Source organism: Durio zibethinus, chromosome 11 (assembly GCF_047325235.1).
Source record: "Durio zibethinus cultivar Kanyao isolate XHJ-2024 chromosome 11, ASM4732523v1, whole genome shotgun sequence".
In the NCBI taxonomy this organism is placed as follows: Eukaryota; Viridiplantae; Streptophyta; class Magnoliopsida; order Malvales; family Malvaceae; genus Durio; species Durio zibethinus.
The window spans coordinates 26,387,223-26,493,258 of record NC_143172.1 but is presented as its reverse complement, the minus strand read 5'-3'; the positions used below and the strand labels follow the sequence as shown (position 1 = coordinate 26,493,258).

At 33.6% G+C, this 106,036-nt stretch overlaps 20 protein-coding genes, 2 long non-coding RNA genes, 2 other non-coding genes and 1 pseudogene across 33 annotated transcripts; 15 read left to right on the top strand and 10 right to left on the bottom strand.

Moving 5' to 3' along the window:
- Positions 1-1,908: 1,908 nt before the first annotated feature.
- Positions 1,909-3,459, top strand: LOC111290881 (uncharacterized). The gene has a single exon (XM_022882384.2). It carries the CDS (start codon positions 2,260-2,262, stop codon positions 2,968-2,970), a length of 711 nt encoding a protein of 236 aa, XP_022738119.2. The 5' UTR covers positions 1,909-2,259; the 3' UTR covers positions 2,971-3,459.
- Positions 3,460-6,680: 3,221 nt separating this feature from the next.
- Positions 6,681-8,124, top strand: LOC111290882 (putative WRKY transcription factor 43). Its single transcript, XM_022882385.2, has 3 exons — positions 6,681-6,809; positions 6,952-7,304; positions 7,720-8,124. Exons 2-3 carry the CDS (start codon positions 6,979-6,981, stop codon positions 7,895-7,897), a joined length of 504 nt encoding a protein of 167 aa, XP_022738120.1. The 5' UTR covers positions 6,681-6,809; positions 6,952-6,978; the 3' UTR covers positions 7,898-8,124.
- A 1,290-nt stretch (positions 8,125-9,414) lies between these two features.
- LOC149516232 (small nucleolar RNA snoR74) lies at positions 9,415-9,547 on the top strand. The gene has a single exon (XR_016346745.1). It is a non-coding gene; the product is annotated as a small nucleolar RNA snoR74 (small nucleolar RNA).
- Positions 9,548-12,409: 2,862 nt separating this feature from the next.
- LOC111290397 (SUMO-activating enzyme subunit 1B-1-like) lies at positions 12,410-15,506 on the bottom strand (annotated as a pseudogene). The gene is made up of 10 exons (XR_016346707.1): positions 15,330-15,506; positions 15,162-15,213; positions 14,845-15,040; positions 14,584-14,665; positions 14,339-14,455; positions 13,737-13,787; positions 13,485-13,551; positions 13,021-13,124; positions 12,835-12,939; positions 12,410-12,735 (listed from the first exon to the last, which is right to left on the bottom strand). The product of XR_016346707.1 is annotated as an SUMO-activating enzyme subunit 1B-1-like (transcript).
- A 5,289-nt stretch (positions 15,507-20,795) lies between these two features.
- LOC111290889 (squamosa promoter-binding-like protein 13A) lies at positions 20,796-24,734 on the top strand. 3 transcript variants are annotated; one of them, XM_089768827.1, is made up of 4 exons: positions 20,796-21,074; positions 21,590-22,058; positions 22,933-23,066; positions 23,687-24,733. In XM_089768827.1, the coding sequence occupies exons 2-4, from the start codon at positions 21,655-21,657 to the stop codon at positions 24,283-24,285; spliced, it is 1,137 nt and encodes a 378-aa protein (XP_089624953.1). In that variant the 5' UTR covers positions 20,796-21,074; positions 21,590-21,654; the 3' UTR covers positions 24,286-24,733. The 3 variants fall into 3 exon arrangements, with proteins under 3 accessions (XP_089624953.1, XP_089624954.1, XP_022738129.1); XM_089768828.1 differs by having other exon boundaries at positions 20,796-21,297; XM_022882394.2 differs by lacking the exon at positions 20,796-21,074 and having other exon boundaries at positions 21,646-22,058; positions 23,687-24,734.
- A 583-nt stretch (positions 24,735-25,317) lies between these two features.
- On the top strand, positions 25,318-30,261 carry LOC111289739 (F-box/LRR-repeat protein At5g63520-like). 2 transcript variants are annotated; one of them, XM_022881017.2, is made up of 10 exons: positions 25,318-25,615; positions 25,734-25,841; positions 25,927-26,019; positions 26,100-26,219; positions 26,375-26,476; positions 26,571-26,610; positions 27,240-27,395; positions 28,344-28,525; positions 28,811-28,929; positions 29,545-30,261. In XM_022881017.2, the coding sequence occupies exons 1-10, from the start codon at positions 25,385-25,387 to the stop codon at positions 29,996-29,998; spliced, it is 1,605 nt and encodes a 534-aa protein (XP_022736752.2). In that variant the 5' UTR covers positions 25,318-25,384; the 3' UTR covers positions 29,999-30,261. The 2 variants fall into 2 exon arrangements, with proteins under 2 accessions (XP_022736752.2, XP_022736753.2); XM_022881018.2 differs by lacking the exon at positions 27,240-27,395.
- Positions 30,262-34,866: 4,605 nt separating this feature from the next.
- On the bottom strand, positions 34,867-43,040 carry LOC111289949 (uncharacterized). The gene is made up of 16 exons (XM_089768748.1): positions 42,758-43,040; positions 42,532-42,610; positions 41,745-41,806; positions 41,552-41,651; positions 41,280-41,321; positions 41,052-41,093; positions 40,861-40,943; positions 39,540-39,558; positions 39,078-39,122; positions 38,348-38,428; positions 38,078-38,117; positions 37,907-38,013; positions 37,757-37,819; positions 37,165-37,349; positions 36,210-36,586; positions 34,867-35,372 (listed from the first exon to the last, which is right to left on the bottom strand). The coding sequence occupies exons 1-16, from the start codon at positions 42,937-42,939 to the stop codon at positions 34,996-34,998; spliced, it is 1,884 nt and encodes a 627-aa protein (XP_089624874.1). The 5' UTR covers positions 42,940-43,040; the 3' UTR covers positions 34,867-34,995.
- Positions 38,565-39,088, top strand: LOC149516231 (uncharacterized). The gene is made up of 2 exons (XR_016346596.1): positions 38,565-38,655; positions 38,747-39,088. It is a non-coding gene; the product is annotated as an uncharacterized LOC149516231 (long non-coding RNA).
- A 2,601-nt stretch (positions 43,041-45,641) lies between the features above and the next one.
- LOC111291391 (uncharacterized) lies at positions 45,642-46,184 on the bottom strand. Its single transcript, XM_089768522.1, has one exon. It carries the CDS (start codon positions 46,045-46,047, stop codon positions 45,835-45,837), a length of 213 nt encoding a protein of 70 aa, XP_089624648.1. The 5' UTR covers positions 46,048-46,184; the 3' UTR covers positions 45,642-45,834.
- On the bottom strand, positions 45,642-47,540 carry LOC111291392 (uncharacterized). Its single transcript, XM_022883087.2, has one exon. It carries the CDS (start codon positions 47,160-47,162, stop codon positions 46,953-46,955), a length of 210 nt encoding a protein of 69 aa, XP_022738822.2. The 5' UTR covers positions 47,163-47,540; the 3' UTR covers positions 45,642-46,952.
- Positions 47,541-49,552: 2,012 nt separating this feature from the next.
- On the top strand, positions 49,553-55,224 carry LOC111289965 (CBS domain-containing protein CBSCBSPB1-like). Of its 3 annotated transcripts, none has more exons than XM_022881334.2 (15): positions 49,553-49,840; positions 49,927-50,063; positions 51,204-51,372; positions 51,754-51,886; positions 51,978-52,148; positions 52,304-52,382; positions 52,512-52,625; positions 52,774-52,840; positions 53,003-53,108; positions 53,194-53,261; positions 53,473-53,582; positions 53,665-53,798; positions 54,189-54,274; positions 54,368-54,457; positions 54,790-55,224. In XM_022881334.2, exons 2-15 carry the CDS (start codon positions 49,936-49,938, stop codon positions 54,973-54,975), a joined length of 1,641 nt encoding a protein of 546 aa, XP_022737069.1. In that variant the 5' UTR covers positions 49,553-49,840; positions 49,927-49,935; the 3' UTR covers positions 54,976-55,224. The 3 variants fall into 3 exon arrangements, with proteins under 3 accessions (XP_022737069.1, XP_089624647.1, XP_089624646.1); XM_089768521.1 differs by having other exon boundaries at positions 51,130-51,372; XM_089768520.1 differs by having other exon boundaries at positions 49,924-50,063.
- A 4,124-nt stretch (positions 55,225-59,348) lies between these two features.
- LOC111289777 (non-specific phospholipase C6-like) lies at positions 59,349-61,776 on the top strand. Its single transcript, XM_022881092.2, has 3 exons — positions 59,349-60,727; positions 60,975-61,151; positions 61,274-61,776. The coding sequence occupies exons 1-3, from the start codon at positions 59,638-59,640 to the stop codon at positions 61,570-61,572; spliced, it is 1,566 nt and encodes a 521-aa protein (XP_022736827.2). The 5' UTR covers positions 59,349-59,637; the 3' UTR covers positions 61,573-61,776.
- Positions 61,777-62,323: 547 nt separating this feature from the next.
- On the bottom strand, positions 62,324-65,050 carry LOC111289779 (mediator of RNA polymerase II transcription subunit 30). The gene is made up of 3 exons (XM_022881094.2): positions 64,420-65,050; positions 63,991-64,083; positions 62,324-62,791 (listed from the first exon to the last, which is right to left on the bottom strand). Exons 1-3 carry the CDS (start codon positions 64,840-64,842, stop codon positions 62,693-62,695), a joined length of 615 nt encoding a protein of 204 aa, XP_022736829.1. The 5' UTR covers positions 64,843-65,050; the 3' UTR covers positions 62,324-62,692.
- TRNAS-UGA (transfer RNA serine (anticodon UGA)) lies at positions 65,039-65,120 on the bottom strand. The gene has a single exon. It is a non-coding gene; the product is annotated as a tRNA-Ser (tRNA).
- Positions 65,121-65,246: 126 nt separating this feature from the next.
- Positions 65,247-67,807, top strand: LOC111289778 (thylakoid lumenal 17.9 kDa protein, chloroplast). 2 transcript variants are annotated; one of them, XM_089768518.1, is made up of 5 exons: positions 65,247-65,608; positions 65,725-65,839; positions 65,960-66,029; positions 66,242-66,431; positions 66,939-67,807. In XM_089768518.1, exons 1-5 carry the CDS (start codon positions 65,328-65,330, stop codon positions 66,946-66,948), a joined length of 666 nt encoding a protein of 221 aa, XP_089624644.1. In that variant the 5' UTR covers positions 65,247-65,327; the 3' UTR covers positions 66,949-67,807. The 2 variants fall into 2 exon arrangements, with proteins under 2 accessions (XP_089624644.1, XP_022736828.1); XM_022881093.2 differs by lacking the exon at positions 66,939-67,807 and having other exon boundaries at positions 65,250-65,608; positions 66,242-66,704.
- Positions 67,808-68,161: 354 nt separating this feature from the next.
- On the top strand, positions 68,162-71,643 carry LOC111290675 (protein NUCLEAR FUSION DEFECTIVE 4-like). Its single transcript, XM_022882083.2, has 3 exons — positions 68,162-68,904; positions 69,845-70,776; positions 70,851-71,643. Exons 1-3 carry the CDS (start codon positions 68,569-68,571, stop codon positions 71,347-71,349), a joined length of 1,767 nt encoding a protein of 588 aa, XP_022737818.2. The 5' UTR covers positions 68,162-68,568; the 3' UTR covers positions 71,350-71,643.
- Positions 71,644-73,168: 1,525 nt separating this feature from the next.
- On the top strand, positions 73,169-75,575 carry LOC111289368 (nuclear transcription factor Y subunit C-1-like). Its single transcript, XM_022880354.2, has 2 exons — positions 73,169-74,048; positions 75,327-75,575. The coding sequence occupies exons 1-2, from the start codon at positions 73,339-73,341 to the stop codon at positions 75,328-75,330; spliced, it is 714 nt and encodes a 237-aa protein (XP_022736089.1). The 5' UTR covers positions 73,169-73,338; the 3' UTR covers positions 75,331-75,575.
- Positions 75,576-76,215: 640 nt separating this feature from the next.
- On the top strand, positions 76,216-77,915 carry LOC111289370 (protein transport protein Sec61 subunit gamma-1). The gene is made up of 3 exons (XM_022880357.2): positions 76,216-76,378; positions 76,506-76,621; positions 77,688-77,915. Exons 1-2 carry the CDS (start codon positions 76,285-76,287, stop codon positions 76,619-76,621), a joined length of 210 nt encoding a protein of 69 aa, XP_022736092.1. The 5' UTR covers positions 76,216-76,284; the 3' UTR covers positions 77,688-77,915.
- A 680-nt stretch (positions 77,916-78,595) lies between these two features.
- Positions 78,596-79,851, bottom strand: LOC111289369 (uncharacterized). The gene is made up of 2 exons (XM_022880355.2): positions 79,710-79,851; positions 78,596-79,598 (listed from the first exon to the last, which is right to left on the bottom strand). The coding sequence occupies exons 1-2, from the start codon at positions 79,761-79,763 to the stop codon at positions 78,642-78,644; spliced, it is 1,011 nt and encodes a 336-aa protein (XP_022736090.2). The 5' UTR covers positions 79,764-79,851; the 3' UTR covers positions 78,596-78,641.
- LOC149516230 (uncharacterized) lies at positions 78,664-80,819 on the top strand. The gene is made up of 2 exons (XR_016346595.1): positions 78,664-79,103; positions 79,208-80,819. It is a non-coding gene; the product is annotated as an uncharacterized LOC149516230 (long non-coding RNA).
- A 1,982-nt stretch (positions 80,820-82,801) lies between these two features.
- On the bottom strand, positions 82,802-88,584 carry LOC111289701 (coiled coil protein). The gene is made up of 7 exons (XM_022880950.2): positions 88,191-88,584; positions 87,760-87,886; positions 87,348-87,678; positions 87,123-87,202; positions 85,902-85,956; positions 85,299-85,723; positions 82,802-84,833 (listed from the first exon to the last, which is right to left on the bottom strand). Exons 1-7 carry the CDS (start codon positions 88,526-88,528, stop codon positions 84,813-84,815), a joined length of 1,377 nt encoding a protein of 458 aa, XP_022736685.2. The 5' UTR covers positions 88,529-88,584; the 3' UTR covers positions 82,802-84,812.
- Positions 83,063-83,935, top strand: LOC111289702 (arabinogalactan O-methyltransferase 2). Its single transcript, XM_022880951.2, has one exon. It carries the CDS (start codon positions 83,078-83,080, stop codon positions 83,933-83,935), a length of 858 nt encoding a protein of 285 aa, XP_022736686.2. The 5' UTR covers positions 83,063-83,077.
- A 3,613-nt stretch (positions 88,585-92,197) lies between the features above and the next one.
- Positions 92,198-93,067, bottom strand: LOC111291068 (SHOOT GRAVITROPISM-like protein). Its single transcript, XM_022882624.2, has one exon. The coding sequence runs from the start codon at positions 93,020-93,022 to the stop codon at positions 92,504-92,506; it is 519 nt and encodes a 172-aa protein (XP_022738359.1). The 5' UTR covers positions 93,023-93,067; the 3' UTR covers positions 92,198-92,503.
- Positions 93,068-95,696: 2,629 nt separating this feature from the next.
- LOC111290514 (Cytidine/deoxycytidylate deaminase family protein) lies at positions 95,697-98,156 on the top strand. The gene is made up of 9 exons (XM_022881857.2): positions 95,697-96,012; positions 96,116-96,191; positions 96,325-96,364; positions 96,484-96,542; positions 96,630-96,667; positions 96,907-96,970; positions 97,234-97,287; positions 97,383-97,481; positions 97,774-98,156. Exons 1-9 carry the CDS (start codon positions 95,825-95,827, stop codon positions 97,828-97,830), a joined length of 675 nt encoding a protein of 224 aa, XP_022737592.1. The 5' UTR covers positions 95,697-95,824; the 3' UTR covers positions 97,831-98,156.
- LOC111290513 (ubiquitin-like modifier-activating enzyme 5) lies at positions 98,078-103,634 on the bottom strand. Of its 3 annotated transcripts, none has more exons than XM_022881854.2 (14): positions 103,355-103,634; positions 102,773-102,854; positions 102,557-102,670; positions 102,285-102,413; positions 101,989-102,057; positions 101,329-101,481; positions 101,134-101,170; positions 100,540-100,622; positions 100,336-100,410; positions 99,857-99,931; positions 99,567-99,653; positions 99,371-99,489; positions 99,021-99,067; positions 98,078-98,443 (listed from the first exon to the last, which is right to left on the bottom strand). In XM_022881854.2, the coding sequence occupies exons 1-14, from the start codon at positions 103,369-103,371 to the stop codon at positions 98,304-98,306; spliced, it is 1,227 nt and encodes a 408-aa protein (XP_022737589.2). In that variant the 5' UTR covers positions 103,372-103,634; the 3' UTR covers positions 98,078-98,303. The 3 variants fall into 3 exon arrangements, with proteins under 3 accessions (XP_022737589.2, XP_022737588.2, XP_022737590.2); XM_022881853.2 differs by having other exon boundaries at positions 102,786-102,854; XM_022881855.2 differs by lacking the exon at positions 101,329-101,481 and having other exon boundaries at positions 102,786-102,854.
- Between the last annotated feature and the right edge of the window lie 2,402 nt (positions 103,635-106,036).

Here is a 106,036-nt window from a genome sequence, read left to right as displayed (position 1 = left end):
CAAACTCATAAAGCGGATTTAGATGAGATATTTAGAGGGCAAAACAACTTGTTATAAACTCATTGGCCTTCAATTTTGGGCTAATAGCCTACTGGAAGGCCAGCAGCCTTTCATTTTCCTCTTTATGTCCATTTCCCTTGGCCCATGTGCCCCATTCATGAGGAAAGCGAAGTTGGAACCTTGATGGCAAACAGCTCTAATCAAAATCAAACAATAAGATAGATTCGTCTCATATTGTATAATTCAACAAAAATAATCGTTGTGAGTCACAATATTGGGATGAGTCATACCATTTGTCTCCTTGAACTTGTATCATTGTCAAAAAATCGAGTCGAAGATGATCGAATGGAAAGTCGAAGTTACCCCTTTGAAAAATGCAAGAACATATTAATATAGGACAAGGGTAACTTCCAAAATTTATAAATGGTACTGAAAAAGTAGCACTCTTCAATGACGAATTGACAATTGCGAGGTAACCCACAAATTAAAAACACTTCCTTCAAGCAACAAAAACAGATTAAAAAAAAATGGGTGGAGTGAAACAAAGGAGTGATATTATCTCAAATACACCGAAAGTGACGTCAGGTTTCGTCTCAGTACATTCGTGTCTAATATCAATGGTTTCCCCTTTGGTATTTCTTGCTTTCATCCAAGGCCAAACGGAGTTTCAGACAAAAGTCAGCAGGAATTGGCATTTCAGATGGAAGAGAAGATGCACAATGGCAACAAAATTCATACAAAAAAAACTGTTTTGATAATGGCCGTACTAATGATATGATCGAAAGAGGCTCAAGCGTCACTCATTGTCTGTGAAAAGCCACATATCATGGTAAAATTATTTGATTGGCCATGCATGTGATGATGTTTTTGTGGAGCCCTAAGGTCCCACTTCTAACATGGGGTAGAATCTCACTGGTAAGGCAGCCAGCCACCAACCAGTCCAACCCCAATAGTGGGCGTCATGGCAAGCTTTTTTAAGGGTCGTCGACAGTTCCTCACATGCACCAGTACCACCATTTTCTTGGCTCTTGCCTCCGACACTCAAAATCACAAGGAAGGCTAAAAACGGATGTGACACTTGCATTGGTTCAATACTCACAATCAGGAGAAAGTCCTGTAATTTATGAGGAAGCATAGTGTATTGTGGCATCGTACCGTAGGATTGAGGGACCCAGAGCTATATATAGTATTTATTCAAAAAATAGCATTGTGTATACATACTTTAAACCTTGGATGGTTATGTTTTCTTCAAGAGGTAAGTGTTCCCAACGAATACACGGACGGATATTAATGGTTATTTGCGTTTTCTGATATTGGGATGAGAAAATTGGACCTAATCAGAGGCCATAAGCCCAGAAAAAATAGTTTGCCTCCGCTATGGGCTGGGTTTAGCTCAGTTGCACAGACCAAAAGTTTCTTTTCTTGCATGTTATAGTCTATAGAGCGTGGCCTGCAGGCCAGGCACTGAGGGAGCTCAATCGAGTCAGGGTCCCATGGAGAGACCTAATATCTATGTTCTTCAATTCAACGTGGGCAGCATTAACTAAAACGTTTGACAATAAAATCTCGATAAGTTGTTTATTAGAGGTAGCGTTTCCATTTGGCTAATAGAAAACTATGATAAGGGGTTAAGAGTTTCATTTGCAATTGCAAACTAGAACAAATGATAAGCCGATTATGAATGACTATAGTGTGAATCTGATTCTCGTGAGCACACAATCATAAAGTCAATCAGCAATGCTTCGTTCTTTCTCTTTAATTTCATGGGAAAAAAGAATTGGATGACAACTGGTAAAGTGATAATCTGCATTATTGAAACAGATATAAAGGATCTTTTTAATTACTTAAATTATTCATTAAAATGTCTTTAAAGTTGGAATATATCCCTTGTTCAAAACCCTTAGAACAATAAAAAATGGTTTCTTTTCATAATTTTCTATATGGTCAGTTTGGTCACTCCTGAAAAGCAAGCTGCAGTCCATAAATAGGCCTGAAGTAGCTGCTAAGCGTGATACGAACCCAAAAGAAAGAAAAAGGCATTTGCTTCAGATAGCTTGGCGCTTCTCCAAGAAACAACAGTCCTCTTTCTCTATCTCTTACCTTAATCGAAAACAACTCCATCCTTGCCCTCTTCTTCAACAGTGAGATGCTTCTCTTGAAACTTGAGACAGAACCAAGAAAACACTCCCTAGAATAAATTTCAAGAAAAAAGGAAAAAGCTTGGAAGCTTGAGAAGGGAGAGAAAGAGAAAAGCCCAAAATGATGGTCAAAAAGAAAGGCAGAGTGTACCCTTCTCTATTTTCACCTTCCTCATCAGCTTCATATAGAGACCCTAACTCGGTGTTCAAGCTTTTCCCAGTAGCAGTTCTAGCTCTAGCCTCAGCTCTCCCACCCCAAGACCAAGAAGTATTGGCTTATATGATAACAAGGTCCATCATTTCCACCACAAATCCATCTACCCTCACCCATCAACCCAAGAACAAGTGCAAGAAAGGAAAAGTCCCTGTTTTTCAATGTGGGTGCTTTGATTGTTACACCAGGTTTTGGCACAGATGGGATTCATCACCCAACAGGGACCTCATTCATCAAGTCATCGAAGTCTTTGAGGACCATTTGATTCAAAATGAGGTCTCCAAGAAACAATGTAAAGCTGCCAGGAAAAAAGATAAGGTAATATTGAGCATTTGTGAATCCAATTTAGTATCTGTCGATGCATTGCAAAGAGAGCAGTCCCAGGACAGTGAAATGTTGATTGTTGAAAGTGAGGGCTTGGCGGAGGCTGAAAATAAGGGTGGCTGTGAACAAAGAGAAGAGAATGTGGGTGATGATAAAATGACTGGAGACCAGGAAATGGAGGTGGCGGCTGTAGCAACTGGGGTTAGCCACAAGGGTTTGGCCAGGAAGGTATTGCCGGACGTGGTGGGCTTATTCAACTCTCGTTTATGGAGCCTGTGGGGTCCGAGTATATAGGAGCTAGTAATTTTCTCTCTTGTTTCGTTTTCTGGAGAAAAAAAAAAAAAACTTGCTTCGTTCCAGCTGTTACAAATAAAGATTTTGTCTTTGCTTCCGTGGGGGAGTCATTTCCGTTGGCACATGAAATTTTTTGGGGGATACGGATTTACTGTTGTCAGTCAAACTAGTTGCATGTTTTAAGGGGATTACTGTAGCTTACATGGACTGATCATATTTCATCATCACATGGCTTAATTTTGATTTCAATGTGAAATCTTAGTTGATTTGATTTTCACCTTTGGTGCTTTTTGAGTAGACTCTGGACTAGCAGCTATTATTTCTATTCCACCAGAAACCCATTTTAGGAAAATGGTTCACTTCTGTGTGATTTGGTCACTTTAGATGGTATCCTTTGTCAAATGCATGGACATGACAGGAGAGGCTGAGGCCTCCAAACTGGCTAATTTTTCAATACACAATTTGATAGGAGACTGTTGACTTGAACTCCTTGACAATGAGAAGCACAGAAACACTTGTGACACCCAGATATCAGTTTTGAAGAATGTGTTTATAGTTAATATATTTCAGTGATTCATATGGTATCATCAAGCGCTAAACAAAACAGGGCCACCTATAGATGCTAATTTTGCTTTAAAACAATCAAAATGAACCATATAGTCTCAACAAATGGCGATGCTTTTTCAACTTGTTGCTCCAATGCAAGAATCCAGGTCTGGCGGAGCAATGTTACATCAAAACTAGCCCAGCAGGTCAAGAGAAAGTACGCATGGTCCATTTGTTGTCACTCTAACAAGCTTTTGATGATGCCATGAAAATGGGTAACTCGATTGAACCCTGGCAGGAGTTTAACTCAATATCATAATTAAGCAAAAAGTGCAGTCGACAAATATTAGCATATTGGCACGTAATTTACGTACCCATGTCTAAAAATAATCTTTTTTTTTTTTTATCAACCTCCACAATCGTTTATAATTAATATTGCTTTTCTTTTGTTATTAGCATATGAATATCTAATTATTTTATTCTTACTTATTTACAACAATTTCCTTTAACAAGAGTTAAAGATAAATAAAAAAAAAAACATAAAAAATAGTGGGTATTTAATTTTTAAAAATTTGTCACTTATGGAAATTTACTTTAATGTAATTAAATACTTCGACATTAATAAATAAAGATTATTCAATATTTTAATTTAACAAGAAAATCATTAATTTAGAATAAATTAATCAATTTAAAAATAATGTCGTCCATTATTTACAGTTTTGTAATTCGTCCTTTTATAGAAAAGATATAGATTTTGACAAACAAAATATTAGTAAAATGCAACACCAATTTTAAATTGAAAACTTCCTAGTAAGGAGAATATGCACGGGATAAATTTACCTAGTGCAATTTACGTCAAAGATTAGGTAATTAAACGTGTCTGAGCTTAACTATAATTTTTTTATACTTGAAATTATAAGATATAAAATTCTGATCATTGAAATAAAAAATTTAGCATTGTATCAACAGATCACATAATTATTATTTTTACTATAAATTTAGCCAAAGATAGAGGTGTAAATTAATAAAATTTTTGACTAATTATTCATAAACATGTTCATTTTTTATTTGTTTATTAAGTGTAAAAAATAATGTTTAACAGCATTACGAACGAATTCATTTATATTCACGAATGAATTTATTTAAGATTTGTTTAAAACTCATTTGTTTAGAATTTACTTATTATTCATTTATTTTTAATTTTATAATTTATTTGATTATAATTTATTTATTATTTACGAATATATTTGTTTATTATTCATTAACATTTTCATTTATAAATTCGTAATTCATGAATATATGTGTTAATATTTATAAACAATTTTATTTAATTTAAACAAATTAAATATAAATCGATTGAAAACATTTTATTATTTAAATCAATTGAGTTTGAATATAATAAATATTTTTTTATCAAATACAAATTAAATACAAATAATTTTAAAAATAAATAAATAAATTATAAATATACATCCATTTCATTTACATTTTTAAGTTTACACTCTTAATTAAAGAAAACCTCTTGCCTTAACCAATTGTAGTTTGTTCTTTTCATAAACGATGAGAAATATACAATTAGCCTCCACAAAAGTCTCACCTGACGTGGATCATTACGTTTGTTCATGTTTTTCCAATTTCATATCACTTCAAATCGTCCAATCTTCAAAGTTAATACAAAGTCTAGAATAATATCATCATCATCGTTGCCGAATTGTTTGAAAGAAATCATTCTTGATTTGTATATGACTTGGAGGAAAAGCATCAAATTTTAGACCCCCAAAATTCAATCCAAATCTTGTCGTTTTTAATTGAGTTTCCTTTTTTTTTTTTTAATTTTCCAAAAATTTTTTGATTGTTAAAGAAAAAGAGGGAAAAGAGTTGATTTTACTCTATACATTTTGGTGCAATTTTATTACTTTATTATTATTTTTAATTGTATTTTTGTGTAATTTTAATAATTTATGCATGAAAATAAAATATTTCATTTAAATTAAAAAAATAATATTCACTAAAAATTTTAATTTATTTAAACTTTTATTAGGTGGAAGAGTAAAAAACAATTTATTTTGTTTAAAAATGTAACTAAAGATAATATCAATAATCAAATAAAAAAAAACAGAAACAATTGGATTCTTTTTAAAAACTTATCTCACTAATTTTTTTTAGTAAGTATTTTTATATTTGTGAAATAATTTATAAATATTTTTTATATTTTAACTTAAATTTTAAAAAAATTGTAAATGAAAAACATTTTATAGGAAATTATCGATTTTTTTTTTCATTTTTCCCTTTCTTTTTGACATGTCACAAATTTTTTTTTTGTTTAATTTAATCCATCCATAAAATTTTTTTTTATTTTTAAAATTTTTAACGAATGCCATTTCATCAATCTTAACATTTAACATATACTTTTTAAAGTTCATGAAATGGTGGTAAGATTGTACCAAAAATCAACTTGAAAGTGGTAAATTTTGAGCTCTCAATTTAATAGAGTGGTAATTTTGACCAAAAACACTATTTTTGAGTTTAATTACATTTTGTATGTTACATATGCGCTTATTTACGTCAATTAAAAGTTTGTTTGTGCATTTTTTTTAGGTCAAATTTGGAATTTTGACACTGTATTCTAATTTTATTTAATTTGTCATTATATTTTTAATTCCTTTGATTTTTGGAAAAAAAATGATAAATTTAATTTCAATATCACATTTTAACTATACGAATATATTAGATGGTTATATTTATATCTTTTTTTGGGGAAAATACTTAGATGGAATTTTTTTATTGAAATTCGTGAAATTTTTTTAATATAAATGATTCAATTAAAATTTAAATAAAAAATTTTAAATTGATAAATTAATAGAATTTAATGATAAAATCAATTATATATATAAAAAAATTAAAAATATAATTTATAATTCAAATTTAATCGATATTATAAAAAAAAATATTAAAAATGATTATAAAAAATAAAAAAAATTTAATTTTTTTAAAATTTTATATACTTAATAGATTAAAAAAAATTTAATCAATTAATTTTAATTAAAAATTTCACCAAATTCATCTAAAAACTTCATCTCAGTTTTCTTCCTTTTCACAAGTTGCATCTGATACATCTAATTTATTAATGTTTTGCATGCTATATATATTCTCCAAAAGTTTGGCTTTGGTCAAATATTCTCATCATGTTACGTGACGTCTAGGACTCGACTTTCTTTGTTTAAGAGGGGTTGCATCCATGAACACTCAGCCTCCGGTCCATGCATCCAGTTTTCGCTGTTTTCAGTGACTTTGTACGTTGGCCATTACGCCGCCCACCTTTTTTTTTTTTTTTACATATTTCCTCGTACATTATTTTTTGTCATGTATATACACTCCTTTCAACTTGATCTAATCTCCTGTGTATCTTGTTGTCTTTCAATTTCTTCATTGTAGCTATAGTTGAGCATCAGCTTAATTATCATGGAGAATTACCACATACTTTTCCTAGGTGGAGCTTCAGCCTCACCTCCCTCGATAACCATGGCAAATCATCAACGTTATTTGCAAGGCAACGATGTAATTACTACTACAACGAAAGTAGAGAGTAAATGTGAGAATTTGGATGTCATTGCCAAGGATGTTGTATCTGAAAGTCAAGAGTTGAAAGCAGGGAAGAAAGGAGACAACAAGGTGATGAGGAAGCACAAATATGCATTTCAAACGAGGAGCCAGGTTGATATACTTGATGATGGGTATCGTTGGAGGAAATATGGGCAAAAAACAGTTAAGAATAGCAAATTCCCCAGGTATATATATTTTTATGTTCTCTACTTTTCTTGACCTAAGAGATTCCAGTCTTTGATCTATAGATGATTATATACGTGTTAGAATATCTCAAGAGTATGTAGATCCACTAAAAGCTTCAAATCAAAAACCCAGATGGATCTCACTTTTAAGAGATACATCCAATATGTTTGAAATTTGAATCCGAAATCCATTCTCCTATCCTAGGCTGCAGCTTCCTTATGTAAAATAAAAGGAAAATTCAAATTAAGAACCGTGAGAAGAAATTTGGCTGTACATGTTCTTCAACATGGAAGATTATGTTAATATATATGCAAAGACATTCCCAAATAAACCAATTTTCTATCAGATTTTACCATATAATTAGTCACCATTTCCTATATCTGCTATTCATTTTGGTTGTTTCTCCATTTGCAGAAGTTATTACAGGTGTACGCATAAAGAGTGCAATGTTAAGAAACAAGTCCAACGCAATTCCAAAGATAATGAAATTGTGGTGACTACTTATGAAGGGATACACACGCATCCGGTGGAGAAGTTCACAGAAAACTTTGAACACATCCTCAGGCAGATGCAAACGTTCAACCATTTATGAAATGTGTTGTTTGTGAATCTACAGTCAGACATCAGAACATGTTTATATCGTTATGTATATGCTCCTAGCTTGTAGTGTTGTCCATCATGTTCCTCAGCAAGAAAATATTGAAGACATGCTTTTATATATTTTTGTTTTTTTTTTTTCTTTTTTGTAATGTTTTTTTCTTCTGGTAAGAAAAAAGTTTGGGAGCAGGGATGGCTACCTCATTTTCAAAGTCAAGACATGTCGCCAACCCAATTGAGATTCACGGATCTATTGGACTTTCACCTGCAAATTTTTTTTTCTTCTTTGTAATGCTATTTGTGCCTGATGCTAGATTGGAGTTTGACTAAGAAAAGTATGATTTCAACAGAGTAAGAGGGGGAGTGAATTTGCATAGCAGATAGATTGGTCAGATATTGTTTGCTATTGCATTTAGTATCCAAAGCAGAATCAAATTTTTATTGTGATTCTATAGTGTAACTCCCTTGACTCATTCGTTGCTGGGTCGGCTGATTTATATCTTGGGCAGCCGTACAATATCCTAGCCTGTTGGTTTCTTCAATTGTTATGTACTATTAATAGATTTTGGCTTTGCATCAGATACCTGTGTTTAACAGAACCAATTAATTGGTTCTTTTGAGTAGCATTTCTTGATTCTTGACATGTTCTATGTTTATAGCTAGCTATAATGTCCTTTCAATCAGAGTCAGGGCGAAGCCTGCCGGCTCATTGGAGAAATTGCTTGACTACAATGTCGAAATCCTGAGACATGACACCATTGGGTTTTTTCCTCCATGCTATTCTGCTTTATGGGTTCATTTGAAAGGATGGGTTTTTTTTTTTTTTCCTCAGTCTCGATCGAACACCATTGCAGATTTAACTCCAATAGCAAACAATGCTAATACAATGTATGAGTACGATACTTTATCTTATGCCAACATGATGAAGGCTTAAACCTAAAATCTCATAAACCTTTTGAAAACTAATTATTTGCTGATGTTTTAGCTTTAAGAGCAATTCAGCAGACACAGATAATGCCTCATTTCTATGTTCTAATTCAATCTTATCAGTCTATCACATTAGTGATCTCTCGCAAATTGCACATGCACCCAACAATAATTAATGTTAATGTCTTTTTCAACCTTTTCTCAGCATTCTGTCATCTACCATTTCCGTGTCAGCTTTCATACTCGATGCTGCGTAACTGGTATCATCTTTGACTTTACCCCTTCAACTCAGGCTTTGTCTCAGTCATCATCTCCTATCCACTGATAGGAATAAGCCCCAAATGCATTCACTCATAGTTGCTTCTTTTCTACCATTTCTGGTCCTCCAAACTTGAATTCCTCGTCTCATCGACAATATTATTGGTTGATATAAAATCAGCATATTTTTCTCTACCTTACCTTACTTCCCATGCCAGCATTGCCAGTTAATCTTGTTTTCATTCCTGTAGAATGAAACCATAACCCCAGTTCTTGTAATGGAGGTTTAAATAAGTTTTTTTCAATCAAAGAAGAAACATGGGGATGAAAAAAGCAGGGGCCTGTTTCCTTTCTGTGAGTCTCTTATAAGTCAGGGAAAGGGAACCCATTGTTTTTTGGGTGAACCTCGGCCAATTGCCCATTGTTCTTGGCTTGAGGTTCAGTAAATGATGGCACAACTTCTTTTTGTCTGATTATAATATATTTTTTATGCCTAACTTTCTTCAAAGAAATTTGAAAGGAAAATTTAGTCTAGAAAATGAAATTTTGTTTTTAAGGGCTATGAACATTCAGTGATAATCACAAATCATTTTTTTTTTGCCAACCATAAATCACAAATCTTTTACTTTTTGTGACGTTTGGTTCAAGACATCTTAAATTATTGTTCAAAATATACTTTTCATTTTGAAGATTGTCATGTTTTGTTTGTAACGTTTTTGAAAGTTGGAAAATATGACCTACCTTGATAATCATGCAGGAAGAATCCTATACCCAAAAGCAATGTAAGATACCTCCAATTATATGTCTCCTTCATAAATGTATCTATCCAAATCAGGCATATGAAAATTTTTTTGAATTAACAAAAATGAGTATGATTGGTAATTATATTTCTAAATTACCATTTTAATAATATTTTATTATTATATGTTAAAATTTATTCAATAAATAAAATTTAATTTACTATAGAACCATCTATATTATGTTAGGCTATTAAATTTTAGATAGATATGCATTTATTTATACACACTATATTAGGAGAAAATGAGAAAATCCTTGGAACTTGGATCATTATTTTTTTTAATAATATGGTAAGAAGCATTATTAGATTTTTCTTAGCTCTTTCTTTTTCTTTTTTTTTTTTGATCAGTCTTAAGGGTACATTCCCCTTAAATCAAACTATGCATTTAAGATTTCTATTAAAATACATTTTACAATGATAGAATATAGTTTAAAAAGAGAACTTCTCCCCTTACAATTGGACTCGTCCTTGAAGGTAACTTGGATAATTATTAAGCTATATATATGTACATGTTCATTCTTTTGGGCATTCAAGAGATTAGGCTTCTCCCTGGACCCTCTGTATTTTGCATGATTGATTTGCTTTATGTATCTCTCCTTTTAGAGAAGGCTATAAAAGGTTTTTTTTCAATGATTGAGTCTACTGAAAACATCAATCATATGTATACAGACATTGACTAGCAGAGTAGTGCAAGATAAATAAAGTGGGTGCTACTGCTGGATGCGATTCCATGTTTTCTTACTCTCATAGCAACATGATTAATTATTACATGCAAAATGTATCAGTTAATGGTTCATAATGGGAAAGCAAATCCTGCTCACATAGATCATGAATATATAGTTATAACATAGTCCCAATTAGAAAGAACTTAGAACATTAATGATGTTCATAACAATCAAGAAAACTAGTAAGGGAAGAAAATAGGAAAAAGATCAGAAGAGATTAATTCTTCCTCACCATAGTTGTTATAATATCAAACTAAAGTTAAAGAGAGAGACTTCATGTTGGGGTTAGAATCACCTCTTCATCCTCGAATAGACTAAAACTCCTTGAGATGATACCAACAAGGCATACAACTAAACTAATAGCAAGCCAAACCATGGTAAGTTTCAATCTCATGACAGATCTTTCACTGCCTATTACATCAGAGGCAGTTCTCTTCTGTTCCAAAGTTGCCTCCTCAATTCCTCCTCTATGTACATTCTCAGCACATAGAGAAGAAGAAGATGATGATGATGATGAATAAGAACAACACTGAGGACATGAAGGGAGCAAAACTTCTTTTCTTCCCCAATTTTCATCCTCATAATTATCAGATTCATAAGAAAAAACTGACCTCACTTCACTTTCTTGAACCAAACCAATCTCCAAGCCACTGCATGTCACTTCATCTCTCACAAAACCCACCTGATCATTTACACCCTCTTCTTCCTCGAAAAGCCGTCTTCCCTTCAACTTTCCACTCTCAATGGCTGCCCTTCTCTCTGTGAGTATCTCTTCGACTGCCAAATCATTGGTTCTCACTTTCCATGCTACTCTCTCCGATGGAGAGATTGATCTGTGCTGAAGAGAAGACATGAGTTTTCTGGGAGAGTTGTTGAGCAATCCAAGGGTTTTAATCATTTTACTTGAGCCTGTTGAACTTCTAAACAGGGTTTTCTCTGGCCTTTTCTTTATGAAGTCCCATTCCTGTTCTAAATTCTTGAAAAGATGGTGCAGTTTTTGGCCATCAGTTTCTTCTTCTTCTTCTTCTTCCATTGTGGGGTCTCTTCCTTTTTCGCTTTCTGTCATGACTTTGCACTCTTTGTGGGGATTTTGAATAATGGATTAGAGACGTTGCTTTTAAATGTGATGAGATTATAACGGGACAAAAACTACCCACGTTTCGGTTTATCATGTTTTGAATTTGATTATTGGATTTTGAGTGAAAATTAGAGGAAAATAACTGGACCTTGAATTCAGAAATCTTTATTACAATCTAATCTGGACCATTGATTTAGAGTTTTAGGATCTACTCAAGCATTATCATGATCACTCTGTCGAACATTTTTCATGTCTCCATGAGTGCATTCTCTAACACATTTCCAGCAATTTGTCATCATAATATTACTTTTGAAGGGCTGTTTAGCACTGATGTTTAACACAGCGGCACCATTCATTGGCTACCACCATTGGAAAAAAGTAATATGCTTCCCTTTTAATTAGATACAATGTTTATGCAGACATGATTGCACTTTACCACCCCTTTTATCCCCACCACGAAACAGCAGCAGCTGCAGTGGCTTTTAGAAAGCAGCATTGGATCTGGATTCTCATTGATCCGTAGAATTATCCCCAAGGAAATTGCATTTGCTACCCTTCTCAGAGTCCCACGGGAAAATACATCTATACAATTTACCTTACATATACCAGCACTACAGCTAGAGAATGCGTCATGAGAACGCTTCATGCAGCATTTATCGATTATTGTAGTCAGTATGCTACAAAAACCTTCCAACAATAAATTCCATAAATCATGGTTCATTAGCAACAGTGTTGAGTCCAAATTCTTTAGGAAAGATTAGAAGTTTAAGTTTTCCAGAGTTAAAAAAATTTAGGCAACAATATGAATAGGTGACTGTTAGCTAATCCTATAAAAGCTTCAACAACAACTTAACCTCAGCCCCACAGCTATAAGCAGAATGTTACACGCCTAAGTTATAATTTTACATATCCTCCCTGATCAAAGCTGCTCAGCTTACAGTGTTTGGCTCTGATATGTCCTCGATCAAGCCTTTCCCATCCATGGCATCAAAGAAGAAGAAATTCTTGAGTGGATCCCCTTTACCTGATATTGCTTTGATGACCTCCTATATCATTCAACAGTCGATCACATTGAAATTAGTATACTTATAGTAGTAATTAATCATTTCAATAGATAGAGTAGGAAAAATGGTCAAAAATGAAACCTGTCCAAGGATTCCTCCAATGATGGCACAAACTGGAGGGTATTCCCTTGTACCAACTAGCAGTCTTTGTAGGAGTGCATCATGTATTTGAGATTCATTCAGTGACTGCAATAAATTAATATAACATAAGTATGAAGATACAAGACACTCCTAGGCAATGTGGATGATAAATGCCCAATACCATACATTTGTTTCACAAAGTTCCTTTCTGAGCTTCACAACACCAGGAAGATCAGAAATTGAGGTTTCTCCTGGATTACGACCTTCAACATCTTCAAATCGCTCAATCACTGTTAGAACAGAGGCAATTACGTCATCCATTGTATGAATACATGCAAGTTCAAAAGCAATAGTTATAAGTAAAGCTAGTGTCGTGTAAAATTGGATAAGTTTAATAAATTTGAATTGAAGATGTAAAAAAATAAACATATTTCCCCTGTTCTTGGCTTGGAATGTAAAGGAATTTGTCGAATTTTTCCTCTTATTAAGCATGGATAAAAAGAAGGTTAAACGGTTCATCAAGTGGCACACGAGCATAAGTGTAAAAAGGGTAAACTATGTCCATCTATTCAGATTCAACTTCTAGTTGATTTTGATATTGTTCTCCCCCTTTGCTTGGGTAAAAAAGCAAAACAGTATATTTTGCATACCTCTCATAGCAAAGTAAAGCTTTGACACCCTCTTTGGAAGTGCTTTCCAAGGTACAGAAATGGCCTCCTGCAGTTCAAAAGAATGTACTTACTGCAACAAAATGCACAATGTTTGGATGACATATTTATTACACGCTAACTTCATGACCTCTGGGAAAGCATGGCATATTATGTGCTAAGGTAGATTAGGTTTCAGTAGGTGCAGTTATTGATACTAATCATTGTTCAGAACGAGCAAAAACCATTTTGTACCTCAAAGCTTGGGTATTCTAGTTGGCATTCAATGGTTTCCTCAAGTTTTTTCTGTCAAAAAAACAAAAAAGTTAATAACAAGCTTACACATTCTGCCAACAGATCAGGATATTTAAAAGCATTATATGTTTCGAGTACACGTCATATGGCACAACAAATCATATATAAGAAGCACAAGATCAAATCATGACAAAACCAAGTTCAACAGCAATTCAGTGGAAATTCACAAGAGTAGTGCTAACAATTGCATTTCTAATTCATGAATATGGAAATATTTCTGGTCCTTCCATTATCAAGAAAGTTCTTGTAATGTTGAAGTAAATGGGAAATGCAGTAGAAATTCACAAGATTAGTGCTAACAATTGCATTTCTTCTAATCACGAATATGGAAATATTTCTGGTCCTTCCATTTTCAAGAAAGAGTTCTCATAATGTTGTAGTACATGGGAAATGCAGAATGCATATTGACATGTGTGAAGATTAGTATTAGTAGCAAATAAGCATTAGAGTGATGATTAGCAACTGACTAATAAAAGTGGTTTACTATCTTGGCCCAACATGTATAAAAATACTAAAATTAGTTAAATGTGTGATATTATCACCTTTGATTATTTATAGTCCTGTAAATCAACGAATATTTCGCCACAAGAGCCTCTACAGTCAACTGTATAAAATGCTACATGCTTTGATAACTTTCGGCACTTCTGATTGATCAATTTCTGCAATGAAAGAAAAGTTTTAGTTACAAATTGAAGGGAAAAAGCATTGAGGATCAAAATATGCTGAAACATCTAGATAACATATCATCTACAGGCTATAAGATCCATTGAGAATGATTATCTAATACCTTTTTTGCAAAAGAGCAGCAACTGATGACCACACAGCATCAAACTTTTCAAAGAACTCTACACCACATGTTGATATATCACCTGCAGACCCCCAAAAGAAATAGATTTCACTAAACAGCTTTCAATTACTAGCATACAAAGCAGAATGTAACTTTAACACTCATAAAGGGACCAAAAGTGCACAAAATTTACAGACATTGCTAATTTTTCACCTTACACCACATGGAACCGCAAAACAGATGCCAAAAAAAAAGGCTAACCTTTTTCTACAGAAACATGAACCATGGGGTTGAATTCTTTCAAAGAATCACAACAGACCTCAGCAAGAGTTTTCCCATGGTACGGATTTTCATCAGGCACTATCAAGAAATTCGCAGACAAAGCTTCCTCGGTAACTACCCTGTCATCCACCAATGTCACACTACCAACTCCTGCCAGTACAATGTTCTTGCAAAACTATACATACCCACAAATTTAAACATATATTACTTTAAAATAAACAAAAAATTGCAATAAAAAAACTTGCGGCAACACAGCAAAGCAAACCCATTTTGTAAAAAGTCAGGACAGGTTATACCTCAGCAACAGTCCCTTTTATTCCATAGACTAGTATATGAGATTTGCTCAGTCTAAAACCAATATGAAGAAAAAAACAGCAAAAAAAAAAAAAAAAAACCAGTATGAATAAAAGAAGCTATATAAGAAATTCAAAGAATAATTTAAACAGAGGGCACAATAAAATTACCTTCTTTGAGCATCAGCACCCCAAACCCTAATTTGGCGATCATAAAGAGCAGTCTCCTGCTCTGTTAACTCCTCACCTTCCATTTCTAGCTTTAAACTTTTAATTCCCCCCAAAAAAAAAAGAAAGGAAAATTACAAAAAGTCGGAACAAACAACAAAGAGAGAAATAAAAACACTAAAAACCAAAAATTAAGCAAAAAAAAAAAAAGAGTCACTTTCTCATTCTTTCACTGTTTGAGTGAGAGCGAATGGGAGTGATTGGGAATTGGTTGACTTTCTGCGGATTTGGGCCATTGACTCGGCCCAAAATTGGAATAATGTTCATTTCACAAATTGGGCTTCGATTCTTTGACGGCCCAGTATTTTCTTTTTGTTCTCTCTTATTATAGTAAATCTGACTATTAATGTTATATAAAATATTAAAATTTATATAATCTTATTGTATTTTATATAAAAATTATATGTTATAATTTTTGTCTATTTAAAAATATAAAATATATTTTTTTTATTTTGTTAAATCTATATATAATTATTACAATAATTTTAAGTTGTATCATATTCGTATTTTATTTTTATATTATATCATTATATCGTATTTTAAATTATCATATTTATTTATGTGATAAGTTTTATTATGAATATTTCAAATTACACGATTTTGATTTTTGATAAATGAATTTTTTAATCTCAATTGAAAATTTCATTACATAGTTGTATCTGCAGGCCAAAAGACAGTTAATAAAGGTGCAAAAAGACATTGGTTCAAGTAGTGGTCAAGAGTTTTTCCTCTCTTCAACGTCTGAGTTTGAATCTTCTAAAAAGATGTAAAAAAGTTTTTTTTTTTTATAAATTTACTAAATTCAATGTAAACAGATCCGAAAATAAAAAGTGTTAGACAAAATTTAAGAATCCTTTGCTGACAAAAACAAGTGTAACTGTCGCGTGTTTGAATCCGCTGCTTGATGCTTAAGTTAACATCAAACCATGAATGTTGCTATCAAATTTTAAAAAAAATTCAAGCCTCTCACGTCTTTTGAATCAAATCTTGATCATAACTTTTGAAAGATTAATCATGTCATGATTTGATTTTTGAATACTTTCACTAGAATTTGAATAATTCATGTATTAACTCGAAATATCTTAACTCGAGATTATTTAAATATGGAATGATTCAAATTTTTGTTGATTATAAATAAAAAATCCAAACCCAACCCCCAATTGCCGCCTTTCACTAGTAGTGATTCTTGTTCTTCTGATCATTTTTATTTTTCATATTTTACTGATGCTGACCGTCTATCTTGCTCTCCATGCATGTTCTGACTTGGTGAACTAGTTGATCGATAGCGTCAATGCATGATTGAGAAGTTCGTTGACTTTTCTTTTTCAATGATTAAGGATTTTCACCATGAACCCACTTTGTAACACATTGAAAACCTGGATAACATGTAACCCTCTACCCAGTTGGCCACCTTTTTTTTATGGAGGCACCTGCAATTGATTTGGATGCTTGACGTACATAATATTCATGGTGTTAGAGGAAATAAAAACAAGTCCAGCACTTGAATAGCAATAAGTAGTACACGGAGAAAAGAGTAGGGTTGGCAGCGGGATGGGTTGGGACAAACTTTTATTCATTTTAAATTTAATTCGACTCAATTCGATATTATATAAATTGTATTTGATTCGATTCGATTTAAAATTAATAAAATATTATTTTTTAAAATATAAATAGGTAATTATATAATTTATAATATATAAATAAAAATTTTTAAAAATAATTTTTATATGATATCAAGTTAGATTGAATTTATTTAAAATTTAAATTCAATTCAATTTTGATTTTTTTTTTAATATTATTCGATGAAATTCGATCCAAAATTTAATTTATTTTAAAAAAATTAATATTATAAAATTAAATCAAATCAAATTTTATCGAAATCAAATTGAACTGCCGACCTTAAAAGAGGGGGAGGGGCAACAAACAATTACAAAACGGTGCTGACAACAAAATCTAGGATCTTGGCTTGGGAGCCATGGTGGGACTTCACTTTGCGAAACTCGCATAGATGGTGAGGAAGAGGACACGCTATGAAGCAGAAAAAAACACCTCAAAAAAATCAATCCCCTCCCTTTCCTTTTGCAGCTACAGTAACAAAACCATTTTTGGATTAATAATAAAATTAATTTTGATGAGATTAAAATAATAATAAAAATTATTATTGTTGTAATTAAAAAAATTATTATAATTATAATTTTAAAAAATTCAATAAAAAATTTATATTAAATAAATTTAATTAAAAATTAATATTTAAATTTAATTGATAATACAATAAAATCTAAGCTTAGACTCGGGATTGTTAGCTGATTTAAGAGTTCTGACTTTGTGCGTCTCTTCCTCCCCCACCACCTCTTTCCCCTCTCTGGTTTTCACCATTTCACCCTCCAATCAACTGAGCTTTTAGGACTGATTGAGACCTGTCATTTTGATTTGTTAAGGTGCAGCAACCCTCCCAAAAAATTTCAAATTGGACCCCATTCAAAGAGTGTTTAATGCCTTTAATCTTTGCATCCCAATCACAAGCGCAGTCCTCTAATGCTTTTCACTCACCAAGATTTGGTTTATGGGGACAATTCCATTCCATTCCATGCCAAGTTCCAATGCCAACGGTCATTCACTTCGATTGAATCATCATTGTTCAAAAGCATGCAGTGATGAAAGCAAATCTTGGGATAACGAAAGGCTTGAACCCAATGATGTATGTTAGAAAATGAAGTTGAAAAATGAGATTTGCATGAATCAACCTCTCAAACTTCCAGGTACAATTATATAGCTTGTAGTGAAAGATGGAAAACAAAGTACACTTATAAATAAGTTGAATTCAAGTGAGTAGTTGAGTTTCACAGTAGTTGAATTCAAGGGCCGACGGGACAGTAAGGCATGAACCACAATAAATAGGGCAGGCAGGGGAGGAGATGGGTGCCTACTTCCTTACCTTTTATTGGAACTTGTGTTCCCGAGCTTCTTCAACCTGCCGTTGGTTCCCAGATATAGCTATCAGAAGAGGTTGTAAAATGAACTCCATTATGGAAATTTGTTCGAAAAAGTTTGAATGTGAATCCATCTTAACTTGATTTAATAAAATTATCAAAGATATGAAGTTGAAAAAATCTGAATTCGAAATAATTTGTATTTGAAAATTTTAAGATATTCAATTTAAATTTAAAAGTATGCTAAAATAATTAGATTTTTCATAAATTTTAAAAAATAACCTAATTAGTTCAAACACCAATTTGATCCAAATCTTTGAACTAGAAAGCTAATGTTACAACCGATAAGTGGTGATGTAAATAAACAAATTTAACAGGTTGAAGTTTTCTTCATAAGGTCTAAAACAAATTGGAATCTTGTTAAAATATTGTTAGACTAACTTGTTGGTTTTTTTTTAAATTATTATTTCATTGTTACGTACGGAAAATTAATTATTTGTAGCATATATATATAAATTCGATAATTTATGTATTCATATTATATAAAATATAAAATATTTATATATTATAATTTATATTAATATAAAAATATAAAAAATATATTTTTAATTTTATTAATTTTATATTTAATTTTTATTAAAATTTTAAATCATATTATTTTTATATTTTTAATTAATATTATTTTTATATAATATCCTTTCATATTTGGTATTGTGAAATTTATACATTTATTCTTTTAGATAAATAAAAATTTTAATTATTAAAAAAAAAATCATTTCACCATTAATTTTCAGATCTTTTTAAAAGCAAAGAACAATGCATCTCGAACCAAGAATTTTCATGTTCTCTAATAGCCAAGTCAAGCCTAAATGATGATTTGTTTCATTGCTAGAATTCCAGCCATGTGGAGGATGGTGTCGGCTACAACAAATTGACAGAAGTCAAAAACCAGAGGGAGGGTCATCTCATACATAATATCTAGTTTTAATTACAACTGGAAAAGGACCGCGCTCGGGTCATTTATTTATTAAATTTTTTATTGTAAATCTGATTAAAAAAATAAAAAATATAAAAAAATAAAAAAACGAAATAGAATATCATATGTATACAATTGTAAGTTTTTTAGATAAAATTATTTAATTAAAAAATAAAAAATAAATAAATATGAAAATATAAAAAAGCAAAAAAAAAGACATATTTTTATATCAAATAGATTTTATAAAAAAATTTAAAATCTAAAAAGAATATTTATAAAAAATGTCAAAAAATGAAAAAAAAAGATTATAATAAAATAGATCTAATTTTAAAAAAATTTAATTGAGAAAAAAGTATTAAATATATAAAAAGCAATAAAAAGGTTTTAACAAATTTAAAAAAATTTAAAAAATAAAAAATAAAGAGACTAAGAGAGCCACGAGGTATTTAAGTTAAGATCCGTAAAAAAAAAACTATTCAATAAATTTAAAATATTGCAAAGAAAAAATGAAAAATTTTGATAAAATAAGCTCATAAAAAATTTAAAAATATATTTATAAAATTTAAAAAAATAAAAAAAAATTTGAACAAAAGCAAAAAAAAAGGAGCTTGAGATAATGCCAGATGGCATACTGTGGTGAACGGAGGGTAGGTCCATACATTAGTAAAATTAAGTCTATTGACATAGATCCATAGGTTTACATTTAAAGGGCCCCAATCTAGTATTAAAGATGATTATGGTTGCCGGGCAAATAAATGATGAGACTGAAAGCAAAGGCCCCTGATCTCGTATCAAACATCTTTGCATTCAGAATTTCAGATTAATCGTCAAGTTTCCATGGGAAAAAAGAATGGAAAATAATTTTTACAGTAAAGAGCAATGAAACTTTGCTTTAGGGATTTGGTTATAGTATAGGTAAAATTAAAGATAGATATGATAATTTATATATTCATATTATATAAAATATTAAAATTTATGTATTTTTATTATATTTTATATGAAAATTATATATCATAATTTGTATTAAGATAAAAATAAAAAATATAATTTTTTTATTTTATTAAACTCATATATAATTATTATTAAAATTTTAAATTATATTATTTTTGTATAATTTATTTATATAAATTTGTGTTATATTATTATATTATATGTTGATTACTAGATCTAGTTAAAGGTGACAATTGAGTTGGATATTTATTGCTAAAGGAAATTTTAATCATTTCATGTTGGAATAATTTGAGTTTAAGTAATTTAAAGTTCAAAATAAAATCAATTTGAATTTGAATTTTTTAGAGTTTGAAATGAGAAGGTTCGCATTGATAAAAACAAGTTAAATTTTGCATCTCTACGTAGAATATTGTTTGTTTCCCAATCTCTTTCCTGGGAGCGTAGGCTTCCAGGTTTCAAAAGCTAAAGGAACTCAAAATGAAAAACATGCCACGAAATGTGAAACACAATGCCACATGCTTTGTACTAAGCATCCACCCTTTGTATTTCTTTTTCACGGTTTACAAACTTGAAGGTTAAAAAAAAAAAAAAAAGAGGCTGTCCCTGTTATCCTCTCTCCCTCTATTCTCAATAACATTACATATTTCAAAACAAGCCCTATATGGATGCAAGTGCATTTATAAAACAAAACAAATCTAACACTTTTTTTGGCTCCCTTCATTGCAACACTGCACTTCTTCAACTCTTCAACTAAAACATCTTTTCCCCTTTCATTACATTATCCATTGTTGTCTATACTTTAAAACCCTTTGTTGCATTTCTGCTAATGAGGTACAGTAACTGATTTCTTTTCTTTTTTCTTAGCCTGCAAGGCTTCAACTGCAACCCACCTCCTCTTTGTAAATTTCTTTGTTCTTTACTTCCTTTTTCTTTTATCTCCTTTTGTGTCTGATTTCCTCTACTCTTTGATCACCGACTTTATTGATTTTAAATGGAGTCCATGTCACTGAATAAATGAGTGGAAAGAAAAAAAACAACTCTTCTTGACTTGGCTGTAAGAACCCTCTGTTACAATCTTTCTTCTTATCTGTGTATTTGTTTATTATTTCTTTATCTCTTGTTAGTACTTTTCTATATATATATATATATATATATATTTTGCTTCCAATCTTCTTGGAACAATGTTTGTTTTTCAACATCCTTAGTAGTATCCTTATTATAAAACTATGACTTTTCTGATATAGTTTCTTGCTTTCTTATGTCTTTCTTTTGGGGCTTTCTTCCCTTTTCTTTAAGCTAATTTTTACAGCACTATCGATTTTTTTTCTTAAATAATTGTGACACAGTTTCCTATCGGGTGAGCAACAAACAGTGACAAGAAAAAATAAAGATAGATTAAGCGAAAGATTTTATGGACTGGAACTTGAAAGCTGCTTCTTGGGATTTGGCTGAATTTGTGGAGGAAGATGTAATGGGGATAGATGAAATCAATGGATCAAGTAGCTATAAAGTTCCTAGGAACAAAGTGGATTTCTCAGTTGATTTGAAGCTTGGTCAGGTAGGAAATTCAGGAGAAGAGTCATTGAATAAATGGAGGGAGCCAGCAGTCTTAAAGATGGAGTCTTCACCTTCAAAGAGGGCACGAGCCACTAATAATGGAACTCATCGGGTTTTCTGCCTTGTTGATGGGTGCAATTCAGACCTTAGTAATTGCAAGGACTACCATAGGCGCCATAAGGTGTGTGAGCTCCACTCTAAGACTGCACAGGTTATGATTAATGGCCAGAAGCAACGGTTTTGTCAACAATGCAGCAGGTACTTCCTTTATTATGTTTTTGCATTTCTTGATTACTTGAACTTTGTTCAAGAAATTTGTTGTGCTATAGTGATCTATGATTCTGATTCCTTCTCTTAATTACATATTTCCTTTTCATTGGTTGCTTTTGCTTTTCTGCCTTGCTGGTAAATATTTTTGTGCTGCTGCTGCAAGGAACTTTGGCATTACTATCTTAGGCAACCGTGCACCGTCTACGAGAATTGAATGCTTTACTATCAATTGTTTCATTGTAACACAATTATGATTCTTGTGTTGATTGAGAGGTTCAATGAAAAGTGTTTCCTTTGTTTCAAGAAAAGAAAAGAGTTCCCTGGAAGAATGGCCACCCTTGTGAGCTAAAAATTCACATGAATCTTTCTTTCTTTTGAAAAGGAAAATGTTTAACCAGTGTTTCTAAACTGAGTCTTCTTCTACCCTGTCCCCCACCCTTTCTTTTTCTCTTTTGGTGGTCCTCTTCGTAGGAAGTATCAGTCTGATGTACTTAAAGTCTGTCTTTGTTTTGAATCAATTCTTTTCTTTAACTCTTTAACTCTTTGCCATTATTAGATGCTTTATATATGCAACAAACGGGGTAATCTCATTGTCATAGAGATATTTTGTTACTTATAAATAAAGGCAGTCCAAGCCAGCAGTAGATTCTTGCCTACTTCATCATTAACTCAATACTAATGGCTAAGTCTATCTTGGATAGTGTTTTGCAGTGTTTTCTTCTCATGTATGTGTAATGGCCTTAGATATCAACCAGTGCAATCTGTTCCCCAATTGATTACCAGCATTTCAATTTCATCTATTTTGAGGCTGGACCTTTACAATTTCCTGAATTCCTCAATGATCGCCTCACTTTTTTTGTAGGTTTCACTCACTACAGGAGTTTGATGAAAGAAAGAGAAGCTGCAGGAAACGTCTTGATGGACACAACCGGAGGCGAAGGAAGCCTCAGCCAGATCCCCTCTCATGTTCCGGGAGCTATTTTTCCAAGTACCAAGGTCAGCTGTGCCTATGATGTTTGACTGAAATTAATTTCAGTGTTTTTAACCATGAATGAATTCATGCTCTCACTTGCACCAAATTAGAATAGAGATCCTATAAATGCTTACTTCCTGAATCAGCTCATCAGGGTTTCATCAATTTGCTTTGTTGAAAGAAACATTAGAACAGTCTAGTGGCAACCTGAGTGAATTATAGTGGTCTAGTTTCACCCGCCTACTTTTCACCCTTCTTTTGGAAATCTTTTTGATGATTGATCTGAGAACATAGTCTATTTTAAGACGAGCTCGAATAGCTCTATTTTAATCTCCATGAAGCTCATGTAAAGCACTCCTAATTGCCCAAGAGCTGCAATGCCTCTAGGAACAGATTGTAGAAACTTGTAGAACTTCACAATATTTGGTCCTTTGACTGATTTGCTTAGACATGCCTATCGGTCCAAATTGTTAGAAAGCTAAGCTGCTTGTGACTCTTATCAGGATTATAAAATGTCCCTTGTTTCCTGTTATCAATCTGGAGATTTGTCTAGAATATAGCAATTGCAAAATGCATGACAAGCCCAATCTTTTCCCAAATTTACGTGTAATACAATTATTTGAATCAATATTGTACATTTCAGGCACCCAGATGTCGCCATTCTCTAGTTTGCATGTATATCCACCCACCACTGTGGTGAAACCTGCTTGGCCTGGAGTTACCAATTCTGGGACAGAGTCCAGGCATCTTAACCAGCAGCAACAGTTACACTCGCCTGAGAATCCAAATCTTGTTCTTGCATCCTCTCCAAGCAACTACAGAGGAGGGAAGCAATTCACATTCTTGCAAGGTGAGAATAACACTCTCCAGAATCAAACACCTTCAGAAACTTCTCTCTGCCAGCCACTTCTCAGGGCTGCGCCTTTCTCGGAAGGCAGTGGGGGCAGCCACAGTATGTTTTGTGACAGGTTAACAACTCCAGTTCAAGATTCAGATCGTGCTCTCTCTCTTCTGTCATCTCCACAAGTATCTGGGGTCAGTTTGAGTAACTTGGTGCAGCCTCACTTATTCACTTCGGTGCAACCCTTAGGTGCAAGCCTACAGAACCAAATTATAGAGGCCGTGGATTCAGCTGGTGTTGGCAGGGATACTACGGTCCATTGCCCAGGAATGTTTCACATGGGTTCTGGTGAATCCTCTGGAAGTGAAGCCCCTCAAACTCTTCCCTTTCATTGGCAGTAATAATTTTGAAACCTTTGCTGCTCAATAAATTTGGGTTCTTTTGTTGAGCCCTGATTGCCAAAACTAGTATGTTGGAATATTAAATTGAATCTAACTGCTAATGACATGATGTGCTTGGAGACTTGGACATTGAATAGCTGAAGCTCAAGTTTTCCTTTTCTTTTTTTTTTTTTATTTCAGGTTTGGATTTAGTCTTCCCTATTGCCTTTTCTTTTGGGTTGAAACTTATTTTTCCTGTGGACTACATATAATCAATTAATGATTAATGAAGCCTCTTTTGTGTGTTCATTTGGCTCTGGAGTCGTTTGTTATTTTCATTTTACATCATTGAGTGAAGTGGCCTAACAATCAGCAGATTAATAAGCATTTATTAGTATTTCCATAGCAACACATCTTGCTTGTGGAACTGAAACCCCTTCTTGATCATGAACTACCATGCATCCTATTAATAATCCTTGCTTCCATATCTAGCTTTTAATTAATTAGACAATTTCTCTTTATAATAATAAATTATGCATGTATGCTACTCATTTGGAGTTTGAAGCTTTTCACACAAATTGAGTGTGTTAAAAGACTGTCAACTCAATTACTGATTTTTTTTTCCTTAAAGAAAAAGCGAAGGAAATGTTATTTAGTATCTGATATATTGTTAGTGAAAAATTTTAATTACATAAATGAATTAGTTTGGTGACATATATATTACTTTTTAAAATATATTTTAAAAAATATATGTCAACCAATAATGATATATCAAATACCAACTTAAATTTATTTTTTTAACATAGATGATGGTAATTAAAAAATAATAATAATAAAATAAATATTTAAATTTAAATTTTAAATGCGCAAAATATCATTTTATAGCTGCATTAGCATAAATTAATTAACTGACTAATATTATTTGAAAATGATAAAATAATATTTATTAAGTCAAAACACAAAAAAGAAAAATGACAAAAAGAGTATTTATTAAATTGTAAAAAAAAAGAAGCCTTTTGGTGGATTTTAAGCCAAAAATGAAAAGAACAGAGAAAGGGGTAACCGTGCATTTTTGTTTCTTGTGTTGTTGAGACTTGAGAGTCTTAACTTAACCCCTTCGATGGGGAAGAAGAGCCGATCATCTACATCTTCTCCTTCAGCACCCAATCCCGAAGAAAGAAAAGGGTTTTCTTTAATGAACGATGATCTTCTTCAAAACATACTCTCAAGGCTTCCTGCCACCTCCTTCGCCTCCGCAGCTGCCGTCTCCAAGGCCTGGAACGCTGCTTGTAGTCGCATACTTTCTCGCCCTAAGCTCTCCTCCGCTGTCTCCCTCAACCCTTCTCCTCTTGTATCTCTCTCTCGCTAGCATTTTTTTTATTCTTTTAACTCCCAATTCAAAAGACAAAATAAAGGGAAAACTTTATTTTTACTTTTTTGCTGATTTTTGTTTGTAATTTTTTGAATAGGTTGCTTTACAAGAGGTTTTTGACAAGGTTATGTCAGAGCCAATTCGACCCCATTTTGCTATTGCCAGTGTTGGTCCTGGGTTTTACTTAAAAAATGTTCTCCAATTCGTATGAACTCTAAAAACTTAACCTTTTTTTCTCTTTTTTTTTTGGGGGGGGGGGGTTAAGTTTTTTTTTTTGGTTATTTGGGCAGATGGTAGATAAACTGGGATCAAGAACTCCGATTATTTTATCTTCTGTTAGCGGAATTATTGGACGAGATGCCCTTACTCATGAATTTAGAGAGGTTTTTTTTTATTCTGATCTTTGTTATGTCTTTTGTGTTTAATTTTATATGTCTTTTAAATTCTTTTTTAAAAATGGAAGGTCAAGTGGAATTATGGTCATATTGGTGATGAAGTTTCTTCAAATAATGGCATCGTATTGACTGTTGGATTTGTTCCGGGACTTAAAGTCGATGCTATCCCTCTTTTAGGACACAACAAGGTGAAACTTTTTTCTTCTATTGAAGTTGTAATATCATGGAATTGCTAACAAATATTCAATCTTGATGGCTGATGTTGTTAGTGTTTTATCAACTGTTTTGTTGGTTTGGATTTATGGAAGGAAAATTAACATGGAGAACTTTATTGATATATTAGGCACCTCAAGGGTCAATGATTGACGATTTTGTTATGGATATTAAGAGTTACACATCCTCTGTGTCAGGTTACACTTCACCGCTTGCGATTATAATGATTGGAGTAAGTTTCTCTGTTTCGTTGTTTATCCATTCTATCTTCAAGTTAGGTTTTTTACTTGGTTGCATTTTTGACATGCGGCTTTGTGATTTTGTAGGATGCAGATGTTGACCAGAAACCTATCATTGAAAAGTTAGGTGAGTTTTTCCATTTCCCCTCCTTTTATTTTACATTTTGCTTTTAATGGAACGAAATTGTTCCTCCATCTGATAACTTGAACTGATTTGTAAGCAAAGGGGAAGTAACTATTTAAACCATCTGTGCATTGGAAATTCAAAAGAATCCACTCTAATGTACTTATTGTTTCTTTGTTTCTTTCCTGGCTTAGTGAAAACTTTATTCTTTTTAAAATTAGAATGGTAAAAATATACTATTAAGAAAATATAGGCAAAACTCTGGCCTTTCATTTCCATCAAATTATTATTCATAATGAGCAAATAATGATTGCTCATCTACATTCTAGTCTCAGCAGCACAAACCTGGGCCTGAAGGGAGGTATGACCATTAGTTCATATATTACATTCTGCCTTTTGTTCAACAGATAAATGAACATATTAATGTCATATCAATCATTTATACATCTATGTCAATTCCATCTTTTTTTTTTTTTTTGGTATTTTTCAATCCTATTTCACAGCTTCCCAGCTCCCAACTACATGACCTAGGTGGTTGTCAGATTAATTCTAGCTCCATTTTACCTCCTCTCATGTTATTCAGAAAATTTGTGCATGGTTTATTATTGTCTCCAATATCTTGTCCATCTCAGATTATGCAATGCCCATGGAAACGATCATTGTGGGTGATGCGAGAGGTCAGTTTGTATATAGAAGTGCTGATGTTCCGAGAAATGCCAGCACTAGTCAAAAACACTCTCTTGATGCTGTTGCTCTTGTATTTGCAAGAGATAGAGACAAGGCCCATGGTAACTGTTCCTTTGGTTATGTATTTATTTCTTTCTTCTCATATTTTTATGAAAATAATTACCTGTTTTAATTGCTGCACATGCATAGGTTTCCTGTTGCAAGTGCAATAGGAAAATATAGTTGATCTTATTCCCCAAGAAATTTCAGTAACAGCTGTATTACATTTCAATCCTATTGTCAGGAAGCACATTTGCACTTGCAACATTTTGTTCATGGCAATAAGATACATTCTTGGAGAGATAGAGTTTGCAAGCATGTATACAAGGAAGTCTGCACCATATTTATTGTTTCTTTTAAATTGTTTTTAGGTATGGGAGTTAATTTCCTGTAAAAGTTTGACATCGTGTGTCACCACAAAGGGTAAAGATTTTGTTAGTACCTTTTTTTCAGGAGTTCTTCACTTGCTAACGGCTTTTGCTTGTTAATTGTTGATGTTAGTGAGTGCCTATGTACAGTTTTTGTTCCTATGCTACCAGTAACAAACTGTGTTGCTATTGAGGTTATCCTATGCCACTTTGGATAGGTGGCATTTTCAATACCCTATGCTGTGGGTTTGAAAATTTGAACTTATTCTGGCACTGGTTTTTTCCCCCTTTGTTGTTCTCCCTCGCACTTTCCAAAGAAAATTGTTACCAAGAATAGTAGAAATTTCAGAATTCACCTTTTATCAGTTTTGCTAGCTTATTTTCTTGTAGCAACATTCACTAAATAGTTTCTCATTGCGTCATGCTCAATCTTGCCACCCCATTTTCTACTTATTATTTCATTAAGGTCTTGTTCTTGTTTCTTCCTGTCATTGGGTACAATGTTTAATGTTTAATTATCCTATGGTTTGTGTTGAATCATGTTGCGTATCTCATGGGCCACTTCATAGATTCTTCCTGTGCTCTATGGATTTTTTTTTTTCATTTTTTGGTAGCCTGTGCTGATGTGCTTTAAATTTTCAGGTATAGGGGATATTGAATTTCATTTTGCATTGTCAAATGGTGTTTCGGCAATTGGACCAAGGCTTAAGGCAGTTTCTGTTAAGGTGAAAGCATCTGAAAATGTTACTTGGCTCACTGCCAGAAGAGAAGGACAGCAGGAGATTCTTGATGGTCAACGTATGCTGGATGATATCGATAATGAGGTATGTTAGTGCACTTCAGAGCAAGTATAAGACAGTGTATAAGTCAGCGTGAGCTTTATAGAAATTGGTCTTTAAAATATGAAGATGCGTGTGAACTGCCTGTTTAATGTAAAAGGTTTTGTCCTTCTAATTGATCCTTCTTTTTGAAGCATCCTCCCTTTCCTCCTGAAGTTTTGATCCATTGCAATTAGACTATATCAAAACGACCCATTTGCTTGAAAGCACTGATTATTCATTATGATTCTTCCATACTCTTAAATTTTCTGAAGTGAAAATAAATGGCAGATGGAAAATCATATGGAATACGTTGAACTTTACATTGGGGTTACAAGACGACGGAACTGTTCTGTTGGCTCAGATAAGCCTAGGTTGATGACGACGTTGACACTCCATGGAGTTGAAGGGTAAGACAGGAAAAAAATTTCCCATCTTTGTTTGGTTTCACAAATCATATCACATGCATGCCAGGGGCTCATTTGCATTGGTTATGTTCCCAGACGAACATGCATACAAACCCATTACATGATTATCCTGTATAACTATCAAACTTTCTTGTTCCATGCCTTCTTTCTCTCTCCACATCTCACACTGCCCACTTTTGGAAAATTTTTTGCTATCTACATATGTTAGTTGCTGCTTATCAAAGTATCGTCTTTTCTCGAATTGTGAGTTGTAGAGCATTATGTATCGACATGGACTTACCCATGGTACTTAGCTGCTCATCTGCTGTGTTCATAGACATATTAGACATGAACTTGTCAAAACAACGTAGGTAAGTGATTTTTGGGGCCCTTTGCTATAGTTTGTGGTATGATACTTAGCATTTGTACAATTGAGCTTGTTTTTTCTTCTTTAATTGCTATAAGAGCATTTGCTTTTGATAAGTAAAATAATTGCTTTCACTTCTTCTGGAGCACACATTCAACAAATAAAATCAAGGCAAGGATTGCGTTTTGCACTCATTGGTGTATTTCCTTTCTTTTCCATTTTAATTGAACAAATTAAATGTTTTTCAACAGAGGAGATGAGGAGTACCTTTATGTTGATGGTGTTGGAATCAGAACTGGAGACTGTTTCCAGTTTTACCATTCAGATCCCAAAACTGCGTTACCTTCATGCCGAAATGTCTCCTCAGCCCTTAGAAGTTTGAAGTTGGATTGGGATTCTAAATGCTGCCTCAGCAAAAGGGCTGTTGTTAATGCCATTGATAAGAAGGAAGCTTTCGGAGGATTCATCTTTTCTTGCCTTGGCCGTGGGGAGTCATTCTTTGGGCACCTTAATGTTGACAGCACGCCATTCTTGGAGAACTTTCCTGGGGTTCCCGTGGCAGGAATATTTTGCGGTGGGGAAATTGGGCGTGGCTATACTGGCTTAACTGCGCATGGAGGCAAAGAAGGCTCTGCTCATTGCCCTCTCCATGTCTATAGTACTGTTTATCTTGTGATGTCATATGCTTCACCTGCAGAGCATTAGATCTTTTCCATGGCTCCCTTTAATATGGATGGGAAGTCTTCAGTCTCAGAGATGACTCTAAAAATAACCAGCTGTTTGGTGCTGCTCAAGTGTTTTCATTATCCTTAAAAGATTGACCTATTCTTAGAAGGCTGCATTCTTATGAATTTCTAGAATTAAAAATCGCAGAACAAAACGAACATCCTTGTATTAGACCACCTTTGTAAAATATATACCTGTTTTCTGTTTTAGATGCTTAAGAAGAGAAGTTTCATGTTCTTTCATGTACATTTTTCTTATTTTCAGGTTATGGTTTTCTTTTACTAAAAAAATGAAAAATGGTTTCATTGATGGGGGAAAAATAATGAATGATAATATGATTATCATTCAATTAAATGAAATTGTTGTTTCCCTTCCATTTTCTTTCCAGTGGTGGATATATTGGGTCTTGAGGCATGGAAATAAAAATGCAGATTCATTCTTTTTCCTATCAACTATTCCATTTAATCCTTTCCCTTGTCTCCTACCAAACCAACTACAAAAACAAGAAGAGTGACATCTTCAGGACACGGAGAATTCGCCAATCATGTCTGACTTTACTCTCTAATCTGTCGAAAACTCTAATAGCTAGCTAGGCCTAGACATGTGCAAGAAAGACCTTTTTATTGTATGTTACAATAGTAATAATGATATTGTCCTGTCTCGTTTACACTGATCACCAGTAATTAATTCAGTGTCAAGCATGTAGGAATTCGGATGAAAACAGATAGATTGGAACAACATCCAAATAGTGGTAAAATGTGAAGAACCCTGGTATGGAACAAATTGGAATTGTTAGGAATTAAGCTTTGCCCTTTTTTTTTTTTTTTTTTCTGTCAAAAAAGTTTAAGAGGAGGGGGGTTTTCCTTTTCAGGGTCAAAATAGACCGTAGGCTTCATAGAGGATTATATTAGATTTAAAATCGACCAAGGAAGATCACTAGTAGCGGGATTTGAACTTAAGCTTTGTGCGTAAAATTTTCCAACCTTACCAACTTAATCAATCCCCGTTGGCAGTGATTAAGCTTTGACATGTGTGGATGTTGACTACTGAATTCTTTTGTAACTCTTCTTCGCCATAACCACGAAGACCTGTAACGGCCAAAAAGAAAAAAGAAAAAAAAAGTACGAAGGCATGAGAAAAAGGTAGAGAAAGCTATGATAATTGGTCAAAACCAGCATAGAATTCGCAAACAGATCCCGACAGCTTAAGCTTAGACACTGACAAATTTGCATTACCTGTTATTGCGAACCATCAGATCAGTAAAAAAACCATGGTGATACTGCTACATTGGAGTTGGTCTTTGATCAGTTGAGATATTGTTTCGCTTTTCACATACGAATTGGTCGTGAAAGAAGAAAAGAGGATAAAAATGATGGGCCGGCAACTATCTCAAGGATGATAACATTGACACTATATATTTTCTTGACATAAAAGACATACAGATATAAGAGGAAGTTGAATGTTTAACTTTGACCTATTAATATATAAAAGGCAATAACCAGTACAGAAATCTAACCCTGGGTTGTTAAAATAAGACAATTTATATGCAGTTCCTTTTTGGATAGCTTACTGCTTAAGTTTAAGGCCATCCTCAGTCCTTACTGTTTCATCAGATCAGACAAAAGCCTGGAATAGATCACATCTCTTCCTGGCAAACAATTTTCCAGGATATTTTTGCACGCAAGGGCTGGGGAAAGAGAGTTATATATATATATATATATATATATATATATATATATATATATAGAGAGAGAGAGAGAGAGAGAGAGAGAGAGAGAGAGAGATCAGTGGAAGATATATTTCAAGACAATTTTAGGTCATCATCTATGGAGAACTCAAACTCAGAAACAATTAAAACAACCTTCCAATAACGTTGTTTGAAAAAAAGAAAGAAAGAAAAGGATTCAAAATCTTCCAGAAAATCAAGCTGATTAAAACTAAAGCCTGAAGGTGTCATACATATGTACAGTTCACAAGAATCATGGCAGAAAAAGAAACTTATTATAGAAGTAGTTATGACCCAACAAGGAATTTGTTATAGCATGAAGATTCATCGTCAGAAATACAAGGAAAAAAGGAACTTGTATGAAGATAAGTAAACGTGATATTGGCACGGCTCAATCAAATTAAAGGACCCAAAAAAACTTAGGAGATTTGATTTGATTGAGCCATTCCAACATCCCCGTTTTCTCTTCGTGCTTACCACTTAAACCAAGATCTTTGATCACGAACAAGAAATCTTTGATCACAAGCAAGATATTTTAGACCAGGATCATGTATATGTCAATATTTTTATCTTTTTTTTTTTTTTTTATCGTGATTACGATGAAAACGAATATCATATATCTTTTTCTTTTATGATCGAGATGAAGATCAAAACGATCGAATTTAAAGGTAATTCTAAAAGGGGAAGGAAGAGGAAAATAAGATGGAAGAGGCATAATTATGAGCTTGCTAGATAGATATTATAATATGGTTGAGACGTCAAAATCCTTGCTTCATTAAGAAGAGTGACAATTTGTATAAATTTTCCCATTAGGTTTTCCATGATGCTTAGTGGTTGATGACATTTGACATAAGTGCCCAAAAAAACTTGTTTCTCTGATACATTTTCATCTCTCAATTTTAATAATATGGTTTTGCTGTTGATTGAATAATATTCATGTTCCATCAAGAAAATAAATAATATATTCATGTAACTATCATCACTACCTTTATTTTCGTCAATTTATAATCTTATCAAAAACCCCAAAAAATAAAAGATTTTGAAATAAAACTAATAATAACAATGAAAATAAATAAGTACTCTAAAAGTGAATTTTCTTTAAATATTATTGAAATTCCATTTTATTTATTTATTTTAATCTTTTACGAATTTGAAATTTAACTCAATACAATTACTTTTAAAAAAAATTTAAGATTTAAATTTTATTATCTGTGATCTCTTTCTCTATCAATCTCTTTTATATATATATATTTATATATATATATGTAAACTTTCTAAGCTGTTAGCTTTAATGTTGGAGTACAGAATTAAGAATGATAATAGAATGGATTTTCATTATTTTTTAAATATTTGTATTTGAATACGTTTAATATTTATAATATCTGAATCTGTTTAAACATCAGTTTAAGTTTAATATTACTATTCACATCCAAATTCATTTAAATAAATATTATCCGTTTAAATACTTGAATCCGTTAAACTATCAATTTATTTAAATTTTTTGTCAAAATATAAAATAAATAAAATTTTAATTTAAAATTTAAATTCATTCTTAATTAATAATAAATAAAAATTAATTTTTAGGTTTGAAACATTTTACAAACAAAATTTTATATATTTTATATATATAAACGGATAACGAAATTGGATATAAAATCTGATATATATTATTATTCTTTTAAATTTAAACAGATTCATATATTATATATTCAAGAAATACTATTTATATTCGTTTTGAATCCATTATGGATAGCAAATCTCTTATCCAAATTTATTTGAATCAAATAATAGTAAATATCTATTTATTTACTGTCCATTCCCATTCCTAACAGAATATCATCATTTCAGTATATTGCATTAAAGCTTCTTATCAATTATTTGCATTAACAGGATTGGCAGGTAGAACAAATTAAGGATATATTAAACTGGCCGGCTAACTCGGGCTGGCCATATTCCAAAATTTTCAAGAGAGATCGAGTTTAACAGATGGCATATTGCAGCCATGGCAGTTGAAGATGGTGATGATGCTTTGGGAATGGTGATCTGAACTTTACAGGGACCAAACAAACCGAGGTCGTTGTTGAAAAGCTAAAGAAAGTAATCATGCTTAATGTTATCATAATCATGATTATGTCATTGAAAAAAATATTGATTAAGTTTGACAAAGCAATATCCAACCAACCAATGAGGTGTAAATGATAAAAAGGACTGATTCAAATTGATTTATTATAAAATTTTGGGTGGGCGGAGAGACTGAGGGTTTCTGCTAATTTCGTTCCCACTAAGGACAGGAAGAAACCACACCAATGTCGTTTGTCCTAATTTCCCCGCAATTTAGTGCACATAAAATAATATTGTATTAATTAAGAAAATCATATGATATTTTGGAGCACTGAAATGGAAATCCGATTTGACCCTTAGCACCAGAATGCACCAACCAGTCTATTTGTCCTTTGAATTTTAGAACCAGCCATCTATAACAAACCAACAAGATTTGGTTTCATTTTCCAGTGCTTTAATTGATTGCTGCAAGATTTGATTTCATTGTCCATGCTTTGATTGAGGTTTCGTTTTTTAAAAAATCCAAACCTGCAGAAGAAAATAAGTCATCGAGTAGCAAAGAGGTGGTACATGAATATGTAGTGTTTTGGGCTGTGGAAATTGGACTCATAGTCCCACAATTGGATGAGTAACTGACGGTGGGCGGGTGCTTCTGCTCCCAGGTTATGCCACACCTGCAAATCTATGATCCCCCAGTCGACTCTCATACTTGATTCATGCCAAGACTCACAAATGCACTCAAAATCTCTTGAATAATAATCTTTTCAAGAATGAAAGTGCTTTCTCTCACAATACCCTGGAATTGAAAATTGGAATAACACAAGTCGGAAAAGTGAAAGATCAAAGGAAATGGTCCAACCCATTGGTCTGATTCTAATTAGCAGTAACAGGATTGATGTTTGGGATGACTGGAGTTGCAATAAAGATTACTTATGTTTGATGATAAGAAAGCTGGCAATTTTATAGTTCAACCAAAGCTATCACAATGGGCAAAAACAGTGAACAAGTAATGTGCTCAGCACACAAAAGACATTAGTTCACAAGGACAAGATCCTTCCGTTGCAAACTATATTACATTTCATTGGAACTCACAACTACAAGTTTTTTTCCCTTTTCAACAGCCAACACGATCGAATACGTGGCTAAACTCCAGTAAACTGATATATGGAAAAATGAAAACAAAAGGCAATCAAATAGTAATTCCCAGGGACTTCTTGAACTTCTCAACTTCCAAATATACTGTTGAGTATGGCAGGAACTCCGAGAAATGTTCTTTGCTCAGATCATTAATTGCTACAGCAAGTTTTGGGATTTCTAAGGTTTCTTCATGGGTCAGAGCCCGGACAAACCTAGCTGGATTTCCTGCCCAAAGCTCACCAGTTGGGATTATCCTACCTGGAGGAACTACAGAACCAGCTTCAAGGATAGAGTGAGTCTCCACCAAGGAACCTTCCATAAGAATAGAATGCTGTCCGATAATACACTCTGGTTCAATTGTGCATGATCTCAAGAGACTGTATGCACCAATTGTCACAAACCTCTCAATTGATGTCTCAGCTGGAAGTCCTGTAATATAGAAAATTGTTACAAATTAAATATAGTCAGGACTCGAAAATAGTATTCTTATGATGATGCCATTGAGGAATAGAAATGGACAAAATAAAGTTCTACCTAAAACATTGCTTTTATGTTTTATTTTTACTGCAGAGCATAATTCACTAACGATTGAAGAAATCCCCAGTTAAACAAGCGAGGCTGACTTGCAATTAAGCATGAGCTTACAGGTTCCAAGAGCTACACTAGAAAACAATGGTCACAAAAGAGGAGCAACCAATAAACAATATTCAAGAATGAACCGGTTATTGACAGTCAACCCATCGTTCTGGAAACAAAAGAGGGCATTATCAGAAAGACATGTAAATCAGTAACAGCAGCAAGGAGCAAGTTGCAATTATCAGATACCTAAAATATTAACACAGAGACATATGAACAAGAACCAGGAATCATTGAGGGGTCACTCACAGACTTTTCTCATCAGTTAATGACCTTCATTGTTATAAAACCAACCTTCTTATGGACAATGTGCCCTACCATATAACTAATGCATCTAAACAGATCATACAATACCAAAAATATCTCTGCAAATAAAGCAAAGAACACTAATTGTATCCCTCTAAATGTGATTAGTTTCTCAGCTGCATGGAACATATTAAAACATAATGTATAACAATACAAGTACCAATCGTCAAAGCTTTAACCAATTTAGCTCATTCCATGGTAAATCAACACCAATCCGAAATCTAATTTCATGCTAAATTTTTATTATAAAGAAGTCCAAAACCCTAAATTTTCTCTAAAAAGGTATAAAAACACCAAAAGGAGAAAGATAAAGGTAAGGATTACCGGTCGGTGAGGACCATGCGGCGTGAATGACGCAGCGTTCCTGTACATTAGAGCAGAATCCAACGGTGATCTTGTTGAGATCGCCACGTAGGACGCAGCCATTCCACACAGAAGCTCCGTCGTTGACGGTTACTTGACCGGCCAAGACGACGTTAGGCGCCACGTAACTGTCGACAGCTACCTTCGGGACCCACTGGCCGAGAGGGATTATCTTTCTTTGGCCCCTGTAGTCCCACTTCACTCGATCCAACGATGGCGATATCGTTTTGACCGCCTCCGTGCCGAAACAACGGTTGGCCATGACGTGACGGTGAGCGGAGAACGCATTGGCCGCGGCTTTCCTGGAGATTCGAGCTGCAACAGATGTCACCATTTTTTATGCTAATGGTGAACAGAGAGAGCTTGAATCTTCAACACGAGTGAAAATGGAGAGAAATGGGAAAGGGCTAGAGGAGAAAAGAACATGTGTGCGCCATTATGTAATAATTAGATGTGATTTCAGTTTGAATCGGATAGATTCAGTGTATAAAATTATAAATTTTTAATTGATTTAAATCAAAATTTATCAGTAGTTTAATTTGATTAAATGTTTCTAAAACTTTTATATATTATTTTAATATATTTAACTAAATTTATATATAAAATAATTATTTTTATTTTATAAAATTTAAAATATATATATATAAATTAATAAAAATATATAATTAATTTGATTTAAATTTTTTTAATTTTTTATATTTTAATTCAAAATTTGATCAAATTTAATATATATATATATGTAATATTTAAATTTATTTAAAATAAATAAAAAAATTAATATATATCAAATTGAATATTATCATTTTGAATTAATTTTTGATTTTTTTTTTTTTTATATTTTTATCAAATAATCCATAAAGTTTCTTATACATGGGCTGCTATGTCAGCCTGGTTTGAGGACTGATACCAGACTTACAGTCCAAAAGCCAGTCCTTTGAGACTCAGTAGCAATATTTGTAGAATCTCCTTAACCATCTTTTGATTATCCTTTTTACATGAGAAGATACCAGATATGTTGGAGCAAACAAACACATAAAGTTGCATTACTTTTGGACTTTTCGGGCTCTTTCGGTATCCTCCAACAGTTATGCTGTAGCTTTGCTTGCAAAAAAATCAGAAATGGAGAGACCCTCCTTGTTTAGAGAATGTCAAGTATCTGGAAATTGGTTGGACTTCAGAATTTGATCCAACCAACTAAACATTAACTATGCTTATAAAGGCTATTTGTCCAACTGAAAGTAACAAAACATGTCATGCCATTGCTAATAATTGTAGGGATTCCAGCTTTGATTGGAAATTTGATCACAAATGGTCAAAGTTATATGGTGCTTATCTCTTTTTGATCTTGATAAGTCCTTAAAGAATCATAGGGATGCCAGCAGTGGATTCATTGTGCCAGATTCTCTTTGTCTTAATGACTGCTCCATCGTTTACTGCTTGAAGAATCGTTGAAAGAAATTTGCTAAGATGAATCCTAAAATTCAAGTTGTGATGAATCCTAATTCAACCATATTAATCTGTAATTCACGCATGGAAGATCCGTCTGTTAATCGGTGGAATGAACTGTTTGTCTGAATTACATGCATGGAACTCAAGACTGTTCTATTTTCATTTGTTCTTCTAGTTTAGGATTCATTTGGCACTATGATGGGAGGAACCCCCACTGCTATGTGATGTCGTTTTATGACATGACTCCTAAAGGTCCAGTCATAAAATGCAACTATGGCGTGATGGAAGTCCCTCTCACTGTGCCGCCAAATGAAGCCTTAGTTGAAAAAAAAAAAATTAAGCTATTTGGAACAACTTGGGGCAAAGAGCCAACAAAATACCTGTGCAGTGCAATGATCTATTGATCTTCATCAAGTTTATCTCAAGCAGATGAAGTCAACGTTCAAACAGAAAGATATATACTTGATGATATTTTGATATGATCAAGCTGGTTTTATCCAAGAGAACATGTCCAGTTACAAGCATATTTATTCATATTCTTTGGGCTAGGAAGCATCTTAGCTTTCACATCCTACTAAAGGCTAAAGTTACCAATAAAAAGATGGAAAATATATATATCTGGGAAAATGTTGGCCGCCTGGCCCCATTACCTTCAATATTAGGACAAAGCTGGGAGATCGTAGTGCACTTGTTGCTTCACTCAGACAAGTACTAAACAAGCTGAAAACGATCTGGCCAATTTTCCATTTCCAAAATATCTACCTCATACAGATAATCCCACAAGATATTTTTTTCCAAGCTAATGTTTTATCTTTATCTCATCTCTTTAGACTATAGGAATCTACTATATATACAGAAGCAGATATAACTTATTTTACACCGAAGAACACTAAAAAAAAAAAAGATCTTGGTTTAGTTAATGGAGTCTAAGCGTAGAGGATTCAAGAAAAGTAAGATGGTAATGTCTCTGTATCAGGCACCAAACTCATCATCTTCTGTACAGCATAGCAACAAACTTAAGTCTAGTCCATCTGCTTCAATGTCTACAGGTTTTTACAGTGATGCATTTATGGATCATTCAACAAAGCAGAAGCACTCTTATATTGTTTCTGATACAGCAAATGACTCCTATGGCAACTACGGTGAAGGCATCGATGCTAGGGCTTCAAGTTATATATCAGGTGTTCGACAGCGTTTTAGTCTAGAAAGGGGGGATTGATCAACTGTAAGTTCCTAGACTTGCTTGGAAGTTTTTTTTCATCCGTTTTAATTGCTGATAGCCTCCTACCAATAGTAGTAGTCTAGTAGATCACATCCTTTTTGTTGGATGCTGTAATATGTAAAAGATTTTCACTACAGCAAAGTAATATGCTTGTTTACATGGTCAAAAACATGTGATCTGATAAGTTTGGTCTCATATTTATCCTGAAAAGAAAAAAAAAACATACCATGTTCACATATTGGGGGATGTTGATGTTCATTCATCAACCTTGAAAGAACATCATATCAAGGGGTGAAACAATTTAGAGTTCAGAACTTCCATAGGTTTATACATATACATGTATGCCTTCCTTGCATGATCAAAGTGATGATGACACAATATTATATAATTCTTGTTCATCCTGTCATACAGATGGGGATTGTCCACAAATATTGCTTTAACACTTTATAGTGCTTAAGATAAAAATAAAACCATAAAAACCATCCAAAGCATATTAAACATAAAGCCAGCGCAAATAAATTTGTCACTGTCAACTAGTACCATATATGCGATAGTACCGTATGCAGCTGAAGTAACTGATGCATATCTAGTCATAGTGGGAGACCTTTTCTGCTGCTTTAAGGGAGATCTTGAAGAATCCTGCAATATTTCAAAGCACAAAAGCTTTTAACATGGCAAACAGTAATTTCCCATTACCGCGGGATTATCCAATTTTTGTGTGCAATTGCACCATAATAAGCTGTTTGGATAACAAGCTGCGGTGGCGTTTGTAAAAAAACTCGTATTAATGCTTGGAAATCTCACTGGAGGTTAAAGGGTCCGGTGGATTTTTCATTTCCACCGCAGCCTCTTTTTATAAAAGTAAACTTGATTTAATTTTTTATTTTATCTTTGGTTTTTCCATTCTTTTTTGTTTTCTAAGTTTTATTTTGATAAAAAATAATAAGTAATCTTCTAGATTATTGTCAATAATTGTAAATATGTTATTACTAATTTTTTTAAAAAATCATTTGATATATTATTTTTTAATTATTTATTAATACAATTATAATTTGACATAAAAATAATTTTTTAATTTTTTATTAATTTTATAAATATTAAATAATTTAAAATTTTCACTATAATTCATCTTATTGTCACTAGAGTTTTTATACTCAAATATACATTCTATCACTAATTTTAATCTCACTACTAAAATAATAATCTCACATTCACCATTATTTTTAATGTCACCAAAATTAAGATCTATTTGAATGAACGATGAAATTATTTTTGGTGAGATTTAAAACAATGATGGTAATAAAATTAATTATTAACTTACTATAGCGGGGAGTTGGACATTGTAACAATGAGATTAAAATCAATAATAAAATATGTATTTGGATGTAAAAATAACTATACCAATAAGATTAAGTATAGGGAGAAGATAAAATGATTATTAATTACATTATACTAAAGTTTTTTTTTATTATTTATGTAATTATATATTTTTGTTAACTTATATTAATTACAATTTATTTATTTTTTAATTTATTAAATATTTATTTGATTATAAAATTTAGTATTTATTTAATTTTTAATTATTTATTAATTATTTTTATTATATAATTATCATATTTTATTTATTATATTGAATTAACAAAGTTATTTTAAAATTTTAAATAAAAATAAAATAAATAAAACAAAAAAAAACAGAAAGGAAAAGATTTAAGAAAAAAAAAAAGAAAGTAGGGGTTTAATTGAAAAAAAAAAAGTATTATAGGCGGCGAGTTTATTCACTAGAGCCTTGAGCCTCCAGTCAAAAAAATAAGTTATCAAAAACATGGTGTCTAACACGCTATCCCAAGTCTATGTAAAATAGATCAGGAAAAGGTGCTGTATACATTAGTCTATCACAAACTTGAAGGCTTGTAATTAAGTAATATATTATTGATTAATTACCTTTGCTCATGGAACATGGTGCAAGCATTTTCACCCACAATTCTTGAGCTGATGTTACCATCTTGTAGCTCGTTCAACTTAACCTCAAAATTCACAGAAATAGAGTTCATTCAGAACTTAATGTTTCCAATTACCTAAATACTTACTAGTAATAGTAATATAAAGTACAGTAATGCACAAGAAAATCTCACTCTTTTCTGGAGACGAGTGTTCTCCTCTTGCAATTGTTTGTGCTGCGTTAAAACAAGATGTAAGTTTGAATGGCTTTCTCATCAATATTTCTTCAAGCTCAGTTTATTAAGTTGTTAAGCAATTGTTTAAAGGAATCACCATGATATTGTGTTCCAAGTTCCAATCATCAAGTCATAAAGTTTAATACTTATCAGGAAGTAGGTATTTTGTTCTAGGCATTTTCTTACCCTTCTCTTTAGCGAGGTGGCATGATCAGAAACAATGCGTCTCTGTTTGTTGTAAATCAGCAAAAAAAAAAAATCAAATTATTGTTTAGGTATAATCATATCTGAACAACAATGCCATTATCATCAATTGCATGACTAATAAAATCATGGTTGAACATTTACCTGACCAGTTCTCTGATATATATATATATATATATATATATATCTATATATCTATATATGTACGTATGTATTTATAACATAACTATATATGTGTTAACCCTTTTCTTTACCTTTCTTGAACGGACTCGTTCAACACCTATCTTCAACTGTCGCTCAAGCTGTTTCAACTCCCTCATGCCTAATGCTAATATGTCTTCTCCAGATAAGTGCCTGCAAAAGGAAACATTGATGATGACAACATGGTAAATTCTATGGCAGCAGCAACCTCAACACAGATAGTATTGCAGCAAAAGTTGCACATACTTAAGTCTTGCTTCCAACGCGTTTATGGATCTCTTTAACTCTTCAATCTCACTTCTCCAGAACTGTGATGAACAGCAGGAAATCAAAACCTGGTGGTATATTATATATATCGAAATATATATAGTTTAAACTGACAAGTATGCAGTTAAATTAGGAACAAATTGAAGGTTTAACCTATGGCTATGCAACATGATGTCTGTGAAATCAATAGGAGGAAAATCCAATTTTAGTTTCCAAATAGCTACAAGTAACTTATATAAACTTCATTTTTGGGCCCATATTCTGAAACTAAAAAAGTGTAATCAAGTCCACTGGTGAAAAAGAATTGCTAACCAGAACTAACTGTCTGGAATTTTCTTATAAAGTGGTCCTACCTGCAGCCATATCTTAGCGTAATCAAATGTCCGAACCCCGTTAAGGCATATCTTATACTTGTCTTTAGATGATAATGTCCATAGACACACATACTGAAGTCGATTATTGAGACAATTAATATCAATATTTTGTCTTATGTTTATCTTTTTTCTTCAAGTATTATCCCAACCAAGCTGTGTATATCCTAGCTAGTGTTTATGAATTCATACAGCAAGAAAAAGATCCCCTGGGCCTAGTTCAGTAGAACCAACCAAATCAAGCCCATGAAAAAGTGTCTGGTTTTCAATGGAGAACAACAAACGTGAGAAAATTTCAATGTAATGTAACATATAGTTCATAATTGAATTATCTTCATTATTCACATGCAAATTGAACATTGAAAAGTAAGCTTGATAAGAAATAATCACACTACCTCCATGGTTCTAAATTGAGGGTTATTTGAATCTGGCAGCCCTACTTCCCTTCTATACTTTGTAATACTCCTATCCATGCTGCAGCAATTTATATATTCAGAGCAATGAAAAACATCAAATAATAAAGATAATGCTTGGTTTACACACAGTTTACACCTTGCATGAGTTACATGCTTCCATGACAAAATGCATAGGTGAAGCAGGACAACAGAGAATTTAACTTACTCATGACTGGCAAACTGATAAAGCTTTCCGGAGGAAGAGAAAATAAGCAGGGCAACTTCAGCATCGCAGAGGATGGAAAGCTCAAAAGCCTTCTTTAGGAGCCCATTTCTTCTCTTTGAGAAAGTCACTTGCCTGTTTGTTGGGTTCTCTATTCTTTTCAGCTCTACCTTTCCCCTCCCCATTTCTTTGAACCCACCTAAATCAAGTAAAAACTCGTTGCATAAACTTCTGTGTTTAACTATATTTATACAAGAAAAAAGAAGAGAAATGGCTCTTGATTTCGAAAGCCATTTCCTGGTCCATGCAAGCAAAATGAGTTTATACCATCATTATCAGGAGTTAGGCGTAGATGACTAAGGTGACACGACCACACTACTAAGATGCCTTTCATAATTGTCCTTCTTTTCCTTTATTATTACTGCACCCACCGTTTTGTTTTGTTTTGTTTGACATGCATCTTCATTAAATTTCCAAATTCTCGACTTTCTTGTACCTCAGTTCTAGCCGGACCCCCCCTCCCAACTAAACCAAAAAAAACATAGGCATAAAAGGGCTTAGCTTTTCCTGCTAGATGTCTATTTGGCTAATCTTTACCATTAAAGCACAAATGTTAAGAGAGAAGGATGGACTTGGCAACTTTTCAATGGGATTCATTAAAGTATATAACCCTTATTCTAGAAATATCAAAGAAATAAAACCTTAATTTAGCATAAGCCTAAGTTATAATTTCTCTAACACATAATATAATGTTGGAGTAAACAATACCTTTATGTCACGTTATAAGTTCGTTGTTTCTATATATAAAAAAAATAACACTAAAATAAATCTCAAATTAGTTAAATCGAATCCATAAATACACGTATATGTACCAAGAGCCACATCATTACCAGGTAAAAATTTAGCAAACAATGCTTGTTTCTGCATACCTATGTACGAATATAAACATTTTCATCTGCTTTAGTAGAATTAATTTTCACTCACATGCAATTACTCACAGCAATCCGATTAGATTAATGCTTTGAATATATACTAGTATTACTATAACCATTGTGTGTTCATATACAAGCAATGTTGAAAACCCTACCCTTAATGTCCTTACAGAAAATAGAGATGACGACATTGGATTAAAAAAAAGATGCTTTTAAGATGATTTGAGAGGGAGGTGAACGAAATGAAGCATGCCTAGTCCATGATATGCTTGACAGGCGCATCTATGAACTAGCGGTCAACCTCCAGCGCTGGCTAGTGATAGCTATTTGGTGATTATTAATTACCTGGTACAACGGGCAATCTATGTCGAACAATGTGGAGGCCGGAGATAGGGCAAGCAATAGTTCCCTGCTATGCTTTTTCACTAACAATATCTTGGGTGTTCGACACGTATGGATCATGGTACAATCTATGATTCTATTGCCTCCAAGGAGAGACCAACACCTGTTATGTAAAGTTGATTGATTGGGATGTTGGATGGGAATTGTGACTGGAGGTGGATTAAAAGTTTAAAAGCTAGTGATCTCATCATGATGCCCTTTTTGAAATGAAAAAATGTTTGGAGTTTTTGAAAACGTGGGGAGACAGGTGTCGAAATATCAGTTGTAAACTGGGTTTGAAGGTAAATAAAGTCTGATGATATCTTCCAGCCTAGTGAAACCCCACTATAATTTTTATTGCTCAAAACCTTTGAACGTCCCATTTCTGATGATTAATTCACGTTTGAGTCTTTGCTCTATCGTATAAAATTTAAGGAATCTTATGAAGCTTAGGGTTGAAAGTATATTTGATAATTTACATATTTATATTTATATATCTCATATATGATACATGTTAAATTCATATTTAATATATGAAAAATTATATTATTTTTATATTATATCCTCGTATTATATTTAAAATGATCATTTAATTGAAAGTAGGAATAAAACTTGAAAGATCAACCTGTTGATCACTTTTGGCTTATCAGAAAGAAGGAAAAAGAAACCGTAATGGGCTTTGTAAAGGAGCAATTGTTCGTGGATCAACCATTCAGCATTAGGGATTTTGATATGTGGGGTTGCTTAACCTCAATGTTTCCACTTTCAGTTTCTACCTCCCACTTTTTTTTTTTTTTTTTTTTACAAAACGAAAGTGTTGTGGCTGAGGACCAACTTGCTGATATCACTAAAAGAGAAAAAGAAAAGTGCGTTACGAATCTCATTCTTTTCTCTTTACCTTTTTTTAAATAAAAATACTTTTAAATAAGAAAAGAAATTGTACGTGTTAGATGTTAGATCTTAAAAATTACGAAATAAATCAATTAAATTTAAATTTAAATTCTTATTAACACTGCACAATTCATTCAAACATTTTAGACCTCATTTGAAAGGAAGCATAATGAACCATCCATCGAAACATTACTAAACTTCATTTGAAAGCGAATGAAAATCCCTTTTCTTCTCACAGCATTGAAGTACAGCACTAAAATGCCATTTTCCTAATGCAACCTTAGCCATTCTCTCATTGGCCTTGGCCTTTGTCAATGAAGTATAATTGGACAGTCCATTATTGAGCAGACCACAGGCTCTTGAAAATTAAACGAAGCTTTGCTCACTCCTAAGCCCAATCATTTTAGGCTAGCTCAAACTAGAAGTCTAGAACTGTTTATCTCAGTCCAATTTTATGATGAATTACTCAACTTTTGCCTCCCCCAAGTCCAACCTAAGTTGATACTTGTGGAGCATGCATATGATCCTTCTTCACAGGACATACAAAGCAGATGGCAGAGTCGTAATCACATCAAATGTTCAGATTCCCTTGAAAACGGCCGTAAATCATTGTCTGTACAGACCAAATCCATCAGTTTTATAGACAGGCATTAAGATAATGCACCCAGAACATAGCAAAAATGTAAATCATAAACTCCACAAGGAAAATAATATGGTTCATTGGATCTAAAGTTCTAAACCCAAAACCATTTCACAGATCAACTACATAAAACATGGCTTCCATGATTACAAATAAAGATAAACCAACAACAAGAACATAATAATAATAAAAAAAAGAACCCATGGAAATGAGAAAGTAAGGATGCAAAATCTGGATCATTGGGAAGCGTAGATGTGAACTCCAATGGCAATACAAAAGATAGTAATGAGACCAAAGTAGATAACAGCATGCACGAGAATGGAAGCTCCACCGGTTTGCATGTTCCCAAACTCGACAACCTTGTTCCTACCAGGTATCTGAAACAAAAGTCCAGCACACAGCAAAACGAACAGCACTGTCGCTACTAAGACAGGACCCCAATCTGCCATTAGCCCCCTCCTCTGTTTCTTGTTTCTTGCCAGAAGAAGAAGAAAAGGAGAAAGTACAAAGAGAACGTGCAGCTTTTGGAAAAAGAAAAACTAAAAAAAAGTGTAATGAGAGAAAGAACAAGACAAAACGGGACAGTTTGCATCCATATTGGATTCTTCTCGGGTACCGCGACACGACAAATAAACGTGTAAGCCATCTCCCCATTTTCTGATTTCAACGGCTGCGATTATCTTGGGTTTCTTAAAGGTGGTGAAGTAGTAATTCGAACAATAGTAAAAAAAAAAGATTTGCTTATTAGTTGTACTAAAGTTTTGGCCTTTAAAATCATTTTAACACAAATTTTTACTCTTAAATACTGCCTACCAAATTACGAATCTCTCTAAATTTTTAATGTTTATCAGTAAAACTGTTTTTAAAATTAGGCATGAGTTTGAATTTATTGGATAAGGTTAATAGATTGCACTTAAAATTTTGATTAAATATTAATTGTATATATTTTTCGCTCAAAAAGCAATTTTGAATCCCTTCCCTGAAATAAAAAATAAAAAGAAAATGATAATAAATAGCAAGTTAATAAGAAACTCCATAAATTTCGATTATTACCACAAATGGCCAATTTTACAAATGAAAAAAAAATTAACATGACTATGCCAAAATATCTTAATTTGGTGCAATGTCCATTATCAAAAGGAAGCAGTTCAACCATCAAGAAATGACATTGTGAAACCAGAACAAAGAATTACCGTGCAGTTTCTACATATGGCAGATGTAATGAAATCCCAAAGGGGCAATTAGAACACTATCAGATTACTACATAGAAAAGAATTTTAAAAAAATAAAATATAGTGTCAAACCAAGGTCTCATTGGATGATCATTGGTGTGTTTGGATTGTGCATACGAAAATTAGCCAAGGTAGATATGGATGCCGACTGCCAAAATGAGGATTGTGAAGAGACCAAAAAAGAGGAGAGTGTGGATCACAATGGCTTTCCCATTTGTTTTGAAGTTGCCAAATTCCACTGCCCTGGTGTTCCCTGGAAGCTGGAAGAGGAGACCAGGGGAGAGAAGTATGAAGAGCAATAGCCCTATCAGAATTGGCGCCCAATCCACCATTGCTGACCCTGACCCGAACTTTGCTGCAACAGTGTCACTGAGACTTGACAATCAGGAATGCTTCCAAGAATGCAATGGAACATAATTATAAGCATATTGTAAGAGCTTGATGTCAGGTTTGTTTGCTATGCAAAAGTGACATGGGACCCTCTACAATAACCCTATAGCTAGTTTGATACTTTTGCTTTGGGACGCTTTGAATATTGAAATCCTAGAGACACCCAAAGTTTTTCACAGATCAGAGGACTGGTTGAGGCTCCTTATATGAAGAAATTCTTTGCTTTCAATGAAAGCATTAAGGCATGTATGGCATCCCAACACCATTCATTGGCAGGCACAGGCAAGCAACACTAGTAAATTTCTTCCCTACTTTGAGTCTGATCAGAATCTTGCACGTTAGGACAAATTTCTTACGCAAAGGTCTCTTTTCTTTCGTTCAAAGAAATGCATATCCACTGAATGGTGACAAATCAAGGCTATCCAATTGCGTTAAGCATCTGTCCATTGTATTGAAAATTCAAAATCAAGCCTTCTCCATTGGCTCTAATGGGCTGTTGTTAGTCAGGAAATGGGATTTGCGCAGTAAGAGTTAAGACTTAAGAGGCCTGCCATTGGCTGATCGAAGTTTTGCATGATCGGCTGAACCTTGGAAGTCATATATATGTGTAATTTGCTACTTGTGTGCTTGGGTGCTGTGGCAAAGGAAATGTTGACAAGGCAACAGGTACCGGCAACATTGATGGAGATAAGCAGCAAGGTGCACTTGGTTGGATTACTGTTCAGATGAGAAAGTCCTAAGTGAAATTGGTGAAATTTTTATTAAAAATAATTAAATTAAAATAAAAATTAATAGATTAAAATATTTTGTTACATAAATTAATCGTATAAATTTTGAAAAAAATAAATGTTAATATATTTTTAGATAGTCCCTTTTAGTATAAATTTTGATAAAATTTTTACTGTTGAATAAATATTGATCAAATTTAAATTATAAATGATATTTTTAATAATTTTTTATACATATTATTAATTTTTTCATTTAACTCTATCAATTTATTAATTTAAATTTTTTATTAAAATTTTAATTAAATTATTTATATTAAAATTTTCACAAACTTCATCTTAAAAATTTTATTTAAGTTTTTTCATATTCTATTGGAAAAAAAATATTAACTAAATGGAAAATGAAGTCTAATCCTTAGATGTAAAGGACAAAAACAAGTAAACAACAAATTATTTGAATCTCAGGCGTCAGCAACATATAATTCTAAAAAACGTAAACAAATTAAATATGAATAAATTTTATTATATTTATAATTTAATTATTTAAAGAGTGAATTGTAAAATATTATTTATAATTAATTATTAAATTTAATAAACGAATATAAATAAATAAATAAAATCAAACTCGTTCACCAACTATTTAACAACCATTTTATTAATTTTTTTTAAATAGATTAAACATAAACGAATTTTATTATATTTATAATTTATTTATTTAATTAATAAATTCAAAATATTATTTATATTCATTTATTAAATTTAATAAATAAATATAAATAAAAATATTTATGAATTTTTCATCAAATGTTCTCTTTCTTTATGATCTTATATAAAAAACTAATATATAACAATAATTTTTGCACTGTCAATTAGACGAACATTATTATCATGCTTTAATTAATTAAATTACCAAGTCAAATAAGATGGGCTCTCGCGTGATATATGATCATGGATTAAAATATACTTACTACGGTTAATTAATTAATTAATTAAAATATAAAAAATATTAAAATATTTATAAATATATTTTTTATAAGAATGTAGTTCAATAAAATATTTAAAATATTAATTATCAAAATTGACAACGTTTGATTGCAAAAAATTATGTATTATATAGTTGATTTCAATGTCTTCACTATGAAATTTGAGAGAAGAAATCACCATTTTATTATTAAAAAATAAAAGAAAAGATATAAAAAAGGTTAATTTTTTTAACGTAAAATTTTGTTGGTTTTGTTTAATATTTTTTTGAATAGTTTCAATTAAATTTATTTATGTTCGAGTTAATAAATTTATGAAAATTAATTTTTAATATTTTTTAAAAAATCAAAATAATAAAAACAAATTGTTAATTAATTACACCCTATAAAAAGATACTGTAAGGTCAAAGTTGTAATTACTGTAATTAACTCTATTTACGTAATACAACTACAATCAGAAAATTCAAACCGCCTTCGCGAAAATTGGAAACCTCACAAAATCCCGTTAAATCGGAGCAATATCAGTTAATATACCCCACGTGGAAGAATCTGATTGGTTTATTTCCACAAATTTGTATACGCTTTCCCATTCTTAGGGTTTTCTTAACGATTCTTTATTCCCTCTCCGCCTTCCGGTCGGGTGCGTTTTCCCGGGAAAATCCAAACTTTCCCGATAGAATTCCCGACCGACGATTGTTCCTTTTTCTCTTCGAAATCTCAACGCTTGAAAAACTTTCTATCGCTTTTTGGAAGCCGAGAATCTTCTGTGCCTTTTTGTCCCAATCGCTTGATTTTCCCGCTTCACCTCTTCTCGAACTGTTTAATTAATAAATCGAGCTGCAATTTTAAGAGGTTTTAGCGATTTAATTGAAGTCTCCGGATTTGACATAGAAATCAAATAAGTTTCTAATTCTGGTTCGTTGTTGATTTGTTTTATTAATTTGTTTTTATTCGTTATTTCTTCATTATGAGAAAATTGAAAATTCCATGCGTTTCAGCAGGGATTGGAGATGGCAAGTCAAAGCGGTTCCTCGAGGCGAAGTTTATCAATGGGAAACTTGTCATCGTCGAAGAAAAAAACATCGGAGAATGGAGGTTCCGACTCTGGCCGAAAACTCTTATCATCTTCTCGTCCTTTGTAAGTTTTTCATTTCAAATCTTATGTTTCGTTTTTTATCATTTTTAAAACATAGTAATTTGATTTGAATTTTGAAGAATTATTGAAGTTTTTGATAAAGAAAATTTTTGTAATGTGTAGAAGGCACGACTTAGTTTGTTGAAGTTTTATTAAGAAAAAAGAATGATTGAATTTGAATATATTGATAAAGGTAGACCTTTCAATGTAAAATATTACAGGGTGACACAAGAAGAAAACCATACAAAAATAGGATATAAAAGTGACACAGCTTAAAAGTTTAGTAATAACTATATATAGGTTTAACAAAACAAAAAAATTGTGTATCATGTTTTCGTATGAAATGTAATTTTCGTGTAAAACACGGTATGAATACACAAATTTTAATATTTTGTATAATATGAATACATGAATTGCCAAGTCTAGATAAAGGCTATTAATTATATAGCTAGTTTTTTTTCCCAGTTGTTTTTGAAAGAAAGGAATCTAATTGCTACTTCTTACATTATCTTAACTACTATGAAACTACCAGTTGGAAAATTTGTCAATTGTTTCCAGATGATTCTTTAGAAATGTTTATGCTTTTTCATAAAGGAATGGATATGGACAGTTATATTGAATATGATGGGATTTACAACCATTATCTTCCTTTTCCTCTTTACCTTGTATGTGTGTTACCTATGTTGCTTGGCAACATGTCCAACATAGGGGCATTAAATTTTTTCCCTTATATTTGGAGGGCTATGCTCTCATATTATTATGGATGTGCACACGGATATGTGTCTAACATAGGTACTTCAATATGTGTTTCTCTTTAGTTGCACTGCTTTAAACATGAACCTTCATTTTGCTTTAAAATATGTTCACACTCTTGAGACTGGCCTCTTTCTTTGAATTTTTAATTCTGGAAGAATAGAAGCTGCTACTTGTAAATACAGTTAGCCATGTACATTTATTTCCTATTAATCTTGCTACTTGGTGAAAATTCAAAGCTGTTGGTAATAATTTGTGAAAATTCATGTTTTAAATGTGTACATTCTGTCAAATTAGTGATGACAAATGGTTACAGATTCGAACAAATGTAACATTTCATTGTGAAAGAAGTAGTAATGGAACTTTTTGTTTCAACTTGCATGTGGAAAGGGGACTAGCTGGAGAGCGTACTGTGAAGAGGTTGCGGCTGTCAAAGGCCCTGACAGTACCTGAAAGTACAAGCATTTATGAGGCTTGCCGTAGGATGGTTGCTCGTAGGGTTGATGCGTTATTGCTTACTGACTCTAATGCATTACTTTGTGGGATCCTCACAGACAAGGTATGACTGATATCCTCATTGACTTTAACAAATTTCTTTACATGTAAATCTCAAAACAAGTGCAGACAACTACATGAAATTAATTTCTTCACTCTGATATGATATCATAGGACTTTGGCCATGCTTTCTCTGTCATTTTGGATTGACATTTGCATGAAGAACGCCCTTTCTTATTATTTATTTATTCTTTTGGCCCCACTAGGGTGGGGAGTGGCTTGCATGCTCACTGCATTCAGAACTTTAGTGAACTATAACAACTATGATGTCTCTTATTTATGATTTTTTTTATGTCTGAAGGACATAGCAATAAAAGTGATTGCTTGGGAGCTTAATCTGACAACTATGATGTCTCTTATTTATGGATTTTTTTAATGTCTGAAGGACATAGCAATAAGAGTGATTGCTCGGGAGCTTAATCTAGAGGAGACACCAGTTTCCAAAGTAATGACTAAGAACCCTGTATTTGTTCTTTCTGACACTCTTGCTGTGGAGGCACTCCAGAAGATGGTGCAAGGTTGGCCTTTTATGATGGACTTCCACCCTTTTATGTGATAAATATTCTCATATCTTACCCTCTAATGTTGTTATGGTATCATTCTAAACAGGAAAATTTAGGCACTTGCCTGTTGTAGAGAATGGGGAAGTCATTGCTTTGCTCGATATAGCCAAGTGTTTGTATGATGCTATTGCTCGAATGGAAAGGGCAGCTGAAAAGGGAAAAGCTATTGCTGCAGCTGTTGAAGGTGTAGAAAAAAATTGGGGAACATCTTTTTCTGGTTGGTGGATCATGTTTTCTTTTGTCTTCAATGGAGTTGTTTCTTGTGCAGTTTACTCTTTAAATTTTGGTCCTTGTATCATTCATTATTTGTTTTTAGTTTAGCTATCAGCACACCAGTTTTAAGTCTATGCTATCTTTTGGGCCGATATGCAGGTCAGAACACGTTCATTGAGACACTTCGAGAGCGTATGTTCAGGCCCTCACTGTCTACTATTATTACAGACAATCCAAAGTAGGTAATACTTTCTTATATATATATATATATATATCTATTTGGTCCTTTATTCAACCTTTGTTAATGATAGTTTGTTCATGCATGATATTATGAGTAGCTTTGCTTAACATCATGCCCATCTGTCAGGATTGTAACAGTTTCACCAGATGACACAGTTTTAGCGTCTGCAAAAAAGATGCTTGAATCTCGATTAAGCTCTGCAGTTGTGACAGTTGAAAACAAACCACGTGGGATTCTAACGTAAGTCTCTTTGGAATCAAATTGCAATTCAACATTGTTCAATAAGTAGCTGAGGGAGGGAAGGAGTATTGTCAATCTGTTTTTATTATTTTAATTGTTACAGTTTCATTGGCATATATTCTAACTTATGCCTTTGAATTTCTGACAGTTCAAAGGATATATTGATGCGGGTAATAGCACAAAATCTGCCTCCAGAGACTACTCTAGTGGAGAAGGTATTTACCTCTTTTTGGATCTTTTTTTTTTCTTTTCATGTCAACAGAATTTTATTCTTATGACTTGACCTTATAAACTTTAGTAGCAGCTCATCTATTTTTAACCTCTATAATAAGCACGTTCTTCAGTTCTAGGCATTTTACTTTTGATTTGATGTGTAGGTCATGACTCCTAACCCAGAATGCGCAACAGTTGACACACCAATTGTTGATGCTTTGCATACCATGCATGATGGGAAATTTTTACACCTTCCTGTGGTAAATAGAGGTGATATGAGTTGCTACATTGGAAAGAATATTGTGTTGTATGTATATTGAACTAGTTCTTAATAAGTTTCTGTTGTTGGATGCAGATGGAGAGATAGTTGCTGTTCTTGATGTACTCCACATTACTCATGCCGCCGTAGCCACAGTAAGTCAAGTAAGTATCATTCTAAGACTATGATGTTCTTAAAGTAGTCTTACAGGATAAGTGCTGTAGCGTATGAATAATTATTCCGAAGCACTTAAAAAACTTGTTTAAATATTTATGGAGATGGATATGAGAATTCTAAGAAGAATACAATTTTTTTATTTCCCATGGCAATTCGTGATGTTTTTGTTATGGTCTCATCATTTTCTTCAATAACTAGGTTGGGAGTACTTCTGGAATCAATAATGAGGCTGCCACAACAATGATGCAGAAGTTTTGGGATTCTGCAATGGCCTTACCCACCCATGAAGATGATGATGAGACGCGAAGGTTGTTATGTTGATGTTTCTCTGATTATATAGTTGAGACTTGTGCCATAATGTTTACTAACTTATTGATAGTGATGTTTCAGTGATAATTCATTGAAGCTGGCTTCTGAAGGAGCAGAGACAGGGAGATCTCTTCCTTATCCTTCATCCAGTATGCCAAATACATTTGGTTTCAAAATACAAGATAAAAGGGGCCGAATGCATAGATTTACTTGTGGTAAGCTATTGCTTCTATTTTTGAGCTAGGCACCTCCATGAATATGTGGTCTTTTGTTTTGCATGTGGCAATTGTGCAAGTGTTGGTTGTCTTTTCACTTGTTAATTTGTGCAACCTAACCAAAACCAAGTTAACTTTGGAATGACACTAGCTTCAAGAATTGATCCTTTATTTTTTTTTTTCAAATTCTAACCTTATGCTTAATATCTATGTGTGATTTACAATTGGTCAGTGGTGCTAAAGTGAGCACTTTTCTGGTGGGTAGGCAGTTGCATTTTCCAGAATTGCTGGGTATTATAGGAGGGATCTAATACTTCTTCAACACCCTGCATTTGTACCTCTAGAAAGGTTGTATTTAATAGGTTTTTTGCTTGTTGCTTCTGTATACAGATACACGGAGTTTGACAGATCTGATAACTGCAATCCTTCAGAGACTGGATGATGACATAGATAGAAACAGCGTGCCTCAAATTCTGGTGGGCTTTTAGAAAAAGAATTTATTCATATGATGATTACTTGGGTATTTAATTTTTATTACTCCATGCTAATTGGGGGGCATATTATTGCAGTATGAAGATGAAGACCATGACAAAGTTGTATTGGCATCAGACAATGATCTTGCAGCGGCTGTGGAGCATGCAAAATTAGTTGGTTGGAAGGTATGATTGGACTGTGTCTTTATATGGATGGGTGAAAATAGATGTTCGAGAGCTCAATTGATTGAAATAAAATGATAGGACCTTAGATGATTATTGAACATTACTTCAGGGGCTTTTCTTATACTTAAGCCTTTTAATTATTTCTTTTTTTTTTTTCTTCTTAATTGGATTGGAACCTTGAAAGGTCTAATCTGTCTTGCAGATTTGATCATTTTAAGTTCCCAAGCATATCAGTGAGAGTTGTAAAGTTAGCATCTTATTCGTAGTAGTGAAAACCTCATTGGATTTGTCCATCTCAATTAAGTTGAGACAACCGATTGATGATTTTGCAGGGTTTGAGATTGCATTTAGATTATTCAGGAACACAAAGTCGTCGAAGGGGTTCTGGCTCGGGTTCGGGAAGCTTGGATTATGCTCAGTCTGATGCATGGGCTGCTGCATACAGTGCTGTAGCAGCAGGAGCTGCAGTTGTTGCTGGGCTTAGCTTGTTAGCATACTTGAGGAAAGCCGGGAATTAGCATTGTTAAACTTCACTTAGACCGAGTAGTCAACTTGGGTTTAGCCTGGAGGCACTCCCCGTGCTTGATTTCTTTCCCTACATTGTTGGGTCAACTTGGTTGCTGCTTACAATGTTGAACTGTGGTTGTATCCATGATTATTTATCTCTGAAAGTTTTGCAACTTAGTGAAGGGTGGAATCACCCTGTATAAGAAAATAAACAGTAGCATTTGATGAAATACAATTTGCTTCAGATTTTCATGTTCCAAGCCTTTCCTGTTTACAATCTTTAAAGTCCAAAGCCTTTGACAAAATTGGTTTAATTCATTGCATCTTTACGACGTAAACCAAACCATCGATAAAACGTGTTAATGTAGGACTGTACCAATGACAGCTCTGGCGGCATGTTGGGTGAGTGTGAATTGGACGGAAAGTAGCCGTTTCATGTTTATTAGTAATAATTTATATATTTATTTAGGTTTGATAGGGTTTTAAATTTCAAAATATTTTTAAGTTTAGTTTAAATTAAAAAATAAAATTTTAATTTATTATTAAATTAAATATATATAATAAAAAATTAAAAATTTGATTAAATTAAATTTAATGAAATCAAATTCAATTTATATACATAAACTAAAATTAAAAATAAAAATTATATAAAAATAAAAATTAAGTTTAATAAAATATGTAAAACTTTTTAATTTATATATGTATATAAATAAAATATATATATGTTAATTTAGATTAGATCGACTTGAATTTTAATTTTAAATACTTTTTTTTGAATAAGTTATATTTTATTTACTTAAAAGAAGCAATAAAATTGTTACAATATATACACTTCAGATATATAATCAAATCATATTCTAATTATTATGCAATATAATTTTATCTATATTTCATGCATCACATAAAATCTTGTTAATTGATTTAATAGCAATCAAATACAATTTATATAATCAAATTCTAACAACTTCTTTAATCAATTCATATACTTATTTTTATATTTTTTTTATTTTTGAATAATCTTTTCTCTCCATATATAATATATATGAATATTTTAAATAATATATAATATTATTGATATCAGTGTCTTATCTTTTATCTTTGTTATTGTACATTTCAATTCTTCAATCCACTCCCTCACTACTTTATTAATCTTGCATGGTTGACTTATACTAATTGTTTGCAGATAAAAAAGAAATAATTATTTGAAAAACAAGGACCCGTGGAACAATAGTGTGGTTTAATTTTAAATATTTTATTTAAAGTTCGGTTAATAAATCTAAAAGTTATGTTTAAATTTATTTAATGAGTTATAAATTTTTATTTAATTTCTTTCAAAATTTGAATAAATTTTTTAATTTAAACGAATAATTTGACCTTGAACAAGGTAAGATAACACGGTAAAATGAGGTAATTCTTCCCAAATGAAATAAAACAACAAAAATTGAAATAAAAACAAAAACCTCAAGAAAAAGGCTGAGTGCCAGAAACCCAAGACACCATTTGTGGTGTCCAACAGGTTCTCTCGAAAATCCAACATGACAGATCGCCATCGCCATAAACACGAAAATCCAACATTAAGCAGTAAGAAAGTAAATTGTAGAAACGAAGGATTTGAGTTTTAGTCTTGAAGAAGAATGGTACATCGACCACAAGATTTCTTTTCTTTTTTTAGGGTTGAAGCAGAGCACATAAGTTTCAGCGTCGGTTTGTGGGTCCAATTTGAGCCTATTCAAGCTGTAGTTGGCTCAGTTCTTGTCTCCTTTGAAAGCCTGATTTTGGGTCTTGTAGTATAATATTTTGACTTTTTTTTTTTCAGTTCCTTTTAGTCGGCTTCTTGGAGCAAAAGAAGAATAAAAAATGCAGTGGTTTTCCACATTCGTTAGTCTCTAAGCGAGAAAGTAGTGACGCAGAGCACATAATTTTTTGGTGGGAAGCACCCATGGTTACTTATCTTGTTGAAAGACCAGATTCCTCTGGGGGCCTCTACCCTAGCCCATGGAACTGTGAAAAAGGCTGAAAGGACCAAACACGCCTTTACCTTAGCTGTCTCCAATTATCTAAAATCTATACTTTATGAGCTCTCCCCCATTAGCGAGCGAGAGAAAAGTGAAGTAGTGTATGTTACATCAAATCTGAAATTATTCCAAAGCTTTAAAGATTATAACATGCATCACATGCATTACACTTTGATGATTGAACAGTAACATACTAAGTATTTAATTTGAATTAGAGGTTTAAAACTCTTACTTTATATCAACAATACCGTCAGCTCAATTCATAAGTTTTTTTTTTTAACAATACAAAGATAAAAAAAATAAAATTTTATAAAATTTATAATTATATGAATCAAATGAATTAATTTTTAAATTTAATATGAGGTATTTTTCGTTATTATTTTGAATTAAAACAAAACTTATATTCCATCACCCTGCTAGAGCTTAATTATTAGGAATTAATTAGTGATTAATGAGACTGACCAAAACTTGTCCAAGTTTTCACATCATTTAATGTTCTGTTAGTGGAAGAGATAAAGCAGGGTGTTTGTCCTATCCAAAGCAAAAGAAACTGAACTTTTTTAAAGAAAAAAAAAAAAAGTAAAGAAATTGGATTAAAGTAATTAGATTAGGTACTGCACTTGCTTGGGCCACCATGATTACAGGGTAGTGATGGTGTTAACTGAAGTTTTATCTTGGCAATGGGACACCATCTTCTTTATTTCATTTTGCTTTTCAAACTTTTTGGTTCCACTTACTTCAATTTATATTCTTATTTCATGTACTGTCTGTCTGCTAAAATGTTTTAGTGTTTCACTATTCCCTGTTTTAGAATTTGAGAACATAACACTATTAAGAAATAATTGTTACATTTTTTTTATCCCAATTAATTCTCATTACTTCACCATTGCTAAGAAAAAAAAATTTGCTTGTTTGTAAAAAATACTCTTTGGGTCTTCAAATTTTGCACACTGTTTACTTTCAGTTAAGAGTATAATCAATCGAATTTGAGTCAATACAATATAAAATTTGAGCTCAAATTTGATTTTAAATTTAAAATTTGAAACTCGATTTAAACTTGATCGAATTTTATTTTTTTAATTTAAACTCAACTCGAGATAAAAATTAAATTATTCGAATTCATTCGATTAAGTTCGATTAACATATAAAAATAAATTCAATTCTTATTTTTAATAAAAATTTAATTATGTGTTTTTAAATTTAAGATATTTTATTAATTAAAATAATTTAAATATAAAAATTTGATAAGGATTATGAGTTATTCGAATTGGATATAAAAATATTCGAATTCAACTTAATCAATAAATTGAGTTACTCGAACTTAAACTTGATTCAATAATAATCAAATCGAATTTAAATTTTATCTAAATCAAATTTAAATAACTTATAAATATTAATATATCATTCATACTTTTATGATCAACTTTTCCACAAATTTTCTATTCACCAAAATAACAAAAGAAAAACAAGCTTTTGCATCAGTGACAATCATTTGAAAATATGGTTTGAAAAATGCTTTCCTGAAAATTTTTTTTTTTTCTTGTCAAACATAATGAATAGTTAATAGTATTGCTTTATACTATTTTTAACTAAACTAGTTGATAATGTAAAATTGTTTGATTTGGAAATGCTTATTTTAAATGTTGGCACAATGACCGCTGTCTCTCTCTGATAATAAAAAAACCAAATGTTGATTTTCGTGACTCATCTATTGTCATCCACATTCTTCACTCTTGTCTTCATATTACACGAAGTTCTAAACACTTCTCAGTACCAATTGATGAATAAAAATGATTTAAATCGAATTTTATCTATTTAATTTGATTTATTAATTTTTAAAATTTATTTTTTAATATTATTTTAATAAAAATTTTAATATATTTAAATAGATTTTTGTATATAATAACTATTTTTATTTTATAAAAATTTTAAAAATATAATTCGATTTCATTTATTTTTTTAATTTTTCATATCTAAATTTAATATATATTTAATATATGAATTTCATCCAAATCAAATAAAAAAATCAATTTAATCAAACTAAATATTATAATTTTAAATTAATTTTCGATTTTGTCTTTTTTTTTTTCTTACCCCCGCTGAAAGGTGACTGAGCAATAGAGTGAGTGAGTGAATGAAGAAACAGGGAGAATATTTGTCATAAAAGTTACTGAAAATCCTATGAAAATGTTGGAGTATTTCACCATTGCTTAATCCAACTCACTTGCCCTCTTGATAAATGGACATGAAAATGCAACAAATTCCACACATTCCAGATGTCATTTTCTTTATTGCTTTTCCCTTTAATAAAAAAATAAAAAAAGCATTCACCTCTATAAAGAACACAAAACCAGAATCTTCTTTTTCTATCTCTGTGGGTTTGTCTGTCTTCTGTGTCTACTATCCTTTGTACACAGAGAATTTCTCTCTTCCCTTCTCTACACGGAAAATATCTAAGCAAAAGACACTGACTTTATCCGATAATGTATTGAATTCCCAATCAAGTAATCACTTTTTATCATTCATTTGTTTCATTATTATAGGATAATATGTTTAGAGGTTTTCGGATTCCTGGAAGCCCACTATAAAGGCAAAGTATAACCTCCTGACCCTGAGTTATCAAGATAAGTAAAAGTCTAATCCTTTCTGCTGGTTTCAATGGGGGGATCCAAAGCCAAGCCACCAACTTCATTTTCCTTCATTTTCTCGCTGTTTCTCACCGTGTCATGTCTCTTGACACCATTGGGAGCCCAGCAGCAGTCACCCATTAAGACTATAGTGGTGTTGGTGATGGAAAATAGATCCTTTGATCATATGGTTGGGTGGATGAAGAAATCCATTAACCCTGCAATCAATGGGGTAACTGGGGATGAATGCAATCCTGTTTCAACAAAAAATTCAAACCCAGAATCCATTTGCTTCACTGATGATGCTGAATTTGTGGATCCGGATCCAGGTCACTCTTTTGAAGCAGTGGAGCAACAGGTATTTGGCTCTGCCTCCTTTCCTTCCATGTCTGGCTTTGTGGAACAAGCACTATCAATGTCTCAGAACCTCTCTGAGACTGTCATGAAAGGTTTTAGGCCTGAGGTTGTGCCAGTTTATGCTGCTCTTGTAAAAGAATTTGCAGTCTTTGATAGGTGGTTCTCTTCAATTCCTGGTCCAACACAACCCAATAGGTTGTTTGTGTATTCTGCTACTTCTCACGGCTCAACAAGTCATGTTAAGAAACAGTTGGCTCAAGGCTACCCACAAAAAACAATCTTTGAATCACTTCATGAGAATGGTAAGGGCTTTGGCATTTACTTCCAAAACATACCCACAACTTTGTTCTATAGAAATCTGAGGAAATTGAAGTATGTCTTCAAGTTTCATCAATTTGATTTAAAGTTTAAGAAAGATGCTAGGAACGGTAAACTTCCCAGCTTAACAGTTATCGAACCAAGATATTTTGATCTGAAGGGATTGCCTGCAAATGATGACCATCCATCTCATGATGTTGCTAATGGGCAAAAGCTTGTGAAGGAGGTGTATGAGACATTGAGAACAAGTCCTCAATGGAATGAAACCCTTTTGGTAATTACTTATGATGAGCATGGTGGTTTCTATGATCATGTCAAGACTCCTTATGTCAATGTACCCAACCCAGATGGAAACACTGGCCCTGCTCCTTCTTTCTTCAAGTTTGACAGGCTTGGTGTTCGTGTGCCAACAATCATGGTCTCTCCTTGGATTAAGAAAGGCACTGGTAAGTTGAATTTTCATCATTTATCTTCAGCTTGCCTCATCTATGTTCTGCTATAGCACTTAAGTTGATTGGAATTTGTTTAGGCAAGTGGTTATGGTTGTACAATTGGCTCTAATTTTCAATTGCCACCGATTAGTTATAATAATATTGATGTCTTTAGACGCACTTTTTTCTAGTGGTTTTACATTAGAATATTATTAATCCACTCATGAATGTTCTATGCTTGAATTTCTGCTGTTTCTTGTAGTGATAAGTGGTCCAAAGGGACCTACTCCAAACTCTGAGTTCGAGCATTCATCCATCCCTGCAACAATAAAAAAAATGTTCAACCTGTCCTCCAACTTCTTGACTCACAGAGATGCTTGGGCTGGCACTTTCGAGGAGGTTGTTGGGGAGTTGTCCTCTCCCAGAACTGATTGCCCAGGTATTTTTCCGTTCCACACAATTGGTTTGTGGCAAATTTAGGATCTTCCACACAAAGTTTTCCATGCATGCATGAGGAACGGCAAAGAAATTTATTAATTTGTTTCTTTGAATTTATTGCAGAGACATTGCCTGATGTAGCTCCTTTAAGGACAACAGAAGCGAAAGAAGATGCCGGTCTCTCTGAATTTCAGGGTGAGGTAGTTCAACTAGCAGCTGTTCTTAATGGTGACCACTTCTTAAGTAGCTTCCCTGATGAGATGGGCAAGAAGATGCGCGTGAAAGAAGCTCACGAGTATGTGAAAGGAGCAGTTTCACGGTTTATAAGAGCAAGCAAAGAGGCCATCAAGATGGGAGCAGATGAATCTGCCATTGTAGATATGAGATCGTCGCTTACAACTAGATCTTCAATCCACAACTAGTTGAACCTTCTTCCCTTCCATATGTTATCTATCAACCTCTATATCTTACAGGTTTTAGAAATGTATTTTCTCATTAAATTGCGATAAAACTAGAAGTACTTTTGTGCAAGAACTGTCTTTAAATCATAAACATCTAATCATATCTCAGAATGATGTAAATAACAGCTTCAGGACTAAAATTTCTAGAGGTGAAACTCTTTGTAGAACTTCGTCAGGTAGATTTAGAGTACAATCTTTCCAGGCTTCACAGATCACAACCAGTTAAACTTGTTGATGTATGACCACCGCCAGGCTTTTATCCCTGCACTAGATTTTGCACATGTTTGGTCAGCATTTGGACACGAGGGTTGTGAATTGTGATAGTTGAAGACGGCTCCTAGCCTCTTGGTATTCTTACATTTTAGGTTTGCTTGTGTGGTAGCTGGTAGGCAGACAAGGATGCTAAAAGTTAAACTCCTTCGATCCTGCTTCAAAAATCAAAACTCATGGCCACCACCGAGGAAGTTTATATTCCCCCCAAAGATAAATATGAATTATATACGGTTTATAACGCATAACGATTTAAGGGCATTACCCCTTGTGAGTTGCGAGTAATACAATTGATGCAAAACTTTACACCACATGGTTATTAAGAAAAGCCATTCGATATCTCACAGGTAATTTTCATTAAGGTAAACCATTTCAATAAAAAGAGCACATTAATGCTTGAGATACAGCCAGAGTGAGCTCAAACCCTGATGCAAGTACAAAATCGCCCATAAGTAGCCAATCATATTTGAATCAAATGATAGTACAATGAATCAAGCTACTATGTACTCGATGTTTGCTTCAAACTACACTTGTCCGTGATAAATATAATAAGGTACAAAAAAATTTAAAGGCTCTTTTTTTTGTTTTTTCCTTTTGGCAATACCATTTTTCCGCCTTGCAAATTCCAATAGCTCAAAATCAAAGTGCCGATCAATGTCAATGACGGAGATCTAGATAGAATTAATACTGACATTAGATAGAATGACTGACATGAAGACAGTAGCATCATCATTTAATGCAGTGATCTGGATTTATGTTCCCCTTCTAGGGCACCCTTTTCATGCAACAGGCTCGGATGCTCATCCAAAAATTAGATGGAACATGGACTTTGCCAAGTAGATATGTCTGTAATAAGCTCCCGTAGTTCATCTATTAGACGCTTGAGATATTCATTCTTGTTTGCAAGGTCCTAGAAACAAAACCACAAGAGTCCTTTCATTTTTACAGACATTAAACAGTGCTTTGTGGATTAAGATATAAAATTAAACAGCATAAGAAAGAAAATGATCAGCTAAAGGCTCCTCATCGTTAACACTTCTAAGAAAGCATTAAACCATAACAAATTTCTACACCTACTGAACTGGATAAAATTACATTAACTGTCAAGCCCCAAAACCGAGATATAATAAGGCTGTCTAATGCTTCCAAGAAAGCACTAAACCATCACAAATTTCTACGCCTACTGAACCGGATTATATCACATTAACTTTGAAGTCTAAAACCGAGACATAACATGACTATATTACCTTAAAGTAAAACCCCAAAGAAATATGAAGACTTGTTTCTTAATCCATATAAAAATTCTCAAATTTGACTCATTACAAATTCGTTAAAATTGAAATTCATATAAGAAAACCAATACAATCAAATCTTAGGTCCCTAGGAATCAAACCAAACCTTGTAAATGCTCCAAAACTGTTACATCTCATAAAATCTGAAATAACTATTGATTGATTATTATAACATAATGAACTTCCAATTCAGATCTTCTAACTCCCACAATTCTAAGCAAACTTATTACTTAATCATTAGTAAAGAAAATGTAAAAAAGGAAATAAACAAACTACAGCTTAGCAACTATAAGCTCACACCTTTTATGTAAATCTTTACTTTAATTGCTACTGCTTGCATAATCTTTAATTATTAGAAATAGGGTAACTTCAATTAGAATTGTTGGTGCTAGAAGACTGGAATTGGAAGTTTATTATGTTCCGATAAACAATAATTAATTATTTTAATTCCATGTGATGTAAGATTGCGAGATTGAGATTTGGTTTGATTTGATTTTGTTCGAGACTTTGAGTGTGGTTGTATTAGATTTCATTTATGCAATTTCTTGACTGAGTTTTTAATAAGATAAATTTGAGTATCTTACATGAATTAGGCTTTGCATACCTAGGGACTTAAATATGGCCATTTTATGTCCCGGTTTTAACGCGTGATATTCACAACATTACTTCAAGAGTGAAAACAACCATAGGAAAATACACCATAACAACCCAAATGCTGCCACCTTAGAGAGTGGATGGCATTACCACAACTGTTCAAATGAATATGAAATGCTTAACCTTAAGAATATAAAATTATGACCATGTCACTGCAAAATACCTTTCTGAGATTAGAGGCTTGCTCTTCCAACTTCTCAATATCTGCTTCATCTGCAGGACTACTCGCAGTTGAACCTGTTTCAAATGCTTTTGCCTATTTAAAGATTAAAAAAAAAAAACCCAGAATCAATGAGCTAACAGAAACACATTCAAAATTCATAGGAACGGTCCTAAACTCTACAACCATAAACCCTAAAAATAATAATTATACTAAATTACAAAAATGTAGCAATAAATATATTAAAATTTGTTCCATGACGCCAATTCAAATTAAAGCAGCACAAATGTAAAAATTTTTTTAACAAACTTATAATTCCTAATCGACAAGCTGAAAGACTGACTAATTTTAAATCATGAAATCAGGCTCTAAGTAAATTCCTAAAAAAGTTCCTAACTTGAGCAGTAAAAATCCTAACTTTTGTTCCAATACCTTTTGAGAATTGGGAATGGCAGCGAGCACAGCGCGAAGAGAAGCGACGGAGTTCTTATACCTCAAGCGAGCCTCATCGAGAGCACTATTGCCGCTACCTCCAATTCCACCCATCTCCAAGTGATGGCCTCCATCGGATGACGAATCACCGTTGCCTAAACCAGTGCCGTTGGAGAGAGAAGAAGGACCGTTAGGCGCAGCAGTGTTAGTAGTAGCAGAAGAAGCGATAGTAGGATTGGTGGAAGAAAGAGTGGTGGACCACAAGGCAGGGTTGCAAAGCTCGTCGTTCATGGAAGAGAGGATCTGGAAAGCTGCTTCGATGGTTTCTTCTAGATGTTTTAGGCCTTCTGCTGCTAGCTCCTGCGTCGTTTTGTTGCTGCTGTTTGTTGGTGTTGTTACGTTTGCTAGGGAATTTTCTTCCATTTTTTCAACAAGGGTTTTTGTTGTCTTACTCTACTATCCCTTTTCTGTTTGGTAGCCGAGAAAATTCCAGTCGTAGGATTTCAAGCTTTCTCAAATCCCTGCAATGTAAGAAAACAAATCAGGTTGAGCCCTAACTATTGGGAAATATAAAAAGGAAACACAAAAGAATAAATAAAGTAAACAAAAGAAAAAAAGACGTCGACAGCAGGGTTCGAACCTGCGCGGGCGATGCCCAACAGATTTCAAGTCTGTCTCCTTAACCACTCGGACATATCGACTTTCTTGCGTGTCATACAACCTCAAAATACTTGACCAAGATGACTTAATGAAAATTTAGCTTTACGCTTCTAAAGCACGTGTTCATTTTCATTTCCCAAGCTGTAAACGGTGCGTTTTAACATGGAATCAGAGAAACAGAGCCGGATAGAGGCTTGGAGATGTGAGCAGAGGTACTGAGAATTAAGGGATAAGAGAAAGTAACAACCATGGCCGTTAGTCTGATTGGTCAGCTCCTCCCTCCACTTCCTTCCCCTTCCAAACAAACAACAACCTCTGCAACATTCTCTCAACTGCAACAAATCGCAAAGAATCCTAACCCAAAACCCATTCTCTTCTCTAACATACTCTCTTTAGCTCTCACTTTAACCTTAAACTCCCCATCACCCTCGTTTGCCATTCCTTCTCTTAACTCTCAGTCTTCCCCACAACTTCCCCCCACCACCCCTTTTACTCAGTCCAAGTTCTTGGAGCTTGGACTGGAAAATGGGTCTGTCTTAAAACCCTTTTTAATCATTTTAATTGGTGTAAATTGTTCAGTTTTTAGTTGTTTATTAATGGTTATGACGCTGTGTAAGTTGGATGGAAATGCTTTAACCTTTGCAGGAAAATTAGGCCTTGCCCATCCATAAATCCAGGTTGTGTGTCAACAAATGCAAAATCATCATCTTTTGCTTTCCCTTGGATTATTCCTGAGAATTCTACAGAGAATGCAGTTCAGGTTTGAGAAATTCATGATTTTATATATGCCTTCTTTTTTTTTTTCTGAATATGCAATTAGTAATGTGAAAATTGATTTCATGTTGATTGTTGACTATGGTTTGAGCTTGCTTCATTGCAGCAACTGCAAGAAGCAATCCTGAAAACTCAGAAGAATGCCAAGATTGAGGTTGTTGAAGATACCCCAAATGGTAAGTAGACCAAAATGCATACAGCAAATATGGTGTTAGAAATTGGCATTTGAAGTGGAATGGATGTCCAATATGCATGAAGTTAAATTGGAAATTATAGAGTTTCTAGTTAATTTATATGAAAATAACCAAATTAAGAATGAACTTAGGCCTTAAAGGTTTACATCTTTGTTTATAGTTTATGAGATTTGCTGATAACTGAAACAAATCAGGAAAATATTTACAAGCTGAGGTAGATGGAGGGTTTGGCCGGGATGTGCTGGAGTTTTTAGTGAAGGGGGATGTTGTTACTTATAGGTCAATGGCCATGAAAGTCACCTATGTGTACCCTTTCACAACAGCAATTGGTGACTCCAAGGGACAGGAAGAGAGGTTGAAGAAGATCATTGACCAATTAGGCTGGTATGCTCCAAGTTTTGATTCCATGGAATAGGCTATTGGCTATATCATTTTTCCTCACCAATCCAGTACTTTAATTCCTTTTTCATTACCATAAATTGGAAATGCCATTTGGGGATATTGGAAATGATAATTGAAGGTGCAAGATTAACAATATCGTGAAAATCATGTTTTAGAATAACCGTGCAAGTTTGAATTTTGTAACTTTATTGCATTCTCATGGATAGAATTTGCAGTTTCATCAGTCAGAGAAGGTGAAAACTGCAAATTCATTGACGACTCATCTGTGTTTTGTTTTGTTTATTTATTTATTTTCTTTTTTTTATTTTATTTTCATGACTTCTGAAATAATTGGCAAACTAATATAAATGCAAGCCTTCAAAGTAGCTGACGTACATGATCGGAGCTCAACACCTAACAGACTCGAACACCAAAAAACTCCATGAACAAGTCGTTTATTAAAATATTAGTAGCATGTTTGAATAATCAGTCTCTCCATATGTGGTGCAGGCTTACCTAGCTAGCTTGAAGGACGAGGCATTGCAAGAAAAGAAAATTTGAAAAAATTGGGAAATGATTCGCTTGTACATTACTTCACGGTGTTGTTGGCCTAACAGATTCCCAAAATCTCTTTGATACATTGGTTTCTTCACTTACTAGCCAACCAGGTATTTGGAAGTTAGAACCACTTTTGATTCTTATCATTTTCCTTGGTGAGTACCCAATCCCAAACAAAATCTGGGCATCAGAGCTTCATTTCAATGAGGTCCTGGCAATTATGACAGTGCTCGACTACTGGTAGTATTAATCGATGATCTCTCCCATGCTTGCCCCAGAACATTGGTGAATGGTACATCAAAAGAGCTATTAATATAAGAACTTACATTGTAGAAAAGTAATCGAAAATGTAAATATAATTGCTACTAAGTATAGTATTTTAGTAGGATTTTTTAAGAATAAAAATGAAGAGTTAACAGTATTTTTTCAGGAAAAATAAAACCCAGATCATTTTCCTCGGTCTGATGTCAACTCACGCGAGTAAAATGCCATTGATAATTCATAGCCTCTTCAAACTAGAAGTGTCAAATGGGGAAGGTGAGATTGTGACTGGACAGGGTGGTTTTGGGTTGAGATCAAATTTCGTGCTGGCCTGGGTTAGGATTCAAGACTTTTTTGGGTTTGACAGTCATAGTTTGGATATTTTAAAATTAACTTAATTTTCTTATCAAATCATCTTAGTTGGAATTTGTATCTGAACAAATTAAATAAATTTTTATCATATTTACGTTCAAAAAAAGTATGCGACTTTTATCATGCAAATCATTAGAAGGGACAAATAAAATAAAGAAAATAAGGGCAAAGAAATATTAATTGAATATAAATAGGAAACAGCACGTTTTATGTTATTGACAGATTTGATACCCTACTTAGTTATGTTGATACTAACAAGCATTATTTCATTGGGGATTTTTCATGTAAAATCAATCATATTATTCATTCAGATTTTTTTTTCTTTTCTTCTTTTTCTATAAAGGGTTAGATTTTAGAACATGCAGATCATTTTTATGCTATAAATGAAATCTCAATCTCAAAATAATTTCCAAAAAATAAAATTAAAATTAAAAGAAGAGAAAAATAATAAACCCTAAAATTTATTTTTTTTATATTTAAAACCATTAAAATTTAAATCATAATTATTAAAATTAATAATACAACATTTTACTATGAATAAAAATGTATTTCGACAATACTTTTTATCTACGTTTCTATGCTCATCTAACTAAAAACCAATTTTGATTAATGTTTATCCCATCTGTTTATCTTTTCCCAATGCTAATTCACAAGAAAAATAAATTAATTAAATAACAAGAAAGAGAGAGTCGGTGAAGCAAACTGATAGGCTATATGATACGAGAACTTCAAAGAAAGAGAGCATAGTTATAATTAAGACCGTTGGGATCAGATCCTGTCCTGTTTCATGATTCTAGTCTGCAAAGTTCGTTAAAAAGAAGTGGCAAACCATTCACTAACACATTAACAGGGAACAAACTTTGTCCAAACAAAGGCTTCATCATCAATCCCATTCAAAACTCTCTTTGGGAATTCAGTCCTTATGCTTTGCTGCTGAGAGGGAGAGATTATGGAACAGTTACCTGAAAAGCTCAAGGCCTTTGTCAACAACAGATGGCTGGTTTTTGTGTGCGCCATGTGGGTTCAGTCGTGTGCTGGAGTTGGTTACTTGTTTGGAAGCATTTCACCTGTGATAAAAACTGCCATGGGTTACAACCAGAGGCAGATAGCTATCTTGGGTGTGGCTAAAGACTTGGGTGATAGTATTGGTTTTGTAGCTGGGAGTTTGTGTGAGACCTTGCCTATTTGGGTCATTTTGCTCATTGGTGTGGTCCAAAATTTTGTTGGCTATGGTCTGGTTGGGCTTGCTGTCGCTAATATACTGCCTGATTTGCCCCTCTGGGTGGTGAGCTTTATTCACTTTTCACTTTTGTCTTTGTATTGTTAATGAAAAACTTTGGTTCTTTGCACCGTCCTGGGAAACAAGTTTGACTTTTCTCTCTTTGGTTAAGAGGCACTTTTGGATTCATTTTTCTGGGTTTTAAGAATATTTGGTTTCTCTTCTGGGATAAGAAAATCAATTGATATCTGTCTTAATTTCATGTTAATGGTGATGATAATCTAGTTCCTGGCAAGAAGGTGGCCTTTGTGGTTTAGGCTGGAACATGTGTGGTTTTGTATCAAATTTGATTGTTTGATTAATTAAGAACATTAAGCTAGGTAATTGAGCTTATAGCTTTAAACAGTGATTTGGTTAATTCTACAACTTTCTCCCCTTGAATCAACATATTATCTCTAGATTGATGGGGTACTGTAATTGACAGAAGGATCACTAAACTAGGTTCCAGTCCACAACGCCCCAGAAATTTCAGAAAACTTGTTAATCCTTGATTTAATTTTTATGTTAAATTCTTCAACAAACGGATAGCAAATTAGGTATGTGATTATCAGAATGGACTCATGAATCATGGGTTTTTAAAAACATATTGAGAAAAAGACTTTTGAAAATGAATCGGCTTATTTCTTGATGAGTTCTTGTAATTATTTTCTAATTTTCTGCATACAAACTCAAGAATGATTAAAATGCCTATAAGGTTATCAACTGAGGCTAAATCTTTCTAGTTTGCAGGCTTGTATTTGGGAAAGTTAGGTATAAATGAGTAGCTCATCCAAGAGTTGTTCTTATGTATAGTCAAGCACCCTACTCTGGGATTATAATTGTTAAACTGAATCTGGTTCTCTATTCGTTCTGACATAAATATCTAACTGAGGAAATACATCTTTTTTTCATAGTCCTTCTTTGGCTGTTTCCAAGTTGAAAATGTTAATCAAGTTTTGCTATGCAGATGTGTCTCGCTATATTTGTGGGAACAAATGGTGAGACATACTACAACACAGCTGCTCTAGTTTCATGCGTGCAGAACTTTCCCAGAAACCGGGGTCCTGTTGTAGGGATACTTAAAGGATTTGCAGGCTTAAGTGGTGCAATCTTGACCCAAGTTTACGCAATGATTAATTTCCCTAATGAAGCAGCACTAATCTTCATGGTTGCAGTTGGGCCATCGATAGTTGTTATAGCTTTGATGTTCATTATTAGACCTATAGGGGGACACAACCAAGTTAGGCCTTCTGATGGTTCAAGCTTCCTTTTAACGTATAGCGTTTGCTTTATTCTGGCAGCTTATTTGTTGGGAGTATTGGTGCTCGAGGATGTGGTTGGCATAAATCAAACTCTGGTCACATTGCTTGGAGTGCTTTTAATCATTCTTATATTGTTTCCAGTTATAATTCCCATTTTATTGGTTTTTGCTTCGGAACCAAGCGCTCCAGTAGAGGAGAATCTACTCCCCAAGCCAGAGAAACAGGAAGCAGGTGGGTCTGAGCAGGATGTAAATGAGATCATTCTGAGTGAGGTTGAAGATGAGAAGCCTCCAGAAGTTGACTCTCTTCCAGCATCAGAAAGACAAAAACGAATTGCACAGTTGCAAGCAAAACTGTTCCAAGCCGCTGCAGATGGAGCAGTGAGGGTCAAGCGGAAAAGAGGGCCACGTAGAGGAGAAGATTTCACCTTACAACAAGCACTGATAAAAGCAGATTTTTGGCTAATGTTTGTTTCCCTTTTATTGGCTGCTGGATCTGGTTTGACAGTTATCGATAACCTGGGTCAAATTTGCCGGTCTTTGGGCTATAGCAATACCAGTATATTCGTATCAGTGGTCAGCATTTTTAACTTTCTTGGTCGTGTTGCTGGTGGATACTTTTCTGAGACTATTATCAGGTGAAAACAAATTCCTTCCGCTGATACAGGTAAATTGTATGTTAATCCTTGCTTCACGTTTTGTCTTTTACCAGGAAATATGCTTTCCCCAGACCAGTGGCCATGGCCGTGGTTCAGGTCATAATGGCATTTGGACTCGTCTATTATGCTCTTGGCGGGCCTGGGCAAATTTATGTTACAACTGTGTTAACAGGACTTGGATATGGTGCGAACTGGGCTATTGTGCCAGCCTCAGCTTCTGAGCTATTTGGATTGAAGTCTTTTGGTGCCCTGTATAATTTTTTCGGACTGGCAAGTCCTGCTGGTTCTCTAATATTTTCCGGTGTCATTGCCAGTGGCATATATGACTATTACGCAGAGAAACAAACTAGCCTCCGACAGGCCATTCCAGGATCTCTGCTCACTATTCCTCTTCGGGATGATGATTCACTAACTTGTGAGGGTTCCATATGCTACTCTCTCACTTGCTTATTGATGTCAGGGTTTTGTCTAGTCGCAATGGTGTTGAGCTTGATCGTTGTTTATCGGACTAGAAATGTGTATGCCCAACTCTATGGAAAGTCCGGCACTTGAGTCTCAAGGAGTAGCCAAGCCACCATAAATCATTTTTCTCTACCATCGCCTTGCAGTTTGTTGGTCCTTATCCATGTGACCGGATATGTTGCGTAAGGCAAGAAAAGTTGCAAAAAGGTTACTTTTAGAAAGCTATTACGTAATTGATAGCACTTAATTAAACTTCAAATAACAACAGTTCATCATAGAGCATGAAGCTTTTGACGAATTCTAAATTAAGAAGCGTGAAGAATGTAAACTTTTTGACAAAATGTTTGAGAATAATGACACTCGGTTGGTAATTTACCACTCGCACTACTTTATAGTTTATAGAAACAAATACAATCCTAAAGGCATTTTTTACATTTTAAATATTGAATTATAATTGACCAAAGGGACCCAAATTAAAAAAGCATATGCAAGGGACATATTCTTCCACCAATTTTATATATTTCTAACCTCTTCTCTTTGACCAAGAATATATTTCAAGCTTGTGGAAAACACACGTTTTGAATTTCACTTTTCTTTTTAAAAAATAAAAGAAAATTCTATTTTGTTCGCTTGTAAGTGGACTTGATAATATATTACTATGTGTTGATTAATATAGATATTTAAAAATGAGATTATGTGATATTATTTAAATAAAAAATATATATATCGATGCGGACTAATAATTTTATTAAATCTTTCAAAAAAAAAAAATAATAATAAGAGTTAAATTGAGTTTAAACTTTGATGGAATAAATTTTTTTTTTTTTTTTTTTAAGTTGAGACTTCAACTTGCTAGACTTTAGATCAAGAACTAGAAGATTATATCTCAATAATAGGAATATTTAACCTAAAATTGAAATGTGCCCTCCATTTTTGTTTCCTACAATGCAAATGGCCTTTTAGGTTTTGCCAAAAGCTAAAAAGATTCACTAATTTTAAATACAATATATGAAAGTAATAAAGATCCTTTTTTTCCCCACCTCTAAAAACCTTTCTTTTGCCAAGGGCCATTGATACCATATTCTTTTGTTTGACTAAAAAGATTTGATTTTTATTTAATCTATGACCATAGCTCTATCATTTGGTGATCATCCAAAATGAGTCTTAAAGTAAAAGTTTAATAAATAAATAAATTGTAATGGTCAATCGGGCATATTGAATAAATTTTTTTAGATTTATAAATTTAAAAAAATTTAAACGTATAATATAATTTTCATACGAATTAATTAGTAGATAAAAATTAAAGAATAAAGGGTATATTAAAAATTAAAAAATTGCAACTTGAATAATTTTATTATTAATTCATTAATAATTAAGTTATAGTATAAGGAAAGTTAGCTCCTTTGCTTTCCTTTTTTTTTTTTTTTTTAAAGTTCTCCACTTTTGATAAAAATTAAGTTTAATTTCAAAAGTTTTTTTTTAATTGTATTTAATTTAATTTTTTATTGAATTTATTTAATTATGTAGGTTTATTGGTTCATTTATTTATATGATGAAATTCATTATTTTTTTATATAAAATATAATATTTGATTATATTTGAATTTTTTTATCAATAACTTTATAAAAAAATATTATTACCAGGAAAAACGTATAAATCCATGTAAAAATTTGTGTTCAAACAAAAGATTAAGTTACAAAGACAAAACCATTGACAAATTAAGGTGAAAAAATAAGTTAAAAAAACAAATATAATTGATCATAAAATTACATTCAAATATTTAATTTATTAAATCACGTTTATTTATATAAAGAAATAAAAGCCCTTTTTTTTTTAATTTTTACTAATAAAAAAAGCTGTGAAAAAAGGAGGAAAAGACACAAAAAGAATCAGCTGCAATGCCTGTAACTTGTCACATCCATATCTGACCCTTAAGGTATCAACCACCACCATCCCTATCTTCCACCCTCTGATCAAACCCAAACGCACCCAATCCAACCCCCAAAAAGAAGAAAAAAAAAATTCAAAACTTGTGATTTTAACTCATTTGCCCCAAAATCTCTCTTTGGTCTTTCTCCAATGGACAGCAACCAGCAAGGTCAGTCATCTTACCCACCTCAGCATCCCACTTCTGCTATTACCCCTTCTCCTTCCTCCACCACCACCACCGCCACTCCTCCTCCTCCGCCTCCTTTCCACCACCTCCTCCAACAGCAGCATGAGCAACTCCATATGTTCTGGAATTACCAACGCCAAGAAATCGAGCAAGTCAACGACTTCAAGAACCACCAACTCCCTCTGGCCCGCATCAAGAAGATCATGAAAGCGGATGAAGACGTCCGCATGATCTCCGCTGAGGCTCCCATTCTCTTCGCCAAAGCTTGTGAGCTTTTCATTTTGGAACTCACCATCCGCTCTTGGCTTCACGCCGAGGAGAACAAGCGACGGACGCTTCAGAAAAACGACATCGCTGCGGCGATTACGAGGACCGACATTTTCGATTTCTTGGTGGATATTGTGCCCAGGGATGAGATCAAGGACGAGGCTGGTTTGGGTGGGATGGTGGGGGCCACCGCTGGTGGGGTGCCCTACTTTTATCCTCCCATGGGTCAGCCTGCTGGGGGTCCCGGTGGGATGATGATTGGGAGGCCGGCCGTCGACCCCACGGCTGGTATTTTTGCCCAGCCTCCTTCCCAGGCTTGGCAGAGTGTTTGGCAGACGGCTGGGGCTGAGGATGGGTCGTTTGGCAGTGGAGGTAACAGAGGTCAGGGGAATCTTGACGGACAAGGGTACGTGGAATGCTTTGTTTTCTTTGATCATTTTCACTTCGTGGCCATTTCTTTTTATTAAAGTTTCAGTTTTTTGCTCTTTCAATTATTGATTCCATCCAAAGTTCTTTTTTTTTTTTTTTTTTTTTGCTTAATTTCTTCTTATTTTCTAGGATAAGGAACATTTGCTAGAGTGATGTTTAACTTGTTTGGGTTCTGATAACTAAGTATTCCCAATTCTTTGACTTTGGTTAAATCATCTGCTTCTTTGTAGTCTACTTGAGCATAATCATTGAGGTCTTGTAGGGAAAAATTATATGGCTGGTGTATATTTTTTATATGTCTTTGCTCAGGCATTGTGTTTCCTTCCCCAAGGACTGGTTAATAACATCAATGGATTTTGTTTGATGGTTATGATATAAAATCCCATTTGCTGGATTGAAGTTGCTTACAAGTTAAATTGCAATTTTTTTCGCCTTTTCTCTTTGGATCAAGACGAACTTAGCTTTAAATAAATGATATGATGCTAGCAGTGATGGTAGTGATGATATCCCTGATATTTCACAGTAGCACATGGATTCTACGAGTAACTTGAGCAAGCATCTATCTGTAGATACTTTAGTTAGTTGTGTAAGATGAAACATGATTTTTATTTTATTTAATATCTAGGAAAGCTTGAGAAAAGAACAAGGAGAGCTTGTGTAGAATGAGAAATCATGTTACTTACATCACTAAAGGGAATGGTTGGCACGTAAGATATTTTGAGAACAAAATGAGGAGAGTTTACTTCGAACAAGATGGTTGGGACATTTCTTGTTGAATTATGGCCAATATTGAATATCGTGCAATGGGGCATTAACCTTTAATTGGCTGTGGTTTTTTTTTTCATTTCTGTGTAAAATTGGGTGATGTCTTTGAAGAGCAAAACTAGGGCAGGGGAAGTTGAATAGTTATGATACAATTGCAAAATGTCAATATATTATTATTATTATTATTATTATTATCAACCTCTGATAGTTAAGTGGATTTTGCTAGTGTGTAAGCTGTTTTTGGAGGGATGTTTTCTTTATATGTATCCAAAATTGCCGTCCAGGTTTTCGAAAGTACATTTCTCTGCTCTAGTGTTGTTGTAAGTTATTTTATGTTATGTTTCTTTTTTTATCATCAATTGCCGTGTTGTCTATTGAAAGAAAGAGGATTGCTTTATTAGATCATTCTTTTTCTTTTGCATTATGAGATGTTCATTGATCATGGTTTCTTAGCAGCCAATGTCTAATGTTGTTTTGTTGTATTCTGCAGCTAAGCAATTCATTGGTCCAATATGGTGCTCAGTGGTGTGGCAAATGTATGGAGCTCCGGTGATCTACTAGGAATTTTGCTTGCATATGATTTATGAATGCACCTATCTGCTATTGTTTATGAAAGCTACTTTAAATATGGAGTTCGTTAGAAACTTCTCAAAGACCTTTACTCATTTAGTGTAGCGAAACAATTTCTTGCTGCTATGACTCGCCTAATCATATCTAGTGTGCAGTTCTGGATTGATTATCCCCTTGTGTTCTCATGTGTTCATATGCTTTTCGATCACTAGGGGGTTTCGCATCCGAAACTCCTCCCTGATCTACTAAAAGTTCAAAGAACAACATTTCTCCCTGTTAGAACCCCTGCTGAATTTTTTTCTGGTATTTTCATTCTTGTGTGAAAGAACCCTGATCGATATCTCCGTTTGCTCTCAAAGCTCAGACCCTAAAACACAGAAATTAACACTTGAGCTTTATAATTGATGAGAGCAACAGAAGGGAACAAGTTAAGAACATCAACCAGAAGTTTGGTCCATTGTAAGCTTTGTTCATGGTTAGTTGGTAAAGCGTGACCAAATCCCCCGAGTGACATTGTAGTTATAGTAAGGCCATAGTTTGTTTACGGCCCAACATGTCAAATGAGCCTTTAATCTGGGCCCAAAATGGTCCAGATATAGAAAATGCTGTCTAAGGGGCCCAAAATTGTGGGCAGCCATCGGCCCATGGGCACCTACAATTTATGGATGATTTGGTCTCAAAATAGCCAAAATTGGCTTCCAAATTTGATTCAGAAAAGTCTCCTCCGACGACTATGAATTATCTATCCACTACCCAACAAATTTACAAAACTACCCCACGTTTTATGAAGTTGCATTTACACTACGGCTCCTTCTGTACCGTCGCCTATAAAATCTTCTCTTTTGACATTCGATTCTCGTTGAGAGAGAGAGAGAGAGATGGACGCCCTTGACTCCGTCGTAGATCCTTTGAGAGACTTCGCCAAGGACAGCGTCCGTCTCGTCAAGCGCTGCCACAAGCCCGATCGGAAAGGTATCTTTCCCTTGTGTTTTTCCTTTTCTTTGTTTCTTTTAAATTAGATCTGTTGAAATTTTTAGGGTTTTTTGTGAGGATCTTTTTTTTTTTTTTTTGGAAAATGCTGATTGTTTTCTGTATGTAGAGTTCACGAAGGTGGCGTTCCGTACAGCGATCGGTTTCGTAGTGATGGGATTCGTTGGATTCTTCGTTAAGCTGATCTTCATTCCTATTAACAACATTATCGTTGGCTCCGCTTAGGTAATTGTCCAATTCAATCTTTTTTGATGTTTTGATTTCTTGACTCGGTCGTTTGGATGCTAATGTTATCTGGTTTTGCGTGCGCATGATGGATATACTTGGCCTTTGGATCACTGTTGTTGCATGCAAGTTTTAGTTCAAAAATGGTTCTTTTTCATTTGCATCATGACACTGAATTACAAGTTGTTTCTTGTGTTTATGGGAAAAAATGAAAGTCAATCTGTGAAAAATGGTAAAATTTTGAAGCATTTGCATTATCCGGAATCATGACTGTTTACAAACAATATATTGGTTTTTAAAGCTAACCCATTAGATTTATGTGATATGGATGTAGTAGGCTAATTGATTGACACCCTTTGATGAGTTCGTGCAAATGTCATGTCTTTGTATTCTATATGCTTCCAAAACTAGCAGCTTCATTCCATCTCACAAACTAGCATTTTCGCCCGAGTCTTGGTTGGATTTGAGTATGAAGAGTATATTTTATCTCATCAATCTTTTGTTTTTTGTTGATCTGGAGTCTAGTTATTCTGTGTTGGATCTTAATTCATATTTTGATGATCTGGGTTAGCGATGCTGTGTTGAATCTGCAAACTACTGGGCCCCTTTTAGTTTCTACGTTGTATAGCTTTCATTTTCCACCCTCATGTATAGCTATAAAATTTGATATGAGAATTACTGTTTTAGGCTTTAGCATAATTAGGCATTGACCGTCTATTTCATCTTGTTGTGGCTCAAAATGTCGAGATTAGTGGATCATTAGCAATCAATGTTTCATAGCATACTTACAGCATTTGCTTGTTTTCAACAGAATTTAAATGATAAATGAATGATAGAGTTTAGCTATATTTTCTTTCAAGTTTTAGTAAAACCTTTGGCACATGCAAGCATCAGTTTGAATTTTGAAATTGACCGTATATCTGCTCTGTGTACTGTTATTTAAGTTTGTTTTAGCTCTAAGTTGTTTAACATTTAACATTCTTGGTGATCATCAATTGAAAGTTTTTATAAATTCCTGTTCTATAACTGAAAAGAGATTTGATTTGGTTTTGAAATTTAATTGAAGGTTGTAGAAATTGCTGGAGGATGTGACCATTTGATTGGTTGCAGCTGCTTCTCATCAAAGAGGAATGTTACAATACAGTTCATAGTCGTCCCATTTTAAATGCATTATTAGGTTGAACTAGTAGCCTTGAATCTGAACTCTTTTGTAATTTCTTTGTAATAGATTCTGGTTAATTTTACCTTGATTTGTATTTTTTTATCTGCAATTCTTATTTGATTGGTTATTTCACTTTCCTGGGGATTTCGTGTCTTGATATTTTGAAAGTATAAGCAACGAATAGCTAACCCAGAAACCCAGAAACCGAGTAGCAAAGGACGAACTGTTCGATTGAATTGATTCCTTGAATCCGAAGCAAGTAAACTTGACAGGAATATTTGCCACCTGCAAAAGCATATAAATTCTTTTTTAATTGAGCAATAATTAACCATTGCAATTTTTCAAATTGGTGGCTTGAAGAACATGTTTAACGATTGCATGGGTCGATACTGTGCAAGAAATTTACACGGAAAAGATAAAACTAAAGAGTAGTAGTATTATCCAATGCTTCTTGAAATGATATCCGAAAATCAAACCCCAGCTTGAAAGGAACCAGCTGAGATTAAGAATCCTGGAAAACAACTTTAGAAATTTGCCACAATTGTGATCTTTCATGCGATTAATCAAACTTGTATAAATGTATTTCATGCATGGAGTGCATCACTGACAGGTTCATCCAGAGTCCTGACCCTACTCATTTTTATTTGTTTGAAATTTCCTAATTCCGAAATATGTTGATATAGATGTTGCTTAACTAATTTAAACATATAATGTATTCAAATCTCAGAATTTAGCTAAATTGGTCCACAAAATCTAGTAGATTTGGGGTCCAAATCTCACCATCTACAGTAGTTTCCCTTATCTTCAGGTCATTGTTGTAAAAAATATATATATATATATATAATGTATTTACATAAGCTAATTTCCCTTTTCACTCAGTGACTGAGATGAAGACGTTGTAGTTTCAAAGGATTTCTTCCTGACCAGAAGGCAAGTTATCCTTGATGGTTGATCAGCGTGTGTATTCTCCAGACTACAAAGCACAAAGTCGGGCCGATGAAGCGCAAGGTTCAATCGATCCTGTCCAACAACTAAGGCAGTTGCATCAAGTAGAACGTGCCATGAATTCCTGTGAGCTTCTGAAATCCAATGCATGGAGTAACGCACTCCATTTACATCAGCTGGATAAGAGAACAAACCCTTTGGGCTGTGCTTACACTTCCTCCTAAAATACTGGCTAAGTTGTGATCCCTTGATTCTCAGATCCAACCAAGATTCAGGGGCCTGGATCACTTTTGCTTCCTTGTAACTGGCAAACTCTCGTACATAATCCATTTCTTCACCAATGATGGTCATGTAGAAGTTCCCTCGGAAAAAAGGGTAACTTTCTCCTACTAGCATCATCGCATCCTTGTAGTTTGGAGTAAACAGAACAAGATAGTCATCATCTGGTAACCCACAGTGCTTCAAAACTTTGTTTCTAGCTTGAATTTCAGGAATTGAAATGAAACTTCCAGGAAAGGAAGATTTCTTGGTCAGGATATCGAGCAGTCTCGATGGTTCCAATTGAATCCTATCCAGCTCTGGAAGATTGGTTCCAAAGGAAGGAGTGGAGGAGTCTTTAAAATTACTTCTAAGTGATTTTCTTTTATCATCAAGTGCAGGCTCAGAGGATTCCTCATTGATACAAAGAAAAGAGAGGTCTGTAGTTTCTATTTCAACTTGCCCTGCATACTGTGGATATTTTGCCAAGACATACTGTTCAACATATTCCCTTTCAGTTGGTGTGATGGGACCTGACCATCTGAGATCAAGACCATGGAGCGTTGAGATGGCCTCGGCTACAATATGGGCTGGAATCACAGTATGCGCTTTCTGTTTTTGTCAAAATATCAGATGAAACAATCAAATTTTAGTTCGATTGAGAAATTTGCAGTAACTGTGTAAGACACAGAAAATGGAGGGTGAATGAACATGGGACTTTACCTTAACAACCATGCTGCTTGGTCTGCTACTTTGTATAGGTGATTTTGGTTCCATTATGTCCTAACTTGTTGTCAAATACTTCAATAAGATTCATGGATGGAAGCTTTTGCTGTAGAAACTTTGCAGGATAAACTTCTTGAATCATAACCACTTACCTTAGATCCCGCATGTGAAACAAACTGGTATTCGTTGCTACAACCCATAGTAACTTGTCTCTTCTCCACTCTCCAGCAGTCAAAGATTTGTCTTCAGGCCAATAAACAACACTTGTAAGAGATTGAGGAACCGCACAACAAAAAGCAGGAGTGAATATAGAGGTGTGAACCAAAACTTTTGTTGTAGAACAAACCTGGGAATTTCAGGAAATAAAACAATCAATGAAAGAAGATACGGAGTGAGGAGGGAAAATATGGGGAAAAAAATGAAGAAAAGTTGGCTTGACTAGAATACCAAGCCAAACTAGGACATTTGTTGTTGCTGCAGTTGCAAGTCCAAATCTAGGGTAACAAGAAATTGTGATGAATGAAGATATGCCGACAATGACAACAGCAATGCTTGATAACCAGAACCCTGGCTCAAAGTTTAGGACTCTAGCTCGAGTATTTGCCTTAATCAACCAGCCTCGGGATGGATTGAAATGGAGTTGAATTTCTCATCTGATTTTCCGAAATAAATGAATTGAATTATAGAGGAAATGTCAACTTGGGAATTTTAAATTCTTGAATGGATAGTGACCATTTTTGGTAATGGTTTTCCAACAAAGTTGGTGGGAAAGGAATCTTGAGGCTGAGGAGACCAGGCTTGAAGTTGACCTGTTAGAGATGAAATGTGAAGCGGTGAGTTGAGCTTCTTGGACTGTAAATTTTTTATTCTGATGGATAGTTCCTTGGCAAACGAAGCAGTCACCAGGAAAGCTTAATGAACACAATACATCCATGGAATGGAGAAATTGTCCAATACCTGAAATTCTGAAACCATTCCTTGAATTTTGAGTATTATCGTTAGCACTTGGGTTACCCTAGCCAATATTTTGAAGCAAATGTCAAAGACCAGATAATTAATGAAGCCAATTGCTTTAACAAATTCAATTAGAAGTGTTTCATTTTAACATATTCAAGTTCCTACATTAATGAGGAATTATGGCACAAAGTAGAACATGAAATTCTAACAATTTATGACCTCAACATCCAATTGACCTTAGCACCACAAACATCACTTCAATTTGCCCTTACCCCATAAATTTGTTCCAGGGTGATTTTGATATTTCCTTGATTTTGTTTCAGACTAGAAAAGGAACAAAGAATCATTTCATTAAATTCGGTAGAAACAATGTTTATGCAGTCAGCAGAAAAAAAAAAAAAAAAAAAAAGGAAGAAATTATGCTCTTTATAGAGATGCCTTGAATGAGAGCTTACAAATAGACAAAGCTATAATAAAAGCTTAATTTATGTGCAAATTGGCATAATTAAATAGAGTAATTAGTGGGAAATGTTAAGCTTCTCTCTCCCTCTCACTATCATTCATCAAATTTTCTTTTTTTGTCTTTTTTCTTTTGAGGTAATCAATTATTCTATGTTTATGACTTTTAATTAGATAATATTCTTTCTTTTACTTTTTTTTCCTAGGCAACTTACAGCCACAACAAAGTTAATTATGATAATCAGTTATGAAATTACTTAGCTGTCAAAGAAATTTTAAGCAAATTTTTGAGAAACGAATTAGTAGTGCTAATGAAGTTCTAGTTTGAACACATATTAAAGAGAAGAATTAGACAAGTTTGAAGAGATTGCATAAGCAACCATAAAAATTTTTAAGATCCTTTTAAATGCGTGATAAAAAGATTTTTACTTATTTATAAGTTAAAAATCTCTCTCATTTTGCATTTAAATAAAATTTTAATCGTTTGAAATTTTTTTTCATTGTCATCATTTTATTTTATGATTTATTTTGATAAATTTGACGGTTGAAAGTACCACTGCACCAACTTATTAACAGATTTAATAACCAAATGAAATTTGATTAAGAATTAATAACATAATTTAGTGCCGACTATAACAACTTTTCGTCCCTTAAAAGTTGCTAAAAGTCCCTTGCTTAAATTGCCTCATCAAGTGATCGGGACTTGTCCTAAAGCTTTTAATTATACTCCAATTACATGTAATAAACTATGAACCCTGAATCCTAGTTTGGAATCACCTCTCTTTATTTCCACCCTCAGATGTGAGTTACTTTTAGCCTTTTACTTTTACATAATAGTATGATTTTTTTTTTTTTTTTTTGGGGTTCTTTTAGTGCAAGGGGACTGTAACACTTTGGGTTTGATTTGACCTTAAATCTGCAGAGTAATCTCACCTTCAAGTGGGGCAAATACCTATGAACCAAACAGCTTTTGGGTTTGGACCACCCATGATTGGATCCATTCAAAACTTACCTAAAGTTCCTAAGCCGAAAGATGCATTTGCAGAAGAATAGCCTGTTATCCTTTGCCCTATAGATTTACCTTGCATTGAAATATCACAATCCTCCGGCAAACAGATAATAGCCGTGTCTGCAAGTCACTGAAGGGTTCATATTTGCATAGCTTAGTCGAGACTTGGAAACATATGGATTGCAAATTGCAACGCATGAGCCAGAGCTGGGCTGCAGCGTTGCGTGCCCAAAGTCTCTTTTTCCTAATCTTCACTCTGTATGAGCCTTAGCATGGACCTAAACCATGACAGGGCCCTCGGTAACAAGGTTTCCAATAAGCCGAAAACCTGAACAGTTTCGCATGCAACCGCCATATGCAGTTGTACCAAATAACAAAGTAAAAAATGATTGAAAGTGATGGAGCAACAAACTGGAGGAGCCTCCTTCAACACCACTCATGGCCACCAAACAAGCTCAAAACAGTTAAAATACAATGACGAACCAATCAAACAATGCCTCAACGTGCCTATGCTTGAATCGGTTTATGAAAAATGATGGAAACACCAAACCTTAATGATTGTTTTTTTTTATACCGATACTAGCTTTAATTGCTGAAACTCAACGTGGCAACCGCAGCAATTAGGTATCTTACTGACAGCTGATAAAAAGGAAAAGTTCAACACTTGAAACAAAAGCAAAAACCATTTCTTTTTCCTCACTCAAGATGATACGAAGATTGATAACATAATAACAACCCCATGTTATCAAAAACCCACAATTACCCTGTAAGGAGGATGTACTAGCAGTGCCCGTAAGGTGCTGGGAAAGGAAAAAAGCCAAGGACGAAAATGCCTCCTGAAGTATCTCATTCCCGTGCCCCTCAGATCACTCCTTCGGTTCAATTTTCTAGTACTACAGCCTCAGGTACCAGCCCCAAATTTGGGAGAGCAGCTAGAAGGATGAAATTCCCAGGAAAGAAACTACTCCCGGTGCTTGTTTTCATCCTGTCATGCCTTTCCATTCTCAGGCTTCTTAAAATTGCAATCACTACTTCACATTCTTCATCTCCAGCTGCTGATTTGTCATCGTCCCTCCAACAGGAGTGTTCATCTCCTTCTGAATGCAGTAAGGTTCTATCAAATGCACCAGGGGCACAGACCAGTCCACATAAAACCTCCCCCAATGCAACCCTTCTCACCCCAAAGGAATTCATGCTTCTTTCAAATCTCATTAGCCGTAAAGCACCTTGTAACCTCCTTGTTTTTGGTCTTCAATCCCAATACCTCAACCTCTCATCAATAAATGCAGGAGGCGTCACTCTTTTTCTCGAGGATGACCCTTACAAGGTAAGTGAAATCAAAGCTGATTCTAATGGGACTCGAATTTATAAGGTCAAGTACCGGGTACCAGCTAAGAAGGCATACAAGCTGCTCAAGCATGCCAGGGAAAATCCTGCTTGCGATCCTAGTACAAGTCTGCTCCAACAAACAACTTGCAAATTGGCATTGAGAAATTTACCACAAGAAGTGTATCAGCTTAAATGGGATGTCGTGGTGGTGGACGGACCAATTGGGGACGCACCAGAAGCACCAGGCAGGATGTCAACTATCTACACTGCTAGCATGTTAGCCAGAGCTGGGAAGACGACTGATGTTGTAGTACATGACATTCATCGGACAATTGAAAAATGGTTTTCTAGGGAATTCCTGTGCGAAGAGAACTTGGTTTCTGCTAAAGGAAAATTCTGGAACTTCAGGATCTCCGATCAATCAAATTCTACAAGGTTTTGCTCTTCTAAGACGATTCAGATAGAGTAATAGCCTTCTTTTTCTGCAGCAACAGAACAATCAGTGGCACCATTGCTACAGTTCGGGCGTCCTAAAATCTGTGAATAAGATACGATTGAATTTTACTTTATAAAAAGAAATATCACCAAAATCAGAGTGCCGCATCCAGGATGTATTAGGTCGGATGTCATATATAAAGACATAATTATCCCCTACATCGTTACGAGTGGAATTCAGGCTCAAACAGGCAAGATATTTTAATTTTCAGCATTGGTAGAGTGCAAGTACCTGGAATTGGATACTTTGTTCATGTGCCATGCATGTAAATGAAGAACAATAGATGCACACGGTCCGTCAGAATTGGAGAGTGTTACAGCCTTGTTGCATATTTTGTTCATATGCGTGTGAATTTAGAAACAATAGATGCACTTTGTTGGCACTAACAGCTTCTTTCTTAATATCTTGTATGACCTGAAGTATCATAATAAATTAAGGCAAACTGGCCCTTGTAAGGTTGCCAATTATATGTATAAACAGGGAGCCACGGCTCAGAAATCCATTGTTCAAAACCTAAAACTGCACATCTGATTGCCACAAAAAGAACAGAAACATAGCTATACATACATATTGTGAGACAAGAGGGGTCAAAAGAAAATTATTTCTTATGCTGTACAGTGCACACAACTTTTGAGAGATGGTATGAGAATCCAGAGAAATACATTAGGGAATCTTAACAGTTGCTTAATATCATTGGTGAAATCACCATGGCTCACTCTTCCCTTTCCTGAAAATTTTTCATTATGAGTCTTTAGATTCACCATGGGAGGGGAAAAACAAAAGAATGCTACTTGATTCTTTGAGCATCATCTTCACTGGAATGGTCTTTCCTCTGCATGATCATTAATCATCATTCACCAGAATCTTTTCGCTGCCAAAAAGGGGGGAAAAGGTAAATTGCATAAACATAGAACCTACTTTCAACATAATGCAGTATAAAGTTATAAGTTAATGCCATTAATGCCAGAGCTAGATAGTTACATCTGTTATCCTTTAAAGAAGCAGCAAGCTTCTTCCTAGCAAATACTCAAACTAAAAGTCAATATACTCAAGATGCAGTTGTATAGTTGCACTTCTAAGCAAACTAACGAAATTCTACAAACAGGTCCTTTATTGCTGAAAAGATAACCCAAAAACCAGCTTGGCTGACTTTTGAATTTCCATTATAAGTTCTGCATTATTATACACAATGACACCTAACTTTACCCAGACGACAATCATACAAGCTGATGCCTTAAATGAGAGCATGGAATAGAGCACATGTTTATCATTGCACTTCTACCTCTTTAGAAACTAGCCTTCAGAATGACATGGCATACAAGGATGTGATGCTTACCATTCGTTTACTGATGTAAGGCTGTATCTTAATTGGCATGTCAGACTGACTTTCAACCTTGAAGAACTTCTGTTTCTCAATCTCAAATTCTTTTCTAGATTCCTTCCTGCTACCTGACTGCCAAACTCTACCAAAATCAGGAAGCCAGTTAGCATCACAATCACTGTTGACAATCTCCCCTCTCTTCTCCTTCTCCAGCTCCATCTTTCGCTTTTCAGCCCAAGCAGCTCCCACCCTCTTTGGGTTCAACTTACGGAATTTCTGTGACTTACTTGACGAAATAAAGCTACTTAAAGCTGGTTTTACTTTATCATTTAGCAAAGTTTGATCAGCTGTTTCAAGCCAAGGAGGAGCTGCTCCAGAGTGCACATTTCCTCCAGCATCTCCTGTTGACATCAAAGTGACTTGAGCTAAGCTCTGCAAACCTGAAGAAAAAGATGGTCATAAGATTATGAATAAAAGTTAGCATTCTAGGCAGCATCCCGCCACTTTGCAACCAGACAACTATAAGCAATTTTTGTTAGCAGACTGTTTATTTACTTTGTACAGCAACTTGGAATGAAAATCGAATTATTGAAACCAAAATTTAATTAAAAACATTACCCTGAGAACTGTTTTCTCCATTCGCCACACTTCCACTCTGGTACACTTGGCACACCTGTTTGAGAATATATATTTACGAAAAATTTAACTATAATATCATGTACAAAGAAACTACTTTGTGAAATCCCAGAAAACAGCCAAACTTCATACAAGCAAATCACGAGAAGGTATCCAGATGATGTGCTTGTAGTACAACAGGCATACAATACTATATTCAAAGTTCAAAGACAAAAGACAATTAGCCCCATTGAAAATTTTAAACAGTAAAGACCTGGCATGCAGAAGCATGCATTCAAATGGAAAATAATGAAAAGGCATAGGCATAGCAAAAGACTAGAATACGCAAGGGATAAGACACATGCATGTTTTTTCAAATTGAGGCAAGTCATTCTCTTGTAAATGAATAAGGAGCAGAAATGTGATAACATAATCACAAATTCATGGACTAAGTAAATTTTTTTTTTTTTAAAAGACAAAACAGTTAAGAAAACTATCTCATATCTTACTTAAACCCTTCCGTTCAAATAACAAAAGAATAACAATTTGCAATTAATTTGGATTCCGCTCAAGCTTCAAGATGATGCAGAAAACCAATTTTTCTAAAACAAAATATGCATGCCAAGCCCTGTAAATTTTATGGGAGTTGATGGCAGAATCTGCCCTAGTTGAACATGTAAGCAGTTCAATGGCAAAAAATAGTAATAGCAATTGTCACCTATGCAACTTATCTCCAAACCAAAATCCCGAGAATCCAACTGCAAATCTGAAAGTATTATGGAAACTAGGAAAGAATCTTAATAATAAGATCACAAGTGAAATAGTAAAACTGGGTGTAAAGAGAGGAAACTTCAATCAAAGGCAAAAGAGCAAGCTCTCCAATCCAGCACATGCAGTTTAATAACTATGGGAGGCAATTTCAAGGTGTCCATCAATGTCAAGATTTTCATACGTGCACCTCATGAGTTAACTACTCATATGCTCAGCATCCTCGAGCCTGAGGGAAAATAGCATAATAAACAGGATGACCAAGATCCTTAGGTCAAGCCACTGCATTCAACTCTAGGACAGAGCCAGGTACTGTACACTATATCCTAAATCCGCAAATATTTTTAAAGGATGGCTTCAAATTTCAGCATATTAAGAACAGTCACAAGATAATTTCTCATAAATAATTAAATAGAATTAGCTACATAGTCAAAAAGTGTGGGAGAAAAAACTTACCCCAACATTACTGAGGTAAGCATTCCCTGGGGCGCATATTCCATTCTTGTAAAGAAGATTCTGTTGGCTACTGCATTTAGCTGGACCATTCAGACACAGAGCACATGGCACAAAATTAATAAGTACATACTCATTTTTTTTAATAAGAAACCTTCACTCAGATATCAGTGAAATAACTAGAACAGGATTAAATGAGAAAAATATCAAATGACCAGATTTGCATACCTATCAAATCATTTGAGTTCCACAAACTCATATTGGTACGTTCACACACAGGCAAAGAAAAGTTAACCTCATGCAAATTTGAACCAAAATTTGCACCTTCAGGGAATCTTGAATTAGATATCTGATACTTATCCGTATTGTACTGTAAAGGCATAACAACATTTGAATAACTTGATTTGAGAGTGTTAATAGTATTTTGTTCAAGGTTATTTATTTTTTCAAAGTTGATGTTATTGTGGATATCATTTGAAGCTCCATATACAACTCCACAAGACCCTTCAGTAGGAGCAGCCATAGCTTCAATCTTCAATGACTTACACTTCTTCTCCCACTACAATGACCAAAAATGAACTCTGTCACACAATTAATCTTCCAAGCTTTCTTTTGAACAATCAAATGGTCATAGTCATACCTTTGTCAGATCAGTTTCCAATATCCTATACATGTCCAAACAGTCCATCTTACCACCATATTGCCAGAGAAAATGTTTCAAATTCTTCAGGTGATCCGTGCCAGCCAAGTGATTAATAGCATTTTCACTGTTCAAATAACCAAAAACACATCACTAAAAAGGTATAAACGTATAAAACTTACTGTCATATGAAAGGCATAGCAAAGCAATCTTTTTAAATCTCTTAAATTTCACTCTTCAAATCCAAACTTTTAATTTCCAATTTCCAATTTTCCTTAGATAACATAAGTAACTAATCTTAAATGGCTGCAAATTCCAAATTACTTGAAAAAAAAATTTGAGCCAAGCTTTACAAATTCTCTGCTCATATCAATTTCATACTTAAATTTAAAATTAAAAAATTCAAAGCCGCTTCAAATTAAAAGCTTTACCAAGCGAAAGAGCTATCGAGCTCGTCGACATCAGTATCGCAGAAGACGCACCAAAATCGGTTGCGATCAGCGTGTTCGGGTCGAAGAGCGGTAGGATTTTTCAAGAAGAAGCGAATGTAGTCGATCTTGTTTTGGAATCGAGAGAGGAAAACGGAGAGGCAGTTTTTGTGGTTAGGGAAATACTTATGACGTTGCCCTTGGTTGTGATTCAGTTTACAAACCTTGCAGAACTCAAATTCACTCTTCTTCTTCTTGTCCCCCTTCTTTGGATTGCTGTAATTTTGGTTCGTCAAGTTCGATTTAGGGTTAGCATTTGGTTTCTCTGAACGATCTTTCATTGTTGTACGGCAAAACAATTGGTCCCGATCCCGATCCCGATCCCAATTTCAATTTCAATTTCAATTTCTAAAACGAACTGCTTTTTTTAAATTACTTGGTCAAAACGCACCGTTTAGCATGTGTAACTTATTGCCGCCTAGGAACCGCCAGTGTTAGCTTACTACTTTGGCAAGCAAAAGGCCGAAGAAAGTTTGATTAAAAGCCCACAAGCAAAGGAATAAATTCCGATCTCTTTGTTTCTTTTTCACTTTTATAATTGCTCTTCCTTTTTTCTTTTTTTTTGCACGGAACTAAGAAAAATCCTTTAAATTTTGAAAGAATGCGTTTTGGAGAGAAAATAAAATTCAAGCAAAGTTTGAAAATAACTTTGATCCTATTATTAAAAAAAATCTTTAAAATATGAAAGATTTTGTGGAAGAAAAAGTTATATAGATTTGTATACGCTTATAAAAAAAGTGCACTAATCGTGTTCTATTAACAATAGTACAACTTGACAATTCCCATTTCCCACTTTCATAGAGCATTTTCCTTTTTATTTTTATTTTTTTTGTTTTTAAAGTCATAATGAGCAGCTGGGGGGACATGGGAATTTTTTCTTTGTTATGATTAGTTTAAGTCTTCCCTGCAGGTCCATTGTTTGATAACTCAATGTCTCCCAGAGCTACTTTGTAGGAAGGTCTGCAATATCTTTATCTTCTTCAGCTTTTATGATAGATGAACTTTTTTCTTTTATCACTTCAAACCGACTGGGGTAACCATTTTTTTTTCTAATTTGATGTGAAGGATTCACGTTTGCACATGTTTCGACTTTGATTTTTGAGTCCCACCATGATCTTTGAAAGACTAAAACTCTTTAAATTGTAAAAGCAAGATGCCTTTTTTTTTTTTTTCCTCAAGATTGGCTAATAAATAACTTTACTAGAAAGTTTAGAATCTTGTACATATCTAAGATTGTTCTGGCATCCGAGCATTTAATTGAATAGCTGATGCACGATTTCACTAGGCTGAAGATTTTTAATTTTCAATACCAATACTAAGCCCTATGATAAATAAAAAGGAAAAAAAAAAAGAAAAAAAAGAGCTTGTAGGAACTTGGTCAACTTTGATTTTATCTAACTTGGAATAGGAAAAGCACTGTAGCCAATGTAACTCGTACAAAATGCTTATAGACATGGCTTTGATGGTGATATGCCTGACAGACGTGTATATGGAAGTTAAACCTTCCAAATATATGAAAAAATTGCACGTATTCATATCAGACACACACCGTATTTGACACTCACCGCGAATCCAAGTAACATAGCTTTTCATTATCCCTGAGAAGTTGGATGAAAAGCTTAGTAGTTTTTTGGTAGCAAGAACAGGTTTAGTAAGAAAAATCTGGTCTGAGAAACTGTTCTGTTTTCGTATCTTTGCTGTAAGGAGATAAGGATGATTATTCTCTATAATTCATCTTAATAAGGGTTGGACTTATGATATGATTAACCGTGTATATCTACGATTCTACATCAAACTTTAATAATAAAAAAAAAAACAGTATTACTTCATCATAATATGTGGACAAATGTGAAAAGACAAATGTTAAGGTTTTGTCATAATGACAACTTTGATTGTTTGGTTTGGCATGTCCCACATCTTTATCCTGCACTTCAACTTTATTGAAGAATTGATGGCTGTTGCAATTCTATGATTGTAACCAAATAAGCAATACAAGACAAGGAATCTATAATGCAAGTGGTCATCTGTCAGTGTACGGTCTACCATCAATATGATTATTAGGTGATTATGCAACTCAAATTGGGACACAGCCATTGAAGCATTTCTTGTGAGTGTGAGTTCTTAGTCCAAAGGCCCTGAATTTCCATTACTGGAATCAAACCAAGTAGCCAATGCACCATTTATTCTCCCTTACAAGTCCGTAATTGCAGTTGTTCTTGGTTCCAACGAATTCTTGCCTGTTCTTGGTTTCTTAGTTGCTGAAGAATGCATTCTGCTGGTTCCAAAGACAGGTATCCAAGAGGAAAAGTATGATCTTGTTCAAACTTCAAGCCTTAAACAACCAAAGAATCACTTTTGAGGTTTCATTTCTGATTATAGCTGCTTTTGGAAGCAAGAACACCCAAGTGGTTAATGGCAAAAAAGCATATCTGTGTTTAGATCCTGAATTGGGTTAGTGTCTTAGAAGATTCGGGCAACCAAATAAAGAACTAAACTAATAATTAAGTTAATCATAGGTACTTTCTTTCTTCACATATCATTTTCCATCTATTTGAAAAATGTACTTTTCATGAGGGCCTAATTTTGAAAGTTCATGATCCCTTTGCCCCACTAGATTATGTCTAGACTCTTTGAGTCTTGACCTCATCAAAAAAGAATCAAATCAGTGCATTAATTATTGAAGCTACACCTTTAACAGATAATTTGTATACGAGAAAGGTTTGGAGGTTGCTGACAAATCAAGCTAATTCCATTGTCACAACATCTTGAAAGCTTCACTATTAACTCCTCTACTGATGCTTCATCATGGTCATCCTATCCAAAAATGTCTCTTTTGCGTTGGATCCCAGACATGGGTAGTGGGTGTTTGGTTTATGATGAGCAAAAGTTAAGAAGTTGAATCCAAGTGGATACAGCTATTCTGTCTTGTTGTTGGTGAATTGCTTACTTTTTGTTCTGATTCATTTGCCTTTCTATCAAAATCAAGGTTCTGAACTTGACTCTGAGAGGTGGCAGATTTGACACACTAAGGGAAAATTTTGAGTCCTGATCAGTTTCAACAGTATGCAAGAGCTTATGTGCTTGTCTTAATACCCAAGGTATCAGCAATTAAGCTGAGACTAATTAACTATCTGTTTTAGTTTTCATTGAAAAAACTGTTACCTTAACTTCCATAATCCTGGTGCTTCTTGCTGGTGATGATCGGATCCTGGCTTGAACTCTTACCTCTGTTAAAATCCGATTGTTGATTATCAAGACCGAAGACCATATTTGAAATTGCTTGACACTATTGGCTAGTTTTGTATGGGTTAGCACAATTTTTGTTATCAACTAAATAAAATGTATCCTTTCAGAAGTCAAAAGTTTGATCTATATATATGTTTTTTATGTTGTGTTTTAGGATTTTCAGCCTTCCTCAGTGAAACACATGATTCAATCTTTCAAAATATTAGCAGATAAGATATGCCTGCCAATCTGCTATTGATCAGTAACACTTTATGCATTCTCAAAAGCTAAAATGCATATCCATGTATCTGACATTTGTTTGAATTTCTGATAAAAAAAAAGTGTGTTAGCAATTAGGACAATAATGTATCACCAAACAAAAAATAATTCACTGCGTTGATTGATTCTAACTGTGCATGCATCATGACAGTAAAAGCAAAAGTATCTAAATTCATCTGAGAACTTCTTGATCTTTAAGATGAGATCAAGATCTTTAGCTGTGCATCCATGCCATTATCATGATCTCTTTTTTCTCCTGGTAAAATTTGAACCATGAACATATCTTAGTCTGCTGTTTGCCTGTTTGATCCATGGTATATAGTTTATCAAATTGATCATCCATGAAAGCCAAGCTAGTTCATCATTGATTGTTCCTTGACATTAACATTATTAATGCTTAAATTAGGCTGAAGCATCGACAAAAACACAAAATGAATTGGAACTCAAATTTCATGAAAACATGTGCTGATCATATCCTCACTTCAATTTACCATTTGGTTGATTATTCATGATAGGCATTGGATCGATCGCAATGAACTAAAAATAGACATTGCACAGATAGAGTTCTGATCATGCTGCTTTTATATATTGTGTTATTTGTTGATTTCCTTCTGTTCTGTTGAAGGAAAAGTTGCATAAATCCAATGCCCAAATTTTCAAAACCCCCAAACAACAACTTGGCTATGGAAAAAAACTCAGCTATCTTTAATTAAACAAGCAGGGTTTTGATCATATTATAATTAATGCAGTAATTAAGGCCTAAACCTTTGCCTGCAAGACTGGCAAGTTATCTCCATGCACGTAGAATCTATCTGCCTTGTCGCTCTCTCCTTCATTCTTTCAGCTTTTTCCACTTCCTCCCTTGCTCTTTGCCACATATGCCTAGCTCTTGCGAATTCAGACTGTGCCATCTCCATTTCCCTCTTTGTAAGCTCCCTCACACTCTCTGCATAAGCCTTTTCAATAGCTGCCAATCGAATTTGCTCCGCCGCTTGCCATTTCAACGACTCAACGCAGCTGGTATCGGCCTTAGCATCACCAAACTCACAAATGGGGCCTGCTATAACACAATTTGATGGTTGCTGGATAGGCCTTAGACTGATTGATAGTTGCAAATCAAGTGAAGGCCCTTCGTATTGATCACTAGCAGACGCCGTGGATCGATATCTGAGTGAAGAAGAATCAGAGGCCCGAGATGACATCTGGGATGATGAAGCTATGGCGAGCGGAGTAGGGAGCAGCTGCAGTTCTTTTTGATCTTCCTCTTCCATATAGATAGAGAGGTTTAAGCAGAGAAGAAATATAGCCAAGGGGAGGGAGATAGTGGGGTGACACAAACAAACTGCTACCTCATATAAGCAGCAACTCACCTCATGGCCTAATTACCTTTTTACCCATACTTCCCATGCAAAATGACTCAAACCGACTTTAATGCTTGAAATGACAAATCCATCCTTTCAGTCCTCATAGAATTACGGACTATTTCGAATAAATAACCTAACAATCTAAAATTCAAAATAAAGATATGATATAAATATAATAAAAATATAAAAATATTATAATTTAAAATTTTAATAATAATTATATATGAGTTTAATAAAATAAAAAATATATTTTTTATTTTCTTGTTGATAAAAATTATAATATATAATTTTTTTAAAAATATAATATAAATACAATAATTTTAATATTTTATATAACATAAATATATAATTTATCAAGTTTAATGACAACATATTCGATAATTTAAATCCGAATTAATAATGAACTAAAACAAAAATCAATTTTATTAAATTTAATATTATCTTGAATTTATTTTGATTCAAAGTTTTCAAATAAAAAAGTAAATGGATGTTGACTCAAATATAAAAGTTTATTTTTTTTTATTATTTGAATTTGAATTTTATAATAAATTTAAAAAGAATAATTTTATATAAATTTATTAGATCTGACGTAAATAAATTTTGTACGTGATAAAAGATTTTTAGATGAAATAGCATTATTTTTTTCCAAGTAGATGCGGAGAGTAAAGGACATTACGGGGAAATCATGGTGAAATTAAAGAAGAACAACAGGAAGAGTTCCGTTATAGAAGAGCCAAAACATGGGAAATAACGGATCGCGTTATTGGGTTATGAGTATCCTTTTTGTGCCTTTTTTTTTTTCTTTCTTTCCTTCTTTTTCATATTATCTTAATATTTTACTACCAATTTTTAATAATTTTATTAAGCTTTTTTCATTTTTTTTCCTTTTTGGAAAGATGAGGATGGAGGGGTAATAATTAGAGTCGCACGTGCGATCGGGGTTGCTAGGGGGTGGTTTAGGGGACCCTTTTTTTTTTTCCAAGTGTAAATAATAAAGAGAATGATGATATTTGGAGATGGATCATTGCTTTATGGTAGGCCTAGGGGATGTCGGCCCTTAGTACTAAAAAAAAGGTTTCAACTTTCAAACTCAGCAGCCCACAACCGGGGGCGGGGGAGGGCAGATTGGCACGTGGGACGGACAAGTGGTGAGCCTGACCATGATTGTGGATACTGACTCTTCCACTTGGACCGTTCATCTGGTGGGCCCTATTCCTTTAGACCTTTCTCCACTCTCCATCATGTGGCCTGGAACAATCCCATCATCTCATCTACCTTTTGATTGGTATATAGTTTGGTACCCATTGGTCCTATTAAAGTTTTTTTTTTTTTAATTTAATGTTGATTCGATTGAAATTGAATTTTGATTATTAAAATTTAAAAATAAAAGAAAATTTTATTTTTCCAATTTCCACCATCACCATTTAAAAGTTATCAAGTCATGCATTTTTTTTAATCAAAAGAATGTTGAGTTAGTACTTGAAGTGAGCATAATTTAAAGATTGAAGCCATGTGCAAAGCTTTTTATTTAATTGTTTATTATTATGATTTTATGAACAAGTTGCATGCATTGATGTTATACTAACTTTTAGCCGAAAAGGTTAGACATTATTTATTATTTGATCTTTGTATTAGAGAGATGGAATATTCAAGTTACATTTCTAATTTAACTATTGCTTCTTTCAGCAATCTCTCATTTGAGTAAGTCACATTCTTAACACAGTTTTTGCTTGAAAATATATCATGTCAATTAATATATATATATATATATTTATATTCCTTTCGTTTTAAAATGTTTGAGATGTATTAATTTTTACAAAATTTTTTAAAAATAATTTAATTTTTTTTTTTGTAAAAAAAAATTTAGAGGTAGATAAGTCGCTTAATCTTTCAGGTTAAGATAATATGTGTTGTATCTAACAGTCTAAGATAAATATTTATAAATCGTGTATTCGAGATAATTTCAACAAGTAATTACTGATAAGATTTGAACCAAGATTTTTTCGTGGAGGAAGACGAGCCTTAATCGATTGAACCAATCACTTATTGATAATTTTAATATATTTAATATTAAAATTAATTTTTTTTGTAAAATTAAAATTTTATAATTTTTAATGTCAAAAATAAAATAATTTTAAAATATGTAAAATAAAAATTTTAGATATTTAAAAAATAACATATTTTAGGATATTTAAAAAAAAAGACGAAAAAAAAAAAGAAACAGATGGAATTTTATCTTTACAATTATTATAAACATAAAAAGTATATTAATTTAAGTTAATCGATTTATACAATTATTTTTAAAAGATGATATTTAATATATTTTAAATTTTAAATTTAAAATAAAAAATAATTTTTATCACTGTACTTTCATTTTCATTGAATTTTGGATTGTCATTGCACTTTTATTTTTTGTAATTTTTTATCAAAGCTAATGTAATGAAAATATTTTGTTAATATATTAAATTTTGAATAAAACATAAAATATGACATGGATAAATGCACATGTGAGACTGATGTTTTATACCGACCCGCTCGCAATCGCACGTGCAATTCACTCTCCCGCTGTTCAACTTTCCCGCTACTTTTCTTGGCGGCTCAGGCTCAGCTTTAGGCTTTAGCCCAATGAAAGTGGAAACATTATCCCTCGGAAAGTAAACATTTTCCTGCAGATTTTCTCGCATTTTCCTACAGCCGGTCCCCGACCATATGAACTGCCGAGAGGTCGCTCTGGTCTCGACGGCCACTATCTTCGGTGCTTTCGCCTCTGCTTTTGTTTATCATACATTCTTCTCAAACCCTAGGAAACACTCCTCTCGAATCAATTCGTCCAAAAACGGCGACGTTTCAGAGAAACGCTCCTCTAAGGACCCTTTCGATCCATCCAAACGCAAAGGGTTAGTAAAATTCGGTTGTTTCGAATTATTGGTAATTAATTTATTGGTTAAAAATCTTTAATTTATTAAAAAAATGGGTGTTTTTTTGGGAGGGGGGATGCAGATATTTGTCATGGGATGATTATTTTATGGCAATTGCATTTTTATCTGCTGAGCGGTCCAAAGACCCAAACAGGCAGGTGAGGTCATAATTTTTGTTAATAGCTACCCAAAGTGCTTAATTTTGCAACTGATTTGTTTATTTTTAGAAAATTTAATTCTGGATAAGTTAAAGTTGAGACATTTGATTTTTTTTTTTATTGGTTTTTACAGGTTGGTGCATGCTTGGTGAGCCAAAATGGTATAATACTTGGTAAGATTGGTAGTAGCTAAACTTATATCTTGAAAAAGGAAGATTTTTGCTTGAATTGCAATCTTAAATCACCAAACTAAGCCGTCATTACTTATGGATGCTGCTTTTTCCTTGGTCAGGGATTGGCTACAATGGGTTTCCAAGAGGTTGTTCTGATGACCAACTTCCATGGGCAAAGGTTTGTACATGTAGTTATGTAATAAAAAAGTTTCCAACATTTTTAAGGCAACATCTTAATAGATTTGTGCTTTTAATTATGTCTTAGCTGTCCAAATCTGGGGATCCACTGGAGACAAAGTATCCGTAAGTACCATGCTTTCCTGAACTCTCACTGATCTTGATTTGTGACTGAAGGCTTAATATTATTACTTATGTTTCTTTCTGTGTAGTAATTAGTTTATACTTGTTATTCAAGGTGCCCTGAACCTTTGGTACGAGTTAGTTGCTGATGATTTTACCCGATTGAAAATTGTTCTTTGCAAATGATTGCATGCGTTCTTAATTCTTAGGTTAGTTACTCATTCTTGAATCATCTTTTGTAGGTATGTTTGTCATGCTGAAGTCAATGCTATCCTGAATACAAATCATGCAACTGCGGCCGGACAGGTTAGTTGCACTCAAATCCCCTATAGCCAGTTGCTAGTAGACACACACCGGAACTGGGGGCTGCTAGAAATTTGCTTCATAAGTTAACAACTATTATTCAAATTTTAATAAATCCAAGTTCAAACATAGTATCAAAACTTTAGGTGTGTTACGTCAATTCTGCTGATTCTTCTTACAAGTTACTGCTACCACAGCCAGTTACCTTTTACAGCTTTACTAGTAATGGCACTGAGGATCTTTCATCACATTATAAATTTTTGCAGAGGCTTTATGTGACCATGTTTCCTTGCAATGAATGTGCAAAGATAATAATTCAGGTTTGACACCAGTGTTCCCTTAATACTTTAAAAAGAAAATGTCATTTTTATTCTTGCCCTTAAATGACGACTCTTTGTATTTGGCTATCTCGCAGTCAGGTGTCTCGGAAGTCGTATATTTTGTAGAAAAGAGACTGAATACAGACACTGCATATGTTGCTTCGCACAAGCTGCTAAAAATGGCTGGTGTTAAGGTAACCTGTCTTGCACGGTTCTACAGTTCTATCATAACCACTGTGTTAGTTTTACATAGTAAAGTACCTTGAACTATTGAAGCCTCATGATCAGAGTACCATGTGGTTTTTCTTCATAATGTGCTTTCGTGCTCTATCTATTCATTTTTGCATAAGATGATGTCTTTCATCTGTCCTTACGAATTTGTAGTAATAATTATTGGAATATTCTTGTCCACCAAGTGCATTTTAGTGTTTTTTTCATGATGACATGGGCTCTTTATTTGTATTTGAATCTGTATTTTCTTTACAGGTTAGAAAGCATCAACCACAAATGGACCAAATTTTACTTAAGTTCAAAGAGCCCTAGACTTAGATTCTTGTACCAGTTTTCATTTTGACAAAAAAGAGAATATCTTGTCAGCTCTGTTATATCTTGCAAAGTGGACTGACGAGATGTCCACTGTTGGACACTGTACCATGTCCTCTATTGTGCAAGTATCAGTTTAGACTCTCCACTTGTGTAATTTGATAGTTTTTTTTTTTTTTTTTTTTTGTCTCATTTAATCATTGTGCCGATTTCAGACAATCTGGTAAACTTGTTGGAGTCATCTAAATTGTAAAATTGAACCTTTGAACTGGTCCTTAGACGCATATTTCCAAAACTCTCCTTATAACATGTTTAATTCTTGTCAATCATCTTGTCAATTATCATTTGCTTGAATGTTAAACCCCAAGAACTGCTTCATTTTCCCCCAAAGGGATGGTCACAAACAATGGACTCTGTGCTCCTAGTTTGCCAAAGAAGTTTTCTTTCATTTGGCGAAAAGCTATACTGGGACATTAATCAGCATTCAGAGCATCAAGTTGCCTCCGGAGATCTTCAAGTTCATCAACAGCAGTATCTGTGGCTCCATATGTAGAGTGCTTTGGAAATTCATCAGCACTTGGAAGCTCACGAGTGAGACCTTCTGGAAGAGCATCTGAAGGAATAGAGAGGGAAATAGATTAGGGAAATGAAATATTTAGATCAAAGAGGAGTGGTTAATGAAGACGACAAGCAAATGGAAGGTAATAGATGGGAAAGTTTAAAACTTCATGGTAACTCCGCTTCAACAATCAAATGAAATGGTCATAGAAAGGCAAAAACAACAGATCAGAAATGACCCAGCTGCAATGCTGTCTCAAAGGTAGAAGAAAGCCAGTCCCCAAAAAGGGTTGGTGGAGATTTAATCCTTATCAATAGGGTCAGAACTGTATGCTAGGCAAAATTAGCATGCACTTGATAAGCAACTAAGAAAGCTAAATTTTTTAATTTGGTTCGACAACTGTAGTGCTGTACCCTTTGAAAAGCCAAAATTCCAATGTTTAAGAGTTCATTGGATTAGAAGAAAAGTAACTGGAATAACATTGCAAGTTTTCTCAAATTTTTGTACAAAGGACCTCTATTCATATGTTAACCCGAACTTTGCGAGAAGATAATGCAATCAGATATGAAAAAAATTAGTAAATAAAAACTAGAAGAATGTTAACAATAAATAGCATAAAACAAAAAGACACCTGAACTTGTGCCACCTGTGTTCTCCTGCTCACTATCATCGACAACACTGCAAAAACAAAACAAAAAAAATACATAAACTGGCTAATATCCAAAGTAAACCAGATATTGATAGGAGATAGGAATATAACATATGCAAAACAATCTGCAACATGTTTTAAGATCACAGAAAGTGGGTCATTCTGACTTAAATGTCAGTCAATCATTATATAATTTGCAAATTTGATCAAATGCCAGAATCATATAACTACACCAACCAAAATAAAAAAGAGAATATTGGTTTTCAGAATTTGAGTCCAAGTCAAGATTGTGTAACATGCACCAGTCCCTCTCACGGAGTTGTGATTTGTACCTTATGTTCCATTCATTATCAACATGAAGTGGCACATCTGCTGCTGCGGCTGATGCCTCAGCTTCCATCTTGGCATTAGCCGCAGCATCCCTAGCTGGCTTTGCAAGAATGTATTCTTTCTGTAAAGCAATAAACCATTCCAGCATCAGAAGAAAACCTAAATGACCTGAAAGACAGAGAAATCCCTTTATATTACCTGCCGCTCCAAACAGGCAGCATTTGAACACTGGGGATTTGGCTTCATTGCCATAGTTGGGAAGTAATCCTTAAGAGAACTGTATCCCTACAATCAAGCAACAAAGCCAAAATCTATCAAAAACCAAGGGCAAGCACATGAAGCCATTAATTACACAAGAAATACATCACACACAACCTTCTAATAGAAGGTCAATCTTCCCTCAGGCTAGTACAGAGGAAGAAAAAGCAGGGATTACACTACAGACAAACAATGGAGAAGGAAGGAGGGAGGCAGAGTTGATGTATTACCAAGTACGGAGAAACATATCCAAATTTCAACAAGAACTTAAGTGTATTTTGGACTAGAAGCCCAGCAACAACTCCCTGAAAAGTCAGTTCATATACTGGATGTTAGGAAAAGCAAGAAAAAATTTATTTTAAGTACCAAACAGTATGCTGACAACTTAATAGTTCTTGGTAATACATATGCTAAAATATAATTTAATGATTTAAGTACCAAATAGTACATTCTGAAAGGATAAACAAGCACATGTGCAGCCACATATTCATGCGCACTCATGACAATTACACAAGCACAAGCACACAGGCATACATGGAATCAACCATGTATATATGCATGTGTGTGTGTCTGTATAGATAAAATCACTCATGTCTTATATTTGTGTGGATATATATATATATATATATGTAGATAGACACATTCATGCATGTACGTTTGTATGTAGACGAGAAAAAGCTAAAGGATGCCAGAAAGAACAAAAGCTTACCATGGTAGTTGGCAAAGATGCAGCACAAACACCTTCACGCTTAAGTGTTCGTTCATCCACTCCAGATGCTACCACCTACAAAGGAATAAAATGCCATATTCATATTTTACATTCTTGATCATATAACTTAATTTTATACAAACATGCCCAAGAGATTGTCACACCTATGTTAAGCTAATATCATAGATTAATGGATGGATGTACCAAAGGAGGTGCACAAGCAAAACAAGCAGTTTCTCCAGGAATCAGCAACTGTATATGACCTGAAACTGCATCCTCAGATACACCTGTCCCAAAATTTCCTCTTTTCAGTCATCAGAAGCAGCAGAGGGGCAAACCAAGCATATTTTTATATCTTTACTTAGAATCTTATCAGCATATTTTTGGCTGCTGCACACCATGACTATACATATATAGTATGCAAACCACTAGAAAGTCAAATGGACAAGAGAAGAGATATTACACTGTAGTTATCATACATTAGCTTATATGCCAATGATAATTTCAAGTCTACTTATAATTTTTTATGCCAGTACAAGAATATTGTAATATTCCATGTGCATCCTCAAAACACCTTATAGTTAGTTTAACCAATTGCTGTGGAAGTGGAGGCTTTGGATCAAGATAAGAAGTCTATCAATTTCACAGGATTACAGGCATATCTCATAAGGAAACTTGTGCATCTGATTGAAACATAAAAATAACAGAAGGCACTTCTTAATTCTTATGATATCATACTTCTACCAATGAGTTCAATTAACTTGGTTACTAGCGAACTAATAAAAAATAAGTTCTTACCAGACTCCATCCACGTTTGATTCAACTCATTGCAGGCCTGTATGTACCAAAAAAAAGGGAATCAGTTACAGTATCAAATATTGTAGAAAGTTAAAGAACAGTAAACAGTTCATTTACAAGGTCATCAAACCAGGCACTATCAACTTAGGCCTAAAAGAAAAAAAGCAGCATGTCTGGCATAAAAGTCAATATTACCTGGTTGACCACCATCCTTGCTTCATAATTGTCTACACAGCTTAAAACAAGATCCACTCCACTACCTTCCTTACTTGGGCGGAATGTTTTATTTTTTAAGCTTGACATAAAGGTTTCAAAGCCTTGTACAGTCGTGATGTTCAATGTATAGCTCTAAAGAAAATGAACCAATCAAAGTGGTAAGTTCTGAAAATGCTCAGCGATGGTCTAAATTGATCATTTACAATTATAAGAATATGCATCATGTTATTATCAGTAAAAAGTTCAAATTAGGATAGACATCAAACAATACTGTATGGACAAGATAAAGCTTGTAGGACAACAAGAGGATTATTAAGTTTATGTCTTTCGTTTCACTAGAAACCCAAAACCTATAGCTTGACATCACTTCCCTGTAGACAAATTTAGCATGCATGGAAGAATCACAAACACAATAAAGCAGGTCAGCTGCTCTAAAAAGTAACAGACAAACTCTAGACAAGGACCAATTTCACATAACAATGAAGATAGAGGAACAAAATTTATGCGAAGTACCCAAATCCACAGCACATCAACTTAGTTTTCATCTGTAGGACTTGAAGCTTAAGATTTAATCGAAATCCAACTCACCCATCACTTTTTGAGTAAAATCCAAGGGTGACATTCATTAAAAACACTTACCTCAAGCACAACATCAGGATTTATGTCTGACAGGGTCTGAACAGCAGCATCAGTCTTTGTCATGCCAACCTTAATAGAAAAAGCAATTTTGAAAGTCAGATTATTCAAATTAAGGCACAAAGCCAAGATTCTGGCTTTATATCAATGAAAAAACTATTGGTGCAGCAAAAAATTTTGTGGCACTTCAGTAACGTTATATTACTTTAAAGAAATGCTTGACTTACTATTTAAGAAACATGTCATTATCCAACTAGATGCCAAAACAAAACAGTATGGAAAAGGGTATGTAAACTCACCTGTTCTGGGCGAAAGAATAGTCTATTCATGTTAGCTAACTCCACTTTATCATAATCATACAACAAAAGGCGACCTATGCCACACCTTGTTAGCATCTCAGCTGCAACACTGCCAACACCACCAATACCCTGCAAATTCAAGAAGATTACCGATGAGAACTGAATCAGGATAACAAGAATCATCGATCTACAGAAAATGGATGGAACTAATAGTAAGTGCTAGGCAAGGCTTTACTGAAAAGAGATCTAGAAAGCAGAAGACAAAAACATACAACTATGGCAACTGAGAACTCCCGGATCCTTTCGTAGTTCTCCACAATACCAATTCTTTGAAGTGCCATGAGCCTACTATAAGGGTTGCTATCAACAACCTCAGCGCTCATATCCTGCCATCAGATTATTCAGACATGCATTAGTATAACAATCATAACCATAACCAGAAGAATGCAGATAAGGAACTGGAAAAACAAATGCCAAGAAGAAAGTACATGAAACAAAAACCTTGACTTTTGATCGTCTAACAGGTACGGACTTAGCAAGATGAGTAAGATGGTCAACATGCGATTGCAGCTGAAAAACAGATTAAACAAGTTATAACCAAAGTAAAACGCCTCAAACATGTTAAATACAAATTTCTCTTTCCTCATGACTAAAACATTTGATATTGTCATTAATCCCAAATTTGTAACTTTTCCTGTATGTTGTAAACAATGCCTAACAAAATCTAGTCATCAGCTAAACCAACATAGATGCTACACTACCAACTTTCATAGATAGATAACACAAAATGCATGAAAAAAGATATTCACATGCACAAATGAGCAAATTAAGTAAACAATCTTCCCTCCAAAAGCCAATTAATAATAAAATTAGCAACTAAAAGGCAAGTGATAGATGAACAAAGATCAACCCAGAATTGGAATGAATCTCATTCTTCATAATTCAACAAGTACAAAACACAATAAAGCTACAAACTTTCTAGATCTCCCAATTGTCTAAAAAGAACATCACATGAACACCTATACTACTAAACACGGCAGTATGTACTTTTAGATTGATCAAAATTGTACCTTGTCAATTGAAGCATGAAGAGAAGGATCAGACAAAGATTGCCTTAGAGACAGAAGATCATCAAGCATCTCTTTCAATTCCACCTCCATTGTTACTCTTTCTGTCCTTCTCTAAAGACCCAAAGTTTGTTTTTGTGTTCGAATCCAATGAAACCTCCAAAACTGCTGTGACAATGGTTTTTGTTCCCCTTTAAATTCGTTTCCGTTCTTGCACGCCCTGAGATCAATTGCTTTTACTACAGACAAAACTGCATTTCGCTGTAAGAATCTGGCTTCCTATAGAGTGCAATGGGGCTGTAAGAGAATATAAATTATAAACATATGGGGCTAGGTGAGGAGACCAAACAATAAAATTGGGCTCAAACCATCAAAGTCTGGGCTTATAGGCCTAAGAGAGACAGAGTTCTGCGTAAATACCCTACAAAAGGAATGGTAGATTGAAACTCTGCTCAAATTATATATTAATCATTGAACCAAAATTTCAAGCACGATTTTTTATTAGTAGCAAAATAACAAACTTAGCAAACAAAATTTCTTCATGTTCTAAAAAAAATTTATAAAAATATCATTGCTTCTTTTTTTTTGTTTACTTTTATATGTTTAGAATATCTTGAAAAAAGGTATAGATAACAGAAAGAAAAAAAATTATGAAGATTATATCAAAATTTAACAATAGAAAAGAAAACATATACATAATCTTTTTACTTACCATATATGTAGAAATTCATGGACAATAGTGTATAAGCCAATTTTTCAAAGATATTTTCCTTTTTTTTTTTTGATTGATAAAGACATTTGGATGCTAAAGTACTTTGTACTATTCCTTTCAAATTGTTGTGGCGTCTTAACTCTTAAATAGATGGAGTAGCCATTAGACAAAGAGGAAAGGTTATGTGGCATACAATAATTCTTTGCTTCTTATGCTGAATTTATATAGAAAGAAGCAGATTTATAATCTTATGTTTTATTAATTATGGGTTTTATTAGAGGCAATAATTTTAGGAGTTTAGGTCATCTATCTCATATGAAAAATAATATAAAAAAAATCGAGACTTAATTTAGTTATTTCTTATAATTATTTTTAATAGATGGTATTTAATAAATTTGAAATTAAATTTGAGCACCTACAATTTTTTTATCCATAAATTATGATTTTTTTATAAAAAAATAACATTAAAAATGAAAAAAAATGAAAAAGACTTATCATGAATTATTCCAAGCTAGATATATATTCTCTTCCCAATGACTTTTTTTTTAACTTTTGTTTGTACTTTGATAGAAATTACTTTTAATTATCCTTTTTTTTTTCATAAAAATTGAAAAAGAATACCAATGCTCCAATCTAACATCTCTAAAACCTTTAGTCCCTCAAATCACCTTAAGATTTGGGATTTGCTAACCCTAATTTATTCTAATCATAACAAAAATGATAAAGTTTTAGTTTGGTCTAAAACATGGGTGTCAACCATTACTCCAAATGCAAAATGCCCTCTCTCATTAGAGGTAAAAAAAGTGTTGAAAACACATTAGAATTAGATCAAATAAAGATTAAACAAATTTGGATTTAGTTGAAAATGTGAAACTAAACTTTAAAGAAAGCACAAAAACAAAAATGAAGGCCCCAACAAATGACCCATGTGGTGCCCCATGGATATCTACCACACCAAACTTCATCAATCAATGTGGGCTACCATTGGATATGCATCTCTTTTTCCCTTTCAGTAAATTCATGATTCATCCTTATCAAAATCAATTCTTGCAAATCTATATCACAATTTTTTATTATTTTTTTAGTTTGGATTACTATTAGAATTTGAACTCAAAACTTTTAGTCTTGGAGCCGATATATATATATTTTTGAAGCAAGTGGAGCCCATAAATGGAAAAATATGAATATTATATCATTATCCATCACAACTTGTTCTCTCTCCATAAAAGCATGAAAAAGAAAAAAAGAGAAAAGAATAAATGAGTTTGATACGCCACCCACCTCAACAAGATGGTTGATTAGGGTTTCAGGAGGATTTTGTCAAACCCTACATGTCCATCTTAGTGGCTATCAAGCTCTTTTATTTCTTGATAATGACATGAAGATAAAAGAATTATCTTTCTAGATTTAGAAGATTTGGTATTTATTATTTGATTTTTCGATGATTTTAAAACAGGACTTCGCAAATAATTCAGATATATTTCTTATTATATGCGTGCATTATATATCATTATTGATTAATATCGACGAAACAAAATGATAACCAAATGAAAGATGATCTATACGGAAGTACTCATGGGCCAAGTTGAAATTTGGGTTAATCAATGTTGCTTGCTTTGACTTATTAGTTTCATTTTTATAAGTCAATATATGTTACGATAATATATATATATACATATATATATATATATGTATATGTGTGTGCATGGGACAAGGATAGTATTTTTTTTTTATCGAGTGTTCGCAAACTTAAGATGAAGAAGAAGTTCAGGGAAGAGAGGAGAAGACATTGGTTTTGATGATGATGAAGAATTTGAAAACTTGGGTTATATAGAGAGAGAGAATATATCAATTTATGTTAATGTAAAATTTTTTAATTATTGATTTTAATAAATTTAATAAATAAAAGAGATAAGTGAAAAAAATAAAAAATAATTTAATCTCATCTCTTAATTTATTGAAATTAATAATTA

What these genes read in the sequence shown, in the direction of transcription:
- LOC111290881 (XM_022882384.2), top strand. Translation starts at nt 2,260, where the DNA reads ATGATGGTCAAAAAGAAAGGCAGAGTGTACCCTTCTCTATTTTCACCT.
- LOC111290882 (XM_022882385.2), top strand. Translation starts at nt 6,979, where the DNA reads ATGGAGAATTACCACATACTTTTCCTAGGTGGAGCTTCAGCCTCACCT. An exon ending in AAGAATAGCAAATTCCCCAG is followed by an intron (nt 7,305 to 7,719) that starts GTATATATATTT and finishes CTCCATTTGCAG; the next exon opens with AAGTTATTACAGGTGTACGC.
- LOC111290889 (XM_022882394.2), top strand. Translation starts at nt 21,655, where the DNA reads ATGGACTGGAACTTGAAAGCTGCTTCTTGGGATTTGGCTGAATTTGTG. An exon ending in TTTTGTCAACAATGCAGCAG is followed by an intron (nt 22,059 to 22,932) that starts GTACTTCCTTTA and finishes CTTTTTTTGTAG; the next exon opens with GTTTCACTCACTACAGGAGT. An exon ending in CTATTTTTCCAAGTACCAAG is followed by an intron (nt 23,067 to 23,686) that starts GTCAGCTGTGCC and finishes TGTACATTTCAG; the next exon opens with GCACCCAGATGTCGCCATTC.
- LOC111289739 (XM_022881017.2), top strand. Translation starts at nt 25,385, where the DNA reads ATGGGGAAGAAGAGCCGATCATCTACATCTTCTCCTTCAGCACCCAAT. An exon ending in CCCTCAACCCTTCTCCTCTT is followed by an intron (nt 25,616 to 25,733) that starts GTATCTCTCTCT and finishes TTTTTTGAATAG; the next exon opens with GTTGCTTTACAAGAGGTTTT. An exon ending in TTACTCATGAATTTAGAGAG is followed by an intron (nt 26,020 to 26,099) that starts GTTTTTTTTTAT and finishes TAAAAATGGAAG; the next exon opens with GTCAAGTGGAATTATGGTCA.
- LOC111289949 (XM_089768748.1), bottom strand. Translation starts at nt 42,939, where the DNA reads ATGGGGAGGGGAAAGGTAGAGCTGAAAAGAATAGAGAACCCAACAAAC. An exon ending in AAAGGACTGGCTTTTGGACT is followed by an intron (nt 36,587 to 37,164) that starts GTAAGTCTGGTA and finishes ACCATTAGCATA; the next exon opens with AAAAATGGTGACATCTGTTG. An exon ending in CGCATGGTCCTCACCGACCG is followed by an intron (nt 35,373 to 36,209) that starts GTAATCCTTACC and finishes TCTATATTACAG; the next exon opens with GACTTCCAGCTGAGACATCA.
- LOC111291391 (XM_089768522.1), bottom strand. Translation starts at nt 46,047, where the DNA reads ATGGCAGATTGGGGTCCTGTCTTAGTAGCGACAGTGCTGTTCGTTTTG.
- LOC111291392 (XM_022883087.2), bottom strand. Translation starts at nt 47,162, where the DNA reads ATGGTGGATTGGGCGCCAATTCTGATAGGGCTATTGCTCTTCATACTT.
- LOC111289965 (XM_022881334.2), top strand. Translation starts at nt 49,936, where the DNA reads ATGGCAAGTCAAAGCGGTTCCTCGAGGCGAAGTTTATCAATGGGAAAC. An exon ending in AGACTACTCTAGTGGAGAAG is followed by an intron (nt 52,841 to 53,002) that starts GTATTTACCTCT and finishes TTTGATGTGTAG; the next exon opens with GTCATGACTCCTAACCCAGA. An exon ending in AATGCATAGATTTACTTGTG is followed by an intron (nt 53,799 to 54,188) that starts GTAAGCTATTGC and finishes TTCTGTATACAG; the next exon opens with ATACACGGAGTTTGACAGAT.
- LOC111289777 (XM_022881092.2), top strand. Translation starts at nt 59,638, where the DNA reads ATGGGGGGATCCAAAGCCAAGCCACCAACTTCATTTTCCTTCATTTTC. An exon ending in TTGGATTAAGAAAGGCACTG is followed by an intron (nt 60,728 to 60,974) that starts GTAAGTTGAATT and finishes TGTTTCTTGTAG; the next exon opens with TGATAAGTGGTCCAAAGGGA. An exon ending in TCCCAGAACTGATTGCCCAG is followed by an intron (nt 61,152 to 61,273) that starts GTATTTTTCCGT and finishes AATTTATTGCAG; the next exon opens with AGACATTGCCTGATGTAGCT.
- LOC111289779 (XM_022881094.2), bottom strand. Translation starts at nt 64,842, where the DNA reads ATGGAAGAAAATTCCCTAGCAAACGTAACAACACCAACAAACAGCAGC. An exon ending in CCATTCCCAATTCTCAAAAG is followed by an intron (nt 64,084 to 64,419) that starts GTATTGGAACAA and finishes ATCTTTAAATAG; the next exon opens with GCAAAAGCATTTGAAACAGG. An exon ending in AAGCCTCTAATCTCAGAAAG is followed by an intron (nt 62,792 to 63,990) that starts GTATTTTGCAGT and finishes TTTTGTTTCTAG; the next exon opens with GACCTTGCAAACAAGAATGA.
- LOC111289778 (XM_022881093.2), top strand. Translation starts at nt 65,328, where the DNA reads ATGGCCGTTAGTCTGATTGGTCAGCTCCTCCCTCCACTTCCTTCCCCT. An exon ending in GAGCTTGGACTGGAAAATGG is followed by an intron (nt 65,609 to 65,724) that starts GTCTGTCTTAAA and finishes TAACCTTTGCAG; the next exon opens with GAAAATTAGGCCTTGCCCAT. An exon ending in TGTTGAAGATACCCCAAATG is followed by an intron (nt 66,030 to 66,241) that starts GTAAGTAGACCA and finishes GAAACAAATCAG; the next exon opens with GAAAATATTTACAAGCTGAG.
- LOC111290675 (XM_022882083.2), top strand. Translation starts at nt 68,569, where the DNA reads ATGGAACAGTTACCTGAAAAGCTCAAGGCCTTTGTCAACAACAGATGG. An exon ending in CTGATTTGCCCCTCTGGGTG is followed by an intron (nt 68,905 to 69,844) that starts GTGAGCTTTATT and finishes TTTGCTATGCAG; the next exon opens with ATGTGTCTCGCTATATTTGT. An exon ending in TTTTCTGAGACTATTATCAG is followed by an intron (nt 70,777 to 70,850) that starts GTGAAAACAAAT and finishes GTCTTTTACCAG; the next exon opens with GAAATATGCTTTCCCCAGAC.
- LOC111289368 (XM_022880354.2), top strand. Translation starts at nt 73,339, where the DNA reads ATGGACAGCAACCAGCAAGGTCAGTCATCTTACCCACCTCAGCATCCC.
- LOC111289370 (XM_022880357.2), top strand. Translation starts at nt 76,285, where the DNA reads ATGGACGCCCTTGACTCCGTCGTAGATCCTTTGAGAGACTTCGCCAAG. An exon ending in CCACAAGCCCGATCGGAAAG is followed by an intron (nt 76,379 to 76,505) that starts GTATCTTTCCCT and finishes TTCTGTATGTAG; the next exon opens with AGTTCACGAAGGTGGCGTTC.
- LOC111289369 (XM_022880355.2), bottom strand. Translation starts at nt 79,763, where the DNA reads ATGGAACCAAAATCACCTATACAAAGTAGCAGACCAAGCAGCATGGTT. An exon ending in CAAGCAGCATGGTTGTTAAG is followed by an intron (nt 79,599 to 79,709) that starts GTAAAGTCCCAT and finishes TGACAAAAACAG; the next exon opens with AAAGCGCATACTGTGATTCC.
- LOC111289702 (XM_022880951.2), top strand. Translation starts at nt 83,078, where the DNA reads ATGAAATTCCCAGGAAAGAAACTACTCCCGGTGCTTGTTTTCATCCTG.
- LOC111289701 (XM_022880950.2), bottom strand. Translation starts at nt 88,528, where the DNA reads ATGAAAGATCGTTCAGAGAAACCAAATGCTAACCCTAAATCGAACTTG. An exon ending in CTCGATAGCTCTTTCGCTTG is followed by an intron (nt 87,887 to 88,190) that starts GTAAAGCTTTTA and finishes TTATTTGAACAG; the next exon opens with TGAAAATGCTATTAATCACT. An exon ending in TGGAAACTGATCTGACAAAG is followed by an intron (nt 87,679 to 87,759) that starts GTATGACTATGA and finishes TGGTCATTGTAG; the next exon opens with TGGGAGAAGAAGTGTAAGTC.
- LOC111291068 (XM_022882624.2), bottom strand. Translation starts at nt 93,022, where the DNA reads ATGGAAGAGGAAGATCAAAAAGAACTGCAGCTGCTCCCTACTCCGCTC.
- LOC111290514 (XM_022881857.2), top strand. Translation starts at nt 95,825, where the DNA reads ATGAACTGCCGAGAGGTCGCTCTGGTCTCGACGGCCACTATCTTCGGT. An exon ending in CCAAAGACCCAAACAGGCAG is followed by an intron (nt 96,192 to 96,324) that starts GTGAGGTCATAA and finishes TGGTTTTTACAG; the next exon opens with GTTGGTGCATGCTTGGTGAG. An exon ending in ATGCAACTGCGGCCGGACAG is followed by an intron (nt 96,971 to 97,233) that starts GTTAGTTGCACT and finishes AAATTTTTGCAG; the next exon opens with AGGCTTTATGTGACCATGTT.
- LOC111290513 (XM_022881853.2), bottom strand. Translation starts at nt 103,444, where the DNA reads ATGGAGGTGGAATTGAAAGAGATGCTTGATGATCTTCTGTCTCTAAGG. An exon ending in CAAGGATGGTGGTCAACCAG is followed by an intron (nt 101,171 to 101,328) that starts GTAATATTGACT and finishes TGGTACATACAG; the next exon opens with GCCTGCAATGAGTTGAATCA. An exon ending in TTGCTTGTGCACCTCCTTTG is followed by an intron (nt 100,411 to 100,539) that starts GTACATCCATCC and finishes ATTCCTTTGTAG; the next exon opens with GTGGTAGCATCTGGAGTGGA.